Source organism: Peromyscus maniculatus, chromosome 23 (assembly GCF_049852395.1).
Source record: "Peromyscus maniculatus bairdii isolate BWxNUB_F1_BW_parent chromosome 23, HU_Pman_BW_mat_3.1, whole genome shotgun sequence".
Taxonomy (NCBI): domain Eukaryota; kingdom Metazoa; phylum Chordata; class Mammalia; order Rodentia; family Cricetidae; genus Peromyscus; species Peromyscus maniculatus.
This window is the reverse complement of record NC_134874.1, coordinates 31,623,319-31,766,509: the sequence shown is the minus strand read 5'-3', so window position 1 is coordinate 31,766,509 and position 143,191 is coordinate 31,623,319.

Below are 143,191 nucleotides of genomic sequence, written 5' to 3'. Positions count from 1 at the left end.
GTTAAACTTCCTAAACGGAATTGAATCACGTTCAGTTTCAAGTTCTAGCAGCAAGGGTTCATTCAGGCTAAGAACAGCACCCTTGTGCTATTCTGGCCATTCACTGTACAAATAGCATTCGCGTCTGTTCCCAGCAAGTACAGTGTATTGTACTGAAGAGAAGCTCCTGTTTTACTTAGTTTCCAATCCTGAGTTGAACTAGATATGCCCCGTTTGTGTAGGAAGCACGGTTCTTTTGTTCTGAGCTAGCTCACTGTACTGGCCCTATAGGAAAAACAGTAGAGTCCAAGAATGCCCGTTTCTCAAAAGCAGAGTGTTTTTCTTGCATGGCTCACTTGGGTTCAGTTAAACTTCCTAAACGGAGTTGAATCACGTTCACTTTCAAGTTCTAGCAGCAAGGGTTCATTCAGGCTAAGAACAGCACTCTTGTGCTATTCTGGCCATAAACAGTGCCACCAGCATTCGCGTATGTTCCCAGCAAGTACAGTGTATTGGACTGAAGAGAAGCTCCTGTTTTACTTAGTTTCCAATCCTGAGTTGAACTAGATATGCCCCGTTTGTGTAGGAAGCAGAGTTCTTTTGGTCTGAGCTAGCTCACTGTACTGGCCCTATAGGAAACACAATAGAGTGCAAGAATGCCCGTTTCTCAAAAGCAGAGTGTTTTTCTTGCATGGCACACTAGCGTTCAGTTAAACTTCCTAAACGGATTTGAATCACTTTCAGTTTCAATTTCTAGCAGCAAGGGTTCATTCAGGCTAAGAACAGCACTCTTGTGCTATTCTGACCATACACAGTGCAAATGCATTCGCGTCTGTTCCCAGCAAGTACAGTGTATTGGACTGAAGAGAAGCTCCTGTTTTACTTAGTTTCCAATCCTGAGTTGAACTAGATATGCCCCGTTTGTGTAGGAAGCACAGTTCTCTTGTTCTGAGCTAGCTCACTGTACTGGCCCTATAGGAAACACAGTAGAGTGCAAGAGTGCCTGTTTCTCAAAAGCAGAGTGTTTTTCTTGTAAGGCCGACTGGGGTTCAATACAACTTCCTAAACGGAGTTGATTCACATTGAGTTTCAAGTTCTAGCATTAAGTGTTAATTCAGGGTAAGAACACCACTATTGTGCTATTCTGGCCATAAACAGTGCAAATAGCAATCGCGTCTGTTCCCAGCAAATACAGTGTATTGGACTGAAGAGAAGCTCCTGTTTTACTTAGTTTCCAATCCTGAGTTGAACTAGATATGCCTCGTTTGTGTAGGCAGCACGGTTCGTTTTTTCTGAGCTAGCTCACTGTACTGGCCCTATAGGAAACACAGTAGAGTGCAAGAATGCCCGTTTCTCAGAAGCAGAGTGTTTTTCGTGCATGGCACACTAGGGTTCAGTTAAACTTCCTAAACGGAATTGAATCACGTTCAGTTTCAAGTTCTAGCAGCAAGGGTTCATTCAGGCTAAGAACAGCACTATTGTGCTATTCTGGCCATTCATAGTGCAAATAGATTTCGCGTCTGTTCCCAGCAAGTACAGTGTATTGGACTGAAGAGAAGCTCCTGTTTTACTTAGTTTCCAATCCTGAGTTGAACTAGATATGCCCCGTTTGTGTAGGAAGCACGGTTCTTTTGTTCTGAGCTAGCTCACTGTACTGGCCTTATAGGAAACACAGTAGAGTGCAAGAATGCCCGTTTCTCAAAAGCAGAGTGTTTTTCTTGCATGGCTCACTTGGGTTCAGTTAAACTTCTTAAACGGAGTTGAATCTGTTCAGTTTCAAGTTCTAGCAGCAAGGGTTCATTCAGTCTAAGAACAGCACTCTTGTGCTATTCTGGCCATACACAGTGCAACCAGCATTCGAGTCTGTTCCCAGCAAGTACAGTGTATTGGACTGAAGAGAAGCTCCTGTTTTACTTAGTTTCCAATCCTGAGTTGAACTAGATATGCACCGTTTGTGTAGGCAGCACGGTCTTTTGTTCTGAGCTAGCTCACTGTACTGGCCCTATAGGAAACACAATAGAGTGCAAGAATGCCCGTTTCTCAAAAGCAGAGTGTTTTTCTTGCATGGCACACTAGGGTTCAGTTAAACTTCCTAAACGGAATTGAATCACGTTCAGTTTCAAGTTCTAGCAGCAAGGGTTCATTCAGGCTAAGAACAGCACTCTTGTGCTATTCTGGCTATACACAGTGCAAATAGCATTCGCGTCTGTTTCCAGCAAGTACAGTGTATTGGACTGAAGAGAAGCTCCTGTTTTATTTAGTTTCCAATCCTGAGTTGAACTAGATATGCCCCGTTTGTGTAGGATGCACAGTTCTTTTGTTCTGAGCTAGCTCACTGTACTGGCCCTATAGGAAACACAGTAGAGTGCAAGAATGCCCGTTTCTCAAAAGCAGAGTGTTTTTCTTGCATGGCACACTTGGGTTCAGTTAAACTTCCTAAACGGAATTGAAACACGTTCAGTTTCAAGTTCTAGCAGCAAGGGTTCATTCAGGCTAAGAACAGCACTCTTGTTCTATTCTGGCCATACACAGTGCAACCAGCATTCGCGTCTGTTCCCAGCAAGTACAGTGTATTGGACTGAAGAGAAGCTCCTGTTTTACTTAGTTTCCAATCCTGAGTTGAACTAGATATGCCCCGTTTGTGTAGAAAGCAGAGTTCTTTTGTTCTGAGATAGCTCACTGTACTGGCCCTATAGGAAACACAATAGAGTGCAAGAATGCCCGTTTCTAAAAAGCAGAGTGTTTTTCTTGCATGGCACACTAGGGTTCAGTTAAACTTCCTAAGCGGAGTTGAATCACGTTCAGTTTCAAGTTCTAGCAGCAAGGGTTCATTCAGGCTAAGAACAGCACTCTTGGGCTATTCTGGCCATACACAGTGCAAATAGCATTTTTGTCAGTTCCCAGCAAGTACAGTGTATTGGACTGAAGAGAAGCTCGTGTTTTACTTAGTTTCCAATCCTGAGTTGAACTAGATATGCCGCGTTTGTGTAGGAAGCATGGTTCTTTTGTTCTGAGCTAGCTCACTGTACTTGCACTATAGGAAACACAGTAGAGTGCAAGAATGCCCGTTTCTCAAAAGCAGAGAGTTTTTCTTGCATGGCACACTAGGGTTCAGTTAAAATTCCTAAACGGATTTGAATCACTTTCAGTTTCAATTTCTAGCAGCAAGGGTTCATTCAGGCTAAGAACAGCACTCTTGTGCTATTTTGACCATACACAGTGCAAAGGCATTCGCGTCTGTTCCCAGCAAATACAGTGTATTGGACTGAAGAGAAGCTCCTGTTTTACTTAGTTTCCAATCCTGAGTTGAACTAGATTTGCCCCGTTTGCGTAGGATGCACTGTTCTTTTGTTCTGAGCTAGCTCACTGTAGTGGCCCTATAGGAAACACAGTAGAGTGCAAGAATGCCCGTTTCTCAAAAGCAGAGTGTTTTTCTTGCATGGCACATTAGGGTTCAGTTAAACTTCCTAAACGGAGTTGAATCACGTTCAGTTTCAAGTTCTAGCAGCAAGGGTTCATTAAGGCTAAGAACAGCACTCTTGTGCTGTTCTGGCCATACACAGTGCAAATAGCATTCTCGTCTGTTCCCAGCAAGTACAGTTTATTGGACTGAAGAGAAGCTCCAGTTTTACTTAGTTTCCATTCCTGAGTTGAACTAGATATGCCCCGCTTGTGTAGGATGCACAGTTCTTTTGTTCTGAGGTAGCTCACTGTACTGGCCCTATAGGAAACACAGTAGAGTGCAAGAATGCCCGTTTCTCAGAAGCAGAGTGTTTTTCGTGCATGGCACACTAGGGTTCAGTTAAACTTCCTAAACGGAATTGAATCACGTTCAGTTTCAAGTTCTAGCAGCAAGGGTTCATTCAGGCTAAGAACAGCACTATTGTGCTATTCTGGCCATTCACAGTACAAATAGAATTCTCGTCTGTTCCCAGCAAGTACAGTGTATTGGACTGAAGAAAAGCTCCTGTTTTACTTAGTTTCCAATCCTGAGTTGAACTAGATATGCCCCGTTTGTGTTGGAAGCACAGTTCTTTTGTTCTGAGCTAGCTCACTGTACTGGCCCTATAGGAAACACAATAGAGTGCAAGAATGCCCGTTTCTCAAAAGCAGAGTGTTTTTCTTGCATGGCACACTAGGGTTCAGTTAAAATTCCTAAACGGATTTGAATCACTTTCAGTTTTAATTTCTAGCAGCAAGGGTTCATTCAGGCTAAGAACAGCACTCTTGTGCTATTTTGACCATACACAGTGCAAAGGCATTCGCGTCTGTTCCCAGCAAGTACAGTGTATTGGACTGAAGAGAAGCTCCTGTTTTACTTAGTTTCCAATCCTGAGTTGAACTAGATATGCCCCGTTTGTATAGGATGCACTGTTCTTTTGTTCTGAGTTAGCTCACTGTACTGGCCCTATAGGAAACACAGTAGAGTGCAAGAATGCCCGTTTCTCAAAAGCAGAGTGTTTTTCTTGCATGGCACATTAGGGTTCAGTTAAACTTCCTAAACGGAGTTGAATCACGTTCAGTTTCAAGTTCTAGCAGCAGGGGTTCATTCAGGCTAAGAACAGCACTCTTGTGCTATTCTGGCCATACACAGTGCAAATAGCATTCGCGTTGTTCCCAGCAAGTACAGTGTATTGGACTGAAGAGAAGCTCCTGTTTTACTTAGTTTCCAATCCTGAGTTGAACTAGATATGCCCCGTTTGTGTAGGAAGCACGGTTCTTTTGTTCTGAGCTAGCTCACTGTACTGGCCCTATTGGAAACACAGTAGAGTGCAAGAATGCCCGTTTCTCAAAAGCACAGTGTTTTTCTTGCATGGCACACTAGGGTTCAGTTAAACTTCCTAAACGGAGTTGAATCACGTTCACTTTCAAGTTCTAGCAGCAAGGGTTCATTCAGGCTAAGAACAGCACTCTTGTGCTATTCTGGCCATAAACAGTGAAACCAGAATTCGCGTCTGTTCCCAGCAAGTACAATGTATTGGACTGAAGAGAAGCTCCTGTTTTACTTAGTTTCCAATCCTGAGTTGAACTAGATATGCCCCGTTTGTGTAGGAAGAAGAGTTCTTTTGGTCTGAGCTAGCTCACTGTACTGGCCCTATAGGAAACACAATAGAGTGCAAGAATGCCCGTTTCTCAAAAGCAGAGTGTTTTTCTTGCATGGCACACTAGGGTTCAGTTAAACTTCCTAAATGGAGTTGAATCACGTTCAGTTTCAAGTTATAGCAGCAAGTGTACAATCAGGCTAAGAACAGCACTCTTGTGCTATTCTGGTCATACACAGTGCCAATAGCATTTTTGTCAGTTCCCAGCAAGTACAGTGTATTGGACTGAAGAGAAGCTCCTGTTTTACTTAGTTTCCAATCCTGAGTTGAACTAGATATGCCCCGTTTGTGTAGGAAGCATGGTTCTTTTGTTCTGAGCTAGCTCACTGTACTGGCACTATAGGAAACACAGTAGAGTGCAAGAATGCCCGTTTCTCAAAAGCAGAGAGTTTTTCTTGCATGGCACACTAGGTTTCAGTTAAACTTCCTAAACGGATTTGAATCACTTTCAGTTTCAATTTCTAGCAGCAAGGGTTCATTCAGGCTAAGAACAGCACTCTAGTGCTATTCTGACCATACACAGTGCAAATGCATTCGCGTCTGTTCCCAGCAAGTACAGTGTATTGGACTGAAGAGAAGCTCCTGTTTTACTTAGTTTCCAATCCTGAGTTGAACTAGATATGCCCCGTTTGTGTAGGATGCACTGTTCTTTTGTTCTGAGCTTGCTCACTGTACTGGCCCTATAGGAAACACAGTAGAGTGCAAGAATATCCGTCTCAAAAGCAGAGTGTTTTTCTTGCATGGCACATTAGGCTTCAGTTAAACTTCATAAACGGAGTTGAATCACGTTCAGTTTCAAGTTCTAGCAGCAAGGGTTCATTCAGGCTAAGAACAGCACTCTTGTGCTGTTCTGGCCATACACAGTGCAAACAGCATTCTCATCTGTTCCCAGCAAGTACAGTTTATTGGACTGAAGAGAAGCTCCTGTTTTACTTAGTTTCCATTCCTGAGTTGAACTAGATATGCCCCGTTTGTGTAGGATGCACAGTTCTTTTGTTCTGAGCTAGCTCACTGTACTGGCCCTATAGGAAACACAGTAGAGTGCAAGAATGCCCGTTTCTCAAAAGCAGAGTGTTTTTCTTGCATGGCACACAAGGGTTCAGTTAAACTTCCTAAACGGAATTGAAACACGTTCAGTTTCAAGTTCTAGCAGCAAGGGTTCATTCAGGCTAAGAACAGCACTATTGTGCTATTCTGGCCATTCACAGTACAAATAGCATTCGTGTCTGTTCCCAGCAAGTACAGTGTATTGGACTGAAGAGAAGCTCCTGTTTTACTTAGTTTCCAATCCTGAGTTGAACTAGATATGCCCCGTTTGTGTAGGAAGCACGGTTCTTTTGTACTGAGCTAGCTCACTGTACTGGCCCTATAGGAAACACAGTAGAGTGCAAGAATGCCCGTTTCTCAAAAGCAGAGAGTTTTTCTTGCATGGCACACTAGGGTTCAGTTAAACTTCCTCAACGAATTTGCATCACTTTCAGTTTCAATTTCTAGCAGCAAGGGTTCATTCAGGCTAAGAACAGTACTCTTGTGCTATTCTGACCATACACAGTGCAAATGCATTCGCGTCTGTTCCCAGCAAGTACAGTGTATTGGACTGAAGATAAGCTCCTGTTTTACTTAGTTTCCAATCCTGAGTTGAACTAGATATGCCCCGTTTGTGTAGGATGCACTGTTCTTTTGTTCTGAGTTAGCTCACTGTACTGGCCCTATAGGAAACACAGTAGAGTGCAAGAATGCCCGTTTCTCAAAAGCAGACTGTTTTTCTTGCATGGCACATTAGGGTTCAGTTAAACTTCCTAAACGGAGTTGAATCACGTTCAGTTTCAAGTTCTAGCAGCAAGGGTTCATTCAGGCTAAGAACAGCACTCTTGTGCTGTTCTGGCCATACACAGTGCAAATAGCATTCTCGTCTGTTCCCAGCAAGAACAGTTTATTGGACTGAAGAGAAGCTCCTGTTTTACTTAGTTTCCAATCCTGAGTTGAACTAGATATGCCCCGTTTGTGTAGGAAGCACGGTTCTTTTGTACTGAGCTAGCTCACTATACTGGCCCTATAGGAAAAACAGTAGAGTGCAAGAATGCCCGTTTCTCAAAAGCAGAGTGTTTTTCTTGCATGGCTCTCTTGGGTTCAGTTAAACTTCCTAAACGGAGTTGAATCACGTTCACTTTCAAGTTCTAGCAGCAAGGGTTCATTCAGGCTAAGAACAGCACTCTTGTGCTATTCTGGCCATACACAGTGCAACCAGCATTCTCGTCTGTTCCCAGCATGTACAGTGTATTGGACTGAAGAGAAGCTCCTGTTTTACTTAGTTTCCAATCCTGAGTTGAACTAGATATGCCCCGTTTGTGTAGGATGCACTGTTCTTTTGTTCTGAGTTAGCTCACTGTACTGGCCCTATAGGAAACACAGTAGAGTGCAAGAATGCCCGTTTCTCAAAAGCAGACTGTTTTTCTTGCATGGCACATTAGGGTTCAGTTAAACTTCCTAAACGGAGTTGAATCACGTTCAGTTTCAAGTTCTAGCAGCAAGGGTTCATTCAGGCTAAGAACAGCACTCTTGTGCTGTTCTGGCCATACACAGTGCAAATAGCATTCTCGTCTGTTCCCAGCAAGAACAGTTTATTGGACTGAAGAGAAGCTCCTGTTTTACTTAGTTTCCAATCCTGAGTTGAACTAGATATGCCCCGTTTGTGTAGGAAGCACGGTTCTTTTGTACTGAGCTAGCTCACTATACTGGCCCTATAGGAAAAACAGTAGAGTGCAAGAATGCCCGTTTCTCAAAAGCAGAGTGTTTTTCTTGCATGGCTCTCTTGGGTTCAGTTAAACTTCCTAAACGGAGTTGAATCACGTTCACTTTCAAGTTCTAGCAGCAAGGGTTCATTCAGGCTAAGAACAGCACTCTTGTGCTATTCTGGCCATACACAGTGCAACCAGCATTCGCGTCTGTTCCCAGCATGTACAGTGTATTGGACTGAAGAGAAGCTCCTGTTTTACTTAGTTTCCAATCCTGAGTTGAACTAGATATGCCCCGTTTGTGTAGGAAGCAGAGTTCTTTTGTTCTGAGCTAGCTCACTGTACTGGCCCTATAGGAAACACAATAGAGTGCAAGAATGCTCGTTTCTCAAAAGCAGAGTGTTTTTCTTGCATGGCTCACTTGGGTTCAGTTAAACTTCCTAAACGGAGTTGAATCACGTTCACTTTCAAGTTCTAGCAGCAAGGGTTCATTCAGGCTAAGAACAGCACTCTTGTGCTATTCTGGCCATACACAGTGCAACCAGCATTCGCGTCTGTTCCCAGCAAGTACAGTGTATTGGACTGAAGAGAAGCTCCTGTTTTACTTAGTTTCCAATCCTGAATTGAACTAGATATGCCCCGTTTGTGTAGGAAGCAGAGTTCTTTTGGTCTGAGCTAGCTCACTGTACTGGCCCTATAGGAAACACAATAGAGTGCAAGAATGCCCGTTTCTCAAAAGCAGAGTGTTTTTCTTGCATGGCACACTAGGGTTCAGTTAAACTTCCTAAACGGAGTTGAATCACGTTCAGTTTCAAGTTATAGCAGCAAGTGTTCATTCAGGCTAAGAACAGCACTCTTGTGCTATTCTGGCCATACACAGTGCAAATAGCATTTTTGTCAGTTCCCAGCAAGTACAGTGTATTGGACTGAAGAGAAGCTCCTGTTTTACTTAGTTTCCAATCCTGAGTTGAACTAGATATGCCCCGTTTGTGTAGGAAGCATGGTTCTTTTGTTCTCAGCTAGCTCACTGTACTGGCACTATAGGAAACACAGTAGAGTTCAAGAATGCCCGTTTCTCAAAAGCAGAGTGTTTTTCTTGCATGGCACACTAGGGTTCAGTTAAACTTCCTAAACGGATTTGAATCACTTTCAGTTTCAATTTCTAGCAGCAAGGGTTCATTCAGGCTAAGAACAGCACTCTAGTGCTATTCTGACCATACACAGTGCAAATGCATTCGCGTCTGTTCCCAGCAAGTACAGTGTATTGGACTGAAGAGAAGCTCCTGTTTTACTTAGTTTCCAATCCTGAGTTGAACTAGATATGCCCCGTTTGTGTAGGATGCACTGTTCTTTTGTTCTGAGCTAGCTCACTGTACTGGCCCTATAGGAAACACAGTAGAGTGCAAGAATGCCCGTTTCTCAAAAGCAGATTGTTTTTCTTGCATGGCACATTAGGGTTCAGTTAAACTTCCTAAACGGAGTTGAATCACGTTCAGTTTCAAGTTATAGCAGCATGTGTTCATTCAGGCTAAGAACAGCACTCTTGTGCTATTCTGGCCATACACAGGGCAAATAGCATTTTTGTCAGTTCCCAGCATGTACAGTGTATTGGACTGAAGAGAAGCTCCTGTTTTACTTAGTTTCCAATCCTGAGTTGAACTAGATATGCCCCGTTTGTGTAGGAAGCATGGTTCTTTTGTTCTGAGCTAGCTCACTGTACTGGCCCTATAGGAAACACAGTAGAGTGCAAGAATGCCCGTTTCTCAGAAGCAGAGTGTTTTTCTTGCATGGCACATTAGGGTTCAGTTAAACTTCCTAAACGGAATTGAATCACGTTCAGTTTCAAGTTCTAGCAGCAAGGGTTCATAAAGGCTAAGAACAGCACTCTTGTGCTATTCTGGCCATACACAGTGCAACCAGCATTCGCGTCTGTTCCCAGCAAGTACAGTGTATGGGACTGAAGAGTAGCTCCTGTTTTACTTAGTTTCCAATCCTGAATTGAACTAGATATGCCCCGTTTGTGTAGGAAGCACAGTTCTTTTGTTCTGAGCTAGCTCACTGTACTGGCCCTATAGGAAACACAGTAGAGTGCAAGAATGCCCGTTTCTCAAAAGCAGAGAGTTTGTATTGCATGGCACACTAGGGTTCAGTTAAACTTCCTAAACGGATTTGAATCACTTTCAGTTTCTAGTTCTAGCAGCAAGGGTTCATTCAGGCTAAGAACAGCACTCTTGTGCTATTCTGGCCATACACAGTGCAAATGCATTCGCGTCTGTTCCCAGCAAGTACAGTGTATTGGACTGAAGAGAAGCTCCTGTTTTACTTAGTTTCCAATACAGAATTGTACTATATATGCCCCGTTTGTGTAGGAAGCACAGTTCCTTTGTTCTGAGCTAGCACACTGTACTGGCCCTCTAGGAAACACAGTAGAGTGCAAGAATGCCCGTTTCTCAAAAGCAGAGTGTTTTTCTTGCATGGCACACTAGGGTTCTGTTAAACTTCCTAAACGGAGTTGAATCACGTTCAGTTTCAAGTTCTAGCAGCAAGGGTTCATTCAGGCTAAGAACAGCACTCTTGTGCTATTCTGGCCATACACAGTGCAAATAGCATTCACGTCTGTTCTCAGCAAGTACAGTGTATTGGACTGAAGAGAAGCTCCTGTTTTACTTAGTTTCCAATCCTGAATTGAACTAGATATGCCCAGTTTGTGTAGGAAGCACAGTTCTTTTGTTCTGATCTAGCTCACTGTATAGGCCCTATAGGAAACACAGTAGAGTGCAAGAATGCCCGTTTCTCAAAAGCAGAGTGTTTTTCTTGCATGGCACACTAGGGTTCAATTAAACTTCCTAAACGGAGTTGAATCACGTTCAGTTTCAAGTTCTAGCAGCAAGGGTTCATTCAGGCTAAGAACAGCTCTCTTGTGCTATTCTGGCCATACACTGTGCTAATAGCTTTCGCGTCTGTTCCCAGCAAGTACAGTGCATTGGACTGAAGAGAAGCTCCTGTTTTACTTATTTTCCAATCCTGTGTTGAACTATATATGCTCAGTTTGTATAGTAAGCACAGTTCTTTTGTTCTGAGCTAGCTCACTGTACTGGCCCTATAGGAAACACAGTAGAGTGCAAGAATGACCGTTTCTCACAAGCACAGTGTTTTTCTTGCATGGCCCACTAGGGTTCTGTTAAACGTCCTAAACGGAGTTGAATCACGTTCAGTTTCAAGTTCTAGCAGCAAGGGTTCATTCAGGCTAAGAACAGCACTCTTGTGCTATTCTGGCCATACACAGTGCAAATAGCATTCGCGTCTGTTCCCAGCAAGTACAGTGTATTGGACTGAAGAGAAGCTCCTGTTTTACTTAGTTTCCAATCCTGAGTTGAAGTAGATATGCCCCGTTTGTGTAGGAAGCACAGTTCTTTTGTTCTGAGCTAGCTCACTGTACTGGCCCTATAGGAAAAACAGTAGAGTGCAAGAATGCCCGTTTCTCAAAAGCAGAGTGTTTTTCTTGCATGGCTCTCTTGGGTTCAGTTAAACTTCCTAAACGGAGTTGAATCACGTTCACTTTCAAGTTCTAGCAGCAAGGGTTCATTCAGGCTAAGAACAGCACTCTTGTGCTATTCTGGCCATACACAGTGCAACCAGCATTCGCGTCTGTTCCCAGCATGTACAGTGTATTGGACTGAAGAGAAGCTCCTGTTTTACTTAGTTTCCAATCCGGAGTTGAACTAGATATGCCCCGTTTGTGTAGGAAGCAGAGGTCTTTTGGTCTGAGCTAGCTCACTGTACTGGCCCTATAGGAAACACAATAGAGTGCAAGAATGCCCGTTTCTCAAAAGCAGAGTGTTTTTCTTGCATGGCACACTAGGGTTCAGTTAAACTTCCTAAACGGAGTTGAATCACGTTCAGTTTCAAGTTCTAGCAGCAAGGGTTCATTCGGGCTAAGAACAACACTCTTGTGCTATTCTGGCCATACACAGTGCAAATAGCATTCGCGTCTGTTCCCAGCAAGTACAGTGTATTGGACTGAAGAGAAGCTCCTGTTTTACTTAGTTTCCAATCCTGAGTTGAAGTAGATATGCCCCGTTTGTGTAGGAAGCACAGTTCTTTTGTTCTGAGCTAGCTCACTGTACTGGCCCTATAGGAAACACAGTAGAGTAAAAGAATGCCTGTTTCTCAAAAGCAGAGTGTTTTTCTTGCATGGCACACTAGGGTTCAGTTAAACTTCCTAAACGGAGTTGAATCACGTTCAGTTTCAATTTCTAGCAGCAAGGGTTCATTCAGGCTAAGAACAGCACTCTTGTGCTATTCTGGCCATTCACAGTACAAATAGCATTCGCGTCTGTTCCCAGCAAGTACAGTGTATTGGACTGAAGAGAAGCTCCTGTTTTACTTAGTTTCCAATCCTGAGTTGAACTAGATATGCCCCGTTTGTGTAGGAAGCACGGTTCTTTTGTACTGAGCTAGCTGACTGTACTGGCCCTATAGGAAAAACAGTAGAGTGCAAGAATGCCCGTTTCTCAAAAGCAGAGTGTTTTTCTTGCATGGCTCTCTTGGGTTCAGTTAAACTTCCTAAACGGAGTTGAATCACGTTCACTTTCAAGTTCTAGCAGCAAGGGTTCATTCAGGCTAAGAACAGCACTCTTGTGCTATTCTGGCCATACACAGTGCAACCAGCATTCGCGTCTGTTCCCAGCATGTACAGTGTATTGGACTGAAGAGAAGCTCCTGTTTTACTTAGTTTCCAATCCTGAGTTGAACTAGATATGCCCCTTTTGTGTAGGAAGCAGAGTTCTTTTGTTCTGAGCTAGCTCACTGTACTGGCCCTATAGGAAACACAATAGAGTGCAAGAATGCCCGTTTCTCAAAAGCAGAGTGTTTTTCTTGCATGGCTCACTTGGGTTCAGTTAAACTTCCTAAACGGAGTTGAATCACGTTCACTTTCAAGTTCTAGCAGCAAGGGTTCATTCAGGCTAAGAACAGCACTCTTGTGCTATTCTGGCCATACACAGTGCTACCAGCATTCGCGTCTGTTCCCAGCAAGTACAGTGTATTGGACTGAAGAGAAGCTCCTGTTTTACTTAGTTTCCAATCCGGAGTTGAACTAGATATGTCCCGTTTGTGTAGGAAGCAGAGTTCTTTTGGTCTGAGCTAGCTCACTGTACTGGCCCTATAGGAAAAACAATAGAGTGCAAGAATGCCCGTTTCTCAAAAGCAGAGTGTTTTTCTTGCATGGCACACTAGGGTTCAGTTATACTTCCTAAACGGAGTTGAATCACGTTCAATTTCAAGTTCTAGCAGCAAGGGTTCATTCGGGCTAAGAACAGCACTCTTGTGCTATTCTGGCCATACACAGTGCAAATAGCATTTTTGTCAGTTCCCAGCAAGTACAGTGTATTGGACTGAAGAGAAGCTCCTGTATTACTTAGTTTCCAATCCTGAGTTTAACTAGATATGCCACGTTTGTGTAGGAAGCATGGTTCTTTTGTTCTGAGCTAGCTCACTGTACTGGCACTATAGGAAACACAGTAGAGTGCAAGAATGCCCTTTTCTCAAAAGCAGAGAGTTTTTCTTGCATGGCACACTAGGGTTCAGTTAAACTTCCTAAACGGATTTGAATCACTTTCAGTTTCAATTTCTAGCAGCAAGGGTTCATTCAGGCTAAGAACAGCACTCTAGTGCTATTCTGACCATACACAGTGCAAATGCATTCGCGTCTGTTCCCAGCAAGTACAGTGTATTGGACTGAAGAGAAGCTCCTGTTTTACTTAGTTTCCAATCCTGAGTTGAACTAGATATGCCCCGTTTGTGTAGGATGCACTGTTCTTTTGTTCTGAGCTAGCTCACTGTACTGGCCCTATAGGAAACACAGTAGAGTGCAAGAATGCCCGTTTCTCAAAAGCAGAGTGTTTTTCTTGCATGGCACATTAGGGTTCAGTTAAACTTCCTAAACGGAATTGAATCACGTTCAGTTTCAAGTTCTAGCAGCAAGGGTTCATTCAGGCTAAGAACAGCACTCTTGTGCTGTTCTGGCCATACACAGTGCAAATAGCATTCTCGTCTGTTCCCAGCAAGTACAGTTTATTGGACTGAAGAGAAGCTCCTGTTTTACTTAGGTTCCATTCCTGAGTTGAACTAGATATGCCCCGTTTGTGTAGGATGCACAGTTCTTTTGTTCTGAGCTTGCTCACTGTACTGGCCCTATAGGAAACACAGTAGAGTGCAAGAATGCCCGTTTCTCAAAAGCAGAGTGTTTTTCTTGCATGACACACTAGGGTTCAGTTCAACTTCCTAAACGGAATTGAAACACGTTCAGTTTCAAGTTCTAGCATCAAGGGTTCATTCAGGCTAAGAACAGCACTATTGTGCTATTCTGGCCATTCACAGTTCAAATAGCATTCGCGTCTGTTCCCAGCAAGTACAGTGTATTGGAGTGAAGAGAAGCTCCTGTTTTACTTAGTTTCCAATCCTGAATTGAACTAGATATGCCCCGTTTGTGTAGGAAGCACGGTTCTTTTGTACTGAGCTAGCTCACTGTACTGGCCCTATAGGAAAAACAGTAGAGTGCAAGAATGCCCGTTTCTCAAAAGCAGAGTGTTTTTCTTGCATGGCTCTCTTGGGTTCAGTTAAACTTCCTAAACGGAGTTGAATCACGTTCACTTTCAAGTTCTAGCAGCAAGGGTTCATTCAGGCTAAGAACAGCAGCACTCTTGTGCTATTCTGGCCATACACAGTGCAACCAGCATTCGCGTCTGTTCCCAGCATGTACAGTGTATTGGACTGAAGAGAAGCTCCTGTTTTACTTAGTTTCCAATCCTGAGTTGAACTAGATATGCCCCGTTTGTGTAGGAAGCAGAGTTCTTTTGTTATGAGCTAGCTCACTGTACTGGCCCTATAGGAAACACAATAGAGTGCAAGAATGCCCGTTTCTCAAAAGCAGAGTGTTTTTCTTGCATGGCTCACTTGGGTTCAGTTAAACTTCCTAAACGGAGTTGAATCACGTTCACTTTCAAGTTCTAGCAGCAAGGGTTCATTCAGGCTAAGAACAGCACTCTTGTGCTATTCTGGCCATACACAGTGCAACCAGCATTCGCGTCTGTTCCCAGCAAGTACAGTGTATTGGACTGAAGAGAAGCTCCTGTTTTACTTAGTTTCCAATCCTGAGTTGAACTAGATATGCCCCGTTTGTGTAGGAAGCATGGTTCTTTTGTTCTGAGCTAGCTCACTGAACTGGCACTATAGGAAACACAGTAGAGTGCAAGAATGCCCGTTTCTCAAAAGCAGAGTGTTTTTCTTGCATGGCACACTAGGGTTCAGTTAAACTTCCTAAACGGATTTGAATCACTTTCAGTTTCAATTTCTAGCAGCAAGGGTTCATTCTGGCTAAGAACAGCACTCTAGTGCTATCTGACCATACACAATGCAAATGCATTCGCGTCTGTTCCCAGCAAGTACAGTGTATTGGACTGAAGAGAAGCTCCTGTTTTACTTAGTTTCCAATCCTGAGTTGAACTAGATATGCCCCGTTTGTATAGGATGCACTGTTCTTTTGTTCTGAGCTAGCTCACTGTACTGGCCCTATAGGAAACACAGTAGAGTGCAAGAATGCCCGTTTCTCAAAAGCAGAGTGTTTTTCTTGCATGGCACATTAGGGTTCAGTTAAACTTCCTAAAAGGAGTTGAATCACGTTCAGTTTCAAGTTCTAGCAGCAAGGGTTCATTCAGGCTAAGAACAGCACTCTTGTGCTATTCTGGCCATACACAGTGCAAATAGCATTCGCGTCTGTTCCCAGCAAGTACAGTGTATTGGACTGAAGAGAAGCTCCTGTTTTACTTAGTTTCCAATCCTGAGTTGAAGTAGATATGCCCCGTTTGTGTAGGAAGCACAGTTCTTTTGTTCTGAGCTAGCTCACTGTACTGGCCCTATAGGAAACACAGTAGAGTAAAAGAATGCCTGTTTCTCAAAAGCAGAGTGTTTTTCTTGCATGGCACACTAGGGTTCAGTTAAACTTCCTAAACGGAGTTGAATCACGTTCAGTTTGAAGTTCTGGCAGCAAGGGTTCATTCAGGCTAAGAACAGCACTATTGTGCTATTCTGGCCATACACAGTGCAAATAGCATTCGCGTCTGTTCCCAGCAAGTACAGTGTATTAGACTGAAGAGAAGCTCCTGTTTTACTTAGTTTCCAATCCTGAGTTGAGCTAGATATGCCACGTTTGTGTAGGCATCACGGTTCTTTTGTTCTGAGCTACCTCACTGTACTGGCCCTATAGGAAACACAGTAGAGTGCAAGAATGCCCGTTTCTCAAAAGCAGAGTGTTTTTCGTGCATGGCACCCTAGGGTTCAGTGAAACTTCCTAAACGGAATTGAATCACGTTCAGTTTCAAGTTCTAGCAGCAAGGGTTCAATCAGGCTAAGAACAGCACTTTTGTGCTATTCTGGCCATTCACAGTGCAAATAGCATTCGCGTCTGTTCCCAGCAAGTACAGTGTATTGGACTGAAGAGAAGCTCCTGTTTTTCTTAGTTTCCAATACTGAGTTGACCTAGATATGGCCCGTTTGTGGAGGAAGCACGGTTCTTTTGTTCTGAGCTAGCTCACTGTACTGGCCCTATAGGAAACACAGTAGAGTACAAGAATGCCCGTTTCTCAAAAGCAGAGTGTTTTTCTTGCATGGCACACTTGGGTCCAGTTAAACTTCTTAAGCGGAGTTGAATCACATTCAGTTTCAAGTTCTAGCAGCAAGGGTTCATTGATGCTAAGAACAGCACTCTTGGGCTATTCTGGCCATACACAGTGCAACCAGCATTCGCGTCTGTTCCCAGCAAGTACAGTGTATTGGACTGAAGAGAAGCTCCTGTTTTACTTAGTTTCCAATCATGAGTTGAACTAGATATGCCCCGTTTGTGTAGGAAGCACAGTTCTTTTGTTCTGAGCTAGCTTACTGTACTGGCCCTATAGGAAACACAGAAAAGTGCAAGAATGCCCGTTTCTCAGAAGCAGAGTGTTTTTCGTGCATGCACACTAGGGTACAGTTAAAGTTCCTAAACGGAATTGAATCACGTTCAGTTTCAAGTTGTAGCACCAAGGGTTCATTCAGGCTAAGAACAGCACTCTTGTGCTATTCTGGCCATTCACAGTTCAAATAGCATTCGCGTCTGTTCCCAGCAAGTACAGTGTATTGGAGTGAAGAGAAGCTCCTGTTTTACTTAGTTTCCAATCCTGAATTGAACTAGATATGCCCCGTTTGTGTAGGAAGCACGGTTCTTTTGTACTGAGCTAGCTCACTGTACTGGCCCTATAGGAAAAACAGTAGAGTGCAAGAATGCCCGTTTCTCAAAAGCAGAGTGTTTTTCTTGCATGGCTCTCTTGGGTTCAGTTAAACTTCCTAAACGGAGTTGAATCACGTTCACTTTCAAGTTCTAGCAGCAAGGGTTCATTCAGGCTAAGAACAGCAGCACTCTTGTGCTATTCTGGCCATACACAGTGCAACCAGCATTCGCGTCTGTTCCCAGCATGTACAGTGTATTGGACTGAAGAGAAGCTCCTGTTTTACTTAGTTTCCAATCCTGAGTTGAACTAGATATGCCCCGTTTGTGTAGGAAGCAGAGTTCTTTTGTTATGAGCTAGCTCACTGTACTGGCCCTATAGGAAACACAATAGAGTGCAAGAATGCCCGTTTCTCAAAAGCAGAGTGTTTTTCTTGCATGGCTCACTTGGGTTCAGTTAAACTTCCTAAACGGAGTTGAATCACGTTCACTTTCAAGTTCTAGCAGCAAGGGTTCATTCAGGCTAAGAACAGCACTCTTGTGCTATTCTGGCCATACACAGTGCAACCAGCATTCGCGTCTGTTCCCAGCAAGTACAGTGTATTGGACTGAAGAGAAGCTCCTGTTTTACTTAGTTTCCAATCCTGAGTTGAACTAGATATGCCCCGTTTGTGTAGGAAGCATGGTTCTTTTGTTCTGAGCTAGCTCACTGAACTGGCACTATAGGAAACACAGTAGAGTGCAAGAATGCCCGTTTCTCAAAAGCAGAGTGTTTTTCTTGCATGGCACACTAGGGTTCAGTTAAACTTCCTAAACGGATTTGAATCACTTTCAGTTTCAATTTCTAGCAGCAAGGGTTCATTCTGGCTAAGAACAGCACTCTAGTGCTATCTGACCATACACAATGCAAATGCATTCGCGTCTGTTCCCAGCAAGTACAGTGTATTGGACTGAAGAGAAGCTCCTGTTTTACTTAGTTTCCAATCCTGAGTTGAACTAGATATGCCCCGTTTGTATAGGATGCACTGTTCTTTTGTTCTGAGCTAGCTCACTGTACTGGCCCTATAGGAAACACAGTAGAGTGCAAGAATGCCCGTTTCTCAAAAGCAGAGTGTTTTTCTTGCATGGCACATTAGGGTTCAGTTAAACTTCCTAAAAGGAGTTGAATCACGTTCAGTTTCAAGTTCTAGCAGCAAGGGTTCATTCAGGCTAAGAACAGCACTCTTGTGCTATTCTGGCCATACACAGTGCAAATAGCATTCGCGTCTGTTCCCAGCAAGTACAGTGTATTGGACTGAAGAGAAGCTCCTGTTTTACTTAGTTTCCAATCCTGAGTTGAACTAGATATGCCCCGTTTGTGTAGGAAGCACAGTTCTTTTGTTCTGAGCTAGCTCACTGTACTGGCCCTATAGGAAACACAGTAGAGTAAAAGAATGCCTGTTTCTCAAAAGCAGAGTGTTTTTCTTGCATGGCACACTAGGGTTCAGTTAAACTTCCTAAACGGAGTTGAATCACGTTCAGTTTGAAGTTCTGGCAGCAAGGGTTCATTCAGGCTAAGAACAGCACTATTGTGCTATTCTGGCCATACACAGTGCAAATAGCATTCGCGTCTGTTCCCAGCAAGTACAGTGTATTAGACTGAAGAGAAGCTCCTGTTTTACTTAGTTTCCAATCCTGAGTTGAGCTAGATATGCCACGTTTGTGTAGGCATCACGGTTCTTTTGTTCTGAGCTACCTCACTGTACTGGCCCTATAGGAAACACAGTAGAGTGCAAGAATGCCCGTTTCTCAAAAGCAGAGTGTTTTTCGTGCATGGCACCCTAGGGTTCAGTGAAACTTCCTAAACGGAATTGAATCACGTTCAGTTTCAAGTTCTAGCAGCAAGGGTTCAATCAGGCTAAGAACAGCACTTTTGTGCTATTCTGGCCATTCACAGTGCAAATACCATTCGCGTCTGTTCCCAGCAAGTACAGTGTATTGGACTGAAGAGAAGCTCCTGTTTTTCTTAGTTTCCAATACTGAGTTGACCTAGATATGGCCCGTTTGTGGAGGAAGCACGGTTCTTTTGTTCTGAGCTAGCTCACTGTACTGGCCCTATAGGAAACACAGTAGAGTACAAGAATGCCCGTTTCTCAAAAGCAGAGTGTTTTTCTTGCATGGCACACTTGGGTCCAGTTAAACTTCTTAAGCGGAGTTGAATCACATTCAGTTTCAAGTTCTAGCAGCAAGGGTTCATTGATGCTAAGAACAGCACTCTTGGGCTATTCTGGCCATACACAGTGCAACCAGCATTCGCGTCTGTTCCCAGCAAGTACAGTGTATTGGACTGAAGAGAAGCTCCTGTTTTACTTAGTTTCCAATCATGAGTTGAACTAGATATGCCCCGTTTGTGTAGGAAGCACAGTTCTTTTGTTCTGAGCTAGCTTACTGTACTGGCCCTATAGGAAACACAGAAAAGTGCAAGAATGCCCGTTTCTCAGAAGCAGAGTGTTTTTCGTGCATGCACACTAGGGTACAGTTAAAGTTCCTAAACGGAATTGAATCACGTTCAGTTTCAAGTTGTAGCACCAAGGGTTCATTCAGGCTAAGAACAGCACTCTTGTGCTATTCTGGCCATTCACAGTTCAAATAGCATTCGCGTCTGTTCCCAGCAAGTACAGTGTATTGGAGTGAAGAGAAGCTCCTGTTTTACTTAGTTTCCAATCCTGAATTGAACTAGATATGCCCCGTTTGTGTAGGAAGCACGGTTCTTTTGTACTGAGCTAGCTCACTGTACTGGCCCTATAGGAAAAACAGTAGAGTGCAAGAATGCCCGTTTCTCAAAAGCAGAGTGTTTTTCTTGCATGGCTCTCTTGGGTTCAGTTAAACTTCCTAAACGGAGTTGAATCACGTTCACTTTCAAGTTCTAGCAGCAAGGGTTCATTCAGGCTAAGAACAGCAGCACTCTTGTGCTATTCTGGCCATACACAGTGCAACCAGCATTCGCGTCTGTTCCCAGCATGTACAGTGTATTGGACTGAAGAGAAGCTCCTGTTTTACTTAGTTTCCAATCCTGAGTTGAACTAGATATGCCCCGTTTGTGTAGGAAGCAGAGTTCTTTTGTTATGAGCTAGCTCACTGTACTGGCCCTATAGGAAACACAATAGAGTGCAAGAATGCCCGTTTCTCAAAAGCAGAGTGTTTTTCTTGCATGGCTCACTTGGGTTCAGTTAAACTTCCTAAACGGAGTTGAATCACGTTCACTTTCAAGTTCTAGCAGCAAGGGTTCATTCAGGCTAAGAACAGCACTCTTGTGCTATTCTGGCCATACACAGTGCAACCAGCATTCGCGTCTGTTCCCAGCAAGTACAGTGTATTGGACTGAAGAGAAGCTCCTGTTTTACTTAGTTTCCAATCCTGAGTTGAACTAGATATGCCCCGTTTGTGTAGGAAGCATGGTTCTTTTGTTCTGAGCTAGCTCACTGAACTGGCACTATAGGAAACACAGTAGAGTGCAAGAATGCCCGTTTCTCAAAAGCAGAGTGTTTTTCTTGCATGGCACACTAGGGTTCAGTTAAACTTCCTAAACGGATTTGAATCACTTTCAGTTTCAATTTCTAGCAGCAAGGGTTCATTCTGGCTAAGAACAGCACTCTAGTGCTATCTGACCATACACAATGCAAATGCATTCGCGTCTGTTCCCAGCAAGTACAGTGTATTGGACTGAAGAGAAGCTCCTGTTTTACTTAGTTTCCAATCCTGAGTTGAACTAGATATGCCCCGTTTGTATAGGATGCACTGTTCTTTTGTTCTGAGCTAGCTCACTGTACTGGCCCTATAGGAAACACAGTAGAGTGCAAGAATGCCCGTTTCTCAAAAGCAGAGTGTTTTTCTTGCATGGCACATTAGGGTTCAGTTAAACTTCCTAAAAGGAGTTGAATCACGTTCAGTTTCAAGTTCTAGCAGCAAGGGTTCATTCAGGCTAAGAACAGCACTCTTGTGCTATTCTGGCCATACACAGTGCAAATAGCATTCGCGTCTGTTCCCAGCAAGTACAGTGTATTGGACTGAAGAGAAGCTCCTGTTTTACTTAGTTTCCAATCCTGAGTTGAACTAGATATGCCCCGTTTGTGTAGGAAGCACAGTTCTTTTGTTCTGAGCTAGCTCACTGTACTGGCCCTATAGGAAACACAGTAGAGTAAAAGAATGCCTGTTTCTCAAAAGCAGAGTGTTTTTCTTGCATGGCACACTAGGGTTCAGTTAAACTTCCTAAACGGAGTTGAATCACGTTCAGTTTGAAGTTCTGGCAGCAAGGGTTCATTCAGGCTAAGAACAGCACTATTGTGCTATTCTGGCCATACACAGTGCAAATAGCATTCGCGTCTGTTCCCAGCAAGTACAGTGTATTAGACTGAAGAGAAGCTCCTGTTTTACTTAGTTTCCAATCCTGAGTTGAGCTAGATATGCCACGTTTGTGTAGGCATCACGGTTCTTTTGTTCTGAGCTACCTCACTGTACTGGCCCTATAGGAAACACAGTAGAGTGCAAGAATGCCCGTTTCTCAAAAGCAGAGTGTTTTTCGTGCATGGCACCCTAGGGTTCAGTGAAACTTCCTAAACGGAATTGAATCACGTTCAGTTTCAAGTTCTAGCAGCAAGGGTTCAATCAGGCTAAGAACAGCACTTTTGTGCTATTCTGGCCATTCACAGTGCAAATAGCATTCGCGTCTGTTCCCAGCAAGTACAGTGTATTGGACTGAAGAGAAGCTCCTGTTTTTCTTAGTTTCCAATACTGAGTTGACCTAGATATGGCCCGTTTGTGGAGGAAGCACGGTTCTTTTGTTCTGAGCTAGCTCACTGTACTGGCCCTATAGGAAACACAGTAGAGTACAAGAATGCCCGTTTCTCAAAAGCAGAGTGTTTTTCTTGCATGGCACACTTGGGTCCAGTTAAACTTCTTAAGCGGAGTTGAATCACATTCAGTTTCAAGTTCTAGCAGCAAGGGTTCATTGATGCTAAGAACAGCACTCTTGGGCTATTCTGGCCATACACAGTGCAACCAGCATTCGCGTCTGTTCCCAGCAAGTACAGTGTATTGGACTGAAGAGAAGCTCCTGTTTTACTTAGTTTCCAATCATGAGTTGAACTAGATATGCCCCGTTTGTGTAGGAAGCACAGTTCTTTTGTTCTGAGCTAGCTTACTGTACTGGCCCTATAGGAAACACAGAAAAGTGCAAGAATGCCCGTTTCTCAGAAGCAGAGTGTTTTTCGTGCATGCACACTAGGGTACAGTTAAAGTTCCTAAACGGAATTGAATCACGTTCAGTTTCAAGTTGTAGCACCAAGGGTTCATTCAGGCTAAGAACAGCACTCTTGTGCTATTCTGGCCATACACAGTGCAAATTGCATTCGTGTCTGTTCCCAGCAAGTACAATGTATTGGACTGAAGAGAAACTCCGGTTTTACTTAGTTTCCAATCCTGAGTTGAACTAGATATGCCCAGTTTGTGTAGGAAGCACGGTTCTTTTGTTCTGAGCTAGCTCACTGTACTGGCCCTATAGTAAACACAGTAGAGTGCAAGAATGCCCGTTTCTCAAAAGCAGAGTGTTTTTCTTGCATGGCACACTTGGGTCCAGTTAAAATTCTTAAACGGAGTTGAATCACGTTTAGTTTCAAGTTCTAGCAGCAAGGGTTCATTGAGGCTAAGAACAGCAATCTTGTGCTATTCCGGCCATACACAGTGCAACCAGCATTCGCGTCTGTTCCCAGCAAGTACAGTGTATTGGACTGAAGAGAAGCTCCTGTTTTACTTAGTTTCCAATCCTGAGTTGAACTAGATATGCCCCGTTTGTGTAGGAAGCACAGTTCTTTTGTTCTGAGCTAGCTCACTCTACTGGCCTTATAGGAAACACAGTAGAGTGCAAGAATGCCCGGTTCTCAAAAGCAGAGTGTTTTTCTTGCATGGCAACTAGGGTTCAGTTAAACTTCCTAAACGGAGTTGAATCACGTTCACTTTCAAGTTCTAGCAGCAAGGGTTCATTAAGGCTAAGAACAGCACTCTTGTGCTATTCTGGCCATACACAGTGCAAATAGCATTCGCGTCTGTTCCCAGCAAGTACAGTGTATTGGACTGAAGAGAAGCTTCTGCTTTACTTAGTTTCCAATCCTGAGTTGACCTAGATATGGCCCGTTTGTGTAGGAAGCACGGTTCTTTTGTTCTGAGCTAGATCACTGTAGTGGCCCTTTAGGAAACACAGTAGAGTGCAAGAATGCCCGTTTCTCAAAAGCAGAGTGTTTTTCTTGCATGGCACACTAGGGTTCAGTTAAACTTCCTAAACGGATTTGAATCATGTTCAGTTTCATGTTCTAGCAGCAAAGGTTCATTCAGGCTAAGAACAGCACTCTTGTGCTATTCTGGCCATACACAGGGCAAATAGCATTTTTGTCAGTTCCCAGCAAGTACAGTGTATTGGACTGAAGAGAATCTCCTGTTTTACTTAGTTTCCAATCCTGAGTTGAACTAGATATGCCCAGTTTGTGTAGGAAGCACGGTTCTTTTGTTCTGAGATAGCTCACTGTACTGGCCCTATAGGAAACACAGTAGAGTGCAAGAATGCCCGTTTCTCAAAAGCAGAGTGTTTTTCTTGCATTGCACGCTAGGGTTCAGTTAAACTTCCTAAACGGAGTTGAAGCACGTTCAGTTTCAAGTTCTAGCAGCAGGGGTTCATTCAGGCTAAGAACAGCACTCTTGTGCTATTCTGGCCATACACAGTGCAAATAGCATTCGCGTCTGTTCCCAGCAATTACAGTGTATTGGAATGAAGAGAAGCTCCTGTTTTACTTAGTTTCCATTCCTGAGTTGAACTAGATATATCCAGTTTGTGTAGGAAGAACAGTTCTTTTGTTCTGAGCTAGCTCACTCTACTGGCCCTATTGGAAACACAGTAGAGTGCAAGAATGCCCGTTTCTCAAAAGCAGAGTGTTTTTCTTGCATGGCACACTAGGGTTCAGTTAAACTTCCTAAACAGAGTTGAATCACGTTCAGTTTCAAGTTCTGGCAGCAAGGGTTCATTCAGGCTAAGAACAGCACTCTTGTGCTATTCTGGCCATACACAGTGCAAATAGCATTCGCGTCTGTTCCCAGCAAGTACAGTGTATTAGACTGAAGAGAAGCTCCTGTTTTACTTAGTTTCCAATCCTGAGTTGAGCTAGATATGCCACGTTTGTGTAGGCATCACGGTTCTTTTGTTCTGAGCTACCTCACTGTACTGGCCCTTCAGGAAACACAGTAGAGTGCAAGAATGCCCGTTTCTCAAAAGCAGAGTGTTTTTCGTGCATGGCACCCTAGGGTTCAGTTAAACTTCCTAAACGGAATTGAATGACGTTCAGTTTCAAGTTCTAGCAGCAAGGGTTCAATCAGGCTAAGTACTGCACTGTTGTGCTATTCTGGCCATTCACAGTGCAAATAGCATTCGCGTCTGTTCCCAGCAAGTACAGTGTATTGGACTGAAGAGAAGCTCCTGTTTTTCTTAGTTTCCAATACTGAGTTGAACTAGATATGCCCCGTTTGTGTAGGAAGCACGGTTCTTTTGTTCTGAGCTAGCTCACTGTACTGGCCCTAAAGGAAAAACAGTAGAGTGCAAGAATGCCCGTTTTTCAAAAGCAGAGTGTTTTTCTTGCATGGCACACTAGGGTTCAGTTAAACTTCCTAAATGTAGTGGAATCACGTTCAGTTTCAAGTTCTAGCAGCAAGGGTTGAGTCAGGCTAAGAATAGCACTCTTGTGCTATTCTGGCCATACACAGTGCAAATAGCATTCGCGTCTGTTCCCAGCAAGTACAGTGTATTGGACTGAAGAGAAGCTTCTGTTTCACTTAGTTTCAAATACTGAGTTGACCTAGATATGCCCCGTTTGTGTAGGAAGCACGGTTCTTTTGTTCTGAGCTAGCTCACTGTACTGGCCCTATAGGAAACACAGTAGAGTGCAAGAATGCCCGTTTCCCAAATGCAGAGTGTTTTTCTTGCATGGCACACTTGTGTCCAGTTAAACTTCTTAAACGGTGTTGAATCACGATCAGTTTCAAGTTCTAGCAGCAAGGGTTCATTGAGGCTAAGAACAGCAATCTTGTGCTATTCTGGCCATACACAGTGCAAATAGCATTCGCGTCTGTTCCCAGCAAGTACAGTGTATTGGACTGAAGAGAAGCTCCTGTTTTACTTAGTTTCCAATCCTGAGTTGAGCTAGATATGCCACGTTTGTGTAGGCATCACGGTTCTTTTGTTCTGAGCTACCTCACTGTACTGGCCCTATAGGAAACACAGTAGAGTGCAAGAATGCCCGTTTCTCAAAAGCAGAGTGTTTTTCGTGCATGGCACCCTAGGGTTCAGTGAAACTTCCTAAACGGAATTGAATCACGTTCAGTTTCAAGTTCTAGCAGCAAGGGTTCAATCAGGCTAAGAACAGCACTTTTGTGCTATTCTGGCCATTCACAGTGCAAATAGCATTCGCGTCTGTTCCCAGCAAGTACAGTGTATTGGACTGAAGAGAAGCTCCTGTTTTTCTTAGTTTCCAATACTGAGTTGACCTAGATATGGCCCGTTTGTGGAGGAAGCACGGTTCTTTTGTTCTGAGCTAGCTCACTGTACTGGCCCTATAGGAAACACAGTAGAGTACAAGAATGCCCGTTTCTCAAAAGCAGAGTGTTTTTCTTGCATGGCACACTTGGGTCCAGTTAAACTTCTTAAGCGGAGTTGAATCACATTCAGTTTCAAGTTCTAGCAGCAAGGGTTCATTGATGCTAAGAACAGCACTCTTGGGCTATTCTGGCCATACACAGTGCAACCAGCATTCGCGTCTGTTCCCAGCAAGTACAGTGTATTGGACTGAAGAGAAGCTCCTGTTTTACTTAGTTTCCAATCATGAGTTGAACTAGATATGCCCCGTTTGTGTAGGAAGCACAGTTCTTTTGTTCTGAGCTAGCTTACTGTACTGGCCCTATAGGAAACACAGAAAAGTGCAAGAATGCCCGTTTCTCAGAAGCAGAGTGTTTTTCGTGCATGCACACTAGGGTACAGTTAAAGTTCCTAAACGGAATTGAATCACGTTCAGTTTCAAGTTGTAGCACCAAGGGTTCATTCAGGCTAAGAACAGCACTCTTGTGCTATTCTGGCCATACACAGTGCAAATTGCATTCGTGTCTGTTCCCAGCAAGTACAATGTATTGGACTGAAGAGAAACTCCGGTTTTACTTAGTTTCCAATCCTGAGTTGAACTAGATATGCCCAGTTTGTGTAGGAAGCACGGTTCTTTTGTTCTGAGCTAGCTCACTGTACTGGCCCTATAGTAAACACAGTAGAGTGCAAGAATGCCCGTTTCTCAAAAGCAGAGTGTTTTTCTTGCATGGCACACTTGGGTCCAGTTAAAATTCTTAAACGGAGTTGAATCACGTTTAGTTTCAAGTTCTAGCAGCAAGGGTTCATTGAGGCTAAGAACAGCAATCTTGTGCTATTCCGGCCATACACAGTGCAACCAGCATTCGCGTCTGTTCCCAGCAAGTACAGTGTATTGGACTGAAGAGAAGCTCCTGTTTTACTTAGTTTCCAATCCTGAGTTGAACTAGATATGCCCCGTTTGTGTAGGAAGCACAGTTCTTTTGTTCTGAGCTAGCTCACTCTACTGGCCTTATAGGAAACACAGTAGAGTGCAAGAATGCCCGGTTCTCAAAAGCAGAGTGTTTTTCTTGCATGGCAACTAGGGTTCAGTTAAACTTCCTAAACGGAGTTGAATCACGTTCACTTTCAAGTTCTAGCAGCAAGGGTTCATTAAGGCTAAGAACAGCACTCTTGTGCTATTCTGGCCATACACAGTGCAAATAGCATTCGCGTCTGTTCCCAGCAAGTACAGTGTATTGGACTGAAGAGAAGCTTCTGCTTTACTTAGTTTCCAATCCTGAGTTGACCTAGATATGGCCCGTTTGTGTAGGAAGCACGGTTCTTTTGTTCTGAGCTAGATCACTGTAGTGGCCCTTTAGGAAACACAGTAGAGTGCAAGAATGCCCGTTTCTCAAAAGCAGAGTGTTTTTCTTGCATGGCACACTAGGGTTCAGTTAAACTTCCTAAACGGGTTTGAATCATGTTCAGTTTCATGTTCTAGCAGCAAAGGTTCATTCAGGCTAAGAACAGCACTCTTGTGCTATTCTGGCCATACACAGGGCAAATAGCATTTTTGTCAGTTCCCAGCAAGTACAGTGTATTGGACTGAAGAGAATCTCCTGTTTTACTTAGTTTCCAATCCTGAGTTGAACTAGATATGCCCAGTTTGTGTAGGAAGCACGGTTCTTTTGTTCTGAGATAGCTCACTGTACTGGCCCTATAGGAAACACAGTAGAGTGCAAGAATGCCCGTTTCTCAAAAGCAGAGTGTTTTTCTTGCATTGCACGCTAGGGTTCAGTTAAACTTCCTAAACGGAGTTGAAGCACGTTCAGTTTCAAGTTCTAGCAGCAGGGGTTCATTCAGGCTAAGAACAGCACTCTTGTGCTATTCTGGCCATACACAGTGCAAATAGCATTCGCGTCTGTTCCCAGCAATTACAGTGTATTGGAATGAAGAGAAGCTCCTGTTTTACTTAGTTTCCATTCCTGAGTTGAACTAGATATATCCAGTTTGTGTAGGAAGAACAGTTCTTTTGTTCTGAGCTAGCTCACTCTACTGGCCCTATTGGAAACACAGTAGAGTGCAAGAATGCCCGTTTCTCAAAAGCAGAGTGTTTTTCTTGCATGGCACACTAGGGTTCAGTTAAACTTCCTAAACAGAGTTGAATCACGTTCAGTTTCAAGTTCTGGCAGCAAGGGTTCATTCAGGCTAAGAACAGCACTCTTGTGCTATTCTGGCCATACACAGTGCAAATAGCATTCGCGTCTGTTCCCAGCAAGTACAGTGTATTAGACTGAAGAGAAGCTCCTGTTTTACTTAGTTTCCAATCCTGAGTTGAGCTAGATATGCCACGTTTGTGTAGGCATCACGGTTCTTTTGTTCTGAGCTACCTCACTGTACTGGCCCTTCAGGAAACACAGTAGAGTGCAAGAATGCCCGTTTCTCAAAAGCAGAGTGTTTTTCGTGCATGGCACCCTAGGGTTCAGTTAAACTTCCTAAACGGAATTGAATGACGTTCAGTTTCAAGTTCTAGCAGCAAGGGTTCAATCAGGCTAAGTACTGCACTATTGTGCTATTCTGGCCATTCACAGTGCAAATAGCATTCGCGTCTGTTCCCAGCAAGTACAGTGTATTGGACTGAAGAGAAGCTCCTGTTTTTCTTAGTTTCCAATACTGAGTTGAACTAGATATGCCCCGTTTGTGTAGGAAGCACGGTTCTTTTGTTCTGAGCTAGCTCACTGTACTGGCCCTAAAGGAAAAACAGTAGAGTGCAAGAATGCCCGTTTTTCAAAAGCAGAGTGTTTTTCTTGCATGGCACACTAGGGTTCAGTTAAACTTCCTAAATGTAGTGGAATCACGTTCAGTTTCAAGTTCTAGCAGCAAGGGTTGAGTCAGGCTAAGAATAGCACTCTTGTGCTATTCTGGCCATACACAGTGCAAATAGCATTCGCGTCTGTTCCCAGCAAGTACAGTGTATTGGACTGAAGAGAAGCTTCTGTTTCACTTAGTTTCAAATACTGAGTTGACCTAGATATGCCCCGTTTGTGTAGGAAGCACGGTTCTTTTGTTCTGAGCTAGCTCACTGTACTGGCCCTATAGGAAACACAGTAGAGTGCAAGAATGCCCGTTTCCCAAAAGCAGAGTGTTTTTCTTGCATGGCACACTTGTGTCCAGTTAAACTTCTTAAACGGTGTTGAATCACGATCAGTTTCAAGTTCTAGCAGCAAGGGTTCATTGAGGCTAAGAACAGCAATCTTGTGCTATTCTGGCCATACACAGTGCAAATAGCATTCGCGTCTGTTCCCAGCAAGTACAGTGTATTGGACTGAAGAGAAGCTCCTGTTTTACTTAGTTTCCAATCCTGAGTTGAACTAGATATGCCCCGTTTGTGTAGGAAGCACAGTTCTTTTGCTGTGAGCTAGCTCACTGTACTGGCCCTATAGGAAACACAGTAGAGTGCAAGAATGCCCGTTTCTCAAAAGCAGAGTGTTTTTCTTGCATGGCAACTAGGGTTCAGTTAAACTTCCTACACGGAGTTGAATCACGTTCACTTTCAAGTTCTAGCAGCAAGGGTTCATTCAGGCTAAAAACAGCACTCTTGTGCTATTCTGGCCATACACAGTGCAAATAGCATTCGCGTCTGTTCCCAGCAAGTACAGTGTATTGGACTGAAGAGAAGCTCCTGTTTTACTTAGTTTCCAATCCTGAGTTGAACAAGATATGCCCCGTTTGTGTAGGAAGCACAGTTCTTTTGCTGTGAGCTAGCTCACTGAACTGGCCCTATAGGAAACACAGTAGAGTGCAAGAATGCCCGTTTCTCAAAAGCAGAGTGTTTTTCTTGCACGGCAACTAGGGTTCAGTTAAACTACCCAAACGGAGTTGAATCACGTTCACTTTCAAGTTCTAGCAGCAAGGGTTCATTCAGGCTAAAAACAGCACTCTTGTGCTATTCTGGCCATTCACAGTGCAAATAGCATTCGCGTCTGTTCCCAGCAAGTACAGTGTATTGGACTGAAGAGAAGCTCCTGTTTCACTTAGTTTCCAATCCTGAGTTGACCTAGATATGGCCCGGTTGTGTAGGAAGCACGGATCTTTTGTTCTGAGCTAGCTCACTGTACTGGCCCTATAGGAAACACAGAAGAGTGCAAGAATGCTCGTTTCTCAAAAGCAGAGTGTTTTTCTTGCATGGCACACTAGGGTTCAGTTAAACTTCGTAAACGGAGTTGAATCATGTTCAGTTTCAAGTTCTAGCAGCAAAGGTTCATTCAGGCTAAGAACAGCACTCTTGTGCTATTCTGGCAATACACAGTGCAAATAGCATTCGCGTCTGTTCCCAGCAAGTACAGTGTATTGGACTGAAGAGAAGCTCCTGTTTTACTTAGTTTCCAATCCTGAGTTGAGCTAGATATGCCCCGCTTGTGTAGGAAGCACGGTTGTTTTGTTCTGAGCTAGCTCACTGTACTGGCCCTAAAGGAAACACAGTAGAGTGCAAGAAGGACCGTTTCTCAGAAGCAGAGTGTTTTTCGTGCATGGCACACTAGCGTACAGTTACAGTTCCTAAACGGAATTGAATCACGTTCAGTTTCAAGTTTTAGCAGCAAGGGTTCATTCAGGCTAAGAGCAGCACTCTTGTGCTATTCTGGCCATACACAGTGCAAATAGCATTCGCGTCTGTTCCCAGCAAGTACAGTGTATTGGACTGAAGAGAAGCTCCTGTTTTACTTAGTTTCCAATCCTGAGTTGAACTACATATGCCCAGTTTGTATATTAAGCACAGTTCTTTTGTTCTGAGCTAGCTCACTGTACTGGCCCTATAGGAAACACAGTAGAGTGCAAGAATGCCCGTTTCTCAAAAGTAGAGTGTTTTTCTTGCATGGCACACTGGGGTTCTGTTAAACTTCCTAAACGGAGTTGAATCACGTTCAGTTTCAAGTTCTAGCAGCAAGGGTTCATTCAGGCTAAGAATAGCACTCTTGTGCTATTCTGGCTATAAACAGTGCAAATAGCATTCGCGTCGCTTCCCAACAAGTACAGTGTATTGGACTGAAGAGAAGCTCCTGTTTTACTTAGTTTCCAATCCTGAGTTGAACTAGATATGCCCAGTTTGTGTAGGAAGCACAGTTCTTTTGTTCTGAGCTAGCTCACTGTACTGGCCCTATAGGAAACACAGTAGAGTGCAAGAATGCCCGTTTCTCAAAAGCAGAGTGTTTTTCTTGCATGGCATACTAGGGTTCAGGTAAACTTCCTAAACAGAGTTGAATCACGTTCACTTTCACGTTTTAGCAGCAAGGGATCATTCAGGCTAAGAACAGCACTCTTGTGCTATTCTGGCCATACACAGTGCAAATAGCATTCGCGTGTATTGGACTGAAGAGAAGCTCCTGTTTTACTTAGTTTCCAATCCTGAGTTGAACTAGATATGCCCAGTTTGTGTGGGAAGCACAGTTCTTTTGTTCTGAGCTAGCTCAATCTACTGGCCCTATTGGAAAAACAGAAGAGTGCAAGAATGCCCCTTTCTCAAAAGCAGAGTGTTTTTCTTGCATGGCACACTAGGGTTCAGTTAAACTTCCTAAACAGAGTTGAATCACGTTCAGTTTCAAGTTCTGGCAGCAAGGGTTCATTCAGGCTAAGAACAGCACTCTTGTGCTATTCTGGCCATACACAGTGCAAATAGCATTCGCGTCTGTTCCCAGCAAGTACAGTGTATTGGACTGAAGAGAAGCTCCTGTTTTACTTAGTTTCCAATCCTGAGTTGAGCTAGATATGCCACGTTTGAGTAGGATCACGGTTCTTTTGTTCTGAGCTAGCTCACTGTACTGGCCCTATAGGAAACACAGTAGAGTGCAAGAATGCCCGTTTCTAAGAAGCAGAGTGTTTTTCGTGAATGGCACACTAGGGTACAGTTAAAGTTCCTAAACGGAATTGAATCACGTTCAGTTTCAAGTTCTAGCAGCAAGGGTTCATTGAGGCTAAGAACAGCAATCTTGTGCTATTCTGGCCATACACAGTGCAACCAGCATTCACGTCTGTTCCCAGCAATTACAGTGTATTGGACTGAAGAGAAGCTCCTGTTTTACTTAGTTTCCAATCCTGAGTTGAACTAGATATGCCCCGTTTGTGTAGGAAGCACGGTTCTTTTGTTCTGAGCTAGCTCAATGTACTGGCCCTATAGGAAACACAGTAGAGTGCAAGAATGCCCGTTTCTCAGAAGCAGAGTGTTTTTCGTGAATGGCACACTAGGGTACAGTTAAAGTTCCTAAACGGAATTGAATCACGTTCAGTTTCATGTTCTAACAGCAAGGCTTCATTCAGGCTAAGAACATCACTCTTGTGCTATTCTGGCCATTCACAGTGCAAATAGCATTCGCGTCTGTTCCCAGAAAGTACAGTTTATTGGACTGAAGAGAAGCTCCTGTTTTACTTAGGTTCCAATCCTGAGTTGAACTAGATATGCTCAGTTTGTGTAGGAAGCACAGTTCTTTTGTTCTGAGCTAGCTCACTGTACTGGCCAAATAGGGAACACAGTAGAGTGCAAGAATGCCCGTTTCTCAAAAGCAGAGTGTTTTTCGTGCATGGCACCCTAGGGTTCAGTTAAACTTCCTAAACGGAATTGAATCACGTTCAGTTTCAAGTACTAGCAGCAAGGGTTCAATCAGGGTAAGTACAGCACTATTGTGCTATTCTGGCCATTCACAGTGCAAATAGCATTCGCGTCTGTTCCCAGCAAGTACAGTGTATTGGACTGAAGAGAAGCTCCTGTTTTTCTTAGTTTCCAATACTGAGTTGAACTAGATATGCCCTGTTTGTGTAGGAAGCACGGTTCTTTTGTTCTGAGCTACCTCACTGTACTGGCCCTATAGGAAAAACAGTAGAGTGCAAGTATGCCCGTTTTTCAAAAGCAGAGTGTTTTTCTTGCATGGCACACTTGGGTCCAGTTAAACTTCTTAAATGGAGTGGAATCACGTTCAGTTTCAAGTTCTAGCAGCAAGGGTTGAGTCAGGCTAAGAATAGCACTCTTGTGCTATTCTGGCCATACACAGTGCAAATAGCATTCGCGTCTGTTCCCAGCAAGTACAGTGTATTGGACTGAAGAGAAACTCCTGTTTTACTTAGTTTCCAATCCTGAGTTGAGCTAGATATGCCACGTTTGAGTAGGCATCACAGTTCTTTTGTTCTGAGCTAGCTCACTGTACTGGCCCTATAGGAAACACAGTAGAGTGCAAGAATGCCCGTTTCTCGGAAGCAGAGTGTTTTTCGTGCATGGCACCCTAGGGTTCAGTTAAACTTCCTAAATGGAATTGAATCACGTTCAGTTTCAAGTTCTAGCAGCAAGGGTTCATTCAGGCCAAGAACAGCACTATTGTGCTATTCTGGCCATTCACAGTGCAAATAGCATTCGCGTCTGTTCCCAGCAAGTACAGTGTATTGGACTGAAGAGAAGCTTCTGTTTCACTTAGTTTCAAATACTGAGTTGAACTAGATATGCCCCGTTTGTGTTGGAAGCACGGTTCTTTTGTTCTGAGCTAGCTAACTGTACTGGCCCTATAGGAAACACAGTAGAGTGCAAGAATGCCCGTTTCTCAAAAGCAGAGTGTTTTTCTTGCATGGCACACTTGGGTCCAGTTAAACTTCTTAAACGGAGTTGAATCACGATAAGTTTCAAGTTCTAGCAGCAAGGGTTCATTGAGGCTAAGAACAGCAATCTTGTGCTATTCTGGCCATACACAGTGCAAATAGCATTCGCGTCTGTTCCCAGCAAGTACAGTGTATTGGACTGAAGAGAAGCTCCTGTTTTACTTAGTTTCCAATCCTGAGTTGAACAAGATATGCCCCGTTTGTGTAGGAAGCACAGTTCTTTTGCTGTGAGCTAGCTCACTGAACTGGCCCTATAGGAAACACAGTAGAGTGCAAGAATGCCCGTTTCTCAAAAGCAGAGTGTTTTTCTTGCACGGCAACTAGGGTTCAGTTAAACTTCCCAAACGGAGTTGAATCACGTTCACTTTCAAGTTCTAGCAGCAAGGGTTCATTCAGGCTAAAAACAGCACTCTTGTGCTATTCTGGCCATTCACAGTGCAAATAGCATTCGCGTCTGTTCCCACCAAGTACAGTGTATTGGACTGAAGAGAAGCTCCTGTTTCACTTAGTTTCCAATCCTGAGTTGACCTAGATATGGCCCGTTTGTGTAGGAAGCACGGATCTTTTGTTCTGAGCTAGCTCACTGTACTGGCCCTATAGGAAACACAGAAGAGTGCAAGAATGCTCGTTTCTCAAAAGCAGAGTGTTTTTCTTGCATGGCACACTAGGGTTCAGTTAAACTTCGTAAACGGAGTTGAATCATGTTCAGTTTCAAGTTCTAGCAGCAAGGGTTCATTCAGGCCAAGAACAGCACTATTGTGCTATTCTGGCCATTCACAGTGCAAATAGCATTCGCGTCTGTTCCCAGCAAGTACAGTGTATTGGACTGAAGAGAAGCTTCTGTTTCACTTAGTTTCAAATACTGAGTTGAACTAGATATGCCCCGTTTGTGTTGGAAGCACGGTTCTTTTGTTCTGAGCTAGCTAACTGTACTGGCCCTATAGGAAACACAGTAGAGTGCAAGAATGCCCGTTTCTCAAAAGCAGAGTGTTTTTCTTGCATGGCACACTTGGGTCCAGTTAAACTTCTTAAACGGAGTTGAATCACGATAAGTTTCAAGTTCTAGCAGCAAGGGTTCATTGAGGCTAAGAACAGCAATCTTGTGCTATTCTGGCCATACACAGTGCAAATAGCATTCGCGTCTGTTCCCAGCAAGTACAGTGTATTGGACTGAAGAGAAGCTCCTGTTTTACTTAGTTTCCAATCCTGAGTTGAACAAGATATGCCCCGTTTGTGTAGGAAGCACAGTTCTTTTGCTGTGAGCTAGCTCACTGAACTGGCCCTATAGGAAACACAGTAGAGTGCAAGAATTCCCGTTTCTCAAAAGCAGAGTGTTTTTCTTGCACGGCAACTAGGGTTCAGTTAAACTTCCCAAACGGAGTTGAATCACGTTCACTTTCAAGTTCTAGCAGCAAGGGTTCATTCAGGCTAAAAACAGCACTCTTGTGCTATTCTGGCCATTCACAGTGCAAATAGCATTCGCGTCTGTTCCCACCAAGTACAGTGTATTGGACTGAAGAGAAGCTCCTGTTTCACTTAGTTTCCAATCCTGAGTTGACCTAGATATGGCCCGTTTGTGTAGGAAGCACGGATCTTTTGTTCTGAGCTAGCTCACTGTACTGGCCCTATAGGAAACACAGAAGAGTGCAAGAATGCTCGTTTCTCAAAAGCAGAGTGTTTTTCTTGCATGGCACACTAGGGTTCAGTTAAACTTCGTAAACGGAGTTGAATCATGTTCAGTTTCAAGTTCTAGCAGCAAAGGTTCATTCAGGCTAAGAACAGCACTCTTGTGCTATTCTGGCAATACACAGTGCAAATAGCATTCGCGTCTGTTCCCAGCAAGTACAGTGTATTGGACTGAAGAGAAGCTCCTGTTTTACTTAGTTTCCAATCCTGAGTTGAGCTAGATATGCCCCGCTTGTGTAGGAAGCACGGTTCTTTTGTTCTGAGCTAGCTCACTGTACTGGCCCTAAAGGAAACACAGTAGAGTGCAAGAAGGACCGTTTCTCAGAAGCAGAGTGTTTTTCGTGCATGGCACACTAGCGTACAGTTACAGTTCCTAAACGGAATTGAATCACGTTCAGTTTCAAGTTGTAGCAGCAAGGGTTCATTCAGGCTAAGAGCAGCACTCTTGTGCTATTCTGGCCATACACAGTGCAAATAGCATTCGCGTCTGTTCCCAGCAAGTACAGTGTATTGGACTGAAGAGAAGCTCCTGTTTTACTTAGTTTCCAATCCTGAGTTGAACTACATATGCCCAGTTTGTATAGTAAGCACAGTTCTTTTGTTCTGAGCTAGCTCACTGTACTGGCCCTATAGGAAACACAGTAGAGTGCAAGAATGCCCGTTTCTCAAAAGTAGAGTGTTTTTCTTGCATGGCACACTGGGGTTCTGTTAAACTTCCTAAACGGAGTTGAATCACGTTCAGTTTCAAGTTCTATCAGCAAGGGTTCATTCAGGCTAAATATAGCACTCTTGTGCTATTCTGGCTATAAACAGTGCAAATAGCATTCGCGTCGCTTCCCAACAAGTACAGTGTATTGGACTGAAGAGAAGCTCCTGTTTTACTTAGTTTCCAATCCTGAGTTGAACTAGATATGCCCAGTTTGTGTGGGAAGCACAGTTCTTTTGTTCTGAGCTAGCTCAATCTACTGGCCCTATTGGAAAAACAGAAGAGTGCAAGAATGCCCCTTTCTCAAAAGCAGAGTGTTTTTCTTGCATGGCACACTAGGGTTCAGTTAAACTTCCTAAACAGAGTTGAATCACGTTCAGTTTCAAGTTCTGGCAGCAAGGGTTCATTCAGGCTAAGAACAGCACTCTTGTGCTATTCTGGCCATACACAGTGCAAATAGCATTCGCGTCTGTTCCCAGCAAGTACAGTGTATTGGACTGAAGAGAAGCTCCTGTTTTACTTAGTTTCCAATCCTGAGTTGAGCTAGATATGCCACGTTTGAGTAGGATCACGGTTCTTTTGTTCTGAGCTAGCTCACTGTACTGGCCCTATAGGAAACACAGTAGAGTGCAAGAATGCCCGTTTCTCAGAAGCAGAGTGTTTTTCGTGCATGGCACCCTAGGGTTCAGTTAAACTTCCTAAACGGAATTGAATCACGTTCAGTTTCAAGTTCTAGCAGCAAGGGTTCATTGAGGCTAAGAACAGCAATCTTGTGCTATTCTGGCCATACACAGTGCAACCAGCATTCACGTCTGTTCCCAGCAAGTACAGTGTATTGGACTGAAGAGAAGCTCCTGTTTTACTTAGTTTCCAATCCTGAGTTGAACTAGATATGCCCCGTTTGTGTAGGAAGCACGGTTCTTTTGTTCTGAGCTAGCTCACTGTACTGGCCCTATAGGAAACACAGAAGAGTGAAAGAATGCCCGTTTCTCAAAAGCAGAGTGTTTTTCTTGCATGGCACACTTGGGTTCAGTTAAACTTCCTAAACGGAGTTGAATTACGTTCAGTTTTAAGTTCTAGCAGCAAAGGTTCATTCAGGCTAAGAACAGCACTCTTGTGCTATTCTGGCAATACACAGTGCAAATAGCATTCGCGTTTGTTCCCAGCAAGTACAGTGTATTGGACTGAAGAGAAGCTCCTGTTTTACTTAGTTTCCAATCCTGAGTTGAGCTAGATATGCCCCGTTTGTGTAGGAAGCACGGTTCTTTTGTTCTGAGTTAGCTCAATGTACTGGCCCTATAGGAAACACAGTAGAGTGCAAGAATGCCCGTTTCTAAGAAACAGAGTGTTTTTCGTGAATGGCACACTAGGGTACAGTTAAAGTTCCTAAACGGATTTGAATCACGTTCAGTTTCAAGTTCTAACAGCAAGGCTTCATTTAGGCTAAGAACATCACTCTTGTGCTATTCTGGCCATTCACAGTGCAAATAGCATTCGCGTCTGTTCCCAGAAAGTACAGTTTATTGGACTGAAGAGAAGCTCCTGTTTTACTTAGGTTCCAATCCTGAGTTGAACTAGATATGCTCAGTTTGTGTAGGAAGCACAGTTCTTTTGTTCTGAGCTAGCTCACTGTACTGGCCAAATAGGGAACACAGTAGAGTGCAAGAATGCCCGTTTCTCAAAAGCAGAGTGTTTTTCTTGCATGGCACACTAGGGTTCAGTTAAACTTCCTAAACGGAGTTGAATCACGTTCAGTTTCAAGTTCTAGCAGCAAGGGTTCATTCAGGCTAAGAACAGAACTCTTGTGCTATTCTGGCCATACACAGTGCAATAACATTCGCGTCTGTTCCCAGCAAGTACAGTGTATTGGTCTGAAGAGAAACCCCAGTTTTACTTAGTTTCCAATCCTGAGTTGAACTAGATATGCCCCGTTTGTGTAGGAAGCACGGTTCTTTTGTTCTGAGCTAGCTCACTGTACTGGCCCTAAGGAAACACAGTAGAGAGCAAGAATGCCCGTTTCTCAAAAGCAGAGTGTTTTTCTTGCATGGCACACTAGGGTTCAGTTAAACTTCCTAAACGGAGTTGAATCACGTTCAGATTCAAATTCTAGCAGCAAGGGTTCATTCAGGCTAAGAACAGCACTCTTGTGCTATACTGGCCATACACAGTGCAAATAGCATTCGCGTCTGTTCCCAGCAAGTACAGTGTATTGTACTGAAGAGAAGTTCCTATTTTACTTAGTTTCCAATCCTGAGTTGAACTAGATATGCCCCGTTTGTGTAGGAAGCACGGTTCTTTTGTTCTGAGCTAGCTCACTGTACTGGCCCTACAGGAAACACAGTAGAGTGCAAGAATGCCCGTTTCTCAAAAGCAGAGTGTTTTTCTTGCATGGCACACTAGGGTTCTGTTAAACTTCCTAAACGGAGTTCAATCACGTTCAGTTTCACGTTTTAGCAGCAAGGGATCATTCAGGCTAAGAACAGCACTCTTGTGCTATTCTGGCCATACACAGTGCAAATAGCATTCGCGTGTATTGGACTGAAGAGAAGCTCCTGTTTTACTTAGTTTCCAATCCTGAGTTGAACTAGATATGCCCAGTTTGTGTGGGAAGCACAGTTCTTTTGTTCTAAGCTAGCTCAATCTACTGGCCCTATTGGAGAAACAGAAGAGTGCAAGAATGCCCCTTTCTCAAAAGCAGAGTGTTTTTCTTGCATGGCACACTAGGGTTCAGTTAAACTTCCTAAACAGAGTTGAATCACGTTCAGTTTCAAGTTCTGGCAGCAAGGGTTCATTCAGGCTAAGAACAGCACTCTTGTGCTATTCTGGCCATACACAGTGCAAATAGCATTCGCGTCTGTTCCCAGCAAGTACAGTGTATTGCACTGAAGAGAAGCTCCTGTTTTACTTAGTTTCCAATCCTGAGTTGAGATAGATATGCCACTTTTGAGTAGGATCACGGTTCTTTTGTTCTGAGCTAGCTCACTGTACTGGCCCTATAGGAAACACAGTAGAGTGCAAGAATGCCCGTTTCTCAGAAGCAGAGTGTTTTTCGTGCATGGCACCCTAGGGTTCAGTTAAACTTCCTAAACGGAATTGAATCACGTTCAGTTTCAAGTTCTAGCAGCAAGGGTTCATTGAGGCTAAGAACAGCAATCTTGTGCTATTCTGGCCATACACAGTGCAACCAGCATTCACGTCTGTTCGCAGCAAGTACAGTGTATTGGACTGAAGAGAAGCTCCTGTTTTACTTAGTTTCCAATCCTGAGTTGAACTAGATATGCCCCGTTTGTGTAGGAAGCACGGTTCTTTTGTTCTGAGCTAGCTCACTGTACTGGCCCTATAGGAAACACAGAAGAGTGAAAGAATGCCCGTTTCTCAAAAGCAGAGTGTTTTTCTTGCATGGCACACTAGGGTTCAGTTAAACTTCCTAAACGGAGTTGAATCACGTTCAGTTTTAAGTTCTAGCAGCAAAGGTTCATTCAGGCTAAGAACAGCACTCTTGTGCTATTCTGGCAATACACATTGCAAATAGCATTCGCGTCAGTTCCCAGCAAGTACAGTGTATTGGACTGAAGAGAAGCTCCTGTTTTACTTAGTTTCCAATCCTGAGTTGAGCTAGATATGCCCCGTTTGTGTAGGAAGCATGGTTCTTTTGTTCTGAGCTAGCTCAATGTACTGGCCCTATAGGAAACACAGTAGAGTTCAAGAATGCCCGTTTCTCCCAAGCAGAGTGTTTTTCGTGAATGGCACACTAGGGTACAGTTAAAGTTCCTAAACGGAATTGAATCACGGTCAGTTTCAAGTTCTAACAGCAAGGCTTCATTCAGGCTAAGAACATCACTCTTGTGCTATTCTGGCCATTCACAGTGCAAATAGCATTCGCGTCTGTTCCCAGAAAGTACAGTTTATTGGACTGAAGAGAAGCTCCTGTTTTACTTAGGTTCCAATCCTGAGTTGAACTAGTTATGCTCAGTTTGTGTAGGAAGCACAGTTCTTTTGTTCTGAGCTAGCTCACTGTACTGGCCAAATAGGGAACACAGTAGAGTGCAAGAATGCCCGTTTCTCAAAAGCAGAGTGTTTTTCTTGCATGGCACACTAGGGTTCAGTTAAACTTCCTAAACGGAGTTGAATCACGTTCAGTTTCAAGTTCTAGCAGCAAGGGTTCAATCAGGCTAAGAACAGAACTCTCGTGCTATTCTGGCCATACACAGTGCAATAACATTCGCGTCTGTTCCCAGCAAGTACAGTGTATTGGTCTGAAGAGAAACTCCAGTTTTACTTAGTTTCCAATCCTGAGTTGAACTAGATATGCCCCGTTTGTGTAGGAAGCACGGTTCTTTTGTTCTGAGCTAGCTCACTGTACTGGCCCTAAGGAAACACAGTAGAGAGCAAGAATGCCCGTTTCTCAAAAGCAGAGTGTTTTTCTTGCATGGCACACTAGGGTTCAGTTAAACTTCCTAAACGGAGTTGAATCACGTTCAGTTTCAAGTTCTAGCAGCAAAGGTTCATTCAGGCTAAGAACAGTACTCTTGTGCTATTCTGGCAATACACAGTGCAAATAGCATTCGCGTCTGTTCCTAGCAAGTACAGTGTATTGAACTGAAGAGAAGCTCTTGTTTTACTTAGGTTCCAATCTTTGAGTTGAGCTAGATATGCCCCGTTTGTGTAGGAAGCACGGTTCTTTTGTTCTGAGCTACCTCAATGTATTGGCCCTATAGGAAACACAGTAGAGTGCAAGAATGCCCGTTTCTCAGAAGCAGAGTGTTTTTCGTGCATGGCACACTAGGGTACAGTTAAAGTTCCTAAACGGAATTGAATCACGTTCAGTTTAAAGTTCTAGCAGCAAGGGTTCATTCAGGCTAAGAACAGCACTCTTGTGCTATTTTGGCCATTCACAGTGCAAATAGCATTCGCGTCTGTTCCCAGAAAGTACAGTGTATTGGACTGAAGAGAAGCTCCTGTTTTACTTAGGTTCCAATCCTGAGTTGAACTAGATATGTCCAGTTTGTGTAGGAAGCACAGTTCTTTTGTTCTGAGCTAGCTCACTGTACTGGCCAAATAGGGAACACAGTAGAGTGCATGAATGCCCGTTTCTCAAAAGCAGAGTGTTTTTCTTGCATGGCACACTAGGGTTCAGTTAAACTTCCTAAACGGAGTTGAATCACGTTCAGTTTCAAGTTCTAGCAGCAAGGGTTCATTCAGGCTAAGAACAGAACTCTTGTGCTATTCTGGCCATACACAGTGCAATAACATTCGCGTCTGTTCCCAGCAAGTACAGTGTATTGGTCTGAAGAGAAACTCCAGTTTTACTTAGTTTCGAATCCTGAGTTGAACTAGATATGCCCCGTTTGTGTAGGAAGCATGGTTCTTTTGTTCTGAGCTAGCTCACTGTACTGGCCCTATAGGAAAAACAGTAGAGTGCAAGAATGCTGGTTTCTCAAAAGCAGAGTGTTTTTCTTGCATGGCACACTAGGGTTCTGTTAAACTTCCTAAACGGAGTTGAATCACGTTCAGATTCAAATTCTAGCAGGAAGGGTTCAGTCAGGCTAAGAACAGCACTCTTGTGCTATACTGGCCATACACAGTGCAAATAGCATTCGCGTCTGTTCCCAGCAAGTACAGTGTATTGTACTGAAGAGAAGCTCCTATTTTACTTAGTTTCCAATCCTGAGTTGAACTAGATATGCCCCGTTTGTGTAGGAAGCACGGTTCTTTTGTTCTGAGCTAGCTCACTGAACTGGCCCTATAGGAAACACAGTAGAGTGCAAGAATGCCCGTTTCTCAAAAGCAGAGTGTTTTTCTTGCATGGCACACTAGGGTTCTGTTAAACTTCCTAAACGGAATTCAATCACGTTCAGTTTCAAGTTCTAGCACCAAGGGTTCATTCAGGGTAAGAACAGCACTCTTGTGCTATTCTGGCCATACACAGTGCAACCAGAATTCACGTCTGTTCCCAGCAAGGACAGTGTATTGGACTGAAGAGAAGCTCCTGTTTTACTTAGTTTCCAATCCTGAGTTGAGCTAGATATGCCCCGTTTGTGTAGGAAGCACGGTTCTTTTGTTCTGAGCTAGCTCAATGTACTGGCCCTGTAGGAAACACAGTAGAGTTCAAGAATGCCCGTTTCTCAAAAGCAGAGTGTTTTTCTTGCATGGCACACTAGGGTTCAGTTAAACTTCCTAAACGGAGTTGAATCACGTTCAGTTTCAAGTTCTAGCAGCAAAGGTTCATTCAGGCTAAGAACAGCACTCTTGTGCTATTCTGGCAATACACATTGCAAATAGCATTCGCGTCTGTTCCTAGCAAGTACAGTGTATTGGACTGAAGAGAAGTTCCTGTTTTACTTAGTTTCCAATCCTGAGTTGAGCTAGATATGCCCCGTTTGTGTAGGAAGCACGGTTCTTTTGTTCTGAGCTAGCTCAATGTACTGGCCCTATAGGAAACACAGTAAAGTGCAAGAATGCCCGTTTCTCAGAAGCAGAGTGTTTTTCGTGCATGGCACACTAGGGTACAGTTAAAGTTCCTAAACGGAATTGAATCACGTTCAGTTTAAAGTTCTAGCAGCAAGGGTTCATTCAGGCTAAGAACAGCACTCTTGTGCTATTCTGGCCATACACAGTGCAAATAGCATTCGCGTCTGTTCCCAGCAAGTAAAGTGTATTGGACTGAAGAGAAGCTCCTGTTTTACTTAGTTTCCAATCCTGAGTTGAACTAGATATGCCCAGTTTGTGTAGGAAGCACAGTTCTTTTGTTCTGAGCTAGCTCACTGTACTGGCCCTATACTAAACACAGTAGAGTGCAAGAATGCCCGTTTCTCAAAAGCAGAGTGTTTTTCTTGCATGGCACACTAGGGTTCAGTTAAACTTCCTAAACGGAGTTGAATCACGTTCAGTTTCAAGTTCTAGCAGCAAGGGTTCATTCAGGCTAAGAACAGCACTCTTGTGCTATTCTGGTCATACACAGTGCAAATAGCATTCGTGTCTGTTCCTAGCAAGTACAGTGTATTGGACTGAAGATAAACTCCTGTTTTACTTAGTTTCAAATACTGAGTTGAACTAGATATGCCCCGTTTGTGTAGGAAGCACAGTTCTTTTGTTCTGAGCTAGCTCATTGTACTGGCCCTATAGAAAACACAGTAGAGTGCAAGAATGCCCCTTTCTCAAAAGCAGAGTGTTTTTCTTGCATGGCACACTTGGGTTCAGTTAAACTTCCTATATGGAGTTGAATCACGTTCAGTTTCAATTTCTAGCAGCAAGGGTTGATTCAGGCTAAGAACAGCACTCTTGTGCTATTCTGGCCATACACAGTGCAAATAGCTTTCGCGTCTGTTCACAGCAAGTACAGTGTATTGGACTGAAGAGAAGCTCCGGTTTTACATAGTTTCCAATCCTGAGTTGAACTAGATATGCCCCGTTTGTGTAGGAAGCACAGTTCTTTTGTTCTGAGCTAGCACACTGTACTGGCCCTTCAGGAAACACAGTAGAGTGCAAGAATGCCCGTTTCTCAAAAGCAGAGTGTTTTTCTTGCATGGCACACTAGGGTTCTGTTAAACTTCCTAAACGGAGTTGAATCACGTACAGTTTCAAGTTCTAGCAGAAAGGGTTCATTCAGGCTAAGAACAGCACTCTTGTGCTATTCTGGACATTCACAGTACAAATAGCATTCACGTCTGTTCCCAGCAAGTACAGTGTATTTTACTGAAGAGAAGCTCCTGTTTTACTTAGTTTCCAATCCTGAGTTGAACTAGATAGGCCCAGTTTGTGTAGGAAACACAGTTCTTTTGTTCTGAGCTAGCTCACTGTACTGGCCCTATAGGAAACACAGTAGAGTGCAAGAATGCCCGTTTCTCAAAAGCAGAGTGTTTTTCTTGCATGGCACACTAGGGTTCAGTTAAACTTCCTAAACGGAGTTGAATCACGTTCAGTTTTAAGTTCTAGCAGCAAGGGTTCATTCAGGCTAAGAACAGCACTCTTGTGCTATTCTGGCCATACACAATGCAAATAGCATTCGCTTCTCTTCCCAGCAAGTACAGTGTATTGGACTGAAGAGAAGCTGCTGTTTTACTTAGTTTCCAATCCTGAGTTGAACTAGATATGCTCCGTTTGTGTAGGAAGCACGGTTCCTTTGTTCTGAAATAGCTCTCTGTACTGGCCCTGTAGGAAACACAGTAGAGTACAAGAATGCCTGTTTCTCAAAAGCAGAGTGTTTTTCTTGCATGGCACAATAGGGTTCAGTTAAACTTCCTAAACGGAGTTGAATCACGTTCAGTTTCAAGTTCTAGCAGCAAGGGTTCATTCAGGTAAGAACAGCAATTTTGTGCTATTCTGTCCATACGCAGTGCAAATAGCATTCGCGTTTGTTCACAGCAAGTAAAGTGTATTGGACTGAAGAGAAGCTCCTGTTTTACTTAGTTTCCAATCCTGAGTTGAACTACATATGCCCCGTTTGTGTAGGAAGCACAGTTCTTTTGTTCTGAGTTAGCTTACTGGACTGGCCCTATAGGAAACACAGTAGAGTGCAAGAATGCCCGTTTCTCAAAAGCAGAGTATTTTTCTTGCATGGCACACTAGGGTTCAGTTAAACTTCCTAAACAGAGTTGAATCACATTCAGTTTCAAGTTCTAGCAGCAAGAGTTCATTCAGGCTAAGAACACCACTCTTGTGCTATTCTGGCCATACACAGTGCAAATAGCATTCGCGTCTGTTACCAGCAAGTACAGTGTATTGGACGGAAGAGAAGCTCCGGTTTTACTTAGTTTCCAATCCTGAGTTGAACTAGATATGGCCCGTTTGTTTAGGAAGCACAGTTCTTTTGTTCTGAGCTAGCTCACTGTACTGGCCCTATAGGAAACACAGTAGAGTGCAAGAATGCCCGTTTCTAAAAAGCAGAGTGTTTTTCTTGCATGGCACACTAGGGTTCAGGTAAACTTCCTAAACGGAGTTGAATCACGTTCAGTTTCAAGTTCTAGCAGCAGGGGTTCATTCAGGCTAAGAACAGCACTCTTGTGCTATTCTGGCCATACACAGTGCTAAGAGCATTCGCGTCTGTTCCCAGCAAGTACAGTGTATTCGACTGAAGAGAAGCTCCTATTTTACTTAGTTTCCAATCCTGAGTTGAACTAGATATGCCCCGTTTGTGTAGGAAGCACAGTTCTTTTGTTCTGAGCTAGCTCACTGTACTGGCCCTATAGGAAACACAGTAGAGTGCAAGAATGCCCGTTTCTCAAAAGCAGAGTGTTTTTCTTGCATGGCACACTAGGGTTCAGTTAAACTTCCTAAAGGGAGTTGAATCACGTTCACTTTCACGTTTTAGCAGCAAGGGATCATTCAGGCTATGAACAGCACTCTTGTGGTATTCTGGCCATACACAGTGCAAATAGCATTCGCGTCTGTTCCCAGCAAGTACAGTGTATTGGACTGAAGAGAAGCTCCTGTTTTACTTATTTTCCAAACCTGAGTTAAACTAGATATGCCCCGTTTGTGTTGGAAGCAGGGTTCTTTGGTTCTGAGCTAGCTCACTGTACTGCCCTATAGGAAACACAGTAAAGTGCAAGAATGCCCGTTTCTCAAAAGCAGAGAGTTTTTCTTGCATGGCACGCTAGGGTTCAGTTAAACTTCATAAACAGAGTTGAATCACGTTCAGTTTCAAGTTCTAGCAGCAGGGGTTCATTCAGGCTAATAACAGCACTCTTTTGCTATTCTGGCCATACACAGTGCAAATAGCTTTCGCATCTGTTCCCAGCAAGTACAGTGTATTGGACTGAAGAGAAGCTCCGGTTTTACTTAGTTTCCAATCCTGAGTTGAACTAGATATGCCCAGTTTGTGTAGGAAGCACAGTTCTTTTGTTCTGAGCTAGCTCACTCTACTGGCGCTATTGGAAACACAGTAGAGTGCAAGAATGCCCGTTTCTCAAAAGCAGAGTGTTTTTCTTGCAAGGCACACTAGGGTTCAGTTAAACTTCCTAAACAGAGTTGAATCACGTTCAGTTTCAAGTTCTAGGAGCAAGGGTTCATTCAGGCTAAGAACAGCACTCTTGTGCTATTCTGGCCATACACATTGCAAATAGAATTCGCGTCTGTTCCCAGCAAGTGCAGTGCATTGGACTGAAGAGAAGCTCCTGTTTTACTTAGTTTCCAATCCTGATTTGAGCTAGATATGCCACGTTTGAGTAGGATCACGGTTCTTTTGTTCTGAGCTAGCTCACTGTACTGGCCCTATAGGAAACACAGTAGAGTGCAAGAATGCCCGTTTCTCAGAAGCAGAGTGTTTTTCGTGCATGGCACCCTAGGGTTCAGTTAAACTTCCTAAACGGAGTTGTATCACGTTCAGTTTCAAGTTCTAGCAGCAAGGGTTCATTGAGGCTAAGAACAGCAATCTTGTGCTATTCTGGCCATACACAGTGCAAAAAGCATTCGCGTCTGTTCACAGCAAGTACAGTGTATTGGACTGAAGAGAAGCTCCGGTTTTACTTAGTTTCCAATCCTGAGTTGAACTAGATATTCCCCGTTTGTGTAAAAAGCACAGTTCTTTTGTTCTGAGCTAGCCTACTGTACTAGCCCTATAGGAAACACAGTAGAATGCAATAATGCCCGTTTCTCAAAAGCAGAGTGTTTTTCTTGCATGGCACACTAGGGTTCAGTTAAACTTCCTAAACGGAGTTGAATCACGTTCAGTTACAAGTTCTAGCAGCAGGGGTTCATTCAGGCTAAGAACAGCACTCTTGTGCTATTCTGGCCATACACAGTGCAAAGAGCATTCGCATCTGTTCCCAGCAAGTACAGTGTATTGGACTGAAGAGAAGCTCCTGTTTTAATTAGTTTGCAATCCTGAGTTGAACTAGATATGCCCCGTTTGTGTAGGAAGCACAGTTCTATTGTTCTGAGCTAGCTCATTGTACTGGCCCTATAGAAAAACACAGTAGTTTGCAAGAATGCCTGTTTCTCAAAAGCAGAGTGCTTTTCTCGCATGGCATACCAGGGTTCAATTAAACTTCCTAAACGGAGTTGAATCACGTTCAGTTTCAAGTTCTAGGAGCAAGTGTTCATTCAGGCTCAGAACAGCACTCTTGTTCTATTCTGGCCATACACAGTGCAAATAGCATTCACGTCTCTTCCCAGCAAGTACAGTGTATTGGACTGAAGAGAAGCTCCTGTTTTACTTATTTTCCAAACCTGAGTTGAACTAGATATGCCCCGTTTGTGTAGGAAGCACGGTTCTTTTGTTCTGAGCTAGCTCACTGTACTGGCCCTATAGGAAACACAGTAGGGTGCAAGAATGCCCGTTTCTCAAAAGCAGAGAGTTTTTCTTGCATGGCACACTAGGGTTCAGTTAAACTTCATAAACAGAGTTGAATCACGTTCAGTTTCAAGTTCTAGCAGCAGGGGTTCATTCAGGCTAAGAACAGCACTCTTGTGCTATTCTGGCCATACACAGTGCAAATAGCATTCGCGTCTGTTCCCAGCAAGTACAGTGTATTGGACTGAAGAGAAGCTCCTGTTTTACTTAGTTTCCAATCCTGAGTTGAACTAGATATGCCCAGTTTGTGTAGGAAGCACAGTTCTTTTGTTCTGAGCTAGCTCACTCTACTGGCCATATTGGAAACAGAGTAGAGTGCAAGAATGCCCGTTTCTTAAAAGCAGAGTGTTTTTCTTGCATGGCACACTAGGGTTCAGTTAAACTTCCTAAACAGAGTTGAATCACGTTCAGTTTGAAGTTCTGGCAGCAAGGGTTCATTCAGGATAAGAACAGCACTCTTGTGCTATTCTGGCCATACACAGTGCAAATAGCATTCGCGTCTGTTCCCAGCAAGTACAGTGTATTGGACTGAAGAGAAGCTCCTGTTTTACTTAGTTTCCAATCCTGAGTTGAGCTAGATATGCCACGTTTGTGTAGGCATCACGGTTCTTTTGTTCTGAGCTAGCTCACTGTACTGGCCCTATAGGAAACACAGTAGAGTGCAAGAATGCCCGTTTCTCAGAAGCAGAGTGTTTTTCGTGCATGGCACCGCAGGGTTCAGTTAAACTTCCTAAACGGAGTTGTATCACGTTCAGTTTCATGTTCTAGCAGCAAGGGTTCATTCAGGCCAAGAACAGCACTATTGTGCTATTCTGGCCATACACAGTGCAAATAGCATTCGCGTCTGTTCACAGCAAGTACAGTGTATTGGACTGAAGAGAAGCTCCTGTTTTACTTAGTTTCCAATCCTGAGTTGAACTAGATATTCCCCGTTTGTGTAAAACGCACAGTTCTTTTGTTCTGAGCTAGCTCCCTGTACTAGCCCTATAGGAAACAGAGTAGAATGCAAGAATGCCCGTTTCTCAAAAGCAGAGTGTTTTTCTTGCATGGCACACTAGGGTTCAGTTAAACTTCCTAAATGGAGTTGAATCAAGTTCAGTGTCAAGTTCTAGCAGCCGGGGTTCATTCAGGCTAAGAACAGCACTCTTGTGCTATTCTGGCCATACAAGTGCAAATAGCATTCGCTTCTCTTCCCAGCAAGTACAGTGTATTGGACTGAAGAGAAGCTCCTGTTTCACTTAGTTTCAAATCATGAGTTGAACTAGATATGCCCCATTTGTGTAGGAAGCACGGTTCTTTTGTTCTGAGCTAGCTCACTGTAGTGGCCCTATAGAAAACACAGTAGAGTGCAAGAATGCCCGTTTTTCAAAAGCACAGTGTTTTTCTTGCAAGGCACACTTGGGTCCAGTTAAACTTCTTAAACGGAGTTGAATCACGTTCAGTTTCAAGTTCTAGCAGCAAGGGTTCATTGTGGCTAAGAACAGCAATCTTGTGCAATTCTGGCCATACACAGTGCAAATAGCATTCGCGTCTGTTCCCAGCAAGTACAGTGTATTGGACTGAAGAGAATCTCCTGTTTTACTTAGTTTCCAATCCTGAGTTGAACTAGATATTCCCCGTTTGTGTAAAAAGCACAGTTCTTTTGTTCTGAGCTAGCTCATTGTACTGGCCCTATAGAAAAACACAGTAGTTTGCAAGAATGCCTGTTTCTCAAAAGCAGAGTGCTTTTCTCGCATGGCATACCAGGGTACAATTAAACTTCCTAAACGGAGTTGAATCACGTTCAGTTTAAAGTTCTAGGAGCAAGTGTTCATTCAGGCTCAGAACAGCACTCTTGTTCTATTCTGGCCATACACAGTGCAAATAGCATTCACGTCTGTTCCCAACAAGTACAGTGTATTGGACTGAAGAGAAGCTCCTGTTTTAGTTAGTTTCCAATATTCAGTTGAACTAGATATGCCCCGTTTGTGTAGGAAGCACAGTTCTTTTGTTCTGAGCTAGCCTACTGTACTGGCCCTATAGGAAACACAGTAGAGTGCAAGAATGCTCGTTTCTCCAAAGAAGAGTGTTTTTCTTGCATGGCAACTAAGGTTCAATTAAACTTCTTAAACGGAGTTGAATCACGATCAGTTTCAAGTTCTAGCAGCAAGTGTTCATTCAGGCTAAGAATAGCACTCTTGTGCTATTCTGGCCATACACAGTGCAAATCGCATTCGCGTCTCTTCCCAGCAAGTACAGTGTATGGCCTGAAGAGAAGCTCCTGTTTTACTTATTTTCCAAACCTGAGTTGAACTAGATATGCCCCGTTTGTGTAGGAAGCACGGTTCTTTTGTTCTGAGCTAGCTCACTGTACTGGCCCTATAGGAAACACAGTAGAGTGCAAGAATGCCCGTTTCTCAAAAGCAGAGATTTTTTCTTGCATGGCACGCTAGGGTTCAGCTAAACTTCATAAACAGAGTTGAATCACGTTCAGTTTCAAGTTCTAGCAGCAGGGGTTCATTCAGGCTAAGAACAGCACTCTTGTGCTATTCTGGCCATACACAGTGCAAATAGCATTCGTGTCTGTTCCCAGCACGTACAGTGTATTGGACTGAAAAGAAGCTCCTGTTTTACTTAGTTTCCAATACTGAGTTGAACTAGATATGCCCCGTTTGTGTAGGAAGCACGGTTCTTTTGTTCTGAGCTAGCTCACTCTACTGGTCCTATTGGAAACACAGTAGAGTGCAAGAATGCCCGTTTCTCAAAAGCAGAGTGTTTTTCTTGCACGGCACACTAGGGTTCAGTTAAACTTCCTAAAAGGAGTTGAATCACGTTCAGTTTCAAGTTCTAGCAGCAAGGGTTCATTCAGGTTAAGAACAGCACTCTTGTGCTATTCTGGCCATACACAGTGCAAATAGCATTCGCCTCTGTTCCCAGCAATTACAGTGTATTGGACTGAAGAGAAGCTCCTGTTTTACTTAGTTTCCAAACCTGAGTTGAACTAGATATGCCCCGTTTGTGTAGGAAGAAAAGATCTTCTGTTCTGAGCTAGCTCACTGTACTGGCCCTATAGGAAACACAGTAGAGTGCAAGAATGCCCGTTTCTCAAAAGCAGAGTGTTTTTCTTGCATGGCACACTAGGGTTCAGTTAAACTTCCTAAACGGAGTTGAATCACGTTCAGTTTCAAGTTCTAGCAGCAAGGGTTCATTCAGGCTAAGAACAGCACTCTTGTGCTCTTCTGGCCATACACAGTGCAAATAGCATTCGCGTCTGTTCACAGCAAGTACAGTGTATTGGACTGAAGAGAAGGTCCTGTTTTACTTAGTTTACAATCCTCAGTTGAACTAGATATGCCCCGTTTGTGTAAAAAGCACAGTTCTTTTGTTCTGAGCTAGCTCACTGTACTAGCCCTATAGGAAACACAGTAGAATGCAAGAATGCCCGTTTCTCAAAAGCAGAGTGTTTTTCTTGCATGGCACACTAGGGTTCAGTTAAACTTCCTAAACGGAGTTGAATCAAGTTCAGTGTCAAGTTCTAGCAGCAGGGGTTCATTCAGGCTAAGAACAGCACTCTTGTGCTATTCTGGCCATACACAGTGCAAATAGCATTCCCGTCTGTTCCCAGCAAGTACAGTGTATTGGACTGAAGAGAAGCTCCTGTTTTACTTAGTTTCCAATCCTGAGTTGAACTAGATATGCCCAGTTTGTGTAGGAAGCACAGTTCTTTTGTCTGATCTAGCTCACTCTACTGGCCCTATTGGAAACACAGTAGAGTGCAAGAATGCCCGTTTCTCAAAAGCAGAGTGTTTTTCTTTCATGGCACACTAGGGTTCAGTTAAACTTCCTAAACGGAGTTGAATCACGTTCAGTTTAAAGTTCTAGCTTCAAGGGTTCATTCAGGTAAGAACAGCAATCTTGTGCTATTCTGTCCATACACAGTGTAAATAGCTTTCTCGTCTGTTCCCAGCAAGTACAGTGTATTGGACTGAAGAGAAGCTCCTGTTTTACTTAGTTTCCAATCCTGAGTTGAACTAGATATGCCCCGTATGTGTAGGAAGCACAGTTCTTTTGTTCTGTGCTAGCTCACTCTACTGGCCCTATAGGAAACACAGTAAAGTTCAAGAATGCCCGTTTCTCAAAAGCAGAGTGTTTTTCTTGTATGGCACACTAGGGTTCAGTTAAACTTCCTAAACGGAGTTGAATCACGTTCAGTTTCAAGTTCTAGCAGCAAGGGTTCATTCAGGTAAGAACAGCAATCTTGTGCTATTCTGTCCATACACAGTGCAAATTCCATCGCATCTGTTCCCAGCAAGTAAAGTGTATTGGACTGAAGAGAAGCTCCTGTTTTACTTAGTTTCCAATCCTGAGTTGAACTAGATATGCCCCGTTTGTGTAGGAAGCACAGTTCTTTTGTTCTGAGTTAGGTTACTGTACTGGTCCTATATGAAACACAATAGAGTGCAAGAATGCCCGTTTCTCAAAAGCAGAGTGTTTTTCTTGCATGGCACACTAGGGTTCAGGTAAACTTCCTAAACGGAGTTGAATCACGTTCAGTTTAAAGTTCTAGCAGCAAAGGTTCATTCAGTCTAAGAACAGCACTCTTGTGCTATTCTGGCCATACAAAGTGCAAATAGCATTCGCGTCTGTTCCCAGCAAGTACAGTGTATTGGACTGAAGAGAAGCTCCTGTTTTACTTAGTTTCCAATCCTGAGTTCAACTAGATATGCCCCGTTTGTGTAAAAAGCACTGGTCTTCTGTTCTGAGCTAGCTCACTGTACTAGCCCTATAGGAAACACAGTAGAATACAAGAATGCCCGTTTCTCAAAAGCAGAGTGTTTTTCTTGCATGGCACACTAGGGTTCAGTTAAACTTTCTAAATGGAGTTGAATCAAGTTCAGTGTCAAGTTCTAGCAGCAGGGGTTCATTCAGTCTAAGAACAGCACTCTTGTGCTATTCTGGCCATACACAGTGCAAATAGCATTCGCTTCTCTTCCCAGCAAGTACAGTGTATTGGACGGAAGAGAAGCTCCGTTTTTTTTTTAGTTTCCAATCCTGAGGTGAACTAGATATGCCCCGTTTGTGTAGGAAGCACGGTTCCTTTGTTCTGAGCTAGCTCACTGTACTGGCAATATAGTAAACACAGTAGAGTACAAGAATGCCTGTTTCTCAAAAGCAGAGTGTTTTTCTTGCATGGCACACTAGGGTTCAGTTAAACTTCCTAAACGGAGTTGAATCACGTTCAGTTTCAAGTTCTAGCAGCAAGGGTTCATTCAGGTAAGAACAGCAATCTTGTGCTATTCTGTCCATACACAGTGCAAATAGCATTCTCGTCTGTTCCCAGCAATTACAGTGTATTGGACTGAAGAGAAGCTCCTGTTTTACTTAGTTTCCAATCCTGAGTTGAACTAGATATGCCCCGTACGTGTAGGAAGCACAGTTCTTTTGTTCTGTGCTAGCTCACTGTACTGGCCCTATAGGAAACACAGTAAAGTTCAAGAATTCCCGTTTCCAAAAGCAGAGTGTTTTTCTTGCATGGCACACTAGGGTTCAGTTAAACTGCCTAAACGGAGTTGAATCACGTTCAGTTTCAAGTTCTAGCAGCAGGGGTTCATTCAGGCTAAGAACAGCACTCTTGTGCTATTCTGGCCATACACAGTGCAAATAGCATTCGTGTCTGTTCCCAGCAAGTACAGTGTATTGGACTGATAAGAAGCTCCTGTTTTACTTAGTTTCCAATCCTGAGTTGAACTAGATATGTCCCGTTTGTGTAGGAAGCACAGTTCTTTTGTTCTGAGCTAGCTCACTCTATTGGTACTATAGGAAACACAGTAGAGTGCAAGAATGCACGTTTCTCAAAAGCAGAGTGTTTTTCTTGCACGGCACACTAGGGTTCAGTTAAACTTCCTAAACGGAGTTGAATCACGTTCAGTTTCAAGTTCTAGCAGCAAGGGTTCATTCAGGTTAAGAACAGCACTCTTGTGCTATTCTGGCCATACACAGTGCAAATAGCATTCGCGTCTGTTCCCAGCAAGTACAGTGTATTGGACTGAAGAGAAGCTCCTGTTTTACTTAGTTTCCAAACCTGAGTTGAACTAGATATGCCCCGTTTGTGTAGGAAGCACGGTTCTTTTGTTCTGAGCTAGCTCACTGTACTGGCCCTATAGGAAACACAGTAGAGTGCAAGAATGCCCGTTTCTCAAAAGCAGAGTGTTTTTCTTGCATGGCACACTAGGGTTCAGTTAAACTTCCAAACGGAGTTGAATCACGTTCAGTTTCAAGTTCTAGCAGCAAGGGTTCATTCAGGCTAAGAACAGCACTCTTGTGCTCTTCTGTCCATACACAGTGCAAATAGCTTTCGCGTCTGTTCCCAGCAAGTACAGTGTATTGGACTGAAGAGAAGCTCCTGTTTTACTTAGTTTCCAATCCTGAGTTGAACTAGATATGCCCCGTTTGTGTAAAAAGCACAGTTCTTTTGTTCTGAGCTAGCTCACTGTACTAGCCCTGTAGGAAACACAGTAGAATGCAAGAATGCCCGTTTCTCAAAAGCAGAGTGTTTTTCTTGCATGGCACACTAGGGTTCAGTTAAACTTCCTAAACGGAGTTGAATCAAGTTCAGTGTCAAGTTCTAGCAGCAGGGGTTCATTCAGGCTAAGAACAGCACTCTTGTGCTATTCTGGCCATTCACAGTGCAAATAGCATTCGCGTCTGTTCCCAGCAAGTACAGTGTATTGGACTGAAGAGAAGCTCCTGTTTTACTTAGTTTCCAATCCTGAGTTGAACTAGATATGCCCCGTTTGTGTAGGAAGCACAGTTCTTTTGTTCTGATCTAGCTCACTCTACTGGCCCTATTGGAAACACAGTAGAGTGCAAGAATGCCCGTTTCTCAAAAGCAGAGTGTTTTTCTTGCATGGCACACTAGGGTTCAGTTAAACTTCCTAAACAGAGTTGAATCACGTTCAGTTTGAAGTTCTGGCAGCAAGGGTTCATTCAGGCTAAGAACAGCACTCTTGTGCTATTCTGGCCATACATAGTGCAAATAGCATTCGCGTCTGTTCCCAGCAAGTACAGTGTATTGGACAGAAGAGAAGCTCCTGTTTTACTTAGTTTCCAATCCTGAGTTGAACTAGATATGCCACGTTTGTGTAAAAAGCACAGTTCTTTTGTTCTGAGCTAGCTCACTGTACTAGCCCTATAGGAAACACAGTAGAATGCAAGAATGCCCGTTTCTCAAAAGCAGAGTGTTTTTCTTGCATGGCACATTAGGGTTCAGTTAAACTTCCTAAATGGAGTTGAATCAAGTTCAGTGTCAAGTTCTAGCAGCAGGGGTTCATTCAGTCTAAGAACAGCACTCTTGTGCTATTCTGGCCATACACAGTGCAAATAGCATTCGCTTCTCTTCCCAGCAAGTGCAGTGTATTGGACGGAAGAGAAGCTCCTGTTTTACTTAGTTTCCAATCCTGAGTTGAACTAGATATGCCCCGTTTGTGTAGGAAGCACGGTTCCTTTGTTCTTAGCTAGCTCACTGTACTGGCCCTATAGGAAACACAGTAGAGTACAAGAATTCCTGTTTCTCAAAAGCAGAGTGTTTTTCTTGCATGGCACACTAGGGTTCAGTTAAACTTCCTAAACGGAGTTGAATCACGTTCAGTTTCAAGTTCTAGCAGCAAGGGTTCATTCAGGCTAAGAACAGCAATCTTGTTCTATTCTGTCCATACACAGTGTAAATAACATTCTCGTCTGTTCCCAGCAAGTACAGTGTATTGGACTGAAGAGAAGCTCCTGTTTTACTTAGTTTCCAATCCTGAGTTGAACTAGATATGCCCCGTTTGAGTAGGAAGCACGGTTCTTTTGTTCTGAGCTAGCTCACTCTACAGGCCCTATAGGAAACACAGTAGAGTGCAAGAATGCCCGTTTCTCAGAAGCAGAGTGTTTTTCTTGTTGGCACACTAGGGTTCAGTTAAACTTCCTAAACGGAGTTGAATCACGTTCAGTTTCAAGTTCTAGCAGCAAGAGTTCATTCAGGTTAAGAACAGCACTCTTGTGCTATTCTGGCCATACACAGTGCAAATAGCATTCGCGTCTGTTCCCAGCAAGTACAGTGTATTGGACTGAAGAGAAGCTCCTGTTTTACTTAGTTTCCAAACCTGAGTTGAACTAGATATGCCCCGTTTGTGTAGGAAGCATGGTTCTTTTGTTCTGAGCTAGCTCACTGTACTGGCCCTATAGGAAACACAGTAGAGTGCAAGAATGCCCGTTTCTCAAAAGCAGAGTGTTTTTCTTGCATGGCACACTAGGGTTCAGTTAAACTTCCTAAACGGAGTTGAATCACGTTCAGTTTCAAGTTCTAGCAGCAAGGGTTCATTCAGGCTAAGAACAGCACTCTTGTGCTATTCTGGCCATACACAGTGCAAATAGCATTCGCGTCTGTTCACAGCAAGTACAGTGTATTGGACTGAAGAGAAGCTCCTGTTTTACTTAGTTTCCAATCCTGAGTTGAACTAGATATGCCCCGTTTGTGTTAAAAGCACAGTTCTTTTCTTCTGAGCTAGCTCACTGTACTAGCCCTATAGGAAACACAGTAGAATGCAAGAATGCCCGTTTCTCAAAAGCAGAGTGTTTTTCTTGCATGGCACACTAGGGTTCAGTTAAACTTCCTAAACGGAGTTGAATCAAGTTAATTGTCAAGTTCTACCAGCAGGGGTTCATTCAGTCTAAGAACAGCACTCTTGTGCTATTCTGGCCATACACAGTGCAAATAGCATTTGCTTCTCTTCCCAGCAAGTACAGTGTATTGGACGGAAGAGAAGCTCCTGTTTTACTTAGTTTAAAATCCTGAGTAGAACTAGATATGCTCCGTTTGTGTATGAAGCACGGTTCCTTTGTTCTGAACTAGCTCACTGTACTGGCCCTATAGGAAACACAGTAGAGTACAAGAATGCCTGTTTCTCAAAAGCAGAGTGTTTTTCTTGCATGGCACACTTGGGTTCAGTTAAACTTCCTAAACTGAGTTGAATCACGTTCAGTTTCAAGTTCTAGCAGCAAGGGTTCATTCAGGTAAGAACAGCAATCTTGTGCTATTCTGTCCATACACAGTGCAAATACCATCACGTCTGTTCCCAGCTAGTAAAGTGTATTGGAATGAAGAGAAGCTCCTGTTTTACTTAGTTTCCAATCCTGTGTTGAACTAGATATGCCCCGTTTTTGTAGGAAGCACAGTTCTTTTGTTCTGAGTTAGCTTACTGTACTGGCCCTATAGGAAACACAGTAGAGTGCAAGAATGCCCGTTTCTCAAAAGCAGAGTGTTTTTCTTGCATGGCACACTAGGGTTCAGTTAAACTTCCTAAACAGAGTTGAATCACATTCAGTTTCAAGTTCTAGAGCAAGGGTTCATTCAGGCTAAGAACAGCACTCTTGTGCTATTCTGGATATACACAGTGCATATAGCATTCGCGTCTATTACCAGCAAGTACAGTGTATTGGACTGAAGAGAAGCTCCTGTTTTACTTCGTCTCCAATCCTGAGTTGAACTAGATATGCCCCGTTTGTTTAGGAAGCACAGTTCTTTTGTTCTGAGCTAGCTCACTGTACTGGCCCTATAGGAAACACAGTAGAGTGCAAGAATGCCCGTTTCTCCAAAGCAGAGTGTTTTTCTTGCATGGCACACTAGGGTTCAGGTAAACTTCCTAAACGGAGTTGAATCACGTTCAGTTTCAAGTTCTAGCAGCAAAGGTTCATTCAGGCTAAGAACAGCACTCTTGTGCAATTCTGGCCATACACAGTGCAAAGAGCATTCGCGTCTGTTCCCAGCAAGTACAGTGTATTGGACTGAAGAGAAGCTCCTGTTTTAATTAGTTTCCAATCCTGAGTTGAACTAGATATGCCCCGTTTGTGTAGGAAACACAGTTCTTTTGTTCTGAGCTAGCTCATTGTACTGGCCCTATAGAAAAACACAGTAGTTTGCAAGAATGCCTGTTTCTCAAAAGCAGAGTGCTTTTCTCTCATGGCATACCAGGGTTCAATTAAACTTCCTAAACGGAGTTGAATCACGTTCAGTTTCAAGTTCTAGGAGCAATTGTTCATTCAGGCTCAGAACAGCACTCTTGTTCTATACTGGCCATACACAGTGCAAATAGCATTCACGTCTGTTCTCAACAAGTACAGTGTATTGGACTGAAGAGAAGCTCCTGTTTTAGTTAGTTTCCAAAACTCAGTTGAACTAGATATGCCCCGTTTGTGTAGGATGCACAGTTCTTTTGTTCTGAGCTAGCCTACTGTACTGGCCCTATAGGAAACACAGTAGAGTGCAAGAATGCTCGTTTCTCCAAAGAGAGTGTTTTTCTTGCATGGCAACTAAGGTTCAATTAAACTTCTTAAACGGAGTTGAATCGCGATCAGTTTCAAGTTCTAGTAGCAAGTGTTCATTCAGGTTAAGAACAGCACTCTTGTGCTATTCTGGCCATACACAGTCAAATCGCATTCACGTCTCTTTGCAGCAAGTACAGTGTTTCTCAAAAGCAGAGTGTTTTTCTTGCATGGCACACTTGGGTTCAGTTAAACTTCCTAAACGGAGTTGAATCACGTTCAGTTTCAAGTTCTAGCAGCAGGGGTTCATTCAGGCTAAGAAGAGCACTCTTGTGCTATTCTGGACATACACAGTGCAAATACCATCGCGTCTGTTCCCAGCTAGTAAAGTGTATTGGAATGAAGAGAAGCTCCTGTTTTACTTAGTTTCCAATCCTGTGTTGAACTAGATATGCCCCGTTTTTGTAAAAAGCACAGTTCTTTTGTTCTGAGTTAGCTTACTGTACTGGCCCTATAGGAAACACAGTAGAGTGCAAGAATGCCCGTTTCTCAAAAGCAGAGTGTTTTTCTTGCATGGCACACTAGGGTTCAGTTAAACTTCCTAAACGGAGTTGAATCAAGTTCAGTTTCAAGTTCTAGCAGCAGGGGTTCATTCAGGCTAAGAACAGCACTCTTGTGCTATTCTGGCCATACACAGTTCAAATAGCATTCGCTTCTCTTCCCAGCAAGTACAGTGTATTGGACTGAAGAGAAGCTCCTGTTTTACTTCGTCTCCAATCCTGAGTTGAACTAGATATGCCCCGTTTGTTTAGGAAGCACAGTTCTTTTGTTCTGAGCTAGCTCACTGTACTGGCCCTATAGGAAACACAGTAGAGTGCAAGAATGCCCGTTTCTCCAAAGCAGAGTGTTTTTCTTGCATGGCACACTAGGGTTCAGGTAAACTTCCTAAACGGAGTTGAATCACGTTCAGTTTCAAGTTCTAGCAGCAAAGGTTCATTCAGGCTAAGAACAGCACTCTTGTGCAATTCTGGCCATACACAGTGCAAAGAGCATTCGCGTCTGTTCCCAGCAAGTACAGTGTATTGGACTGAAGAGAAGCTCCTGTTTTAATTAGTTTCCAATCCTGAGTTGAACTAGATATGCCCCGTTTGTGTAGGAAACACAGTTCTTTTGTTCTGAGCTAGCTCATTGTACTGGCCCTATAGAAAAACACAGTAGTTTGCAAGAATGCCTGTTTCTCAAAAGCAGAGTGCTTTTCTCTCATGGCATACCAGGGTTCAATTAAACTTCCTAAACGGAGTTGAATCACGTTCAGTTTCAAGTTCTAGGAGCAAGTGTTCATTCAGGCTCAGAACAGCACTCTTGTTCTATACTGGCCATACACAGTGCAAATAGCATTCACGTCTGTTCTCAACAAGTACAGTGTATTGGACTGAAGAGAAGCTCCTGTTTTAGTTAGTTTCCAAAACTCAGTTGAACTAGATATGCCCCGTTTGTGTAGGATGCACAGTTCTTTTGTTCTGAGCTAGCCTACTGTACTGGCCCTATAGGAAACACAGTAGAGTGCAAGAATGCTCGTTTCTCCAAAGAGAGTGTTTTTCTTGCATGGCAACTAAGGTTCAATTAAACTTCTTAAACGGAGTTGAATCGCGATCAGTTTCAAGTTCTAGTAGCAAGTGTTCATTCAGGTTAAGAACAGCACTCTTGTGCTATTCTGGCCATACACAGTCAAATCGCATTCACGTCTCTTTGCAGCAAGTACAGTGTATTGGACTGAAGAGAAGCTCCTATTTTACTTAGTTTCCAATCCTGAGTTGAACTAGATATGCCCAGTTAGTGTAGGAAGCACAGTTCTTTTGTTCTGAGCTAGCTCACTGTACTGGCCCTATAGGAAACACAGTAGAGTGAAAGAATGCCCGTTTCTCAAAAGCAGAGTGTTTTTCTTGCATGGCACACTTGGGTTCAGTTAAACTTCCTAAACTGAGTTGAATCACGTTCAGTTTCAAGTTCTAGCAGCAAGGGTTCATTCAGGTAAGAACAGCAATCTTGTGCTATTCTGTCCATACACAGTGCAAATACCATCGCGTCTGTTCCCAGCTAGTAAAGTGTATTGGAATGAAGAGAAGCTCCTGTTTTACTTAGTTTCCAATCCTGTGTTGAACTAGATATGCCCCGTTTTTGTAGGAAGCACAGTTCTTTTGTTCTGAGTTAGCTTACTGTACTGGCCCTATAGGAAACACAGTAGAGTGCAAGAATGCCCGTTTCTCAAAAGCAGAGTGTTTTTCTTGCATGGCACACTAGGGTTCAGTTAAACTTCCTAAACAGAGTTGAATCACATTCAGTTTCAAGTTCTAGAGCAAGGGTTCATTCAGGCTAAGAACAGCACTCTTGTGCTATTCTGGATATACACAGTGCATATAGCATTCGCGTCTATTACCAGCAAGTACAGTGTATTGGAAGGAAGAGAAGCGCCTGTTTTACTTAGTTTCCAATCCTGAGTTGAACTAGATATGCCCCGTTTGTGTACTAAGCACGGTTCCTTTGTTCTGAGCTAGCTCACTGTACTGGCCCTATAGGAAACACAGTAGAGTACAAGAATGCCTGTTTCTCAAAAGCAGAGTGTTTTTCTTGCATGGCACACTAGGGTTCAGTTAAACTTCCTTAAGGGAGTTGAATCACGTTCAGTTTCAAATTCTGGCAGCAAGGGTTCATTCAGGCTAAGAACAGCACTCTTGTGCTATTCTGGCCATACACAGTCCAAATAACATTCACGTCTGTTCCCAGCAAGTACAGTGTATTGGACTGAAGAGAAGCTCCTGTTTTACTTAATTTCCAATCCTGAGTTGAACTTGATATGCCCCGTATGTGTAGGAAGCACAGTTCTTTTGTTCTGTGCTTGCTCACTGTACTGTCCCTATAGGAAACACAGTAAAGTTCAAGAATGCCCGTTTCTCAAAAGCAGAGTGTTTTTCTTGCATGGCACACTAGGGTTCAGTTAAAATTCCTAAACGGAGTTGAATCAAGTTCAGTTTCAAGTTCTAGCAGCAAGGGTTCATTCAGGTTAAGAACAGCACTCTTGTGCTATTCTGGCCATACACAGTGCTAGTAGCATTCGCGTCTGTTCCCAGCAAGTACAGTGTATTGGACTGAAGAGAAGCTCCTGTTTTACTTAGTTTGCAAACCTGAGTTGAACTAGATATGCCCCGTTTTTGTAGGAAGCACAGTTCTTTTGTTCTGAGTTAGCTTACTGTACTGGCCCTATAGGAAACACAGTAGAGTGCAACAATGCCCGTTTCTCAAAAGCAGAGTGTTTTTCTTGCATGGCACACTAGGGTTCAGTTAAACTTCCTAAACAGAGTTGAATCACATTCAGTTTCAAGTTCTAGCAGCAAGGGTTTATTCAGGCTAAGAACAGCACTCTTGTGCTATTCTGGCCATACACAGTGCATATAGCATTCGCGTCTGTTACCAGCAAGTACAGTGTATTGGACTGAAGAGAAGCTCCTGTTTTACTTCGTCTCCAATCCTGAGTTGAACTAGATATGCCCCGTTTGTTTAGGAAGCACAGTTCTTTTGTTCTGAGCTAGCTCACTGTACTGGCCCTATTGGAAACACAGTAGAGTGCAAGAATGCCCGTTTCTCCAAAGCAGAGTGTTTTTCTTGCATGGCACACTAGGGTTCAGGTAAACTTCCTAAACGGAGTTGAATCACGTTCAGTTTCAAGTTCTAGCAGCAAAGGTTCATTCAGGCTAAGAACAGCACTCTTGTGCAATTCTGGCCATACACAGTGCAAAGAGCATTGGCGTCTGTTCCCAGCAAGTACAGTGTATTGGACTGAAGAGAAGCTCCTGTTTTAATTAGTTTCCAATCCTGAGTTGAACTAGATATGCCCCGTTTGTGTAGGAAACACAGTTCTTTTGTTCTGAGCTAGCTCATTGTACTGGCCCTATAGAAAAACACAGTAGTTTGCAAGAATGCCTGTTTCTCAAAAGCAGAGTGCTTTTCTCTCATGGCATACCAGGGTTCAATTAAACTTCCTAAACGGAGTTGAATCACGTTCAGTTTCAAGTTCTAGGAGCAAGTGTTCATTCAGGCTCAGAACAGCACTCTTGTTCTATTCTGGCCATACACAGTGCAAATAGCATTCACGTCTGTTCTCAACAAGTACAGTGTATTGGACTGAAGAGAAGCTCCTGTTTTAGTTAGTTTCCAAAACTCAGTTGAACTAGATATGCCCCGTTTGTGTAGGATGCACAGTTCTTTTGTTCTGAGCTAGCCTACTGTACTGGCCCTATAGGAAACACAGTAGAGTGCAAGAATGCTCGTTTCTCCAAAGAGAGTGTTTTTCTTGCATGGCAACTAAGGTTCAATTAAACTTCTTAAACGGAGTTGAATCACGATCAGTTTCAAGTTCTAGCAGCAAGTGTTCATTCGGGCTAAGAACAGCACTCTTGTGCTATTCTGGCCAAACACATTCAAATCGCATTCGCGTCTCTTTGCAGCAAGTACAGTGTATTGGACTGAAGAGAAGCTCCTATTTTACTTAGTTTCCAATCCTGAGTTGAACTAGATATGCCCAGTTAGTGTAGGAAGCACAGTTCTTTTGTTCTGAGCTAGCTCACTGTATTGGCCCTATAGGAAACACAGTAGAGTGCAAGAATGCCCGTTTCTCAAAAGCAGAGTGTTTTTCTTGCATGGCACACTAGGGTTCAGTTAAACTTCCTAAACGGAGTTGAATCACGTTCACTTTCACGTTTTAGCAGCAAGGGATCATTCAGGCTAAGAACAGCACTCTTCTGCTATTCTGGCCATACACAGTGCAAATAGCATTCGCGTCTGTTCCCAGCAAGTACAGTGTATTGGACTGAAGAGAAGCTCCTGTTTTACTTATTTTCCAAACCTGAGTTGAACTAGATATGCCGGTTTGTGTAGGAAGCACGGTTCTTTTGTTCTGAGCTAGCTCACTGTACTGGCCCTATAGGAAACACAGTAGAGTGCAAGTATGCCCGTTTCTCAAAAGCAGAGTGTTTTTCTTGCATGGCAAGCTAGGGTTCAGTTAAACTTCCTAAACGGAGTTGAATCACGTTCAGTTTCAAGTTCTAGCAGCAGGGTTTCATTCAGGCTAAGAACAGCACTCTTGTGCTATTCTGGCCATACACAGTGCAAATAGCATTCGCGTCTGTTCCCAGCAAGTACAGTGTATTGGACTGAAGAGAAGCTCCTGTTTTACTTAGTTTCCAATCCTGAGTTGAACTAGATATGCCCCGTTTGTGTAAAAAGCACAGTTCTTTTGTTCTGAGCTAGCTCACTGTACTAGCCCTATAGGAAACACAGTAGAATGCAAGAATGCCCGTTTCTCAAAAGCAGAGTGTTTTTCTTGCATGGCACACTAGGGTTCAGTTAAACTTCCTAAATGGAGTTGAATCAAGTTCAGTGTCAAGTTCTAGCAGCAGGGGTTCATTCAGTCTAAGAACAGCACTCTTGTGCTATTCTGGCCATACACAGTGCAAATAGCATTCGCTTCTCTTCCCAGCAAGTACAGTGTATTGGACGGAATAGAAGCTCCTGTTTTACTTAGTTTCCAATCCTGAGTTGAACTAGATATGCCCCGTTTGTGTACTAAGCACGGTTCCTTTGTTCTGAGCTAGCTCACTGTACTGGCCCTATAGGAAACACAGTAGAGTACAAGAATGCCTGTTTCTCAAAAGCAGAGTGTTTTTCTTGCATGGCACACTAGGGTTCAGTTAAACTTCCTTAAGGGAGTTGAATCACGTTCAGTTTCAAATTCTGGCAGCAAGGGTTCATTCAGGCTAAGAACAGCACTCTTGTGCTATTCTGGCCATACACAGTCCAAATAACATTCACGTCTGTTCCCAGCAAGTACAGTGTATTGGACTGAAGAGAAGCTCCTGTTTTACTTAATTTCCAATCCTGAGTTGAACTTGATATGCCCCGTATGTGTAGGAAGCACAGTTCTTTTGTTCTGTGCTTGCTCACTTTACTGTCCCTAAAGGAAACACAGAAAAGTTCAAGAATGCCCGTTTATCAAAAGCAGAGTGTTTTTCTTGCATGGCACACTAGGGTTCAGTTAAACTTCCTAAACGGAGTTGAATCACATTCAGTTTCAAGTTCTAGCAGCAAGGGTTCATTCAGGCTAAGAACAGCACTCTTGTGCTATTCTGGCCATACACAGTGCTAGTAGCATTCGCGTCTGTTCCCAGCAAGTACAGTGTATTGGACTGAAGAGAAGCTCCTGTTTTACTTAGTTTCCAATCCTGAGTTGAACTAGATATGCTCCGTTTGTGTAGGAAGCACGGTTCCTTTGTTCTGAAATAGCTGACTGTACTGGCCCTATAGGAAACACAGTAGAGTACAAGAATGCCTGTTTCTCAAAAGCAGAGTGTTTTTCTTGCATGGCACACTAGGGTTCAATTAAACTTCCTAAACGGAGTTGAATCACGTTCAGTTTCAAATTCTAGGAGCAAGTGTTCATTCAGGCTCATAACAGCACTCTTGTTCTATTCTGGCCATACACAGTGCAAATAGCATTCACGTCTGTTCTCAACAAGTACAGTGTATTGGACTGAAGAGAAGCTCCTGTTTTAGTTAGTTTCCAATACTCAGTTGAACTAGATATGCCCCGTTTGTGTAGGAAGCACAGTTCTTTTGTTCTGAGTTAGCTTACTGTACTGGCCCTATAGGAAACACAGTAGAGTGCAAGAATGCCCGTTTCTCAAAAGCAGAGTGTTTTTCTTGCATGGCACACTAGGGTTCAGTTAAACTTCCTAAACAGAGTTGAATCACATTCAGTTCCAAGTTCTAGCAGCAAGGGTTCATTCAGGCTAAGAACAGCACTCTTGTGCTATTCTGGCCATACACAGTGCATATAGCATTTGCGTCTGTTACCAGCAAGTACAGTGTATTGGACTGAAGAGAAGCTCCTGTTTTACTTCGTTTCCAATCCTGAGTTGAACTAGATATGCCCCGTTTGTGTAGGAAACACAGTTCTTTTGTTCTGAGCTAGCTCACTGTACTGGCCCTATAGGAAACACAGTAGAGTGCAAGAATGCCCGTTTCTCCAAAGCAGAGTGTTTTTCTTGCATGGCACACTAGGGTTCAGGTAAACTTCCTAAACGGAGTTGAATCACGTTCAGTTTCAAGTTCTAGCAGCAAGGGTTCATTCAGGCTAAGAACAGCAATCTTGTTCTATTCTGTCCATACACAGTGTAAATAGCATTCTCGTCTGTTCCCAGCAAGTACAGTGTATTGGACTGAAGAGAAGCTCCTGTTTTACTTAGTTTCCAATCCTGAGTTGAACTAGATATGCCCCGTTTGAGTAGGAAGCACGGTTCTTTTGTTCTGAGCTAGCTCACTCTACTGGCCCTATAGGAAACACAGTAGAGTGCAAGAATGCCCGTTTCTCAGAAGCAGAGTGTTTTTCTTGCATGGCACACTAGGGTTCAGTTAAACTTCCTAAACGGAGTTGAATCACGTTCAGTTTCAAGTTCTAGCAGCAAGAGTTCATTCAGGTTAAGAACAGCACTCTTGTGCTATTCTGGCCATACACAGTGCAAATAGCATTCGCGTCTGTTCCCAGCAAGTACAGTGTATTGGACTGAAGAGAAGCTCCTGTTTTACTTAGTTTCCAAACCTGAGTTGAACTAGATATGCCCCGTTTGTGTAGGAAGCATGGTTCTTTTGTTCTGAGCTAGCTCACTGTACTGGCCCTATAGGAAACACAGTAGAGTGCAAGAATGCCCGTTTCTCAAAAGCAGAGTGTTTTTCTTGCATGGCACACTAGGGTTCAGTTAAACTTCCTAAACAGAGTTGAATCATATTCAGTTTCAAGTTCTAGCAGCAAGGGTTTATTCAGGCTAAGAACAGCACTCTTGTGCTATTCTGGCCATACACAGTGCAAAGAGCATTGGCGTCTGTTACCAGCAAGTACAGTGTATTGGACTGAAGAGAAGCTCCTGTTTTAATTAGTTTCCAATCCTGAGTTGAACTAGATATGCCCCGTTTGTGTAGGAAACACAGTTCTTTTGTTCTGAGCTAGCTCATTGTACTGGCCCTATAGAAAAACACAGTAGTTTGCAAGAATGCCTGTTTCTCAAAAGCAGAGTGCTTTTCTCTCATGGCATACCAGGGTTCAATTAAACTTCCTAAACGGAGTTGAATCACGTTCAGTTTCAAGTTCTAGGAGCAAGTGTTCATTCAGGCTCAGAACAGCACTCTTGTTCTATTCTGGCCATACACAGTGCAAATAGCATTCACGTCTGTTCTCAACAAGTACAGTGTATTGGACTGAAGAGAAGCTCCTGTTTTAGTTAGTTTCCAAAACTCAGTTGAACTAGATATGCCCCGTTTGTGTAGGATGCACAGTTCTTTTGTTCTGAGCTAGCTCACTGTACTGGCCCTATAGGAAACACAGTAGAGTGCAAGAATGCTCGTTTCTCCAAAGAGAGTGTTTTTCTTGCATGGCAACTAAGGTTCAATTAAACTTCTTAAACGGAGTTGAATCACGATCAGTTTCAAGTTCTAGCAGCAAGTGTTCATTCGGGCTAAGAACAGCACTCTTGTGCTATTCTGGCCATACACATTCAAATCGCATTCGCGTCTCTTTGCAGCAAGTACAGTGTATTGGACTGAAGAGAAGCTCCTATTTTACTTAGTTTCCAATCCTGAGTTGAACTAGATATGCCCAGTTAGTGTAGGAAGCACAGTTCTTTTGTTCTGAGCTAGCTCACTGTATTGGCCCTATAGGAAACACAGTAGAGTGCAAGAATGCCCGTTTCTCAAAAGCAGAGTGTTTTTCTTGCATGGCACACTAGGGTTCAGTTAAACTACCTAAACGGAGTTGAATCACGTTCACTTTCACGATTTAGCAGCAAGGGATCATTCAGGCTAAGAACAGCACTCTTCTGCTATTCTGGCCATACACAGTGCAAATAGCATTCGCGTCTGTTCCCAGCAAGTACAGTGTATTGGACTGAAGAGAAGCTCCTGTTTTACTTATTTTCCAAACCTGAGTTGAACTAGATATGCCGGTTTGTGTAGGAAGCACGGTTCTTTTGTTCTGAGCTAGCTCACTGTACTGGCCCTATAGGAAACACAGTAGAGTGCAAGAATGCCCGTTTCTCAAAAGCAGAGTGTTTTTCTTGCATGGCAAGCTAGGGTTCAGTTAAACTTCCTAAACGGAGTTGAATCACGTTCAGTTTCAAGTTCTAGCAGCAGGGTTTCATTCAGGCTAAGAACAGCACTCTTGTGCTATTCTGGCCATACACAGTGCAAATAGCATTCGCGTCTGTTCCCAGCAAGTACAGTGTATTGGACTGAAGAGAAGCTCCTGTTTTACTTAGTTTCCAATCCTGAGTTGAACTAGATATGCCCCGTTTGTGTACTAAGCACGGTTCCTTTGTTCTGAGCTAGCTCACTGTACTGGCCCTATAGGAAACACAGTAGAGTACAAGAATGCCTGTTTCTCAAAAGCAGAGTGTTTTTCTTGCATGGCACACTAGGGTTCAGTTAAACTTCCTTAAGGGACTTGAATCACGTTCAGTTTCAAATTCTGGCAGCAAGGGTTCATTCAGGCTAAGAACAGCACTCTTGTGCTATTCTGGCCATACACAGTCCAAATAACATTCACGTCTGTTCCCAGCAAGTACAGTGTATTGGACTGAAGAGAAGCTCCTGTTTTACTTAGTTTCCAATCCTGAGTTGAACTTGATATGCCCCGTATGTGTAGGAAGCACAGTTCTTTTGTTCTGTGCTTGCTCACTGTACTGTCCCTATAGGAAACACAGAAAAGTTCAAGAATGCCCGTTTATCAAAAGCAGAGTGTTTTTCTTGCATGGCACACTAGGGTTCAGTTAAACTTCCTAAACGGAGTTGAATCACATTCAGTTTCAAGTTCTAGCAGCAAGGGTTCATTCAGGTTAAGAACAGCACTCTTGTGCTATTCTGGCCATACACAGTGCTAGTAGCATTCGCGTCTGTTCCCAGCAAGTACAGTGTATTGGACTGAAGAGAAGCTCCTGTTTTACTTAGTTTCCAATCCTGAGTTGAACTAGATATGCTCCGTTTGTGTAGGAAGAACGGTTCCTTTGTTCTGAAATAGCTCACTGTACTGGCCCTATAGGAAACACAGTAGAGTACAAGAATGCCTGTTTCTCAAAAGCAGAGTGTTTTTCTTGCATGGCACACTAGGGTTCAATTAAACTTCCTAAACCGAGTTGAATCACGTTCAGTTTCAAGTTCTAGGAGCAAGTGTTCATTCAGGCTCAGAACAGCACTCTTGTTCTATTCTGGCCATACACAGTGCAAATAGCATTCACGTCTGTTCTCAACAATTACAGTGTATTGGACTGAAGAGAAGCTCCTGTTTTAGTTAGTTTCCAATACTCAGTTGAACTAGATATGCCCCGTTTGTGTAGGAAGCACAGTTCTTTTGTTCTGAGTTAGCTTACTGTACTGGCCCTATAGGAAACACAGTAGAGTGCAAGAATGCCCGTTTCTCAAAAGCAGAGTGTTTTTCTTGCATGGCACACTAGGGTTCAGTTAAACTTCCTAAACAGAGTTGAATCACATTCAGTTTCAATTTCTAGCAGCAAGGGTTCATTCAGGCTAAGAACAGCACTCTTGTGCTATTCTGGCCATACACAGTGCATATAGCATTTGCGTCTGTTACCAGCAAGTACAGTGTATTGGACTGAAGAGAAGCTCCTGTTTGACTTCGTTTCCAATCCTGAGTTGAACTAGATATGCCCCGTTTGTTTAGGATGCACAGTTCTTTTGTTCTGAGCTAGCTCACTGTACTGGCCCTATAGGAAACACAGTAGAGTGCAAGAATGCCCGTTTCTCCAAAGCAGAGTGTTTTTCTTGCATGGCACACTAGGGTTCAGGTAAACTTCCTAAACGGAGTTGAATCACGTTCAGTTTCAAGTTCTAGCAGCAAGGGTTCATTCAGGCTAAGAACAGCAATCTTGTTCTATTCTGTCCATACACAGTGTAAATAGCATTCTCGTCTGTTCCCAGCAAGTACAGTGTATTGGACTGAAGAGAAGCTCCTGTTTTACTTAGTTTCCAATCCTGAGTTGAACTAGATATGCCCCGTTTGAGTAGGAAGCACGGTTCTTTTGTTCTGAGCTAGCTCACTCTACTGGCCCTATAGGAAACACAGTAGAGTGCAAGAATGCCCGTTTCTCAGAAGCAGAGTGTTTTTCTTGCATGGCACACTAGGGTTCAGTTAAACTTCCTAAACGGAGTTGAATCACGTTCAGTTTCAAGTTCTAGCAGCAAGAGTTCATTCAGGTTAAGAACAGCACTCTTGTGCTATTCTGGCCATACACAGTGCAAATAGCATTCGCGTCTGTTCCCAGCAAGTACAGTGTATTGGACTGAAGAGAAGCTCCTGTTTTACTTAGTTTCCAAACCTGAGTTGAACTAGATATGCCCCGTTTGTGTAGGAAGCATGGTTCTTTTGTTCTGAGCTAGCTCACTGTACTGGCCCTATAGGAAACACAGTAGAGTGCAAGAATGCCCGTTTCTCAAAAGCAGAGTGTTTTTCTTGCATGGCACACTAGGGTTCAGTTAAACTTCCTAAACGGAGTTGAATCACGTTCAGTTTCAAGTTCTAGCAGCAAGGGTTCATTCAGGCTAAGAACAGCACTCTTGTGCTATTCTGGCCATACACAGTGCAAATAGCATTCGCGTCTGTTCACAGCAAGTACAGTGTATTGGACTGAAGAGAAGCTCCTGTTTTACTTAGTTTCCAATCCTGAGTTGAACTAGATATGCCCCGTTTGTGTTAAAAGCACAGTTCTTTTCTTCTGAGCTAGCTCACTGTACTAGCCCTATAGGAAACACAGTAGAATGCAAGAATGCCCGTTTCTCAAAAGCAGAGTGTTTTTCTTGCATGGCACACTAGGGTTCAGTTAAACTTCCTAAACGGAGTTGAATCAAGTTCATTGTCAAGTTCTACCAGCAGGGGTTCATTCAGTCTAAGAACAGCACTCTTGTGCTATTCTGGCCATACACAGTGCAAATAGCATTTGCTTCTCTTCCCAGCAAGTACAGTGTATTGGACGGAAGAGAAGCTCCTGTTTTACTTAGTTTAAAATCCTGAGTAGAACTAGATATGCTCCGTTTGTGTATGAAGCACGGTTCCTTTGTTCTGAACTAGCTCACTGTACTGGCCCTATAGGAAACACAGTAGAGTACAAGAATGCCTGTTTCTCAAAAGCAGAGTGTTTTTCTTGCATTGCACACTAGGGTTCAGTTAAACTTCCTAAACTGAGTTGAATCACGTTCAGTTTCAAGTTCTAGCAGCAAGGGTTCATTCAGGTAAGAACAGCAATCTTGTGCTATTCTGTCCATACACAGTGCAAATACCATCGCGTCTGTTCCCAGCTAGTAAAGTGTATTGGAATGAAGAGAAGCTCCTGTTTTACTTAGTTTCCAATCCTGAGTTGAACTAGATATGCCCCGTTTTTGTAGGAAGCACAGTTCTTTTGTTCTGAGTTAGCTTACTGTACTGGCCCTATAGGAAACACAGTAGAGTGCAAGAATGCCCGTTTCTCAAAAGCAGAGTGTTTTTCTTGCATGGCACACTAGGGTTCAGTTAAACTTCCTAAACAGAGTTGAATCACATTCAGTTTCAAGTTCTAGCAGCAAGGGTTCATTCAGGCTAAGAACAGCACTCTTGTGCTATTCTGGATATACACAGTGCATATAGCATTCGCGTCTGTTACCAGCAAGTACAGTGTATTGGACTGAAGAGAAGCTCCTGTTTTACTTCGTCTCCAATCCTGAGTTGAACTAGATATGCCCCGTTTGTTTAGGAAGCACAGTTCTTTTGTTCTGAGCTAGCTCACTGTACTGGCCCTATAGGAAACACAGTAGAGTGCAAGAATGCCCGTTTCTCCAAAGCAGAGTGTTTTTCTTGCATGGCACACTAGGGTTCAGGTAAACTTCCTAAACGGAGTTGAATCACGTTCAGTTTCAAGTTCTAGCAGCAAAGGTTCATTCAGGCTAAGAACAGCACTCTTGTGCAATTCTGGCCATACACAGTGCAAAGAGCATTCGCGTCTGTTCCCAGCAAGTACAGTGTATTGGACTGAAGAGAAGCTCCTGTTTTAATTAGTTTCCAATCCTGAGTTGAACTAGATATGCCCCGTTTGTGTAGGAAACACAGTTCTTTTGTTCTGAGCTAGCTCATTGTACTGGCCCTATAGAAAAACACAGTAGTTTGCAAGAATGCCTGTTTCTCAAAAGCAGAGTGCTTTTCTCTCATGGCATACCAGGGTTCAATTAAACTTCCTAAACGGAGTTGAATCACGTTCAGTTTCAAGTTCTAGGAGCAAGTGTTCATTCAGGCTCAGAACAGCACTCTTGTTCTATACTGGCCATACACAGTGCAAATAGCATTCACGTCTGTTCTCAACAAGTACAGTGTATTGGACTGAAGAGAAGCTCCTGTTTTAGTTAGTTTCCAAAACTCAGTTGAACTAGATATGCCCCGTTTGTGTAGGATGCACAGTTCTTTTGTTCTGAGCTAGCCTACTGTACTGGCCCTATAGGAAACACAGTAGAGTGCAAGAATGCTCGTTTCTCCAAAGAGAGTGTTTTTCTTGCATGGCAACTAAGGTTCAATTAAACTTCTTAAACGGAGTTGAATCGCGATCAGTTTCAAGTTCTAGCAGCAAGTGTTCATTCGGGCTAAGAACAGCACTCTTGTGCTATTCTGGCCATACACAGTCAAATCGCATTCACGTCTCTTTGCAGCAAGTACAGTGTATTGGACTGAAGAGAAGCTCCTATTTTACTTAGTTTCCAATCCTGAGTTGAACTAGATATGCCCAGTTAGTGTAGGAAGCACAGTTCTTTTGTTCTGAGCTAGCTCACTGTACTGGCCCTATAGGAAACACAGTAGAGTGCAAGAATGCCCGTTTCTCAAAAGCAGAGTGTTTTTCTTGCATGGCACGCTAGGGTTCAGTTAAACTTCCTAAACGGAGTTGAATCACGTTCAGTTTCAAGTTCTAGCAGCAGGGGTTCATTCAGGCTAAGAACAGCACTCTTGTGCTATTCTGGCCATACACAGTGCAAATAGCATTCGCGTCTGTTCCCAGCAAGTACAGCGTATTGGACTGAAGAGAAGCTCCTGTTTTACTTAGTTTCCAATCCTGAGTTGAACTAGATATGCCCCGTTTGTGTAAAAAGCACAGTTCTTTTGTTCTGAGCTAGCTCACTGTACTAGCCCTATAGGAAACACAGTAGAATGCAAGAATGCCCGTTTCTCAAAAGCAGAGTGTTTTTCTTGCATGGCACACTAGGGTTCAGTTAAACTTCCGAAATGGAGTTGAATCAAGTTCAGTGTCAAGTTCTAGCAGCAGGGGTTCATTCAGTCTAAGAACAGCACTCTTGTGCTATTCTGGCCATACACAGTGCAAATAGCATTCGCTTCTCTTCCCAAAAAGTACAGTGTATTGGACGGAAGAGAAGCGCCTGTTTTACTTAGTTTCCAATCCTGAGTTGAACTAGATATGCCCCGTTTGTGTACTAAGCACGGTTCCTTTGTTCTGAGCTAGCTCACTGTACTGGCCCTATAGGAAACACAGTAGAGTACAAGAATGCCTGTTTCTCAAAAGCAGAGTGTTTTTCTTGCATGGCACACTAGGGTTCAGTTAAACTTCCTTAAGGGAGTTGAATCACGTTCAGTTTCAAATTCTGGCAGCAAGGGTTCATTCAGGCTAAGAACAGCACTCTTGTGCTATTCTGGCCATACACAGTCCAAATAACATTCACGTCTGTTCCCAGCAAGTACAGTGTATTGGACTGAAGAGAAGCTCCTGTTTTACTTAATTTCCAATCCTGAGTTGAACTTGATATGCCCCGTATGTGTAGGAAGCACAGTTCTTTTGTTCTGTGCTTGCTCACTGTACTGTCCCTATAGGAAACACAGTAAAGTTCAAGAATGCCCGTTTCTCAAAAGCAGAGTGTTTTTCTTGCATGGCACACTAGGGTTCAGTTAAACTTCCTAAACGGAGTTGAATCAAGTTCAGTTTCAAGTTCTAGCAGCAAGGGTTCATTCAGGTTAAGAACAGCACTCTTGTGCTATTCTGGCCATACACAGTGCTAGTAGCATTCGCGTCTGTTCCCAGCAAGTACAGTGTATTGGACTGAAGAGAAGCTCCTGTTTTACTTAGTTTCCAATCCTGAGTTGAACTAGATATGCTCCGTTTGTGTAGGAAGCACGGTTCCTTTGTTCTGAAATAGCTCACTGTACTGGCCCTATAGGAAACACAGTAGAGTACAAGAATGCCTGTTTCTCAGAAGCAGAGTGTTTTTCTTGCATGGCACACTAGGGTTCAATTAAACTTCCTAAACGGAGTTGAATCACGTTCAGTTTCAAGTTCTAGGAGCAAGTGTTCATTCAGGCTCAGAACAGCACTCTTGTTCTATTCTGGCCATACACAGTGCAAATAGCATTCACGTCTGTTCTCAACAAGTACAGTGTATTGGACTGAAGAGAAGCTCCTGTTTTAGTTAGTTTCCAATACTCAGTTGAACTAGATATGCCCCGTTTGTGTAGGAAGCACAGTTCTTTTGTTCTGAGTTAGCTTACTGTACTGGCCCTATAGGAAACACAGTAGAGTGCAAGAATGCCCGTTTCTCAAAAGCAGAGTGTTTTTCTTGCATGGCACACTAGGGTTCAGTTAAACTTCCTAAACAGAGTTGAATCACATTCAGTTCCAAGTTCTAGCAGCAAGGGTTCATTCAGGCTAAGAACAGCACTCTTGTGCTATTCTGGCCATACACAGTGCATATAGCATTTGCGTCTGTTACCAGCAAGTACAGTGTATTGGACTGAAGAGAAGCTCCTGTTTTACTTCGTTTCCAATCCTGAGTTGAACTAGATATGCCCCGTTTGTTTAGGATGCACAGTTCTTTTGTTCTGAGCTAGCTCACTGTACTGGCCCTATAGGAAACACAGTAGAGTGCAAGAATGCCCGTTTCTCCAAAGCAGAGTGTTTTTCTTGCATGGCACACTAGGGTTCAGGTAAACTTCCTAAACGGAGTTGAATCACGTTCAGTTTCAAGTTCTAGCAGCAAGGGTTCATTCAGGCTAAGAACAGCAATCTTGTTCTATTCTGTCCATACACAGTGTAAATAGCATTCTCGTCTGTTCCCAGCAAGTACAGTGTATTGGACTGAAGAGAAGCTCCTGTTTTACTTAGTTTCCAATCCTGAGTTGAACTAGATATGCCCCGTTTGAGTAGGAAGCACGGTTCTTTTGTTCTGAGCTAGCTCACTCTACTGGCCCTATAGGAAACACAGTAGAGTGCAAGAATGCCTGTTTCTCAGAAGCAGAGTGTTTTTCTTGCATGGCACACTAGGGTTCAGTTAAACTTCCTAAACGGAGTTGAATCACGTTCAGTTTCAAGTTCTAGCAGCAAGAGTTCATTCAGGTTAAGAACAGCACTCTTGTGCTATTCTGGCCATACACAGTGCAAATAGCATTCGCGTCTGTTCCCAGCAAGTACAGTGTATTGGACGGAAGAGAAGCTCCTGTTTTACTTAGTTTCCAAACCTGAGTTGAACTAGATATGCCCCGTTTGTGTAGGAAGCATGGTTCTTTTGTTCTGAGCTAGCTCACTGTACTGACCCTATAGGAAACACAGTAGAGTGCAAGAATGCCCGTTTCTCAAAAGCAGAGGGTTTTTCTTGCATGGCACACTAGGGTTCAGTTAAACTTCCTAAACGGAGTTGAATCACGTTCAGTTTCAAGTTCTAGCAGCAAGGGTTCATTCAGGCTAAGAACAGCACTCTTGTGCTATTCTGGCCATACACAGTGCAAATAGCATTCGCGTCTGTTCACAGCAAGTACAGTGTATTGGACTGAAGAGAAGCTCCTGTTTTACTTAGTTTCCAATCCTGAGTTGAACTAGATATGCCCCGTTTGTGTTAAAAGCACAGTTCTTTTCTTCTGAGCTAGCTCACTGTACTAGCCCTATAGGAAACACAGTAGAATGCAAGAATGCCCGTTTCTCAAAAGCAGAGTGTTTTTCTTGCATGGCACACTAGGGTTCAGTTAAACTTCCTAAACGGAGTTGAATCAAGTTCATAGTCAAGTTCTACCAGCAGGGGTTCATTCAGTCTAAGAACAGCACTCTTGTGCTATTCTGGCCATACACAGTGCAAATAGCATTTGCTTCTCTTCCCAGCAAGTACAGTGTATTGGACGGAAGAGAAGCTCCTGTTTTACTTAGTTTAAAATCCTGAGTAGAACTAGATATGCTCCGTTTGTGTATGAAGCACGGTTCCTTTGTTCTGAACTAGCTCACTGTACTGGCCCTATAGGAAACACAGTAGAGTACAAGAATGCCTGTTTCTCAAAAGCAGAGTGTTTTTCTTGCATTGCACACTAGGGTTCAGTTAAACTTCCTAAACTGAGTTGAATCACGTTCAGTTTCAAGTTCTACCAGCAAGGGTTCATTCAGGTAAGAACAGCAATCTTGTGCTATTCTGTCCATACACAGTGCAAATACAATCGCGTCTGTTCCCAGCTAGTAAAGTGTATTGGAATGAAGAGAAGCTCCTGTTTTACTTAGTTTCCAATCCTGAGTTGAACTAGATATGCCCCGTTTTTGTAGGAAGCACAGTTCTTTTGTTCTGAGTTAGCTTACTGTACTGGCCCTATAGGAAACACAGTAGAGTGCAAGAATGCCCGTTTCTCAAAAGCAGAGTGTTTTTCTTGCATGGCACACTAGGGTTCAGTTAAACTTCCTAAACAGAGTTGAATCACATTCAGTTTCAAGTTCTAGCAGCAAGGGTTCATTCAGGCTAAGAACAGCACTCTTGTGCTATTCTGGATATACACAGTGCATATAGCATTCGCGTCTGTTACCAGCAAGTACAGTGTATTGGACTGAAGAGAAGCTCCTGTTTTACTTCGTCTCCAATCCTGAGTTGAACTAGATATGCCCCGTTTGTTTAGGAAGCACAGTTCTTTTGTTCTGAGCTAGCTCACTGTACTGGCCCTATAGGAAACACAGTAGAGTGCAAGAATGCCCGTTTCTCCAAAGCAGAGTGTTTTTCTTGCATGGCACACTAGGGTTCAGGTAAACTTCCTAAACGGAGTTGAATCACGTTCAGTTTCAAGTTCTAGCAGCAAAGGTTCATTCAGGCTAAGAACAGCACTCTTGTGCAATTCTGGCCATACACAGTGCAAAGAGCATTCGCGTCTGTTCCCAGCAAGTACAGTGTATTGGACTGAAGAGAAGCTCCTGTTTTAATTAGTTTCCAATCCTGTGTTGAACTAGATATGCCCCGTTTGTGTAGGAAACACAGTTCTTTTGTTCTGAGCTAGCTCATTGTACTGGCCCTATAGAAAAACACAGTAGTTTGCAAGAATGCCTGTTTCTCAAAAGCAGAGTGCTTTTCTCTCATGGCATACCAGGGTTCAATTAAACTTCCTAAACGGAGTTGAATCATGTTCAGTTTCAAGTTCTAGGAGCAAGTGTTCATTCAGGCTCAGAACAGCACTCTTGTTCTATACTGGCCATACACAGTGCAAATAGCATTCACGTCTGTTCTCAACAAGTACAGTGTATTGGACTGAAGAGAAGCTCCTGTTTTAGTTAGTTTCCAAAACTCAGTTGAACTAGATATGCCCCGTTTGTGTAGGATGCACAGTTCTTTTGTTCTGAGCTAGCCTACTGTACTGGCCCTATAGGAAACACAGTAGAGTGCAAGAATGCTCGTTTCTCCAAAGAGAGTGTTTTTCTTGCATGGCAACTAAGGTTCAATTAAACTTCTTAAACGGAGTTGAATCGCGATCAGTTTCAAGTTCTAGCAGCAAGTGTTCATTCGGGCTAAGAACAGCACTCTTGTGCTATTCTGGCCATACACAGTCAAATCGCATTCACGTCTCTTTGCAGCAAGTACAGTGTATTGGACTGAAGAGAAGCTCCTATTTTACTTAGTTTCCAATCCTGAGTTGAACTAGATATGCCCAGTTAGTGTAGGAAGCACAGTTCTTTTGTTCTGAGCTAGCTCACTGTACTGGCCCTATAGGAAACACAGTAGAGTGCAAGAATGCCCGTTTCTCAAAAGCAGAGTGTTTTTCTTGCATGGCACGCTAGGGTTCAGTTAAACTTCCTAAACGGAGTTGAATCACGTTCAGTTTCAAGTTCTAGCAGCAGGGGTTCATTCAGGCTAAGAACAGCACTCTTGTGCTATTCTGGCCATACACAGTGCAAATAGCATTCGCGTCTGTTCCCAGCAAGTACAGCGTATTGGACTGAAGAGAAGCTCCTGTTTTACTTAGTTTCCAATCCTGAGTTGAACTAGATATGCCCCGTTTGTGTAAAAAGCACAGTTCTTTTGTTCTGAGCTAGCTCACTGTACTAGCCCTATAGGAAACACAGTAGAATGCAAGAATGCCCGTTTCTCAAAAGCAGAGTGTTTTTCTTGCATGGCACACTAGGGTTCAGTTAAACTTCCGAAATGGAGTTGAATCAAGTTCAGTGTCAAGTTCTAGCAGCAGGGGTTCATTCAGTCTAAGAACAGCACTCTTGTGCTATTCTGGCCATACACAGTGCAAATAGCATTCGCTTCTCTTCCCAGCAAGTACAGTGTATTGGACGGAAGAGAAGCGCCTGTTTTACTTAGTTTCCAATCCTGAGTTGAACTAGATATGCCCCGTTTGTGTACTAAGCACGGTTCCTTTGTTCTAAGCTAGCTCACTGTACTGGCCCTATAGGAAACACAGTAGAGTACAAGAATGCCTGTTTCTCAAAAGCAGAGTGTTTTTCTTGCATGGCACACTAGGGTTCAGTTAAACTTCCTTAAGGGAGTTGAATCACGTTCAGTTTCAAATTCTGGCAGCAAGGGTTCATTCAGGCTAAGAACAGCACTCTTGTGCTATTCTGGCCATACACAGTCCAAATAACATTCATGTCTGTTCCCAGCAAGTACACTGTATTGGACTGAAGAGTAGCTCCTGTTTTACTTAATTTCCAATCCTGAGTTGAACTTGATATGCCCCGTATGTGTAGGAAGCACAGTTCTTTTGTTCTGTGCTTGCTCACTGTACTGTCCCTATAGGAAACACAGTAAAGTTCAAGAATGCCCGTTTCTCAAAAGCAGAGTGTTTTTCTTGCATGGCACACTAGGGTTCAGTTAAACTTCCTAAACGGAGTTGAATCAAGTTCAGTTTCAAGTTCTAGCAGCAAGGGTTCATTCACGTTAAGAACAGCACTCTTGTGCTATTCTGGCCATACACAGTGCTAGTAGCATTCGCGTCTGTTCCCAGCAAGTACAGTGTATTGGACTGAAGAGAAGCTCCTGTTTTACTTAGTTTCCAAACCTGAGTTGAACTAGATATGCCCCGTTTTTGTAGGAACCACAGTTCTTTTGTTCTGAGTTAGCTTACTGTACTGGCCCTATAGGAAACACAGTAGAGTGCAAGAATGCCCGTTTCTCAAAAGCAGAGTGTTTTTCTTGCATGGCACACTAGGGTTCATTTAAACTTCCTAAACAGAGTTGAATCACATTCAGTTTCAAGTTCTAGCAGCAAGGGTTCATTCAGGCTAAGAACAGCACTCTTGTGCTATTCTGGCCATACACAGTGCATATAGCATTCGCGTCTGTTACCAGCAAGTACAGTGTATTGGACTGAAGAGAAGCTCCTGTTTTACTTCGTCTCCAATCCTGAGTTGAACTAGATATGCCCCGTTTGTTTAGGAAGCACAGTTCTTTTGTTCTGAGCTAGCTCACTGTACTGGCCCTATAGGAAACACAGTAGAGTGCAAGAATGCCCGTTTCTCCAAAGCAGAGTGTTTTTCTTGCATGGCACACTAGGGTTCAGGTAAACTTCCTAAACGGAGTTGAATCACGTTCAGTTTCAAGTTCTAGCAGCAAAGGTTCATTCAGGCTAAGAACAGCACTCTTGTGCAATTCTGGCCATACACAGTGCAAAGAGCATTGGCGTCTGTTCCCAGCAAGTACAGTGTATTGGACTGAAGAGAAGCTCCTGTTTTAATTAGTTTCCAATCCTGAGTTGAACTAGATATGCCCCGTTTGTGTAGGATGCACAGTTCTTTTGTTCTGAGCTAGCCTACTGTACTGGCCCTATAGGAAACACAGTAGAGTGCAAGAATGCTCGTTTCTCCAAAGAGAGTGTTTTTCTTGCATGGCAACTAAGGTTCAATTAAACTTCTTAAACGGAGTTGAATCACGATCAGTTTCAAGTTCTAGCAGCAAGTGTTCATTCGGGCTAAGAACAGCACTCTTGTGCTATTCTGGCCATACACATTCAAATCGCATTCGCGTCTCTTTGCAGCAAGTACAGTGTATTGGACTGAAGAGAAGCTCCTATTTTACTTAGTTTCCAATCCTGAGTTGAACTAGATATGCCCAGTTAGTGTAGGAAGCACAGTTCTTTTGTTCTGAGCTAGCTCACTGTATTGGCCCTATAGGAAACACAGTAGAGTGCAAGAATGCCCGTTTCTCAAAAGCAGAGTGTTTTTCTTGCATGGCACACTAGGGTTCAGTTAAACTTCCTAAACGGAGTTGAATCACGTTCACTTTCACGTTTTAGCAGCAAGGGATCATTCAGGCTAAGAACAGCACTCTTCTGCTATTCTGGCCATACACAGTGCAAATAGCATTCGCGTCTGTTCCCAGCAAGTACAGTGTATTGGACTGAAGAGAAGCTCCTGTTTTACTTATTTTCCAAACCTGAGTTGAACTAGATATGCCGGTTTGTGTAGGAAGCACGGTTCTTTTGTTCTGAGCTAGCTCACTGTACTGGCCCTATAGGAAACACAGTAGAGTGCAAGAATGCCCGTTTCTCAAAAGCAGAGTGTTTTTCTTGCATGGCAAGCTAGGGTTCAGTTAAACTTCCTAAACGGAGTTGAATCACGTTCAGTTTCAATTTCTAGCAGCAGGGGTTCATTCAGGCTAAGAACAGCACTCTTGTGCTATTCTGGCCATACACAGTGCAAATAGCATTCGCGTCTGTTCCCAGCAAGTACAGTGTATTGGACTGAAGAGAAGCTCCTGTTTTACTTAGTTTCCAATCCTGAGTTGAACTAGATATGCCCCGTTTGTGTAAAAAGCACAGTTCTTTTGTTCTGAGCTAGCTCACTGTACTAGCCCTATAGGAAACACAGTAGAATGCAAGAATGCCCGTTTCTCAAAAGCAGAGTGTTTTTCTTGCATGGCACAATAGGGTTCAGTTAAACTTCCTAAATGGAGTTGAATCAAGTTCAGTGTCAAGTTCTAGCAGCAGGGGTTCATTCAGTCTAAGAACAGCACTCTTGTGCTATTCTGTCCATACACAGTGCAAATAGCATTCGCTTCTCTTCCCAGCAAGTACAGTGTATTGGACGGAATAGAAGCTCCGGTTTTACTTAGTTTCCAATCCTGAGTTGAACTAGATATGCCCCGTTTGTGTACTAAGCACGGTTCCTTTGTTCTGAGCTAGCTCACTGTACTGGCCCTATAGGAAACACAGTAGAGTACAAGAATGCCTGTTTCTCAAAAGCAGAGTGTTTTTCTTGCATGGCACACTAGGGTTCAGTTAAACTTCCTTAAGGGAGTTGAATCACGTTCAGTTTCAAATTCTGGCAGCAAGGGTTCATTCAGGCTAAGAACAGCACTCTTGTGCTATTCTGGCCATACACAGTCCAAATAACATTCACGTCTGTTCCCAGCAAGTACAGTGTATTGGACTGAAGAGAAGCTCCTGTTTTACTTAGTTTCCAATCCTGAGTTGAACTTGATATGCCCCGTATGTGTAGGAAGCACAGTTCTTTTGTTCTGTGCTTGCTCACTGTACTGTCCCTATAGGAAACACAGTAAAGTTCAAGAATGCCCGTTTATCAAAAGCAGAGTGTTTTTCTTGCATGGCACACTAGGGTTCAGTTAAACTTCCTAAACGGAGTTGAATCACATTCAGTTTCAAGTTCTAGCAGCAAGGGTTCATTCAGGTTAAGAACAGCACTCTTGTGCTATTCTGGCCATACACAGTGCTAGTAGCATTCGCGTCTGTTCCCAGCAAGTACAGTGTATTGGACTGAAGAGAAGCTCCTGTTTTAATTAGTTTCCAATCCTGAGTTGAACTAGATATGCTCCGTTTGTGTAGGAAGCACGGTTCCTTTGTTCTGAAATAGCTCACTGTACTGGCCCTATAGGAAACACAGTAGAGTACAAGAATGCCTGTTTCTCAAAAGCAGAGTGTTTTTCTTGCATGGCACACTAGGGTTCAATTAAACTTCCTAAACGGAGTTGAATCACGTTCAGTTTCAAGTTCTAGGAGCAAGTGTTCCTTCAGGCTCAGAACAGCACTCTTGTTCTATTCTGGCCATACACAGTGCAAATAGCATTCACGTCTGTTCTCAACAAGTACAGTGTATTGGACTGAAGAGAAGCTCCTGCTTTAGTTAGTTTCCAATACTCAGTTGAACTAGATATGCCCCGTTTGTGTAGGAAGCACAGTTCTTTTGTTCTGAGTTAGCTTACTGTACTGGCCCTATAGGAAACACAGTAGAGTGCAAGAATGCCCGTTTCTCAAAAGCAGAGTGTTTTTCTTTCATGGCACACTAGGGTTCAGTTAAACTTCCTAAACAGAGTTGAATCACATTCAGTTTCAAGTTCTAGCAGCAAGGGTTCATTCAGGCTAAGAACAGCACTCTTGTGCTATTCTGGCCATACACAGTGCATATAGCATTCGCGTCTGTTACCAGCAAGTACAGTGTATTGGACTGAAGAGAAGCTCCTGTTTTACTTCGATTCCAATACTGAGTTGAACTAGATATGCCCCGTTTGTTTAGGAAGCACAGTTCTTTTGTTCTGAGCTAGCTCACTCTACTGGCCCTATAGGAAACACAGTAGAGTGCAAGAATGCCCGTTTCTCCAAAGCAGAGTGTTTTTCTTGCATGGCACACTAGGGTTCAGTTAAACTTCCTAAACGTAGTTGAATCACGTTCAGTTTCAAGTTCTAGCAGCAAAGGTTCATTCAGGCTAAGAACAGCACTCCTGTGCTATTCTGGCCATACACAGTGCAAATAGCATTTGCTTCTCTTCCCAGCAAGTACAGTGTATTGGACTGAAGAGAAGCTCCTGTTTTAATTAATTTCCAATCCTGAGTTGAACTAGATATGCCCCGTTTGTGTAGGAAGCACAGTTCTTTTGTTCTGAGCTAGCTCATTGTACTGGCCCTATAGAAAAACACAGTAGTTTGCAAGAATGCCTGTTTCTCAAAAGCAGAGTGCTTTTCTCTCATGGCATACCAGGGTTCAATTAAACTTCCTAAACGGAGTTGAATCACGTTCAGTTTCAAGTTCCAGGAGCAAGTGTTCATTCAGGCTCAGAACAGCACTCTTGTTCTATTCTGGCCAAACACAGTGCAAATAGCATTCACGTCTGTTCTCAACAAGTACAGTGTATTGGACTGAAGAGAAGCTTCTGTTTCAGTTAGTTTCCAATACTCAGTTGAACTAGATATGCCCCGTTTGTGTAGGAAGCACAGTTCTTTTGTTCTGAGCTAGCCTACTGTACTGGCCCTATAGGAAACACAGTAGAGTGCAAGAATGCTCATTTCTCCAAAGAGAGTGTTTTACTTGCATGGCAACTAAGGTTCAATTAAACTTCTTAAACGGAGGTGAATCACGATCAGTTTCAAGTTCTATCAGCAAGGGTTCATTCAGGTTAAGAACAGCACTCTTGTGCTATTCTGGCCATACACAGTCAAATCGCATTCGCGTCTCTTCCCAGCAAGTACAGTATATTGGACTGAAGAGAAGCTCCTGTTTTACTTATTTTCCAAACCTGAGTTGAACTAGATATTCCCCGTTTGTGTAGGAAGCACGGTTCTTTTGTTCTGAGCTAGCTCACTGTACTGGCCCTATAGGAAACACAGTAGAGTGCAAGAATGCCCGTTTCTCAAAAGCAGAGTGTTTTTCTTGCATGGCACGCTAGGGTTCAGTTAAACTTCCTAAATGGAGTTGAATCACGTTCAGTTTCAAGTTCTAGCAGCAGGGGTTCATTCAGGCTAAGAACAGCACTCTTGTGCTATTCTGCCATACACAGTGCAAATAGCATTCGCGTCTGTTCCCAGCCAGTACAGTGTATTGGACTGAAGAGAAGCTCCTGTTTTACTTAGTTTCCAATCCTGAGTTGAACTAGATATGCCCAGTTTGTGTAGGAAGCACAGTTCTTTTGTTCTGAGCTAGCTCACTTTACTGGCCCTATTGGAAACACAGTAGAGTGCAAGAATGCCCGTTTCTCAAATGCAGAGTGTTTTTCTTGCATGGCACGCTAGGGTTCAGTTAAACTTCCTAAACGGAGTTGAATCACGTTCAGTTTCAAGCTCTAGCAGCAGGGGTTCATTCAGGCTAAGAACAGCACTCTTGTGCTATTCTGGCCATACACAGTGCAAATAGCATTCGCGTCTGTTCCCAGCAAGTACAGTGTATTGGACTGAAGAGAAGCTCCTGTTTTACTTAGTTTCCAATCCTGAGTTGAACTAGATATGCCCAGTTTGTGTAGGAAGCACAGTTCTTTTGTCTGAGCTAACTCACTCTACTGGCCCTATTGGAAACACAGTAGAGTGCAAGAATGCCCGTTTCTCAAAAGCAGAGTGTTTTTCTTGCATGGTACACTAGGGTTCAGTTAAAATTCCTAAACAGAGTTGAATCACGTTCAGTTTCAAGTTCTGGCAGCAAGGGTTCATTCAGGCTAAGAACAGCACTCTTGTGCTATTCTGGCCATACACAGTGCAAATAGCATTCGCGTCTGTTCCCAGCAAGTACAGTGTATTGGACTGAAGAGAAGCTCCTGTTTTACTTAGTTTCCAAACCTGAGTTGAACTAGATATGCCCCGTTTGTGTAGGAAGCATGGTTCTTTTGTTCTGAGCTAGCTCACTGTACTGGCCCTATAGGAAACACAGTAGAGTGCAAGAATGCCCGTTTCTCAAAAGCAGAGTGTTTTTCTTGCATGGCACACTAGGGTTCAGTTAAACTTCCTAAACGGAGTTGAATCACGTTCAGTTTCAAGTTCTAGCAGCAAGGGTTCATTCAGGCTAAGAACAGCACTCTTGTGCTATTCTGGCCATACACAGTGCAAATAGCATTCGCGTCTGTTCACAGCAAGTACAGTGTATTGGACTGAAGAGAAGCTCCTGTTTTACTTAGTTTCCAATCCTGAGTTGAACTAGATATGCCCCGTTTGTGTTAAAAGCACAGTTCTTTTCTTCTGAGCTAGCTCACTGTACTAGCCCTATAGGAAACACAGTAGAATGCAAGAATGCCCGTTTCTCAAAAGCAGAGTGTTTTTCTTGCATGGCACACTAGGGTTCAGTTAAACTTCCTAAACGGAGTTGAATCAAGTTCATTGTCAAGTTCTACCAGCAGGGGTTCATTCAGTCTAAGAACAGCACTCTTGTGCTATTCTGGCCATACACAGTGCAAATAGCATTTGCTTCTCTTCCCAGCAAGTATAGTGTATTGGACGGAAGAGAAGCTCCTGTTTTACTTAGTTTAAAATCCTGAGTAGAACTAGATATGCTCCGTTTGTGTATGAAGCACGGTTCCTTTGTTCTGAACTAGCTCACTGTACTGGCCCTATAGGAAACACAGTAGAGTACAAGAATGCCTGTTTCTCAAAAGCAGAGTGTTTTTCTTGTATTGCACACTAGGGTTCAGTTAAACTTCCTAAACTGAGTTGAATCACGTTCAGTTTCAAGTTCTAGCAGCAAGGGTTCATTCAGGTAAGAACAGCAATCTTGTGCTATTCTGTCCATACACAGTGCAAATACCATCGCGTCTGTTCCCAGCTAGTAAAGTGTATTGGAATGAAGAGAAGCTCCTGTTTTACTTAGTTTCCAATCCTGAGTTGAACTAGATATGCCCCGTTTTTGTAGGAAGCACAGTTCTTTTGTTCTGAGTTAGCTTACTGTACTGGCCCTATAGGAAACACAGTAGAGTGCAAGAATGCCCGTTTCTCAAAAGCAGAGTGTTTTTCTTGCATGGCACACTAGGGTTCAGTTAAACTTCCTAAACAGAGTTGAATCACATTCAGTTTCAAGTTCTAGCAGCAAGGGTTCATTCAGGCTAAGAACAGCACTCTTGTGCTATTCTGGATATACACAGTGCATATAGCATTCGCGTCTGTTACCAGCAAGTACAGTGTATTGGACTGAAGAGAAGCTCCTGTTTTACTTCGTCTCCAATCCTGAGTTGAACTAGATATGCCCCGTTTGTTTAGGAAGCACAGTTCTTTTGTTCTGAGCTAGCTCACTGTACTGGCCCTATAGGAAACACAGTAGAGTGCAAGAATGCCCGTTTCTCCAAAGCAGAGTGTTTTTCTTGCATGGCACACTAGGGTTCAGGTAAACTTCCTAAACGGAGTTGAATCACGTTCAGTTTCAAGTTCTAGCAGCAAAGGTTCATTCAGGCTAAGAACAGCACTCTTGTGCAATTCTGGCCATACACAGTGCAAAGAGCATTCGCGTCTGTTCCCAGCAAGTACAGTGTATTGGACTGAAGAGAAGCTCCTGTTTTAATTAGTTTCCAATCCTGTGTTGAACTAGATATGCCCCGTTTGTGTAGGAAACACAGTTCTTTTGTTCTGAGCTAGCTCATTGTACTGGCCCTATAGAAAAACACAGTAGTTTGCAAGAATGCCTGTTTCTCAAAAGCAGAGTGCTTTTCTCTCATGGCATACCAGGGTTCAATTAAACTTCCTAAACGGAGTTGAATCATGTTCAGTTTCAAGTTCTAGGAGCAAGTGTTCATTCAGGCTCAGAACAGCACTCTTGTTCTATACTGGCCATACACAGTGCAAATAGCATTCACGTCTGTTCTCAACAAGTACAGTGTATTGGACTGAAGAGAAGCTCCTGTTTTAGTTAGTTTCCAAAACTCAGTTGAACTAGATATGCCCCGTTTGTGTAGGATGCACAGTTCTTTTGTTCTGAGCTAGCCTACTGTACTGGCCCTATAGGAAACACAGTAGAGTGCAAGAATGCTCGTTTCTCCAAAGAGAGTGTTTTTCTTGCATGGCAACTAAGGTTCAATTAAACTTCTTAAACGGAGTTGAATCGCGATCAGTTTCAAGTTCTAGCAGCAAGTGTTCATTCGGGCTAAGAACAGCACTCTTGTGCTATTCTGGCCATACACAGTCAAATCGCATTCACGTCTCTTTGCAGCAAGTACAGTGTATTGGACTGAAGAGAAGCTCCTATTTTACTTAGTTTCCAATCCTGAGTTGAACTAGATATGCCCAGTTAGTGTAGGAAGCACAGTTCTTTTGTTCTGAGCTAGCTCACTGTACTGGCCCTATAGGAAACACAGTAGAGTGCAAGAATGCCCGTTTCTCAAAAGCAGAGTGTTTTTCTTGCATGGCACGCTAGGGTTCAGTTAAACTTCCTAAACGGAGTTGAATCACGTTCAGTTTCAAGTTCTAGCAGCAGGGGTTCATTCAGGCTAAGAACAGCACTCTTGTGCTATTCTGGCCATACACAGTGCAAATAGCATTCGCGTCTGTTCCCAGCAAGTACAGCGTATTGGACTGAAGAGAAGCTCCTGTTTTACTTAGTTTCCAATCCTGAGTTGAACTAGATATGCCCCGTTTGTGTAAAAAGCACAGTTCTTTTGTTCTGAGCTAGCTCACTGTACTAGCCCTATAGGAAACACAGTAGAATGCAAGAATGCCCTTTTCTCAAAAGCAGAGTGTTTTTCTTGCATGGCACACTAGGGTTCAGTTAAACTTCCGAAATGGAGTTGAATCAAGTTCAGTGTCAAGTTCTAGCAGCAGGGGTTCATTCAGTCTAAGAACAGCACTCTTGTGCTATTCTGGCCATACACAGTGCAAATAGCATTCGCTTCTCTTCCCAGCAAGTACAGTGTATTGGACGGAAGAGAAGCGCCTGTTTTACTTAGTTTCCAATCCTGAGTTGAACTAGATATGCCCCGTTTGTGTACTAAGCACGGTTCCTTTGTTCTGAGCTAGCTCACTGTACTGGCCCTATAGGAAACACAGTAGAGTACAAGAATGCCTGTTTCTCAAAAGCAGAGTGTTTTTCTTGCATGGCACACTAGGGTTCAGTTAAACTTCCTTAAGGGAGTTGAATCACGTTCAGTTTCAAATTCTGGCAGCAAGGGTTCATTCAGGCTAAGAACAGCACTCTTGTGCTATTCTGGCCATACACAGTCCAAATAACATTCATGTCTGTTCCCAGCAAGTACACTGTATTGGACTGAAGAGAAGCTCCTGTTTTACTTAATTTCCAATCCTGAGTTGAACTTGATATGCCCCGTATGTGTAGGAAGCACAGTTCTTTTGTTCTGTGCTTGCTCACTGTACTGTCCCTATAGGAAACACAGTAAAGTTCAAGAATGCCCGTTTCTCAAAAGCAGAGTGTTTTTCTTGCATGGCACACTAGGGTTCAGTTAAACTTCCTAAACGGAGTTGAATCAAGTTCAGTTTCAAGTTCTAGCAGCAAGGGTTCATTCACGTTAAGAACAGCACTCTTGTGCTATTCTGGCCATACACAGTGCTAGTAGCATTCGCGTCTGTTCCCAGCAAGTACAGTGTATTGGACTGAAGAGAAGCTCCTGTTTTACTTAGTTTCCAAACCTGAGTTGAACTAGATATGCCCCGTTTTTGTAGGAACCACAGTTCTTTTGTTCTGAGTTAGCTTACTGTACTGGCCCTATAGGAAACACAGTAGAGTGCAAGAATGCCCGTTTCTCAAAAGCAGAGTGTTTTTCTTGCATGGCACACTAGGGTTCATTTAAACTTCCTAAACAGAGTTGAATCACATTCAGTTTCAAGTTCTAGCAGCAAGGGTTCATTCAGGCTAAGAACAGCACTCTTGTGCTATTCTGGCCATACACAGTGCATATAGCATTCGCGTCTGTTACCAGCAAGTACAGTGTATTGGACTGAAGAGAAGCTCCTGTTTTACTTCGTCTCCAATCCTGAGTTGAACTAGATATGCCCCGTTTGTTTAGGAAGCACAGTTCTTTTGTTCTGAGCTAGCTCACTGTACTGGCCCTATAGGAAACACAGTAGAGTGCAAGAATGCCCGTTTCTCCAAAGCAGAGTGTTTTTCTTGCATGGCACACTAGGGTTCAGGTAAACTTCCTAAACGGAGTTGAATCACGTTCAGTTTCAAGTTCTAGCAGCAAAGGTTCATTCAGGCTAAGAACAGCACTCTTGTGCAATTCTGGCCATACACAGTGCAAAGAGCATTGGCGTCTGTTCCCAGCAAGTACAGTGTATTGGACTGAAGAGAAGCTCCTGTTTTAATTAGTTTCCAATCCTGAGTTGAACTAGATATGCCCCGTTTGTGTAGGAAACACAGTTCTTTTGTTCTGAGCTAGCTCATTGTACTGGCCCTATAGAAAAACACAGTAGTTTGCAAGAATGCCTGTTTCTCAAAAGCAGAGTGCTTTTCTCTCATGGCATACCAGGGTTCAATTAAACTTCCTAAACGGAGTTGAATCACGTTCAGTTTCAAGTTCTAGGAGCAAGTGTTCATTCAGGCTCAGAACAGCACTCTTGTTCTATTCTGGCCATACACAGTGCAAATAGCATTCACGTCTGTTCTCAACAAGTACAGTGTATTGGACTGAAGAGAAGCTCCTGTTTTAGTTAGTTTCCAAAACTCAGTTGAACTAGATATGCCCCGTTTGTGTAGGATGCACAGTTCTTTTGTTCTGAGCTAGCCTACTGTACTGGCCCTATAGGAAACACAGTAGAGTGCAAGAATGCTCGTTTCTCCAAAGAGAGTGTTTTTCTTGCATGGCAACTAAGGTTCAATTAAACTTCTTAAACGGAGTTGAATCACGATCAGTTTCAAGTTCTAGCAGCAAGTGTTCATTCGGGCTAAGAACAGCACTCTTGTGCTATTCTGGCCATACACATTCAAATCGCATTCGCGTCTCTTTGCAGCAAGTACAGTGTATTGGACTGAAGAGAAGCTCCTATTTTACTTAGTTTCCAATCCTGAGTTGAACTAGATATGCCCAGTTATTGTAGGAAGCACAGTTCTTTTGTTCTGAGCTAGCTCACTGTATTGGCCCTATAGGAAACACAGTAGAGTGCAAGAATGCCCGTTTCTCAAAAGCAGAGTGTTTTTCTTGCATGGCACACTAGGGTTCAGTTAAACTTCCTAAACGGAGTTGAATCACGTTCACTTTCACGTTTTAGCAGCAAGGGATCATTCAGGCTAAGAACAGCACTCTTCTGCTATTCTGGCCATACACAGTGCAAATAGCATTCGCGTCTGTTCCCAGCAAGTACAGTGTATTGGACTGAAGAGAAGCTCCTGTTTTACTTATTTTCCAAACCTGAGTTGAACTAGATATGCCGGTTTCTGTAGGAAGCACGGTTCTTTTGTTCTGAGCTAGCTCACTGTACTGGCCCTATAGGAAACACAGTAGAGTGCAAGAATGCCCGTTTCTCAAAAGCAGAGTGTTTTTCTTGCATGGCAAGCTAGGGTTCAGTTAAACTTCCTAAACGGAGTTGAATCACGTTCAGTTTCAAGTTCTAGCAGCAGGGGTTCATTCAGGCTAAGAACAGCACTCTTGTGCTATTCTGGCCATACACAGTGCAAATAGCATTCGCGTCTGTTCCCAGCAAGTACAGTGTATTGGACTGAAGAGAAGCTCCTGTTTTACTTAGTTTCCAATCCTGAGTTGAACTAGATATGCCCCGTTTGTGTAAAAAGCACAGTTCTTTTGTTCTGAGCTAGCTCACTGTACTAGCCCTATAGGAAACACAGTAGAATGCAAGAATGCCCGTTTCTCAAAAGCAGAGTGTTTTTCTTGCATGGCACAATAGGGTTCAGTTAAACTTCCTAAATGGAGTTGAATCAAGTTCAGTGTCAAGTTCTAGCAGCAGGGGTTCATTCAGTCTAAGAACAGCACTCTTGTGCTATTCTGGCCATACACAGTGCAAATAGCATTCGCTTCTCTTCCCAGCAAGTACAGTGTATTGGACGGAATAGAAGCTCCTGTTTTACTTAGTTTCCAATCCTGAGTTGAACTAGATATGCCCCGTTTGTGTACTAAGCACGGTTCCTTTGTTCTGAGCTAGCTCACTGTACTGGCCCTATAGGAAACACAGTAGAGTACAAGAATGCCTGTTTCTCAAAAGCAGAGTGTTTTTCTTGCATGGCACACTAGGGTTCAGTTAAACTTCCTTAAGGGAGTTGAATCACGTTCAGTTTCAAATTCTGGCAGCAAGGGTTCATTCAGGCTAAGAACAGCACTCTTGTGCTATTCTGGCCATACACAGTCCAAATAACATTCACGTCTGTTCCCAGCAAGTACAGTGTATTGGACTGAAGAGAAGCTCCTGTTTTACTTAGTTTCCAATCCTGAGTTGAACTTGATATGCCCCGTATGTGTAGGAAGCACAGTTCTTTTGTTCTGTGCTTGCTCACTGTACTGTCCCTATAGGAAACACAGTAAAGTTCAAGAATGCCCGTTTATCAAAAGCAGAGTGTTTTTCTTGCATGGAACACTAGGGTTCAGTTAAACTTCCTAAACGGAGTTGAATCACATTCAGTTTCAAGTTCTAGCAGCAAGGGTTCATTCAGGTTAAGAACAGCACTCTTGTGCTATTCTGGCCATACACAGTGCTAGTAGCATTCGCGTCTGTTCCCAGCAAGTACAGTGTATTGGACTGAAGAGAAGCTCCTGTTTTACTTAGTTTCCAATCCTGAGTTGAACTAGATATGCTCCGTTTGTGTAGGAAGCACGGTTCCTTTGTTCTGAAATAGCTCACTGTACTGGCCCTATAGGAAACACAGTAGAGTACAAGAATGCCTGTTTCTCAAAAGCAGAGTGTTTTTCTTGCATGGCACACTAGGGTTCAATTAAACTTCCTAAACGGAGTTGAATCACGTTCAGTTTCAAGTTCTAGGAGCAAGTGTTCCTTCAGGCTCAGAACAGCACTCTTGTTCTATTCTGGCCATACACAGTGCAAATAGCATTCACGTCTGTTCTCAACAAGTACAGTGTATTGGACTGAAGAGAAGCTCCTGCTTTAGTTAGTTTCCAATACTCAGTTGAACTAGATATGCCCCGTTTGTGTAGGAAGCACAGTTCTTTTGTTCTGAGTTAGCTTACTGTACTGGCCCTATAGGAAACACAGTAGAGTGCAAGAATGCCCGTTTCTCAAAAGCAGAGTGTTTTTCTTTCATGGCACACTAGGGTTCAGTTAAACTTCCTAAACAGAGTTGAATCACATTCAGTTTCAAGTTCTAGCAGCAAGGGTTCATTCAGGCTAAGAACAGCACTCTTGTGCTATTCTGGCCATACACAGTGCATATAGCATTCGCGTCTGTTACCAGCAAGTACAGTGTATTGGACTGAAGAGAAGCTCCTGTTTTACTTCGATTCCAATACTGAGTTGAACTAGATATGCCCCGTTTGTTTAGGAAGCACAGTTCTTTTGTTCTGAGCTAGCTCACTCTACTGGCCCTATAGGAAACACAGTAGAGTGCAAGAATGCCCGTTTCTCCAAAGCAGAGTGTTTTTCTTGCATGGCACACTAGGGTTCAGTTAAACTTCCTAAACGTAGTTGAATCACGTTCAGTTTCAAGTTCTAGCAGCAAAGGTTCATTCAGGCTAAGAACAGCACTCCTGTGCTATTCTGGCCATACACAGTGCAAATAGCATTTGCTTCTCTTCCCAGCAAGTACAGTGTATTGGACTGAAGAGAAGCTCCTGTTTTAATTAATTTCCAATCCTGAGTTGAACTAGATATGCCCCGTTTGTGTAGGAAGCACAGTTCTTTTGTTCTGAGCTAGCTCATTGTACTGGCCCTATAGAAAAACACAGTAGTTTGCAAGAATGCCTGTTTCTCAAAAGCAGAGTGCTTTTCTCTCATGGCATACCAGGGTTCAATTAAACTTCCTAAACGGAGTTGAATCACGTTCAGTTTCAAGTTCCAGGAGCAAGTGTTCATTCAGGCTCAGAACAGCACTCTTGTTCTATTCTGGCCAAACACAGTGCAAATAGCATTCACGTCTGTTCTCAACAAGTACAGTGTATTGGACTGAAGAGAAGCTTCTGTTTCAGTTAGTTTCCAATACTCAGTTGAACTAGATATGCCCCGTTTGTGTAGGAAGCACAGTTCTTTTGTTCTGAGCTAGCCTACTGTACTGGCCCTATAGGAAACACAGTAGAGTGCAAGAATGCTCATTTCTCCAAAGAGAGTGTTTTACTTGCATGGCAACTAAGGTTCAATTAAACTTCTTAAACGGAGGTGAATCACGATCAGTTTCAAGTTCTATCAGCAAGGGTTCATTCAGGTTAAGAACAGCACTCTTGTGCTATTCTGGCCATACACAGTCAAATCGCATTCGCGTCTCTTCCCAGCAAGTACAGTATATTGGACTGAAGAGAAGCTCCTGTTTTACTTATTTTCCAAACCTGAGTTGAACTAGATATTCCCCGTTTGTGTAGGAAGCACGGTTCTTTTGTTCTGAGCTAGCTCACTGTACTGGCCCTATAGGAAACACAGTAGAGTGCAAGAATGCCCGTTTCTCAAAAGCAGAGTGTTTTTCTTGCATGGCACGCTAGGGTTCAGTTAAACTTCCTAAACGGAGTTGAATCACGTTCAGTTTCAAGCTCTAGCAGCAGGGGTTCATTCAGGCTAAGAACAGCACTCTTGTGCTATTCTGGCCATACACAGTGCAAATAGCATTCGCGTCTGTTCCCAGCAAGTACAGTGTATTGGACTGAAGAGAAGCTCCTGTTTTACTTAGTTTCCAATCCTGAGTTGAACTAGATATGCCCAGTTTGTGTAGGAAGCACAGTTCTTTTGTCTGAGCTAACTCACTCTACTGGCCCTATTGGAAACACAGTAGAGTGCAAGAATGCCCGTTTCTCAAAAGCAGAGTGTTTTTCTTGCATGGCACACTAGGGTTCAGTTAAAATTCCTAAACAGAGTTGAATCACGTTCAGTTTCAAGTTCTGGCAGCAAGGGTTCATTCAGGCTAAGAACAGCACTCTTGTGCTATTCTGGCCATACACAGTGCAAATAGCATTCGCGTCTGTTCCCAGCAAGTACAGTGTATTGGACTGAAGAGAAGCTCCTGTTTTACTTAGTTTCCAATCCTGAGTTGAACTAGATATGCCCCGTTTGTGTAGGAAGTACAGTTCTTTTGTTCTGAGCTAGCTCATTGTATTGGCCCTATAGAAAAACACAGTAGTTTGCAAGAATGCCTGTTTCTCAAAAGCAGAGTGCTTTTCTCGCATGGTATACCAGGGTTCAATTAAACTTCCTAAACGGAGTTGAATCACGTTAAGTTTCAAGTTCTAGGAGCAAATGTTCATTCAGGCTCAGAACAGAACTCTTGTTCTATTCTGGCCATACAGAGTGCAAATAGCATTCACGTCTGTTCCCAACAAGTACAGTGTATTGGACTGAAGAGAAGCTCCTGTTTTACTTAGTTTTCAATCCTGAGTTGAACTACATATGCCCCGTTTGTGTAAAAAGCACAGTTCTTTTGTTCTGAGCTAGCTCACTGTACAAGCCCTATAGGAAACACAGTAGAATGCAAGAATGCCCGTTTCTCAAAAGCAGAGTGTTTTTCTTGCATGGCACACTAGGGTTCAGTTAAACTTCCTAAACGGAGTTGAATCACGTTCAGTGTCAAGTTCTAGCAGCAGGGGTTCATTCAGTCTAAGAACAGCACTCTTGTGCTATTCTGACCATACACAGTGCAAATAGCATTCACTTCTCTTCCCAACAAGTACAGTGTATTGGATGGAAGAGAAGCTCCTGTTTTACTTAGTTTCCAATCCTGAGTTGAACTAGATATGCTCCGTTTGTGTAGGAAGCACGGTTCCTCTGTTCTGAACTAGCCTACTGTACTGGCCCTATAGGAAACACAGTAGAGTACAAGAATGCCTGTTTCTCAAAAGCAGAGTGTTTTTCTTGCATGGCACACTAGGGTTCAGTTAAACTTCCTAAACGGAGTTGAATCACGTTCAGTTTCAAGTTCTAGCAGCAAGGGTTCATTCAGGTAGGAACAGCAATCTTGTGCTATTCTGTCCATACACAGTGCAAATACCATCGCGTCTGTTCCCAGCAAGTAAAGTGTATTGGACTGAAGAGAAGCTCCTGTTTTACTTAGTTTCCAATCCTGAGTTGAACTAGATATGCCCCGTTTGTGTAGGAAGCACAGTTCTTTTGTTCTGAGTTAGCTTACTGTCCTGGCCCTATAGGAAACACAGTAGAGTGCAAGAATGCCCGTTTCTCAAAAGCAGAGTGTTTTTCTTGCATGGCACACTAGGGTTCAGTTAAACTTACTAAACGGAGTTGAATCACGTTCAGTTTCAAGTTCTAGCAGGAGGGGTTCATTCAGGCTAAGAACAGCACTCTTGTGCTATTCTGGCCATACACAGTGCAAATAGCATTCGCGTCTGTTCCCAGGAAGTACAGTGTGTTGGACTGAAGAGAAGCTCCTGTTTTACTTAGTTTCCAATCCTGAGTTGAACTAGATATGCCCCGTTTGTGTAGGAAGCACAGTTCTTTTGTTCTGAGCTAGCTCACTCTACTGGCCCTATTGGAAACACAGTAGAGTGCAAGAATGCCCGTTTCTCAAAAGCAGAGTGTTTTTCTTGCATGTCACACTAGGGTTCAGTTAAAATTCCTAAACAGAGTTGAATCACGTTCAGTTTCAAGTTCTGGCAGCAAGGGTTCATTCAGGCTAAGAACAGCACTCTTGTGCTATTCTGGCCATACACAGTGCAAATAGCATTCGCGTCTGTTCCCAGCAAGTACAGTGTATTGGACTGAAGAGAAGCTCCTGTTTTACTTAGTTTCCAATCCTGAGTTGAGCTAGATATCCCACGTTTGTGTAGGCATCACGGTTCTTTTGTTCTGAGCTAGCTCACTGTACTGGCCCTATTGGAAACACAGTAGAGTGCAAGAATGCCCGTTTCTCAGAAGCAGAGTGTTTTTCGTGCATGGCACCCTAGGGTTAGTTAAACTTCCTAAACGGAATTGAATCACGTTCAGTTTCAAGTTCTAGCAGCAAGGGTTCATTCAGGCCAAGAACAGCACTATTGTGCTATTCTGGCCATTCACAGTGCAAATAGCATTCGCGTCTGTTCCCAGCAAGTAAAGTGTATTGTACTGAAGGGAAGCTCCTGTTTTACTTAGTTTCCAATCCTGAGTTGAACTAGATATGCCCCGTTTGTGTAGGAAGCACAGTTCTTTTGTTCTGAGTTAGCTTACTGTATTGGCCCTATAGGAAACACAGTAGAGTTCAAGAATGCCCGTTTCTCAAAAGCAGAGTGTTTTTCTTGCATGGCACACTAGGGTTCAATTAAACTTCCTAAACGGAGTTGAATCACGTTGAGTTTCAAGTTCTAGCAGCAAGGGTTCATTCAGGCTAAGAACAGCACTCTTGTGCTATTCTGGCCAAACACAGTGCAAATAGCATTCGCGTCTGTTAGCAGCAAGTACAGTGTATTGGACTGAAGAGAAGCTCCTGTTTTACTTAGTTTCCAATCCTGAGTTGAACTAGATATGCCCCGTTTGTTTAGGAAGCACAGTTCTTTTGTTCTGAGCTAGCTCACTGTACTGGCCCTATAGTAAACACAGTAGAGTGCAAGAATGCCTGTTTCTCAAAAGCAGAGTGCTTTTCTCTCATGGCAACCAGGGTTCAATTAAACTTCCTAAACGGAGTTGAATCACGTTCAGTTTCAAGTTCTAGGAGCAAGTGTTCATTCAGGCTCAGAACAGCACTCTTGTTCTATTCTGGCCAAACTCATTGCAAATAGCATTCACGTCTGTTCTCAACAAGTACAGTGTATTGGACTGAAGAGAAGCTCCTGTTTTAGTTAGTTTCCAATACTCAGTTGAACTAGATATGCCCCGTTTGTGTAGGAAGCACAGTTCTTTTGTTCTGAGCTAGCCTACTGTACTGGCACTATAGGAAACACAGTAGAGTGCAAGAATGCTCGTTTCTCCAAAGAGAGTGTTTTTCTTGCATGGCAACTAAGGTTCAATTAAACTTCTTAAACGGAGTTGAATCACGATCAGTTTCAAGTTCTAGCAGCAAGGGTTCATTCAGGTTAAGAACAGCACTCTTGTGCTATTCTGGCCATACACAGTCAAATCGCATTCGCGTCTCTTCCCAGCAAGTACAGTGTATTGGACTGAAGAGAAGCTCCTGTTTTACTTATTTTCCAAACCTGAGTTGAACTAGATATGCCCCGTTTGTGTAGGAAGCACGGTTCTTTTGTTCTGAGCTAACTCACTGTACTGGCCCTATAGGAAACACAGTAGAGTGCAAGAATGCCCGTTTCTCAAAAGCAGAGTGTTTTTCTTGCATGGCACGCTAGGGTTCAGTTAAATTCCTAAACGGAGTTGAATCACGTTCAGTTTCAAGTTCTAGCAGCAGGGGTTCATTCAGTCTAAGAACAGCACTCTTGTGCTATTCTGGCCATACACAGTGCAAATAGCATTCGCGTCTGTTCCCAGCAAGTACAGTGTATTGGACTGAAGAGAAGCTCCTGTTTTACTTAGTTTCCAATCCTGAGTTGAACTAGATATGCCCAGTTTGTGTAGGAAGCACAGTTCTTTTGTTCTGAGCTAGCTCACTCTACTGGCCCTATTGGAAACACAGTAGAGTGCAAGAATGCCCGTTTCTCAAAAGCAGAGTGTTTTTCTTGCTTTTCACACTAGGGTTCAGTTAAAATTCCTAAACAGAGTTGAATCACGTACAGTTTCAAGTTCTGGCAGCAAGGGTTCATTCAGGCTAAGAACAGCACTCTTGTGCTATTCTGGCCATACACAGTGCAAATAGCATTCGCGTCTGTTCCCAGCAAGTAAAGTGTATTGTACTGAAGGGAAGCTCCTGTTTTACTTAGTTTCCAATCCTGAGTTGAACTAGATATGCCCCGTTTGTGTAGGAAGCACAGTTCTTTTGTTCTGAGTTAGCTTACTGTACTGGCCCTATAGGAAACACAGTAGAGTGCAAGAATGCCCGTTTCTCAAAAGCAGAGTGTTTTTCTGGCATGGCACACTAGGGTTCAATTAAACTTCCTAAACGGAGTTGAATCACGTTGAGTTTCAAGTTCTAGCAGCAAGGGTTCATTCAGGCTAAGAACAGCACTCTTGTGCTATTCTGGCCAAACACAGTGCAAATAGCATTCGCGTCTGTTAGCAGCAAGTACAGTGTATTGGACTGAAGAGAAGCTCCTGTTTTACTTAGTTTCCAATCCTGAGTTGAACTAGATATGCCCAGTTAGTGTAGGAAGCACAGTTCTTTTGTTCAGAGTTAGCTTAGTGTACTGGCCCTATAGGAAACACAGTAGAGTGCAAGAATGCCCGTTTCTCAAAAGCAGAGTGTTTTTCTTGCATGGCACACGAGGGTTCAGTTAAACTTCCTAAACAGAGTTGAATCACATTCAGTTTCAAGTTCTAGCAGCAAGGGTTCATTCAGGCTAAGAACAGCACTCTTGTGCTATTCTGGCCATACACAGTGCATATAGCATTCGCGTCTGTTACCAGCAAGTACAGTGTATTGGACTGAAGAGAAGCTCCTGTTTTAGTTAGTTTCCAATACTCAGTTGAACTAGATATGCCCCGTTTGTGTAGGAAGCACAGTTCTTTTGTTCTGAGCTAGCCTACTGTACTGGCCCTATAGGAAACACAGTAGAGTGCAAGAATGCTCGTTTCTCCAAAGAGAGTGTTTTTCTTGCATGGCAACTAAGGTTCAATTAAACTTCTTAAACGGAGTTGAATCACGATCAGTTTCAAGTTCTAGCAGCAAGGGTTCATTCAGGTTAAGAACAGCACTCTTGTGCTATTCTGGCCATACACTGTGCAAATAGCATTCGCGTCTGTTCCCAGCAAGTACAGTGTATTGGACTGAAGAGAAGCTCCTGTTTTACTTAGTTTCCAATCCTGAGTTGAACTAGATATGCCCAGTTTGTGTAGGAAGCACAGTTCTTTTGTTCTGAGCTAGCTCACTCTACTGGCCCTATTGGAAACACAGTAGAGTGCAAGAATGCCCGTTTCTCAAATGCAGAGTGTTTTTCTTGCATGGCACGCTAGGGTTCAGTTAAACTTCCTAAACGGAGTTGAATCACGTTCAGTTTCAAGTTCTAGCAGCAGGGGTTCATTCAGGCTAAGAACAGCACTCTTGTGCTATTCTGGCCATACACAGTGCAAATAGCATTCCCGTCTGTTCCCAGCAAGTACAGTGTATTGGACTGAAGAGAAGCTCCTGTTTTACTTAGTTTCCAATCCTGAGTTGAACTAGATATGCCCTGTTTGTGTAAAAAACACAGTTCTTTTGTTCTGAGCTAGCTCACTGTACTAGCCCTATAGGAAACACAGTAGAATGCAAGAATGCCCGTTTCTCAAAAGCAGAGTGTTTTTCTTGCATGGCACACTAGGGTTCAGTTAAAATTCCTAAATGGAGTTGAATCAAGTTCAGTGTCAAGTTCTAAAGCAGGGGTTCATTCAGTCTAAGAACAGCACTCTTGTGCTATTCTGGCCATACACAGTGCAAATAGCATTCGCTTCTCTTCCCAGCAAGTAGAGTGTATTGGACGGAAGAGAAGCTCCTGTTTTACTTAGTTTCCAATCCTGAGTTGAACTAGATATGCCCCGTTTGTGTAGGAAGCACGGTTCCTTTGTTCTGAGCTAGCTCACTGTACTGGCCCTATAGGAAACACAGTAGAGTACAAGAATGCCTGTTTCTCAAAAGCAGAGTGTTTTTCTTGCATGGCACACTAGGGTTCAGTTAAACTTCCTTAAGGGAGTTGAATCACGTTCAGTTACAAATTATGGCAGCAAGGGTTCATTCAGGCTAAGAACAGCACTCTTGTGCTATTCTGGCCATACACAGTCCAAATAACATTCACGTCTGTTCCCAGCAAGTACAGTGTATTGGACTGAAGAGAAGCTCCTGTTTTACTTAGTTTCCAATCCTGAGTTGAACTAGATATGCCCCGTTTGTGTAGGAAGTACAGTTCTTTTGTTCTGAGCTAGCTCATTGTATTGGCCCTATAGAAAAACACAGTAGTTTGCAAGAATGCCTGTTTCTCAAAAGCAGAGTGCTTTTCTCGCATGGTATACCAGGGTTCAATTAAACTTCCTAAACGGAGTTGAATCACGTTAAGTTTCAAGTTCTAGGAGCAAGTGTTCATTCAGGCTCAGAACAGAACTCTTGTTCTATTCTGGCCATACACAGTGCTAGTAGCATTCGCGTCTGTTCCCAACAAGTACAGTGTATTGGACTGAAGAGAAGCTCCTGTTTTACTTAGTTTTCAATCCTGAGTTGAACTAGATATGCCCCGTTTGTGTAAAAAGCACAGTTCTTTTGTTCTGAGCTAGCTCACTGTACTAGCCCTATAGGAAACACAGTAGAATGCAAGAATGCCCGTTTCTCAAAAGCAGAGTGTTTTTCTTGCATGGCACACTAGGGTTCAGTTAAACTTCCTAAACGGAGTTGAATCACGTTCAGTGTCAAGTTCTAGCAGCAGGGGTTCATTCAGTCTAAGAACAGCACTCTTGTGCTATTCTGGCCATACACAGTGCAAATAGCATTTGCTTCTCTTCCCAGCAAGTACAGTGTATTGGACGGAAGTGAAGCTCCTGTTTAATTAGTTTCCAATCCTGAGTTGAACTAGATATGCTCCATTTGTGTAGGAAGCACGGTTCCTCTGTTCTGAACTAGCTCACTGTACTGGCCCTATAGGAAACACAGTAGAGTACAAGAATGCCTGTTTCTCAAAAGCAGAGTGTTTTTCTTGCATGGCACACTAGGGTTCAGTTAAACTTCCTAAACGGAGTTGAATCACGTTCAGTTTCAAGTTCTAGCAGCAAGGGTTCATTCAGGTAGGAACAGCAATCTTTTGCTATTCTGTCCATACACAGTGCAAATACCATCGCGTCTGTTCCCAGCAAGTAAAGTGTATTGGACTGAAAAGAAGCTCCTGTTTTACTTAGTTTCCAATCCTGAGTTTAACTAGATATGCCCCGTTTGTGTAGGAAGCACAGTTCTTTTGTTCTGAGTTAGCTTACTGTCCTGGCCCTATAGGAAACACAGTAGAGTGCAAGAATGCCCGTTTCTCAAAAGCAGAGTGTTTTTCTTGCATGGCACACTAGGGTTCAGTTAAACTTACTAAACGGAGTTGAATCACGTTCAGTTTCAAGTTCTAGCAGCAGGGGTTCATTCAGGCTAAGAACAGCACTCTTGTGCTATTCTGGCCATACACAGTGCAAATAGCATTCGCGTCTGTTCCAAGCAAGTACAGTGTGTTGGACTGAAGAGAAGCTCCTGTTTTACTTAGTTTCCAATCCTGAGTTGAACTAGATATGCCCAGTTTGTGTAGGAAGCACAGTTCTTTTGTTCTGAGCTAGCTCACTCTACTGGCCCTATTGGAAACACAGTAGAGTGCAAGAATGCCCGTTTCTCAAAAGCAGAGTGTTTTTCTTGCATGTCAAACTAGGGTTCAGTTAAAATTCCTAAACAGAGTTGAATCACGTTCAGTTTCAAGTTCTGGCAGCAAGGGTTCATTCAGGCTAAGAACAGCACTCTTGTGCTATTCTGGCCATACACAGTGCAAATAGCATTCTCGTCTGTTCCCAGCAAGTACAGTGTATTGGACTGAAGAGAAGCTCCTGTTTTACTTAGTTTCCAATCCTGAGTTGAGCTAGATATCCCACGTTTGTGTAGGCATCACGGTTCTTTTGTTCTGAGCTAGCTCACTGTACTGGCCCTATAGGAAACACAGTAGAGTGCAAGAATGCCCGTTTCTCAGAAGCAGAGTGTTTTTCGTGCATGGCACCCTAGGGTTCAGTTAAACTTCCTAAACGGAATTGAATCACGTTCAGTTTCAAGTTCTAGCAGCAAGGGTTCATTCAGGCCAAGAACAGCACTATTGTGCTATTCTGGCCGTTCACAGTGCAAATAGCATTCGCGTCTGTTCCCAGCAAGTAAAGTGTATTGGACTGAAGGGAAGCTCCTGTTTTACTTAGTTTCCAATCCTGAGTTGAACTAGATATGCCCCGTTTGTGTAGGAAGCACAGTTCTTTTGTTCTGAGTTAGCTTACTGTACTGGCCCTATAGGAAACACAGTAGAGTGCAAGAATGCCCGTTTCTCAAAAGCAGAGTGTTTTTCTTGCATGGCACACTAGGGTTCAATTAAACTTCCTAAACGGAGTTGAATCACGTTGAGTTTCAAGTTCTAGCAGCAAGGGTTCATTCAGGCTAAGAACAGCACTCTTGTGCTATTCTGGCCAAACACAGTGCAAATAGCATTCGCGTCTGTTAGCAGCAAGTACAGTGTATTGGACTGAAGAGAAGCTCCTGTTTTACTTAGTTTCCAATCCTGAGTTGAACTAGATATGCCCCGTTTGTGTAGGAAGCACACTTCTTTTGTTCTGAGTTAGCTTACTGTACTGGCCCTATAGGAAACACAGTAGAGTGCAAGAATGCCCGTTTCTCAAAAGCAGAGTGTTTTTCTTGCATGGCACACGAGGGTTCAGTTAAACTTCCTAAACAGAGTTGAATCACATTCAGTTTCAAGTTCTAGCAGCAAGGGTTCATTCAGGCTAAGAACAGCACTCTTGTGCTATTCTGGCCATACACAGTGCATATAGCATTCGCGTCTGTTACCAGCAAGTACAGTGTATTGGACTGAAGAGAAGCTCCTGTTTTACTTCGTTTCCAATCCTGAGTTGAACTAGATATGCCCCGTTTGTTTAGGAAGCACAGTTCTTTTGTTCTGAGCTAGCTCACTGTACTGGCCCTATAGTAAACACAGTAGAGTGCAAGAATGCCCGTTTCTCCAAAGCAGAGTGTTTTTCTTGCATGGCACACTAGGGTTCAGGTAAACTTCCTAAACGGAGTTGAATCACGTTCAGTTTCAAGTTCTAGCAGCAAAGGTTCATTCAGGCTAAGAACAGCACTCTTGTGCTATTCTGGACATACACAGTGCAAAGAGCATTCGCGTCTGTTCCCAGCAAGTACAGTGTATTGGACTGAAGAGAAGCTCCTGTTTTAATTAGTTTCCAATCCTGAATTGAACTAGATATGCCCCGTTTGTGTAGGAAGCACAGTTCTTTTGTTCTGAGCTAGCTCATTGTACTGGCCCTATTGAAAAACACAGTAGTTTGCAAGAATGCCTGTTTCTCAAAAGCAGAGTGCTTTTCTCTCATGGCATACCAGGGTTCAATTAAACTTCCTAAACGGAGTTGAATCACGTTCAGTTTCAAGTTCTAGGAGCAAGTGTTCATTCAGGCTCAGAACAGCACTCTTGTTCTATTCTGGCCAAACACAGTGCAAATAGCATTCACGTCTGTTCTCAACAAGTACAGTGTATTGGACTGAAGAGAAGCTCCTGTTTTAGTTAGTTTCCAATACTCAGTTGAACTAGATATGCCCCGTTTGTGTAGGAAGCACAGTTCTTTTGTTCTGAGCTAGCCTACTGTACTGGCCCTATAGGAAACACAGTAGAGTGCAAGAATGCTCGTTTCTCCAAAGAGAGTGTTTTTCTTGCATGGCAACTAAGGTTCAATTAAACTTCTTAAACGGAGTTGAATCACGTTCAGTTTCAAGTTCTGGCAGCAAGGGTTCATTCAGGCTAAGAACAGCACTCTTGTGCTATTCTGGCCATACACAGTGCAAATAGCATTCGCGTCTGTTCCCAGCAAGTACAGTGTATTGGACTGAAGAGAAGCTCCTGTTTTACTTAGTTTCCAATCCTGAGTTGAACTAGATATGCCCTGTTTGTGTAAAAAACACAGTTCTTTTGTTCTGAGCTAGCTCACTGTACTAGCCCTATAGGAAACACAGTAGAATGCAAGAATGCCCGTTTCTCAAAAGCAGAGTGTTTTTCTTGCATGGCACACTAGGGTTCAGTTAAACTTCCTCAATGGAGTTGAATCAAGTTCAGTGTCAAGTTCTAGCAGCAGGGGTTCATTCAGTCTAAAACAGGACTCTTGTGCTATTCTGGCCATACACAGTGCAAATAGCATTCGCTTCTCTTCCCAGCAAGTACAGTGTATTGGACGGAAGAGAAGCTCCTGTTTTACTTAGTTTCCAATCCTGAGTTGAACTAGATATGCACCGTTTGTGTAGGAAGTACAGTTCTTTTGTTCTGAGCTAGCTCATTGTACTGGCCCTATAGAAAAACACAGTAGTTTGCAAGAATGCCTTTTTCTCAAAAGCAGAGTGCTTTTCTCGCATGGTATACCAGGGTTCAATTAAACTTCCTAAAAGGAGTTGAATCACGTTAAGTTTCAAGTTCTAGGAGCAAGTGTTCATTCAGGCTCAGAACAGAACTCTTGTTCTATTCTGGCCATACACAGTGCAAATAGCATTCACGTCTGTTCCCAACAAGTACAGTGTATTGGACTGAAGAGAAGCTCCTGTTTTAGTTAGTTTCCAATACTCAGTTGAACTAGATATGCCCGTTTGTGTAGGAAGCACAGTTCTTTTGTTCTGAGCTAGCCTACTGTATTGGCCCTATAGGAAACACAGTAGAGTGCAAGAATGCCCGTTTCTCAAAAGCAGAGTGTTTTTCTTGCATGGCACACTAGGGTTCAGTTAAACTTCCTAAACGGAGTTGAATCACGTTCAGTTTCAAGTTCTAGCAGCAAGGGTTCATTCAGGCTAAGAACAGCACTCTTGTGCTATTCTGGCCATTCACAGTGCAAATAGCATTCGCGTCTGTTCACAGCAAGTACAGTGTATTGGACTGAAGAGAAGCTCCTGTTTTACTTAGTTTCCAATCCTGAGTTGAACTAGATATGCCCCGTTTGTGTAAAAAGCACAGTTCTTTTGTTCTGAGCTAGCTCACTGTACTAGCCCTATAGGAAACACAGTATAATGCAAGAATGCCCGTTTCTCAAAAGCAGAGTGTTTTTCTTGCATGGCACACTAGGGTTCAGTTAAACTTCCTAAACGGAGTTGAATCACGTTCAGTGTCAAGTTCTAGCAGCAGGGGTTCATTCAGTCTAAGAACAGCACTCTTGGGCTATTCTGGCCATACACAGTGCAAATAGCATTCGCTTCTCTTCCCAGCAAGTACAGTGTATTGGACTGAAGAGAAGCTCCTGTTTTACTTAGTTTCCAATCCTGAGTTGAACTAGATATGCTCCGTTTGTGTAGGAAGCACGGTTCCTCTGTTCTGAACTAGCTCACTGTACTGGCCCTATAGGAAACACAGTAGAGTACAAGAATGCCTGTTTCTCAAAAGCAGAGTGTTTTTCTTGCATGGCACACTAGGGTTCAGTTAAACTTCCTAAACGGAGTTGAATCACGTTCAGTTTCAAGTTCTAGCAGCAAGGTTTCATTCAGGTAGGAACAGCAATCTAGTGCTATTCTGTCCATACACAGTGCAAATACCATCGCGTCTGTTCCCAGCAAGTAAAGTGTATTGGACTGAAGAGAAGCTCCTGTTTTACTTAGTTTCCAATCCTGAGTTGAACTAGATATGCCCCGTTTGTTTAGGAAGCACAGTTCTTTTGTTCTGAGCTAGCTCACTGTACTGGCCCTATACGTAACACAGTAGAGTGCAAGAATGCCCGTTTATCCAAAGCAGAGTGTTTTTCTTGCATGGCACACTAGGGTTCAGGTAAACTTCCTAAACGGAGTTGAATCACGTTCAGTTTCAAGTTCTAGCAGCAGGGGTTCATTCAGTCTAAGAACAGCACTCTTGTGCTATTCTGGCCATACACAGTGCAAAGAGCATTCGCCTCTGTTCCCAGCAAGTACAGTGTATTGGACTGAAGAGAAGCTCCTGTTTTAATTAGTTTCCAATCCTGAGTTGAACAAGATATGCCCCGTTTGTGTAGGAAGCACAGTTCTTTTGTTCTGAGCTAGCTCATTGTACTGGCCCTATAGAAAAACACAGTAGTTTGCAAGAATGCCTTTTTCTCAAAAGCAGAGTGCTTTTCTCGCATGGCATACCAGGGTTCAATTAAACTTCCTAAACGGAGTTGAATCTAGTTCAGTTTCAAGTTCTAGGAGCAAGTGTTCATTCAGGCTCTGAACAGCACTCTTGTTCTATTCTGGCCATACACAGTGCAAATAGCATTCACGTCTGTTCCCAACAAGTACAGTGTATTGGACTGAAGAGAAGCTCCTGTTTTAGTTAGTTTCCATTACTCAGTTGAACTAGATATGCCCCGTTTGTGTAGGAAGCACAGTTCTTTTGTTCTGAGCTAGACTACTGTACTGGCCATATAGGAAACACAGTAGAGTGCAAGAATGCTCGTTTCTCCAAAGAAGAGTGTTTTTCTTGCATGGCAACTAAGGTTCAATTAAACTTCTTAAACGGAGTTGAATCACGATCAGTTTAAAGTTCTAGCAGCAGGGGTTCATTCAGTCTAAGAACAGCACTCTTGTGCTATTCTGGCCATACACAGTGCAAATCGCATTCGCGTCTCTTCCCAGCAAGTACAGTGTATTGGACTGAAGAGAAGCTCCTGTTTTACTTAGTTTCCATTCCTGAGTTGAACTAGATATGCCCAGTTTGTGTAGGAAGCACAGTTCTTTTGTTCTGAGCTAGCTCACTGTACTGGCCCTATTGGAAACACAGTAGAGTGCAAGAATGCCCGATTCTCAAAAGCAGAGTGTTTTTCTTGCATGGCACACTGGGTTCAGTTAAACTTCCTAAACGGAGTTGAATCACGAACACTTTCTCGTTTTAGTAGCAAGGGATCATTCAGGCTAAGAACAGCACTCTTGTGCTATTCTGGCCATACACAGTGCAAATAGCATTCGCGTCTGTTCCCAGCAAGTACAGTGTATTGGACTGAAGAGAAGCTCCTGTTTTACTTATTTTCCAAACCTGAGTTGAACTAGATATGCCCCGTTTGTGTAGGAAGCACGGTTCTTTTGTTCTGAGCTAGCTCACTGTACTGGCCCTATAGGAAACACAGTAGAGTGCAAGAATGCCCTTTTCTCAAAAGCAGAGTGTTTTTCTTGCATGGCACACGAGGTTTCAGTTAAACTTCCTAAACGGAGTTGAATCACGTTCAGTTTCAAGTTCTAGCAGCAAGGGTTCATTCAGGCTAAGAACATCACTCTTGTGCTATTCTGGCCATACACAGTGCAAATAGCATTCGCGTTTGTTCACAGCAAGTACAGTGTATTGGACTGAAGAGAAGCTCCAGTTTTACTTAGTTTCCAATCCTGAGTTGAACTAGATATGCCCCGTTTGTGTAGGAAGCACAGTTCTTTTGTTCTGAGCTAGCTCAATGTACTGGCCCTTCAGGAAACACAGTAGAGTGCAAGAATGCCCGTTTCTCAAAAGCAGAGTGTTTTTCTTGCATGGCACACTAGGGTTCAATTAAACCTCCTAAACGGAGTTGAATAACGTTCAGTTTCAAGTTCTAGCAGCAAGTGTTCATTCAGGCTAAGAACAGCACTCTTGTGCAATCTGGCCATATGCCACAGTGCAAATAGCATTCGCGTCTGTCCCAGCCAGTACAGTGTATTGGACTGAAGAGAAGCTCCTGTTTTACATAGTTTTCAATACTGAGTTGAAGTAGATATGCCCCATTGTGTAGGAAGTACAGTTCTTTTGTTCTGAGCTAGCTCACTGTACTGGCACTATAGGAAACACAGTAGAGTGCAAGAATGCCCGTTTCTCAAAAGCAGAGTGTTTTTCTTGCATGGCAAACTAGGGTTCCATTAAACTAACTAAAAGGAGTTGAATTACGTTAAGTTTCAAGTTCTAGCAGCAAGTGTTCATTCAGGCTAAGAACACCACTCCTGTGCTATTCTGGCCATACTCCACAGTGCAAATAGGATTCGCGTCTGTTCCCAGCACCTACAGTGTATTGGACTGAAGAGAAGCTCCTGTTTTACTTAGTTTCCAATCCTGAGTTGAACTAGATATGCCCCGTTTGTGTAGGAAGGACAGTTCTTTTGTTCTGAGCTAGTTCATTGTACTGGCCCTGTAGGAAACACAGTACTTTGCAAGAATGCCTGTTTCTCAAAAGAAGAGTGCTTTTCTTGCATGGCACACTAGGATTCAATTTAACTACCTAAATGGAGTTGAATGAGTTCACTTTCAAGTTCTAGCAGCAAGTATTCATTCAGGCTAACAATAGCACTCTTGTGCTATTCTGGCCATACACCACAGTGCAAATATTTCGAGTCTCTTTCCAGCAAGTACAGTGCATTGGACTGAAGAGAAGCTCCTGTTTTACTTAGCTTCCAATACTGAGTTGAACTAGATATGCCCCGATTGTGTAGGAAGCACCGTTCTTTTGCTCCAAGATAGCTCACTGTCCTGGCCTTATAGGAAACACAGTAGAGGGCAAGAATTCCCGTTTCTCAAAAGCAGAGTGTTTTTCTTGCATGGCACACTAGAGTTAAATTAAATTTCCTAAACGGAGTTGAATCACGTTCAGTTTCAAGTTCTAGCAGCAAGTGTTCTTTCAGTCTAAGAACAGCACTCTTGAGCTATTCTGGACATACACAGTGCTAATAGCATTCACGTATGTTCCCAGTAAGTACAGTGTATTGGACTGAAGAGAAGCTCCTATTTTAATTAGTTTCCAATCCTGAGTTGAAGTAGATATCTCCGTTTATGTGGGAAGCACAGTTATTTTGTTCTGAGCTAGCTCACTCTAATGGCCATATAGGAAAAACATTAGAGTGCAAGAATGCCCGTTTCTCCAAAGCAGAATATTTTTCTTGCCTGGCACACTAGGTTCCATTAAACTTCCTAAACGGAGTTGAATAACGTTCAGTTTCAAGTTCTAGCAGCAAGTGTTCATTCAGGCTAATAACAGCACTCTTGTGCAATCTGGCCATACACCACAGTGCAAATAGCATTCGCGTCTGTTACCAGCAAGTATAGTGTATTGGACAGAATAGAAGCTTCTGTTTTACTTAGTTTCCTATAATGAGTTGAACTAGATATGCCCAGTTTATGTAGGAAGCAGAGTTCTATTGTTCTGAGCTAGCTCACTCTACTGGCCCTATAGGAAACACTGTAGAGTGCAACAATGCCCGTTTCATCAAAGCAGTGTGTTTTTCCTGCATGGCACACTAGGGTTCTATTAAGCGTCCTAAACGGAGTTGAATCACCTTCAGGTTCAAGTTCTAGCAGCAAGTGTTCATTCAGGCTAAGAACACCACTCTTGTGCAATCTGGCCATACACCACAGTGCAAATAGCATTCGCGTCTGTTCCAGCAAGTACAGTGTATTGGACTGAAGAGAAGCTCCTGTTTTACTTAGTTTCCAATCCTGAGTTGAACTAGATATGCCCCGTTTGTCTAGGAAGGACAGTTCTTTTGTTCTGAGCTAGCTCATTGTACTGGCCCTATAGGAAACACAGTACCTTGCAAGAATGCCTGTTTCTCAAAAGCAGAGTGCTTTTCTTGCATGGCACACCAGGGTTCAATTAAACTACCTAAACGGAGTTGAATCAGTTCACTTTCAAGTTCTAGCAGCAAGAATTCATTCAGGCTAAGAATAACACTCTTCTGCTATTCTGGCCATACACCAGAGTGCAAATAGCATTCGCATCTGTTCCAGGCAAGTACAGTGTATTGGACTGAAGAGAAGCTCATGTTTTCCATAGTTTCCAATCCTGAGTTGAACTAGATATGCCCCATTTATGTAGGAAGCACTATTCTTTTGTTCTGAGCTCACCTACTGTACTGGCCCTATAGGAAAAACACTAGAAGGCAAGAATGCCCGTTTCTCAAAAGCAGAGTGTTTTTCTTGCATGGCACACAAGATTTCAATTAAACTAACTAAACGGAGTTGAATAACGTTCAGTTTCAAGTTCTAGCAGCAAGTGTTCATTCAGGCTAATAACAGCACTCTTGTGCAATCTGGCCATACGCCAAAGAGCAAATTGAATTCGCGTCTGTTCCCAGCAAGTACAGTGTATTGGACTGAAGAGAAGCTCCTGTTTTACTTAGTTTCCAATACTGAGTTGAACTAGATATGCCCCGTTTGTGTAGGAAGCACAGTTCTTTTGTTCTGAGCTAGCTCATTGAACTGGCCCTATAGGAAACACAGTAGTTTGCAAGAATGCCCGTTTCTCAAAAGCAGAATGCTTTGCTTGCATGGCACACTAGGGTTCAATTCAACTACCTAAACGGAGTTGAATCAGTTCACTTTCAAGTACTAGCAGTAAGAATTCATTCAGGCTAAGAACAGCACTCTTGAGCTATTCTGGGCATACACAGTGCTAAAAGCATTCACGTATGTTCCCAGTAAGTACAGTGTATTGGACTGAAGAGAAGCTCCTGTTTTACTTATTTTCCAATCCTGAGTTGAACTAGATATGCCCCGTTTGTGTAGGAAGCACAGTTCTTTTGTTCTGAGCTAGCCACTATTCTGGCCATATAGTAAACACAGTAGAGGGCAAGAATGCCCGTTTCTCAAAAGCAGAGAGTTTTTCTTGCATGGCACACTAGGGTTCATTTAAACTTCCTAAACGCAGTTGAATCACCTTCAGGTTCAACTTCTAGCAGCAAGTGTTCATTCAGGCTAAGAACAGTACTCTTGTTCTATTCTGGTCTTACACCACGGTGCAAATAGCATTCGCGTCTGTTCCCAGCAAGTATAGTGTACTCGACTGAAGAGAAGCTCCGGTTTTACTTAGTTTCCAATACTGAGTTGAACTAGATATGCCCCGTTTGTGTAGGAAGCACAGTTCTTTTGTTCTGAGCTTGCTCACTATACTGGCCCTATAGGAAACACAGTAGAGTGCAAGAATGCCCGTTTCTCAAAAGCAGAGTGTTTTACTTGCATGGCACACTAGGGATCAATTTCTTCCTAAACGGAGTTGAATCATGTTCAGTTTCAAGTTTTAGCAGAAAGTGTTCATTCAGGCTAAGAACAGCACTCTTGTGCTATCCTGGCATTACACAGTGCAAATAACATTCATGTCTGTTCCCAGCAAGTACAGTGTATTGGACTGAAGAGAAGCTTCTGTTTTACTTAGTTTCCAATACCGAGTTGAACTAGATATGCCCCGTTTGTGTAGGAAGCACAGTTCATTTGTTCTGAGCTAGATCACTCTAATGGCCCTATAAGAAACACAGTATAGTGCAAGAATGCCCGTTTCTCCAAAGCAGAGTGCTTTTCTTGCATGGCAACTAAGGTTCAATTAAACTTCATAAACGGAGTTGAATCACGTTTAGTTTCAAGTTCCAGCAGCAACTGTTCATTCAGGCTAAGAACACGACTCTTGTTCTATTCTGGACATACACCACAGTGCAAATAGCATTCGCATCTGTTCGCAGAAAGTAAAGTGTATTGGACCTTAGAGAAGCTTCTGTTTTACTTAGTTTGCAATACTGAGTTGAACTAGATATGCCCCGTTTTTGTAGGAAGCACAGTTCTTTTGTTCTGAGCTAGCTCACTGTACTGGCCCTATAGGAAACACAGTAGTTTGCAAGAATGCCCGTTTATCAAAATCAGAGTGCTTTTCTTGCATGGCACACTAGGGTTCAATTAAACTTCCTAAACGGAGTTGTATCACGTTCAGTTTCAAGTTCTAGCACCAAGTGTTCATTTAGTCTAAGAACAGCACTCTTGTGCTATTCGTGCCATATACAGTGCAAATAGCAATCGAATCTGTTCCCAGTAAGTTCAGTGTATTGGACTGAAGAGAAGCTCCTGTTTTACTTGGTTTCCAGTACTGAGTTGAACTAGATATGCCCCGTTTGTGTAGGAAGCACAGTTCTTTAGTTCTGAGCTAGCTCACTGTACTGGCCCTATAGGAAACAGAGTAGAGTGCAAGAATGCCCGTTTCTCAAAATCAGAGTGTTTTTCTTGCATGGCACACCAGGTTTCAATTAAACTTACTAAACGGAGTTGAATCTCATTCAGGTTCAAGTTCTAGCAGCAAGTGTTCATTCAGGCTAAGGACAGCACTCTTGTGCTATTCTTGCCATACACAGTGCAGATAGCATTTGCATCTGTTCCCAGCAAGTAGAGTGTATTGGACTGAAGAGAAGCTCCTGTTTTACTTAGTTTCCAATACTGAGTTGAACTAGATATGCCCCGTTTGTGCTGGAAGCACAGTTCTTTTGTTCTGAGCTAGCTCACTGTACTGGCCCTATAGGAAACACAGTAGAGTGTAAGAATGCCCATTTCTAAAAAGCATAGTGTTTTTCTTGCATAGCACACTAGGGATCAATTAAACTTCATTAATGGAGTTGAATCACATTCATTTTCAAGTTCTAACAGCAAGTGTTCATTCAGGCTGAGAACACGACTCTTGTGCTATTCTGGCCATACACCACAGTGCAAATAGCATTCGCGTCTGTTCCCAGCAAGTACAGTGTATTTGACAGAAGAGAAGCTCCTGTTTTACTTAGTTTCCAATACTGAGTTGAACTAGATATGCCCCGTTTGTGTAGGAAGCACAGTTCATTTGTTCTGAGATAGCTCATTGCACTGGCCCTATAGGACACACAGTAGTCTGCAAGAATGCCAGTTTCTCAAAAGCAGAGTGTTTTCTTGCATGCCACACTAGGGTTAAATTAAACTTCCTAAACGGAGTTGAATCATCTTCAGGTTCAAGTTCTAGCAGCATTTGTTGATTCTGGCTAAGAACAGCACTCTTGTGCTATTCTGGCCATACAACACAGTGCAAATAGCATTCGCGTCTGTTCCCAGCAAGTACAGTGTATTGGACTGAAGAGAAGCTCCTGTGTTACTTAGTTTCCAATACTGAGTTGAACTAGATATCCCGCGTTTTTGTAGGAAGCACAGTTCTTTTTCTCTGAGCTAACTCACTGTACTGGCCCTGTAGGAAACATTGTAGTTTGCAAGAATGCCCGTTTCTCAAAAGGAGAGTGCTTTTCTTGCAAGGCACACTAGGGTTCAATTAAACTTCCTGAACGGAGTTGTATCAGGTTCAGTTTCAAGTTCTAGCAGCAAGAATTCATTCAGGCTAAGAACAGCACTCTTCTGCTATTCTGGCCATTCACCACAGTGCAAATATTTCCAGTCTCTTCCCAGCAGGTACAGTTTATTGGACTGAAGAGAAGCTCCTCTTTTACTTAGCTTCCAATACTGAGTTGCACTAGATATGCCTCGTTTTTGTAGGAAGCACAGTTCTTTTGTTCTGAGCTATCTCACTGTACTGGCCCTATAGGAAACACAGTAGAGGGCAAGAATGCCCGTTTCTCAAAAGCAGTGTGTTTTTCTCGCATGGCACACTAGGGTTCAATTAAACTTCCTAAACAGAGTTGAATCACGTTCAGTTTCAAGTTCTAGCAGCAAGTGTTCTTTCAGGCTAAGAACAGCACTCTTGAGCTATTCTGGCCATACACAGTGCTAATAGCATTCACGTATGTTTCCAGTAAGTACAGTGTATTGGACTGACGAGAGCTCCTGTTTTAATTAGTTTCCAATACTGAGTTGAAGTAGATATGCCCCGTTTGGGTAGGAAGCACAGTTCATTTGTTCTGAGCTAGCCTACTGTACTGGCCCTATAGAAAAAACACTAGAGTGCAAGAATGCCCATGTCTCCAAAGCAGAGTGTTTTTCTTGCATGGCAACTAAGGTTCAATTAAACTTCCTAAACGGTGTTGAATCACGTTGAGTTTCACGTTCTAGCAGCAAGGGTTCATTTAGGCTAAGGACAGCACTCTTATGCTATTCTGGCCATACACAGTTCCAAAAGCATTCACGTCTGTTCCCAGCAAGTACAGTGTATTGGACTGAAGAGAAGCTCCTGTTTTACTTAGTTTCCAATACTGCGTTGAACTAGATATTCCCCGTTTGTGTAGGAAGCACAGTTCTTTTTTTCTGAGCTAACCTAATGTACTGACCCTATAGGAAACACGCTAGAGTGCAAGAATGCCCGTTTCTCAAAAGCAGAGTGTTTTTATTGCATGGCACACAAGGGTTCAATTAAACTAACTAAACACAGTTGAATAACTTTCAGTTTCAAGTTCTAGCAGCAAGTGTTCATTCAGGCTAAGAACAGCACTCTTGTGCAATCTAGCCATATGCCAGAGTGCAAATAGCATTCGCGTCTGTTCCCAGCAAGTACAGTGTATCAGACTGAAGAGAAGCTCTTGCTTTACTTAGTTTCCAATACTGAGTTGAACTAGATATGCCCCATTTGTGTAGGAAGCACAGTTCTTTTGTTCTGAGCTATCTCACTGTACTGGCCCTATAGGAAACACAGTAGTTTGCAAGAATGCCCGTTTCTCAAAAGCAGAGTGCTTTTCTTGCATGGCACACTAGGGTTCAATTAAACTACCTAAAGGGAGTTGAATCAGTTCACTTTCAAGTTCTATCAGCAAGAATTCATTCAGGCTAAGAACAGCAATCTTGTGTTATTCTGGCCATACACCACAGTGCAAATATTTTGAGTCTCTTACCAGCAAGTACAGATTATTGGACTGAAGAGAAGCTCCTGTTTTACTTAGTTTCAAATAGTGAGTTGAACTAGATATGCCCCATTTGTGTAGAAAGCACAGTTCTTTTGTTCTGAGCTAGCTCATTGTCCTGGCCCTATATGAAACACAGTAATTTGCAAGAATGCCCGTTTTTCAAAAGCAGAGTGTTTTCTTGCATGACACACTAGCGTTCAATTAAACTTCCTAAACGGAGTTGAATCACATTCAGGTTCAAGTTCTAACAGCAAGTGTTCATTCAGGCTGAGAACACCACTCTTGTGCTATTCTGGCCATACACCACAGTGCAAATAGTATTCGCGTCTGTTCCAAGCAAGTACAGTGTATTTGACTGAAGAGAAGCTCCTGTTTTACTTAGTTTCCAATACTGAGTTGAAGTAGATATGCCCCGTTTGTGTAGGAATCACAGATCTTTTGTTCTGAGCTAGCTCACTGTACTGGCCCTATAGGAAAAACAGTAGAGTACAAGAATGCCCGTTTCTCCAAAGCAGAGTGTTTTTCTTGCATGGCACACTAGGGTTCTATTAAACTTCCTAAACGGAGTTGAATCACCTTCAGGTTCAATTTCTAGCAGCAAGTGTTCATTCAGGCTAAAAACAGCACTCTTGTGCTATTCTGGCCACACACCACAGTGCAAATAGCATTCGCGTCTGTTCCCAGCAAGTATAGTGTATTGGACTTAAGGGAAGCTCCTGTTTTACTTAGTTTCCAATCCTGAGTTGAACTAGATATGCCCCGTTTGTGTAGGAAGCACAGTTCTTTTGTTCCGAGCTAGCTCATGGTACTGGCCCTATAGGAAACACACTAGAGTGCAAGAATGCCCGTTTCTCAAAAGCAGAGTATTTTTCTTGCATGGCACACTAGGGTTCACTTAAACATCCTAAACGGAGTTGAATAACGTTCAAGTTAAAGTTCTAGCAGCAAGTGTTCATTCAGGCTAAGAACAGCACTCTTGTGCAATCTGGCCATATGCCACAGTGCAAATAGCATTCGTGTCTGTTCCCAGCAAGTACAGTGTATTGGACTGAAGAGAAGCTCCTGTTTTACTTAGTTTCCAATACTGAGTTGAACTAGATATTCCCCTTTTTGTGTAGGAAGCACAGTTCTTTTATTCTGAGCTGGCTCACTGCTTGGCCCGATAGGAAACACAGTAGAGTACAAGAATGCCCTTTTCTCAAAAATAGAGTGTTTTTCTTGCATGGCACACTAGGTTTCAATTAAACTTCCTAAACGGAGTTGAATCACGTTCAGTTTCAAGTTCTAGCAGCAAGTGTTCATTTAGGCTAAGAACACCACTCTTGTACTATGCTGGCCATACTCCACAGTGCAAATAGCATTCGCGTCTGTTCCCAGCAAGTACAGTGTATTGGACTGAAGAGAAACTCCTGTTTTACTTAGTTTCCAATACTGAGTTGAACTAGATATGCCCCGTTTGTGTAGGAAACACAGTTCTTTTGTTCTGAGATAGCTCATTGTACTGGCCCTATAGGACACACAGTAGTCTGCAAGAATGCCCGTTTCCAAAAGCAGAGTGTTTTCTTGCATGGCACACTAGGGTTCAATTAAACTTCCTAAACGGAGTTGAATCACCTTCAGGTTCAAGTTCTAGCAGCAAGTGTTCATTCAGGCTAAAAACAGCACTCTTGTGCTATTCTGGCCACACACCACAGTGCAAATAGCATTCGCGTCTGTTCCCAGCAAGTATAGTGTATTGGACTTAAGGGAAGCTCCTGTTTTACTTAGTTTCCAATCCTGAGTTGAACTAGATATGCCCCGTTTGTGTAGGAAGCACAGTTCTTTTGTTCCGAGCTAGCTCATGGTACTGGCCCTATAGGAAACACACTAGAGTGCAAGAATGCCCGTTTCTCAAAAGCAGAGTATTTTTCTTGCATGGCACACTAGGGTTCACTTAAACATCCTAAACGGAGTTGAATAACGTTCAATTTAAAGTTCTAGCAGCAAGTGTTCATTCAGGCTAAGAACAGCACTCTTGTGCAATCTGGCCATATGCCACAGTGCAAATAGCATTCGTGTCTGTTCCCAGCAAGTACAGTGTATTGGACTGAAGAGAAGCTCCTGTTTTACTTAGTTTCCAATACTGAGTTGAACTAGATATTCCCCTTTTTGTGTAGGAAGCACAGTTCTTTATTCTGAGCTGGCTCACTGCTTGGCCTGAAAGGAAACACAGTAGAGTACAAGAATGCCCGTTTCTCAAAAATAGAGTGTTTTTCTTGCATGGCACACTAGGTTTCAATTAAACTTCCTAAACGGAGTTGAATCACGTTCAGTTTCAAGTTCTAGCAGCAAGTGTTCATTTAGGCTAAGAACATCACTCTTGTACTATGCTGGCCATACTCCACAGTGCAAATAGCATTCGCGTCTGTTCCCAGCAAGTACAGTGTATTGGACTGAAGAGAAACTCCTGTTTTACTTAGTTTCCAATACTGAGTTGAACTAGATATGCCCCGTTTGTGTAGGAAACACAGTTCTTTTGTTCTGAGATAGCTCATTGTACTGGCCCTATAGGACACACAGTAGTCTGCAAGAATGCCCGTTTCCAAAAGCAGAGTGTTTTCTTGCATGGCACACTAGGGTTCAATTAAACTTCCTAAACGGAGTTGAATCATCTTCAGGTTCAAGTTCTAGCAGCAAGTGTTGATTCAGGCTAAGAACAGCACTCTTGTACTATTCTGGCCATACACCACAGTGCAAATAGCGTTCGCGTCCGTTCCCAGCAAGTACAGTGTATTGGACTGAAGAGAAGCTCCTGTGTTACTTAGTTTCCAATACTGAGTTGAACTAGATATCCCGCGTTTTTGTAGGAAGCACAGTTCTTTTTCTCTGAGCTAACTCACTGTACTGGCCCTGTAGGAAACACAGTAGTTTGCAAGAATGCCCGTTTCTCAAAAGCAGAGTGCTTTTCTTGCATGGAACACTAGGGTTCCATTAAACTTCCTGAACGGAGTTCAATCACGTTCAGTTTCAAGTTCTAGCAGCAAGAATTCATTCAGGCTAAGAACAGCACTCTTCTGCTATTCTGGCCATTCACCACAGTGCAAATATTTCCAGTCTCTTCCCAGCAGGTACAGTGTATTGGACTGAAGAGAAACTCCTGTGTTACTTAGTTTCCAATACTGAGTTGAACTAGATATCCCGCGTTTTTGTAGGAAGCACAGTTCTTTTTCTCTGAGCTATCTCACTGTACTGGAACTATAGGAAACACAGTAGAGTGCAAGAATGCCCGTTTCTCAAAAATAGAGTGTTTTTCTTGCATGCCACACTAGTGTTCAATTAAACTAACTAAACGGAGTTGAATCACGTTCAGTTTCAAGTTCTAGCATCAAATGTTCATTCAGGCTAAGAACAGCACTCTTGTGCTATTCTGGCTATACACCACAGTGCAAATACCATTCATGTCTGTTCCCAGCAAGTACAGTGTATTGGACTCAAGAGAAGCTCCTGTTTTAGTTAGTTTCCTATACTGAGTTAAACTAGATATGCCCCGTTTGTGTAGGAAGCACATTTAGTTTGCTCTGAGCTAGCTCACTGTATTGGCCTTATAGGAAATAGAGTGGAGTGCAAGAATGCCCATTTCTCGAAAATAGAGTGTTTTTCTTGCATGGCACACTAGTGTTCAATTAAAATTCCTGAACGGAGTTGAATCACGTTCAGTTTCAATTTCTAGCAGCAAGTGTTCATTCAGGCTAAGAACACCACTCTTGTGCTATTCTGGACATACACCACAGTGCAAATAGCATTCGCGTCTGTCCCAACAAGTACAGTGTATTGGACTGAAGAGAAGCTCCTGTGTTACTTAGTTTCCAATACTGAGTTGAACAAGATATCCCGCGTTTTTGTAGGAAGCACAGTTCTTTTTCTCTGAGCTAACTCACTGTACTGGCCCTGTAGGAACACTGTAGTTTGAAGAATGCCCGTTTCTCAAAAGGAGAGTGCTTTTCTTGCATGGCACACTAGGTTTCAATTAAACTTCCTGAACGGAGTTGAATCACGTTCAGTTTCAAGTTCTAGCAGCAAGAATTCATTCAGGCTAAGAACAGCACTCTTCTGCGATTCTGGCCATTTACCACAGTGCAAATATTTCGAGTCTCTTCCCAGCAGGTACAGTTTATTGGACTGAAGAGAAGCTCCTCTTTTACTTAGCTTCCAATACTGAGTTGAACTAGATATGCCCCGTTTTTGTAGGAAGCACAGTTCTTTTGTTCTGAGCTATCTCACTGTACTGGAACTATAGGAAACACAGTAGAGGGCAAGAATGCCCGTTTCTCAAAAGCAGTGTGTTTTTCTCGCATGGCACACTAGGGTTCAATTAAACTTCCTAAACAGAGTTGAATCACGTTCAGTTTCAAGTTCTAGCAGCAAGTGTTCTTTCAGGCTAAGAACAGCACTCTTGAGCTATTCTGGCCATACACAGTGCTAATAGCATTCACGTATGTTTCCAGTAAGTACAGTGTATTGGACTGACGAGAGCTCCTGTTTTAATTAGATTCCAATACTGAGTTGAAGTAGATATGCCCCGTTTGGGTAGTAAGCACAGTTCATTTGTTCTGAGCTAGCCTACTGTACTGGCCCTATAGGAAAAACACTAGAGTGCAAGAATGCCCATGTCTCCAAAGCAGAGTGTTTTTCTTGCATGGCAACTAAGGTTCAATTAAACTTCCTAAACGGAGTTGAATCACGTTCAGTTTCACGTTCTAGCAGCAAGGGTTCATTCAGGCTAAGGACAGCACTCTTATGCTATTCTGGCCATACACTGTTCAAAAAGCATTCACGTCTGTTCCCAGCAAGTACAGTGTATTGGACTGAAGAGAAGCTCCTGTTTTACTTAGTTTCCAATACTGCGTTGAACTAGATATTCCCCGTTTGTGTAGGAAGCACAGTTCTTTTGTTCTGAGCTAACCTAATGTACTGGCCCTATAGGAAACACGCTAGAGTGCAAGAATGCCCGTTTCTCAAAAGCAGAGTGTTTTTATTGCATGGCACACAAGGGTTCAATTAAACTAACTAAACACAGTTGAATAATTTTCAGTTTCAAGTTCTAGCAGCAAGTGTTCATTCAGGCTAAGAACAGCACTCTTGTGCAATCTAGCCATATGCCAGAGTGCAAATAGCATTCGCGTCTGTTCCCAGCAAGTACAGTGTATCAGACTGAAGAGAAGCTCCTGTTTTACTTAGTTTCCAATACTGAGTTGAACTAGATATGCTCCGTTTGTGTAGGAAGCACAGTTCTTTTGTTCCGAGCTAGCTCACTCTACTGGTCCTATAGGAAACACAGTAGAGTGCAATAATGCCAGTTTCTCAAAAGCAGAGTATTTTTCTTTCATGGAACACTAGGTTTCAATTAAACTTCCTAAACAGAGTTTAATCACGTTCAGTTTCAAGTTCTCGCAGCAAGTTTTCATTCAGGCTAAGAATACCACTCTTGTGCTATTCTGGCCATATACCACAGTGCAAATAGCATTCGCGTCTGTGCCCAGCAAGTACAGTGTATTGGACTCAAAAGAAGCTCCTGTTACTAAGTTTCCAATACTAAGTTGAACTAGATATGCACCGTTTGTGTAGAAAGCACAGTTCTTTTGTTCTGAGCTAGCTCACTGTACTGGCCCTATAGGAAACACAGTAGAATGCACTAATGACCGTTTCTCAAAAGTGGAGTTTTTTTCTTGCATGGCACACTAGTGTTTAATTAAACTAAGTAAACGGAGTTGAATCACATTCAGTTTCAAGATCTAGCAGCAAGTGTTCATTCAGGCTAAGAACACCACTCTTGTGCTATTCTCGTTATACACCACAGGGCAAATAGCATTCCCGTCTGTTCACAGCAAGTAGAGTGTATTGGACTGAAGAGAAGCTCCTGTTTTACTTAGTTTCCAATACTGAGTTGAAGTAGATATGCCCCGTTTGTGTAGGAAGCACAGTTCTTTTGCTCTGGGCTAGCTCACTGTACTGGCCCTAAAGGAAACAGAGTAGAGTGCAAGAATGCCCGTTTCTCAAAAGCAGAGTGTTTTTCTTGCATGGCACACTAGCGTTCAATTAAACTAACTAAACGGAGTTGAATCACGTTCAGTTACAAGTTCTAGCAGCAAGTGTTCATTAAGGCTAAGAACAGCACTCTTGTGCTATTCTGGACTTACTCCACAGTGCAAATAGCATTCGCGACTGTTCCCAGCAAGTACAGTGTATTGGACTGAAGAGAAGCTCCTCTTTACTTAGTTTCCAATACTGAGTTGAACTAGAGATGCCCCGTTTGTGTAGAAGCACAGTTCTTTTGTTCTGAGCTAGCTCACTGTACTGGCCCTTTAGGAAACACAGTAGCATGCAAGAATCCCCATTTCTGGAAAATAGAGTGTGTTTCTTGCATGGCACACTAGGGTTCAATTAAAATTCCTAAACAGAGTTGAATCACGTTCAGTTTCAAATTCTAGCAGCAAGTGTTCATTCAGGCTAAGAACACAACACTTGTGCTATTCTGGCCATACACCACAGTGCAAATAGCATTCGCGTATATTCCCAGCAATTACAGTGTATTGGACTGAAGAAAAGCTCCTGTTTTACTTAGTTTCCAATACTGATTTGAAGTAGATATGCCCCATTAGTGTAGGAACCACAGTTCTTTTGTTCTGAGCTAGCTCACTGTACTGGCCCTATAGGAAACACAGTAGAGTGCAAGAATCCCCATTTCTGGAAAATAGAGTGTTTTTCTTGCATGGCACACTAGGCTTCAGTTAAAATTCCTAAACAGAGTTGAATCACGTTCAGTTTCAAGTTCTAGCAGCAAGTGTTCATTCAGGCTAAGAACACCACTCTTGAGCTTCTGGCCATACACAGTGCAAATAGCATTCGCGTCTGTTCCCAGCAAGTAGAGTGCTTTGGACTGAAGAGAAGCTCCTGTTTTACTTAGTTTCCAATACTGAGTTGAACTAGATATGACCCGTTTGTGTAGGAAGCACAGTTCTTTTGCTCCCGGCTAGCTCACTGTACTGGCCCTAAAGGAAACAGAGTAGAGTGCAAGAATGCCCGTTTCTCAAAAGCAGAGTGTTTTTCTTGCATGGCACACTAGCGTTCAATTAAACTAACTAAACGGAGTTGAATCACGTTCATTTCAAGTTCTAGCAGCAAGTGTTCATTAAGGCTAAGAACAGCACTCTTGTGCTATTCTGGACTTACACCACAGTGCAAATAGCATTCGCCTCTGTTCCCAGCAAGTACAGTGTATTGGACTGAAGAGAAGCTCCTCTTTACTTAGTTTCCAATACTGAGTTGAACTAGATATGCCCCGTTTGTGTAGGAAGCACAGTTCTTTTGTTCTGAGCTAGCTCACTGTACTGGCCCTATAAGAAACACAGTAGAGTGCAAGAATGCCCGTTTCTCCAAAGCAGAGTGTTTTTCTTGCATGGCAAATAAGGTTCAATTAAACTTCCTAAACGGAGTTGAATCACGTTCAGTTTCAAGTTCTAGCAGCAAGTGTTCATTCAGGCTAAGAACACCACTATTGTGCTGTTCTGGCCATACACCAGAGTGCAAATAGCCTTCGCGTCTGTTCCCCGCAAGTACAGTGTATTGGACTGAAGAGAAGCTCCTCTTTTACTTAGTTTCCAATACTGAGTTGAACTAAATATGCCCCGTTCGTGTAGGAAGCACAGTTCTTTTGTTCTGAGCTAGCTCACTGTACTGGCCATATAGGAAACACTATAGAGTGCAATAATGCCCGTTTCTCAAAAGCAGAGTTTTTTTCTTGCATGGCACACTAGGTTTTAATTAAACTAACTAAACGGAGTTGAATCACGTTCAGTTTCAAGTTCTAGCAGCAAGTGTTCATTCAGGCTTAGAACACCACTCTTGTGCTATTTTGACCATACACCAGAATGCAAATAGCATTCGGGTCTGTTCCCAGCAAGTACAGTGTATTGGACTGAAGAGAAGCTCCTGTTTTTCTTAGTTTCCAATACTGAGTTGAACTAGATATGCCCCGTTTGTGTAGGAAGTACAGTTCTTTTGTTCTGAGCTAGCTCACTGTACTGGCTTTATAGGCAACACAGTAGAGTGCAAGAATGCCCGTTTCTCAAAAGCAGAGTGTTTTTCTTGCATGGCACACTAGTGTTCAATTAAAATTCCTAAACGGAGTTGAATCACCTTCAGTTTCAAGTTCTACCAGCAAGTGTTCATTCAGACTAAGAACAGAACTCTTGTGCTATTCTGGCCATACACCACATTGCAAATAGCATTCGCGTCTGTTCCCAGCAAGTACAGTGTATTGGACTGAAGAGAAGCTCCTGTTTTACTTAGTTTCCAATACTGAGTTGAACTAGATATGCCCCGTTTGTGTAGGAATCACAGTTCTTTTGTTCTGAGCTAGCTCACTGTACTGGCCCTTTAGGAAAAACAGTAGAGTGCAAGAATCCCCATTTCTGGAAAATAGAGTGTTTTTCTTGCATGGCACACTAGGGTTCAATTAAAATTCCTAAACAGAGTTGAATCAGGTTCAGCTTAAAGTTCTAGCAGCAAGTGTTCATTCAGGCTAAGAACACCACTCTTGTGCTATTCTGGCCATATACCACAGCAAATAGCATTCGCGTCTATTCCCAGCAAATAGGGTGAATTGGACTGAAGAGAAGCTCCTGTTTTACGTAGTTTCCAATACTGAGTTGAACTAGATATGCCCCGTTAGTGTAGGAAGCACAGTTCTTTTGTTCTGAGCTAGCTCACTGTACTGGCCCTATAGGAAACACAGTAGAGTACAAGAATCCCCATTTCTGGAAAATAGAGTTTTTTTTTTTTGCATGGCACACTAGGGTTCAATTAAAATTCCTAAACAGAGTTGAATCACGTTCAGTTTCAAGTTCAAGCAGCAAGTGTTCATTCAGGCTAAGAACAGCACTCTTGTGCTATTCTGGCCATACACCACAGGGCAAATAGCATTCGTGTCTTTCCCAACAAGTACAGATTATTGGACTGAAGAGAAGCTCCTGTTTTACTTAGTTTCCATTACTGAGCTGAACTAGATATGCCCCGTTTGTGTAGGAAGCACAGTTCTTTTGTTCTGAGCTAGCTCACTGTACTGGCCCTATAGGAAACACAGTAGAGTGCAAGAATGCCGATTTCTCAAAAATAGAGTGTTTTTCTTGCATGGCACACTAGGGTTCAATTAAACTTCCTAAAAGGAGTTGAATCATGTTCAGTTTCAAGTTCTAGCAGCAAGTGTTCATTCAGGCTAAGAAAACTACTCTTGAGCTATTCTGGTCATACACCACAGTGCAAATAGCCTTCGCGTCTGTACCCAGTAAGTACAGTGTAATGGCCTGAAAAGAAGCACCTGTTTTACTTAGTTTCCTATACATAGTTGACTTCATATGCCGTGTTTGTGTAGGAAACACAGTTCTTTTGTTCTGAGCTAGCTCACTCTACTGGCCCTATAAGAAACACAGCAGAGTGCAAGAATGCCCGTTTCTCAAAAGCAGAGTATTTTTCTTGCATGGAACACTAGGGTTCAATTAAACTTCCTAAACAGAGTTGAATCACGTTCAGTTTCAAGTTCTAGCAGCAAGTGTTGATTCAGACTAAGAACAACACTCTTTCGCTATTCTGGCCATACACCACAGTGCAAATAGCATTCGCGTCTGTTCCCAGCAAGTACAGTGTATTGGACTGAAGAGAAGCTCCTGTTACTAAGTTTCCAATACTGAGTTGAACTAGATATGCCCCGTTTGTGTAGGAAGCACAGTTCTTTTGTTCTGAGCTAGCTCACTGTACTGGCCTTATAGGAAACACAGTAGAATGCACTAATGACCGTTTCTCAAAAGTGGAGTTTTTTTCTTTAATGGCACACTAGGGTTCAATTAAACTTCCTAAACGGAGTTGAATCACATTCAGGTTCAAGATCTAGCAGCAAGTTTTCATTCAGGCTAAGAACACTACTCTTGTGCTATTCTGGTTATAAACCAGAGTGCAAATAGCATTCGCGACTGTTCCCAGCAAGTAGAGTGTATTGGACTGAAGAGAAGCTCCTGTTTTACTTAGTTTCCAATACTGAGTTGAAGCAGCTATGCCCCGTTTGTGTAGGAAGCACAGTTCTTTTGCTCTGGGCTAGCTCACTGTACTGGCCCTATAGGAAACACAGTAGAGTTCAAGAATGCCCGTTTCTCAAAAGCAGAGTGTTTCTCTTGTATGGCACACTAGTGTTCAATTAAACATCCTAAACGGAGTTGAATCATGTTCAGTTTCAAGTTCTAGCAGCAAGTGTTCATTCAGGCTAAGAATAGCACTCTTGTGCTATTCTGGCCATACACCACAGTGCAAATAGCATTCGTGTCTGTTCCCAACAAGTACTGTGTATTGGACTGAAGAGAAGCTCCTGTTTTACTTAGTTTTCATTACTGAGTTGAACTTGATATGCCCCGTTTGTGTAGGAAGAACAGTTCTTTTTTTCTGAGCTAGCTCATTGTACTGGCCCTATAGGAAACAGTGTAGAGTGCAAGAATGCCCATTTCTCAAAAATAGAGTGTTTTTCTTGCATGGCACACTAGGGTTCAATTAAACTTCCTAAAAGGAGTTGAATCATCTTCAGTTTCAAGTTCTAGCAGCAAGTGTTCATTCAGGCTAAGAAAACCACTCTTGAGCTATTCTGGACATACACCACAGTGCAAATAGCATTCTCATCTCTACCCAGTAAGTACAGTGTATTGGCCTCTAAAGAAGCACCTGTTTTACTTAGTTTCCTATACATAGTTGACTTCATATGCCGCGTTTGTGTAGGATGCACAGTTATTTTGTTCTGAGCTAGCTCACTCTACTGGTCCTATAGGAAACACAGTAGAGTGTAAGAATGCCCGTTTCTCAAAAGCAGAGTATTTTTCTTGCATGGAACACTATGTTTCAATTAAACTTCCTAAACAGAGTTGAATCACGTCAGTTTCAAGTTCTAGCAGCAAGGGTTCATTCAGGTAAGAACAGCAATCTTGTGCTATTCTGTCCATACACAGTGCAAATAGCATTCGCGTCTGTTCCCAGCAAGTAAAGTGTATTGGACTGAAGAGAAGTTCCTGTTTTACTTAGTTTCCAATCCTGAGTTGAACTAGATATGCCCCGTTTGTTTAGGAAGCACAGTTCTTTTGTTCTGAGTTAGCTTACTGTACTGGCCCTATAGGAAAGACAGTAGAGTGCAAGAATGCCCGTTTCTCAAAAGCAGAGTGTTTTTCTTGCATGGCACACTAGCGTTCAATTAAACTTCCTAAACGGAGTTGAATCACGTTGAGTTTCAAGTTCTAGCAGCAAGGGTTCATTCAGGCTAAGAACAGCACTCTTGTGCTATTCTGGCCAAACACAGTGCAAATAGCATTCGCGTCTGTTAGCAGCAAGTACAGTGTATTGGACTGAAGAGAAGCTCCTGTTTTACTTAGTTTCCAATCCTGAGTTGAACTAGATATGCCCCGTTTGTTTAGGAAGCACAGTTCTTTTGTTCTGAGCTAGCTCACTGTACTGGCCCTATACGTAACACAGTAGAGTGCAAGAATGCCCGTTTATCCAAAGCAGAGTGTTTTTCTTGCATGGCACACTAGGGTTCAGGTAAACTTCCTAAACGGAGTTGAATCACGTTCAGTTACAAGTTCTAGCAGCAGGGGTTCATTCAGTCTAAGAACAGCACTCTTGTGGTATTCTGGCCATACACAGTACAAAGAGCATTCGCGTCTGTTCCCAGCAAGTACAGTGTATTGGACTGAAGAGAAGCTCCGGTTTTAATTAGTTTCCAATCCTGAGTTGAACAAGATATGCCCCGTTTGTGTAGGAAGCACAGTTCTTTTGTTCTGAGCTAGCTCATTATACTGGCCCTATAGAAAAACACAGTAGTTTGCAAGAATGCCTGTTTCTCAATAGCAGAGTGCTTTTCTCGCATGGCATACCAGGGTTCAATTAAACTTCCTAAACGGAGTTGAATCTAGTTCAGTTTCAAGTTCTAGGAGCAAGTGTTCATTCATGCTCTGAACAGCACTCTTGTTCTATTCTGGCCATACACAGTACAAAGAGCATTCGCGTCTGTTCCCAGCAAGTACAGTGTATTGGACTGAAGAGAAGCTCCTGTTTTAGTTAGTTTCCATTACTCAGTTGGACTAGATATGCCCCGTTTGTGTAGGAAGCACAGTTCTTTTGTTCTGAGCTAGCCTACTGTACTGGCCATATAGGAAACACAGTAGAGTGCAAGAATGCTCGTTTCTCCAAAGAAGTGTGTTTTTCTTGCATGGCAACTGAGGTTCAATTATACTTCTTAAACGGAGTTGAATCACGATCAGTTTAAAGTTCTAGCAGCAGGGGTTCATTCAGTCTAAGAACAGCACTCTTGTGCTATTCTGGCCATACACAGTGCAAATCGCATTCGCGTCTCTTCCCAGCAAGTACAGTGTATTGGACTGAAGAGAAGCTCCTGTTTTACTTAGTTTCCAATCCTGAGTTGAACTAGATATGCCCAGTTTGTGTAGGAAGCACAGTTCTTTTGTTCTGAGCTAGCTCACTGTACTGGCCCTATAGGAAACACAGTAGAGTACAAGAATTCCTGTTTCTCAAAAGCAGAGTGTTTTTCTTGCATGGCACACTAGGGTTCAGTTAAACTTCCTAAACGGAGTTGAATCATGTTCACTTTCACGTTTTAGCAGCAAGGGATCATTCAGGCTAAGAACAGCACTCTTGTGCTATTCTGGCCATACACAGTGCAAATAGCATTGGCATCTGTTCCCAGCAAGTACAGTGTATTGGACTGAAGAGAAGCTCCTGTTTTACTTATTTTCCAAACCTGAGTTGAACTAGATATGCCTCGTTTGTGTAGGAAGCACGGTTCTTTTGTTCTGAGCTAGCTCACTGTACTGGCCCTATAGGAAACAGTAGAGTGCAAGAATGCCCTTTTCTCAAAAGCAGAGTGTTTTTCTTGCATGGCACACGAGGGTTCAGTAAAACTTCCTAAACGGAGTTGAATCACGTTCAGTTTCAAGTTCTAGCAGCAGGGGTTCATTCAGGCTAAGAACATCACTCTTGTGCTATTCTGGCCATAAACAGTGCAAATAGCATTCGCGTCTGTTCACAGCAAGTACAGTGTATTGGACTGAAGAGAAGCTCCTGTTTTACTTAGTTTCCAATCCTGAGTTGAACTAGATATGCCCCGTTTGTGTAGGAAGCACAGTTCTTTTGTTCTGAGCTAGCTCACTGTACTGGCCATTCAGGAAACACAGTAGAGTGCAAGAATGCCCGTTTCTCAAAAGAAGAGTGCTTTTCTTGCATGGCACACTAGGGTTCAATTTAACTACCTAAATGGAGTTGAATGAGTTCACTTTCAAGTTCTAGCAGCAAGTATTCATTCAGGCTAACAATAGCACTCTTGTGCTATTATGGCCATACACCACAGTGCAAATATTTCGAGTCTCTTTCCAGCAAGTACAGTGCATTGGACTGAAGAGAAGCTCCTGTTTTACTTAGCTTCCAATACTGAGTTGAACTAGATATGCCCCGATTGTGTAGGAAGCACCGTTCTTTTGTTCCGAGATAGCTCACTGTCCTGGCCTTATAGGAAACACAGTAGAGGGCAAGAATTCCCGTTTCTCAAAAGCAGAGTGTTTTTCTTGCATGGCACACTAGAGTTCAATTAAATTTCCTAAACGGAGTTGAATCACGTTCAGTTTCAAGTTCTAGCAGCAAGTGTTCTTTCAGTCTAAGAACAGCACTCTTGAGCTATTCTGGACATACACAGTGCTAATAGCATTCACGTATGTTCCCAGTAAGTACAGTGTATTGGACTGAAGAGAAGCTCCTATTTTAATTAGTTTCCAATCCTGAGTTGAAGTAGATATCTCCGTTTATGTGGGAAGCACAGTTATTTTGTTCTGAGCTAGCTCACTCTAATGGCCATATAGGAAAAACATTAGAGTGCAAGAATGCCCGTTTCTCCAAAGCAGAATATTTTTCTTGCATGGCACACTAGGTTCCATTAAACTTCCTAAACGGAGTTGATTCACGTTCAGTTTCAATTTCTAGCAGCAAGTGTTCATTCAGGCTAAGAATACCATTTTTGTGCTATTCTGGCCATACACCACAGTGCAAATAGCATTCGCGTCTGTTCCCAGCAAGTATAGTGTATTGGACAGAAGAGAAGCTTCTGTTTTACTTAGTTTCCTATAATGAGTTGAACTAGATATGCCCAGTTTATGTGGGAAGCACAGTTCTATTGTTCTGAGCTAGCTCACTCTACTGGCCCTATAGGAAACACTGTAGAGTGCAACAATGCCCGTTTCATCAAAGCAGTGTGTTTTTCTTGCATGGCACACTAGGGTTCTATTAAACGTCCTAAACGGAGTTGAATCACCTTCAGGTTCAAGTTCTAGCAGCAAGTGTTCATTCAGGCTAAGAACACCACTCTTGTGCAATCTGGCAATACACTACAGTGCAAATAGCATTCGCGTCTGTTCCAGCAAGTACAGTGTATTGGACTGAAGCTCCTGTTTTACTTAGTTTCCAATACTGAGTTGAACTAGATATGCCCCGTTTGTCTAGGAAGGACAGTTCTTTTGTTCTGAGCTAGCTCATTGTACTGGCCCTATTGGAAACACAGTACCTTGCAAGAATGCCTGTTTCTCAAAAGCAGAGTGCTTTTCTTTCATGGCACACCAGGGTTCAATTAAACTTCCTAAACGGAGTTGAATTACCTTCAGTTTCAAGTTCTAGCAGCAAGTGTTGATTCAGGCTAAGAACAACACTCTTTCGCTATTCTGGCCATACACCACAGTACAAATAGCATTCGCGTCTGTTCCCAGCAAGTACAGAGTATTGGACTGAAGAGAAGCTCCTGTGTTACTTAGTTTCAATACTGAGTTGAACTAGATATGCGTCGTTTGTGTAGGAAGCACAGTTCTTTTTCTCTGAGCTATCTCACTGTACAGGCCCTATAGGAAACACAGTAGTTTGCAAGAATGCCCGTTTCTCCAAAGCAGAGTGCTTTCCTTGCATGACACACTAGGGTTCAATTAAACTACCTAAACGGAGTTGAATGAGTTCACTTTCAAGTTCTAGCAGCAAGAATTCATTCAGGCTAAGAATAACACTCTTCTGCTATTCTGGCCATACACCAGAGTGCAAATAGCATTTGCGTCTGTTCCAGGCAAGTACAGTGTATTGGACTGAAGAGAAGCTCATGTTTTCCATAGTTTCCAATACTGCGTTGAACTAGATATGCCCCGTTTATGTAGGAAGCACTATTCTTTTGTTCTGAGCTCACCTACTGTACTGGCCCTATAGGAAAAACACTAGAAGGCAAGAATGCCCGTTTCTCAAAAGCAGAGTGTTTTTCTTGCATGGCACACAAGATTTCAATTAAACTAACTAAACGGAGTTGAATAACGTTCAGTTTCAAGTTCTAGCAGCAAGTGTTCATTCAGGCTAATAACAGCACTCTTGTGCAATCTGGCCATACGCCAAAGAGCAAATTGAATTCGCGTCTGTTCCCAGCAAGTACAGTGTATTGGACTGAAGAGAAGCTCCTGTTTTACTTAGTTTCCAATCCTGAGTTGAACTAGATATGCCCCGTTTGTGTAGGAAGCACAGTTCTTTTGTTCTGAGCTAGCTCATTGAACTGGCCCTATAGGAAACACAGTAGTTTGCAAGAATGCCCGTTTCTCAAAAGCAGAGTGCTTTGCTTGCATGGCACACTAGGGTTCAATTAAACTACCTAAACGGAGTTGAATCAGTTCACTTTCAAGTACTAGCAGTAAGAATTCATTCTAGCTAAGAATAGCACTCTTGAGCTATTCTGGGCATACACAGTGCTAAAAGCATTCACGTATGTTCCCAGTAAGTACAGTGTATTGGACTGAAGAGAAGCTTCTGTTTTACTTAGTTTCCAATACCGAGTTGAACTAGATATGCCCCGTTTGTGTAGGAAGCACTATTCTTTTGTTCTGAGCTCACCTACTGTACTGGCCCTATAGGAAAAACACTAGAAGGCAAGAATGCCCGTTTCTCCAAAGCAGAGTGCTTTTCTTGCATGGCAACTAAGGTTCAATTAAACTTCATAAACGGAGTTGAATCACGTTTAGTTTCAAGTTCCAGCAGCAACTGTTCATTCAGGCTAAGAACACCACTCTTGTTCTATTCTGGCCATATACCACAGTGCAAATAGCATTCGCATCTGTTCGCAGAAAGTAAAGTGTATTGGACCTTAGATAAGCTTCTGTTTTACTTAGTTTGCAATACTGAGTTGAACTAGATATGCCCCTTTTTTGTAGGAAGCAAAGTTCTTTTCTTCTGAGCTAGCTCACTGTACTGGCCCTATAGGAAACACAGTAGTTTGCAAGAATGCCCGTTTATCAAAATCAGAGTGCTTTTCTTGCATGGCACACTAGGGTTCAATTAAACTTCCTAAACGGAGTTGTATCACGTTCAGTTTCAAGTTCTAGCACCAAGTGTTCATTCAGTCTAAGAACAGCACTCTTGTGCTATTCCTGCCATACACAGTGCAAATAGCAATCGAATCTGTTCCCAGTAAGTTCAGTGTATTGGACTGAAGAGAAGCTCCTGTTTTCCTTAGTTTCAAATACTGAGTTGAACTAGATATGCCCCGTTTGTGTAGGAAGCAGAGTTCTTTAGTTCTGAGCTAGCTCACTGTACTGGCCCTATAGGAAACAGAGTAGAGTGCAAGAATGCCCGTTTCTCAAAATCAGAGTGTTTTTTTTGCATGGCACACCAGGTATCAATTAAACTTCCTAAACGGAGTTGAATCTCATTCAGGTTCAAATTCTAGCAGCAAGTGTTCATTCAGGCTACGGACAGCACTCTTGTGCTATTCTTGCCATACACAGTGCAGATAGCATTCGCATCTGTTCCCAGCAAGTAGAGTGTATTGGACAGAAGAGAAGCTCCTGTTTTACTTAGTTTCCAATACTGAGTTGAACTAGATATGCCCCGTTTGTGTTGGAAGCACAGTTCTTTTGTTCTGAGCTAGCTCACTGTACTGGCCCTATAGGAAATACAGTAGAGTGTAAGAATGCCCATTTCTAAAAAGTATAGTGTTTTTCTTGCATAGCACACTAGGGATCAATTAAACTTCATTAATGGAGTTGAATCACATTCAGTTTCAAGTTCTAACAGCAAGTGTTCATTCAGGCTGAGAACACCACTCTTGTGCTATTCTGGCCATACACCACAGTGCAAATAGCATTCGCGTCTGTTCCCAGCAAGTTCAGTGTATTGGACAGAAGAGAAGCTCCTGTTTTACTTAGTTTCCAATACTGAGTTGAACTTGATATTCCCCGTTTCTGTTGGAAGCACAGTTCTTTTGTTCTGAGCTAGCTCACTGTACTGGCCCTATAGGAAACACAGTAGAGTGTAAGAATGCCCATTTCTAAAAAGTATAGTGTTTTTCTCGCATAGCACACTAGGGTTCAATTAAACTTCCTAAACGGAGTTGAATCATCTTCAGGTTCAAGTTCTAGCAGCAAGTGTTCATTCTGGCTAAGAACAGCACTCTTGTGCTATTGTGGCCATACACCACAGTTCAAACAGCATTCGCCTCTGTTCCCAGCAAGTACAGTGTATTGGACTGAAGAGAAGCTCCTGTGTTACTTAGTTTCCAATACTGAGTTGAACTAGATATCCCGCGTTTTTGTAGGAAGCACAGTTCTTTTTCTCTGAGCTAACTCACTGTACTGGCCCTGTAGGAAACACTGTAGTTTGCAAGAATGCCCGTTTCTCAAAAGGAGAGTGCTTTTCTTGCATGGCACACTAGGGTTCAATTAAACTTCATGAACGGAGTTGAATCACGTTCAGTTTCAAGTTCTAGCAGCAAGAATTCATTCAGGCTAAGAACAGCACTCTTCTGCTATTCTGGCCATTCACCACAGTGCAAATATTTCGAGTCTCTTCCCAGCAGGTACAGTTTATTGGACTGAAGAGAAGCTCCTCTTTTACTTAGCTTCCAATACTGAGTTGAACTAGATATGCCCCGTTTTTGTAGGAAGCACAGTTCTTTTGTTCTGAGCTATCTCACTGTACTGGCCCTATAGGAAACACAGTAGAGGACAAGAATGCCCGTTTCTCAAAAGCAGAGTGTTTTTCTCGCATGGCACACTAGGGTTCAATTAAACTCCCTAAACAGAGTTGAATCACGTTCAGTTTCAAGTTCTAGCAGCAAGTGTTCTTTCAGGCTAAGAACAGCACTCTTGAGCTATTCTGGCCATACACAGTGCTAATAACATTCACGTATGTTTCCAGTAAGTACAGTGTATTGGACTGACGAAAGCTCCTGTTTTAATTAGTTTCCAATACTGAGTTGAAGTAGATATGCCCCGTTTGGGTAGGTAGCACAGTTCATTTGTTCTGAGCTAGCCTACTGTATTGGCCCTATAGAAAAAACACTAGAGTGCAAGAATGCCCATGTCTCCAAAGCAGAGTGTTTTTCTTGCATGGCAACTAAGGTTCAATTAAACTTCCTAAACGGAGTTGAATCACGTTCAGTTTCACGTTCTAGCAGCAAGGGTTCATTCAGGCTAAGGACAGCACTCTTATGCTATTCTGGCCATACACTGTTCAAAAAGCATTCACGTCTGTTCCCAGCAAGTACAGTGTATTGGACTGAAGAGAAGCTCCTGTTTTACTTAGTTTCCAATACTGCGTTGAACTAGATATTCCCCGTTTGTGTAGGAAGCACAGTTCTTTTGTTCTGAGCTAACCTAATGTACTGGCCCTATAGGAAACACGCTAGAGTGCAAGAATGCCCGTTTCTCAAAAGCAGAGTGTTTTTATTGCATGGCACACAAGGGTTCAATTAAACTAACTAAACACAGTTGAATAACTTTCAGTTTCAAGTTCTAGCAGCAAGTGTTCATTCAGGCTAAGAACAGCACTCTTGTGCAATCTAGCCATATGCCAGAGTGCAAATAGCATTCGCGTCTGTTCCCAGCAAGTACAGTGTATCAGACTGAAGAGAAGCTCTTGCTTTACTTAGTTTCCAATACTGAGTTGAACTAGATATGCCCCATTTGTGTAGGAAGCACAGTTCTTTTGGTCTGAGCTATCTCACTGTACTGGCCCTATAGGAAACACAGTAGTTTGCAAGAATGCCCGTTTCTCAAAAGCAGAGTGCTTTTCTTGCATGGCACACTAGGGTTCAATTAAACTACCTAAAGGGAGTTGAATCAGTTCACTTTCAAGTTCTAGCAGCAAGAATTCATTCAGGCTAAGAACAGCAATCTTGTGTTATTCTGGCCATACACCACAGTGCAAATATTTTGAGTCTCTAACCAGCAAGTACAGATTATTGGACTGAAGAGAAGCTCCTGTTTTACTTAGTTTCAAATAGTGAGTCGAACTAGATATGCCCCATTTGTGTAGAAAGCACAGTTCTTTTGTTTTGAGCTAGCTCATTGTCCTGGCCCTATATGAAACACAGTAATTTGCAAGAATGCCCGTTTTTCAAAAGCAGAGTGTTTTCTTGCATGACACACTAGCGTTCAATTAAACTTGCTAAACGGAGTTGAATCACATTCAGGTTCAAGTTCTAACAGCAAGTGTTCATTCAGGCTGAGAACACCACTCTAGTGCTATTCTGGCCATACACCACAGTGCAAATAGTATTCGCGTCTGTTCCAAGCAAGTACAGTGTATTTGACTGAAGAGAAGCTCCTGTTTTACTTAGTGTCCAATACTGAGTTGAAGTAGATATGCCCCGTTTGTGTAGGAATCACAGATCTTTTGTTCTGAGCTAGCTCACTGTACTGGCCCTATAGGAAACACAGTAGAGTACAAGAATGCCCGTTTCTCCAAAGCAGAGTGTTTTTCTTGCATGGCACACTAGGGTTCTAATAAACTTCCTAAACGGAGTTGAATCATCTTCAGGTTCAAGTTCTAGCAGCAAGTGTTCATTCAGGCTAAGAACAGCACTCTTGTGCTATTCTGGCCACACACCACAGTGCAAATAGCATTCGCGTCTGTTCCCAGCAAGTATAGTGTATTGGACTTAAGGGAAGCTCCTGTTTTACTTAGTTTCCAATCCTGAGTTGAACTAGATATGCCCCGTTTGTGTAGGAAGCACAGTTCTTTTGTTCCGAGCTAGCTCATGGTACTGGCCCTATAGGAAACACATTAGAGTGCAAGAATGCCGTTTCTCAAAAGCAGAGTATTTTTTTGCATGGCACACTAGGGTTCACTTAAACATCCTAAACGGAGTTGAATAACGTTCAATTTCAAGTTCTAGCAGCAAGTGTTCATTCAGGCTAAGAACAGCACTCTTGTGCAATCTGGCCATATGCCACAGTGCAAATAGCATTCGTGTCTGTTCCCAGCAAGTACAGTGTATTGGACTGAAGAGAAGCTCCTGTTTTACTTAGTTTCCAATACTGAGTTGAACTAGATATTCCCCTTTTTGTGTAGGATGCACAGTTCTTTTGTTCTGAGCTAGCTCACTCTACTGGTCCTATAGGAAACAAAGTAGAGTGCAATAATGCCCGTTTCTCAAAAGCAGAGTGTTTTCTTGCATGCCACACTAGGGTTCAATTAAACTTCCTAAACGGAGTTGAATCATCTTCAGGTTCAAGTTCTAGCAGCAAGTGTTGATTCAGGCTAAGAACAGCACTCTTGTGCTATTCTGGCCATACACCACAGTGCAAATAGCATTCGCGTCTGTTCCCAGCAAGTACAGTGTATTGGACTGAAGAGAAGCTCCTGTGTTACTTAGTTTCCAATACTGAGTTGAAGTAGATATCCCGCGTTTTTGTAGGAAGCACAGTTATTTTTCTCTGAGCTAACTCACTGTACTGGCCCTGTAGGAACACTGTAGTTTGCAAGAATGCCCGTTTCTCAAAAGGAGAGTGCTTTTCTTGCATGGCACACTAGGGTTCAATTAAACTTCCTGAACGGAGTTGATTCACGTTCAGTTTCAAGATCTAGCAGCAAGAATTCATTCAGGCTAAGAACAGCACTCTTCTGCTATTCTGGCCATTCACCACAGTGCAAATATTTCGAGTCTCTTCCCAGCAGGTACAGTTTATTTGACTGAAGAGAAGCTCCTCTTTTACTTAGCTTCCAATACTGAGTTGAACTAGATATGCCCCGTTTTTGAAGGAAGCACAGTTCTTTTGTTCTGAGCTAGCTCACTGTACTGGCCCTATAGGAAACACAGTAGAGTGCACTAATGACCGTTTCTCAAAAGTGGAGTTTTTTTCTTGCATGGCACACTAGGGTTTAATTAAACTAAGTAAACGGAGTTGAATCACATTCAGTTTCAAGATCTAGCAGCAAGTGTTCATTCAGGCTAAGAACACCACTCTTGTGCAATTCTGGTTATAAACCACAGTGCAAATAGCATTCGTGTCTGTTCCCAGCAAGTAGAGTGCATTGGACTGAAGGGAAGCCCCTGTTTTACATAGTTTCCAATACTGAGTTGAAGTAGATATGCCCCGTTTGTGTAGGAAGCACAGTTCTTTTGCTCCCGGCTAGCTCACTGTACTGGCCCTAAAGGAAACAGAGTAGAGTGCAAGAATGCCCGTTTCTCAAAAGCAGAGTGTTTTTCTTGCATGGCACACTAGCGTTCAATTAAGCTAACTAAACGGAGTTGAATCACGTTCAGTTTCAAGTTCTAGCAGCAAGTGTTCATTAAGGCTAAGAACAGCACTCTTGTGCTATTCTGGACTTACACCACAGTGCAAATAGCATTCGCGTCTGTTCCCAGCAAGTACAGTGTATTGGACTGAAGAGAAGCTCCTCTTTACTTAGTTTCCAATACTGAGTTGAACTAGGTATGCCCCGTTTGTGTAGGAAGCACAGTTCTTTTGTTCTGAGCTAGCTCACTGTACTGGCCCAATAAGAAACACAGTAGAGTGCAAGAATGCCCGTTTCTCCAAAGCAGAGTGTTTTTCTTACATGGCAACTAAGGTTCAATTAAACTTCCTGAACGGAGTTGAATCACGTTCAGTTTCAAGTTCTAGCAGCAAGTGTTCATTCGAGCTCAGAATTGCTATTCTGAGCCTGAATGAACAGCAAGTGTTCATTCAGGCTAAGAACACCACTCTTGTGCTTCTGGCCATACACCAGAGTGCAAATAGCCTTCGCGTCTGTTCCCCGCAAGTACAGTGTATTGGACTGAAGAGAAGCTCCTCTTTTACTTAGTTTCCAATACTGAGTTTAACTAGATATGCCCCGTTCGTGTAGGAAGCACAGTTCTTTTGTTCTGAGCTAGCTCACTCTACTGGCTTTATAGGAAACACAGTAGAGTGCAAGAATGCCAGTTTCTCAAATGCAGAGTGTTTTTCTTGCATGGCACACTAGTGTTCAATTAAAATTCCTAAACAGAGTTGAATCAGGTTCAGCTTAAAGTTCTATCAGCAAGTGTTCATTCAGGCTAAGAACACCACTCTTGTGCTATTCTGGCCATACACCACAGTGCAAATAGCATTCACGTCTATTCCCAGCAAATAGAGTGTATTGGACTGAAGAGAAGATCCTGTTTTACGTAGTTTCCAATACTGAGTTCAACTAGATATGCCCTGTTAGTGTAGGAACTACAGTTCTTTTGTTCTGAGCTAGCTCACTGTACTGGCCCTATAGGAAAAACAGTAGAGTACAAGAATCCCCATTTCTGGAAAATAGAGTGTTTTTTTTGCATGGCACACTAGGGTTCAATTAAAATTCCTAAACAGAGTTGAATCACGTTCAGTTTCAAGTTCTAGCAGCAAGTGTTCATTCAGGCTCAAAACAGCACTCTTGTGCTATTTTGGCCATACACAGTAAAATAGCATTCGCCTCTGTTCCCAGCAATACAGTGTATTGGACTGAAGAGAAGCTCCTGTTTTACTTAGTTTCCAATACTGAGTTGGACTAGATATGCCCCGTTTGTGTAGGAAGCACAGTTCTTTTGTTCTGAGCTTGCTCACTGTACTGGCCCTATAGGAAACACAGTAGAGTGCAAGAAGGCCCGTTTCTCAAAAGCAGAATGTTTTTCTTGTATGGCACACTAGTGTTCAAGTAAACTTCCTAAACGGAGTTGAATCGCGTTCAGTTTCAAGTTCAAGCAGCAAGTGTTCATTCAGGCTAAGAACAGCACTCTTGTTCTATTCTGGCCATGCAACACAGTGCAAATAGCATTCGTGTCTGTTCCCAACAAGTACTGTGTATTGGACTGAAGAGAATCTCCTGTTTTACTTAGTTTCCATTACCGAGTTGAACTAGATATGCCCCGTTTGTGTAGGAAGCACAGTTCTTTTGTTCTGAGCTAGGCTACTGTACTGGCCCTATAGGAAACACAGTAGTGTGCAAGAATGCCCTTTTCTCAAAAATAGAGTGTTTTTCTAGCATGGCAACTAAGGTTCAATTAAACTTCCTAAACGGAGTTGAATCACGTTTAGTTTCAGGGTCTAGTAGCAAGTGTTCATTCAGGCTAAGCACACCACTTTTGTGGTATTCTGGCCATACACCACAGTGCAAATAGCATTCGCGTCTGTTCCCAGCTAGTACAGTGTATTGGACTGAAGAGAAGCTCCTGTTTTACTTAGTTTCCAATACTGATTTGAAGTAGATATGCCCCGTTTGTGTAGGAAGCACAGTTCTTTTGTTCTGAGCTAGCTCACTGTACTGGCCCTATAGGAAACACAGTAGAATGCACTAATGACCGTTTCTCAAAAGTGGAGTTTTTTTCTTGCATGGCACACTAGGTTTTAATTAAACTAAGTAAACGGAGTTGAATCACATTCAGTTTCAAGATCTAGCAGCAAGTGTTCATTCAGGATAAGAACACCACTCTTGTGCTATTCTGTTTATAAACCAGAGTGCAAATAGCATTCACGTCTGTTCCCAGCAAGTAGAGTGTATTGGACTGAAGAGAAGCTCCTGTTTTACTTAGTTTCCAATACTGAGTTGAAGCAGATATGCCTGGTTTGTGTAGGAAGCACAGTTCTTTTGCTCTGGGCTAGCTCACTGTACTGGCCCTAAAGGAAACAGAGTAGAGTGCAAGAATGCCCGTTTCTCAAAAGCAGAGTGTTTTTCTTGCATGGCACACTAGCGTTCAATTAAACTAACTAAACGGAGTTGAATCATGTTCAGTTTCAAGTTCTAGCAGCAAGTGTTCATTAAGGCTAAGAACAGCACTCTTGTGCTATTCTGGACTTACACCACAGTGCAAATAGCATTCAGGTCTGTTCCCAGCAAGTACAGTGTATTGGACTGAAGAGAATCTCCTCTTTACTTAGTTTACAATCCTGAGTTGAACTAGATATGCCCCGTTTGTGTAGGAATCACAGTTCTTTTGTTCTGAGCTAGCTCACTGTACTGGCCCTATAGGAAACACAGTAGAGTGCAAGAATGCCCGTTTCTCCAAAGCAGAGTGTTTTTCTTTCATGGCAACTAAAGTTCAATTAAACTTCTTAAACGGAGTTGAATTACGTTCAGTTTCAAGTTCTAGTAGCAAGTGTTCATTCAGGCTAAGAACACCGCTCTTGAGCTTCTGGCCATACACAGTGCAAATAGCATACGCGTCTGTTCCCAACAAGTACAGTGTATTCGACTGAAGAGAAGCTCCTGTTTTAGATAGTTTCCAATACTGATTTGAACTAGATATGCCCCGTTTGTGTAGGAAGCACAGTTCTTTTGTTCTGAGTTAACTCATTGTACTTGCCCTATAGGAAACACAGTAGCATGCATGAATGCCCGTTTCTCAAAAGCCGAGTGCTTTTCCTCGATGGCACACTAGGGTTCAATTAAACTTCCTAAACGGAGTTGAATCACGTTCAGTTTCAAGTTCTAGCAGCAAGTGTTCATTCAGGCTCAGAATTGCTATTCTGAGCCTGAATGAACAGCAAGTGTTCATTCAGGATAGAATACCACTATTGTGCTATTCTGGCCATACACCAGAGTGCAAATAGCCTTCGCTTCTGTTCCCCGCAAGTACAGTGTATTGGACTGAAGAGAAGCTCCTCTTTTACTTAGTTTCCAATACTGAGTTGAACTAGATATGCCCCGTTCGTGTAGGAAGCACAGTTCTTTTGTTCTGAGCTAGCTCACTGTACTGGCCCTATAGGAAACACTATAGAGTGCATTAATGCCCGTTTCTCAAAAGCAGAGTTTTTTTCTTGCATGGCACACTAGGCTTTAATTAAACTAAGTAAACGGAGTTGAATCACGTTCAGTTTCAAGTTCTAGCAGCAAGTGTTCATTAAGGCTCCGAACACCACTCTTGTGCTATTTTGACCATACACCAGAGTGAAAATAGTTTACGGTTCTGTTCCCAGGAAGTACAGTGTATTGGACTGAAGTGAAGCTCCTGTTTTACTTAGTTTCCAATACTGAGTTGAACTAGATATGCCCCGTTTGTGGAGGAAGCACAGTTCTTTGGTTCTGAGCTAGCTCACTGTACTGGCTCTATAGGAAACAGAGTAGAGTGCAAGAATGCCCGTTTCTCAAATGCAGAGTGTTTTTCTTGCTTGGCACACTAGGGTTCTATTATACTTCCTAAACGGAGTTGAATCACCTTCAGTTTCAAGTTCTACCAGCAAGTGTTCATTCAGGCTAAGAACAGAACTCTTGTGCTATTCTGGCCATACACCACAGTGCAAATAGCATTCGCGTCTGTTCCCAGCAAGTACAGTGTATTGGACTGAAGAGAAGCTCCTGTTTTACTTAGTTTCCAATATTGAGCTGAACTAGATATGCCCCGTTTGTGTAGGAATCACAGTTCTTTTGGTCTGAGCTAGCTCACTGTCCTGGCCCTATAGGAAACACAGTAGAGTGCAAGAATCCCCATTTCTGGAAAATAGAGTGTTTTTCTTGCATGGCACACTAGGGTTCAATTAAAATTCCGAAACAGAGTTGAATCACGTTCAGTTTCAATTCTAGCAGCAAGTGTTCATTCAGTCTAACAACAGAACTCTTGTGCTATTCTGGCCATACACCACAGTGCAAATAGCATTCGCGTCTGTTCCCAGCAAGTACAGTGTATTGGACTGAAGAGAAGCTCCTGTTTTACTTAGTTTCGTATACATAGTTAACTTCATATGCCGCGTTTGTTTAGGAAGCACAGTTCTTTTGTTCTTAGCTAGCTCACTGTACTGGCCCTATAGGAAACACAGTTGAGTGCAAGAATGCCTGTTTCTCAACGGCAGAGTGTTTTCTTGCATGGCACACTAGGGTTCAATTAAACTTCCTAAACAGAGTTGAATCACATTCAGTTACAAGTTCTAGCGGCAAGTGTTCATTCAGGCGAAAAATACCACTCTTGTGCTATTCTGGCCATACACCACAGTGCAAATAGCATTCGCGTCTGTGCCCAGCAAGTACAGTGTATTGGACTGAAGAGAACCTCCTGTTTTACTAAGTTTCCAATCCTGAGTTGAACTAGATATGCCCTGTTCGTGTAGGAAGCACAGTTCTTTTGTTCTGAGCTAGCTCACTGTACTGGCCCTATAGGAAACACTGTAGAGTGCAATAATGCCCGTTTCTCAAAAGCAGAGTTTTTTTCTTGCATGGCACACTAGGTTTTAATTAAACTAACTAAACGGAATTGAATCATGTTCAGTTTTAAGTTCTAGCAGCAAGTATTCATTCAGGCTGAGAACACCACTCTTGTGCTATTTTGACCATACACAAGAGTGCAAATAGCATTCGCGTCTGTTCCCAGCAAGTACAGTGTATTGGACTGAAGAGAAAATCCTGTTTTACTTAATTTCAAATACTGAGTTGAACAAGATATGCCCCGTTTGTGTAGGAATCACAGTTCTTTTCTTCTGAGCTAGCTCACTGTACTGGCCCTATAGGAAACACAGTAGAGTGCAAGATTGCCCGTTTCTCAAAAGCAGAGTGTTTTTCTTGCATGGCACACTAGGGTTCAATTAAAATTCCGAAACAGAGTTGAATCACGTTCAGTTTCAAGTTCTAGCAGCAAGTGTTCATTCAGGCTAAGAACACCACTCTTGTGCTATTCTGGCCATACTCCACAGTGCAAATATTTCGAGTCTCTTACCAGCAAGTACAGATTATTGGACTGAAGAGAAGCTCCTGTTTTACTTAGTTTCAAATAGTGAGTTGAACTAGATATGCCCCGTTTGTGTAGAAAGCACAGTTCTTTTGTTCTGAGCTAGCTCATTGTCCTGGCCCTATATGAAACACAGTAGTTTGCAAGAATGCCTGTTTTTCAAAAGCAGAGTGTTTTCTTGCATGACACACTAGCGTTCAATTAAACTTCCTAAACGGAGTTGAATCACATTCAGGTTCAAGTTCTAACAGCAAGTGTTCATTCAGGCTGAGAACACCACTCTTGTGCTATTCTGGCCATACACCACAGTGCAAATAGTATTCGCGTGTGTTCCAAGAAAGTACAGTGTATTTGACTGAAGAGAAGCTCCTGTTTTACTTAGTTTCCAATACTGAGTTGAAGTAGATATGCCCCGTTTGTGTAGGAATAACAGATCTTTTGTTCTGAGCTAGCTCACTGTACTGGCCCTATTGGAAAAACAGTAGAGTGGAAGATTGCCCGTTTCTCCAAAGCAGAGTGTTTTTCTTGCATGGCACATTAGGGTTCTATTAAACTTCCTAAACGGAGTTGAATCACTTTCAGGTTCAAGTTCTAGCAGCAAGTGTTCATTCAGGCTAAGAACAGCACTCTTGTGCTATTCTGGCCACACACCACAGTGCAAATAGCATTCGCGTCTGTTCCCAGCAAGTATAGTGTATTGGACTGAAGGGAAGCTCCTGTTTTACGTAGTTTCCTATCCTGAGTTGAACTAGATATGCCCCGTTTGTGTAGGAAGCACAGTTCTTTTGCTCTGGGCTAGCTCACTGTACTGGCCCTAAAGGAAACAGAGTAGAGTGCAAGAATGCCCGTTTCTCAAAAGCAGAGTGTTTTTCTTGCATGGCATCTAGCGTTCAATTAAACTAACTAAACGGAGTTGATTCACGTTCAGTTTCAAGTTCTAGCAGCAAGTGTTCATTAAGGCTAAGAACAGCACTCTTGTGCTATTCTGGACTTACACCACAGTGCAAATAGCATTCGCGACTGTTCCCAGCAAGTACAGTGTATTGGACTGAAGAGAAGCTCCTCTTTACTTAGTTTCCAATACTGAGTTGAACTAGATATGCCCCGTTTGTGTAGGAAGCACAGTTCTTTTGTTCTGAGCTAGCTCACTGTACTGGCCCTTTAGGAAACACAGTAGCGTACAAGAATCCCCATTTCTGGAAAATAGAGGGTTTTCTTGCATGGCACACTAGGGTTCAATTAAAATTCCTAAACAGAGTTGAATCACGTTCAGTTTCAAGTTCTAGCAGCAAGTGTTCATTCAGGCTAAGAACACAACTCTTGTGCTATTCTGGCCATACACCACAGTGCAAATAGCATTCGCGTATATTCCCAGCAATTACAGTGTATTGGACTGAAGAGAAGCTCCTGTTTTACGTAGTTTCCAATACTGAGTTGAACTAGATATGCCCCATTAGTGTAGGAACCACAGTTCTTTTGTTCTGAGCTAGCTCACTGTACTGGCCCTATAGGAAACACAGAAGAGTGCAAGAATCCCCATTTCTGGAAAATAGAGTGTGTTTCTTGCATGTCACACTAGGGTTCAGTTAAAATTCCTAAACAGAGTTGAATCACGTTCAGTTTCAAGTTCTAGCAGCAAGTGTTCATTCAGGCTAAGAACACCACTCTTGAGCTTCTGGCCATACACAGTGCAAATAGCATTCGCGTCTGTTCCCAACAAGTACAGTGTATTCGACTGAAGAGAAGCTCCTGTTTTACTTAGTTTCCAATACTGCTTTGAACTAGATATGCCCCGTTTGTGTAGTAAGCACAGTTCTTTTGTTCTGAGCTAGCCTACTGTACTGGCCCTATAGGAAACACAGTAGTGTGCAAGAATGCCCTTTTCTCAAAAATAGAGTGTTTTTCTTGTATGGCAACTAAGGTTCGATTAAACTTCCTAAACGGAGTTGAATCACGTTTAGTTTCAGGGTCTAGTAGCAAGTGTTCATTCAGGCTAAGAACACCACTTTTGTTGTATTCTGGCCATAAACCACAAGGCAAATAGCATTCGCGTCTGTTCCCAGCAAGTACAGTGTATTGGACTGAAGAGAAGCTCCTGTTTTACTTAGTTTCCAATAATGATTTGAAGTAGATATGCCCCGTTTGTGTAGGAAGCACAGTTCTTTTTTTCTGAGCTAGCTCACTGTACTGGCCCTATAGGAAACAGTGTAGAGTGCAAGAATGCCCATTTCTCAAAAATAGAGTGTTTTTCTTGCATGGCACACTAGGGTTCAATTAAACTTCCAAAAAGGAGTTGAATTATGTTCAGTTTCAAGTTCTAGCAGCAAGTGCTCATTCAGGTTAAGAAAACTACTCTTGAGCTATTCTGGCCATACACCACAGAGCATATAGCATTCGCGTCTGTACCCAGTAAGTACAGTGTATTGGCCTGAAAAGTAGCACCTGTTTTACTTAGTTTCCTATACATTGTTGACTTCATATGCCACGTTTGTGTAGGAAGCACAGTTCTTTTGTTCTGAGCTAGCTCACTCTACTGGTCCTATAGGAAACAAAGTAGAGTGCAAGAATGCCCATTTCTCAAAAGCAGAGTATTTTTCTTGCATGGAACACTAGGGTTCAATTAAACTTCCTAAACAGAGTTGAATCATGTTAAGTTTCAAGTTCTAGCAGCAAGTGTTCATTCAGGCTAAGAATACCACTCTTGTGCTATTCTGGCCATACACCACAGTGCAAATAGCATTCGCGTCTGTGCCCAGCAAGTACAGTGTATTGGACTGAAGAGAACCTCCTGTTTTACTAAGTTTCCAATCCTGAGTTGAACTAGATATGCCCTGTTCGTGTAGGAAGCACAGTTCTTTTGTTCTGAGCTAGCTCACTGTACTGGCCCTATAGGAAACACTGTAGAGTGCAATAATGCCCGTTTCTCAAAAGCAGAGTTTTTTTCTTGCATGGCACACTAGGTTTTAATTAAACTAACTAAACGGAATTGAATCATGTTCAGTTTCAAGTTCTAGCAGCAAGTATTCATTCAGGCTGAGAACACCACTCTTGTGCTATTTTGACCATACACAAGAGTGCAAATAGCATTCGCGTCTGTTCCCAGCAAGTACAGTGTATTGGACTGAAGAGAAAATCCTGTTTTACTTAATTTCAAATACTGAGTTGAACAAGATATGCCCCGTTTGTGTAGGAATCACAGTTCTTTTCTTCTGAGCTAGCTCACTGTACTGGCCCTATAGGAAACACAGTAGAGTGCAAGATTGCCCGTTTCTCAAAAGCAGAGTGTTTTTCTTGCATGGCACACTAGGGTTCAATTAAAATTCCGAAACAGAGTTGAATCACGTTCAGTTTCAAGTTCTAGCAGCAAGTGTTCATTCAGGCTAAGAACACCACTCTTGTGCTATTCTGGCCATACTCCACAGTGCAAATATTTCGAGTCTCTTACCAGCAAGTACAGATTATTGGAC